Below are 144179 nucleotides of genomic sequence, written 5' to 3' on the forward strand. Positions count from 1 at the left end.
GGATCTGACAGACAGCATCAGGAGCTGTTCAGCTGACTGAAGAAATTATAACTTTGAGCAATACAAAAAGTAGATTGTTGGAGAAGAATGCAATGTGATCTTGTTTCAGAAAACTTGTGTGTTTCAATTCTCTGCATTAAAGCAAATCATTGTAATAATTTTCACTCCAGCTGGTCTGGGTTAAGAGAATGCTTATGCTGTTTTTATAACATGCATTAATATATTAAAAATATGAAATAAATGAAACTTTATTTATTGGAGGATACATTAAAAGTACAAAGTTATGGTGTCTGATAAGGTATCTGATTGCAAGAATGTTGAGTCGAATATTAAAACTGAGACACATTGTTCTTTTAAATATCCAATTAACTTAAACAAAATTTAAGGTTCAGAAATCTCGCAAACATCCTTGACTAAAACGACACTAGTGCAGTCTTAAGGAATATCTTTCACCTTCCTTCAAGTATCGATTTTATCAATAAACTTTCAGGTAATGAAAACTAAGAATTGTATTGGATCAGAACTTTTTTCACTTTAAAAAAATTCTTAAGCATATATATGAGACTCTTTCAACTTAATTTCATTCTTGTGACCTATTAGATTAATCTCAGCAAAATGGTAGCCATAATTTTAATCAGGAAAATATAATAATAGCAAAATATAATAGCAAAACGGAATCTCAACATGTTAACTGAATTGAGGGTCATTGAGAAATCAGTATTGTACGTGTCTCTAGAGCAATCAAAGTCTTGTAGATACTCAGTTTAGAATATTACGCAGCAATGTAGCAGTAGTCAATACTGACATTGAGTATGACAATTTAGCAGTTGCTGCTGGAAAAAAAACACAAAGGTAAGTTCAGTTTAGATGTATAGCTCAAAGAGTCTTTTTGTCTAACATAGGTTGATTGCACAGCGTTTTTATAAATCAGCATTCCAACCCAAGCATTTATTTTAGCAATTAGTGTGGATATGGTGGAATTCCTATTAGTAAATTAATTTCATTTTTAATCTACAGATCTATGCCTTAGGGACCCTGTTTGTAATTTGTGGGACATTGCTGTGGGGAAATTGGCTGCTGCATTCACCTGCAGTTGAAATCCTGTGATGTACTTTGAGAGAATGCTTTTTCGAGGATTTTTTAATGTGTGTAGTGAATATCTATTTTAGGAACAAATCACTTGTGATTTCGGAACACTACCCATAGTCTAGGCTTACATTCTGGAGAGAGACGATTGTTAGAAGTGCAATCCTTCGCATGGGATATCAAACCGATTCTGTTCACCTATTCTCAAGTGGATGTGAATGATTGTACATTTTACACCTTTGTGAAAAGAGAAGAGACTTTCTCATCATCATTCGCAATGGCTCTTTGCTAGATTTTGTAGGGAACAAAGTGGCTGTCATACTCGCTTCCNAAAAAAATTGCTTAACAAACTTACTACAAAATGGTTTGTGAAGTTTCTCAAAGTAAGGCTCTGCATAAATCATTTATTTTATTATCCTTTGATGATTAACGCCAGGTTTCTATTCTGTAATTACCTGGAACCTCTGAGGTAGGAAATCATCAGAACACTCATATTTTTTTAAATATATTTTCATTAGAACAATAAACGTGGACCATATCAAAAGTGCCCTAAATTTTGTACCATCTCCCAGCTTAACTGCTGAGAAACCTGGTGAGAAATCTCACTTCAGATTTGTGCTGAAAATGTGTTGAGCTGGCCCGGTTCTGTTCCCTGTGGTTTGCCTATATGACAGCATTCGCTTAATTTATAATTAATCTCACTTTGTGAAGTGCTTCAAGATATTCTTCAATGGAAAAAAGGGGCTATGTAAATCTAAAAAGTTGATATTGTTCCCATTATTCTTGTCTCAATCACCAAATGGAAAAAAAAAAAGGTTCTAAAATATGATGATTTAAATTTTAATTATGTCAATCATGTGAAAGGCATGAAATCAGTGGCACAATATCAAACATAAGGATTATCATAAATATTTTACATACTGCTAGTTTAATGATGATGGAGTAAAATACATTTTCAAAAGCAAATGGTGTTAAAAAATTGTTTGCTCAGGCCGGTGGTGCTCAACCTTTTTGGTCATCTTTTATTTACGAAATAAATTTTCTTGATTGAATACTTCTCGAGTCTGCAATCAAGGAGAACCTGGGAAACACACTATCGGTTGAACATAGACTTACCTGGAATAATGCGAATATTCAGGAGGGGGAGGGAGGGTTACTTCTTGATGGATCATGGGCCACTTGCGGCCCACTGGCTGGCCATGACCGCTCCAGGCTGTGTGGTGTCATTCTGATTTGATTCATAAAGGCTTTTAGTAGTCATGGAAACTCAGATCTTCATGTTCATGTGCACTGCAACATCTGAGAAATTATTAATACAGTATTAAATCTTGTAAACTAGCGGAATGGATAGAATGCAGGATATAATCACCAGGTCACAGGGTTCCCAATTTCATCATGATGGTGAGAGGAAGCAGTTAGTGGAGGAGGGAGTGAAGACAAGAGTCCTTTTTGATTTGCTTCAATTTATCTCCAGTGATGAGCTCAGATTAGCAACTGACAGAGGCCGAGGAGAGATTGCCTGCTCCCTTTGTTCAAAGAATTACAAATAATTACAGCACAGAAGGAGACCATTCGGCCCATCGAGTCCACACCTGCTCTCAAAGCAAGGTGTGCATTGAATCCCACTGCCCTGCCCTATCCCATACCCCTTCAAGCCTCTATCCTTTGTATACTGACTGCTTTCCTCCCTCAACAGACAGTGCCTTTACCACCTTACATGGCAGGGCATTCCACATCCCAACAACTTTGAATGAAAACATTTTGCCTAGGCTCTCCTTTTGCTTTTCTTGTGATGATCTTATAACCGTGGTCCCTTGTCATTGACTCCTGTAATAATAATAATCCTTGCATTTGGTATAGCGCTTTATCACGTCTTCGAGACATCTCAAAGCGCTTCACAAAATATACCGTAAAGTGAGTTGAGTGTATATTTTGTGGGCGACACACAGCAGCCAATTGCTCACAGCCGTGTCCCACAAACAGTCATGAATTGAGTGACCAGTTTTTTTTAAGTAGAATTTTTTTAAATGGTAGAAGCAGCGACTTAAAGGCCTGATGCCCGACATTTTTCAAAGTTAATGCCAAGATAGCTAATGGAGACCAAGCGATAAAATGAAAAGCAAACTTAAAATCCTGACATCCTTCACCCAATATTCAGACGAGTGTGTTTTCAGACAAATACTCCTGGATAGTGATCAGCAGTGCCCCCTCCTGGTGCCTACATTGAGATCAAAGAAATGCACAGAGCAGGAATCAAACTTGGGACCCACAGTAGTCGATTCCCCACGTGGCTGTGACTTTATCCATCGAGCGATCGACGGGGAAGGAAATACCTATAATAATCTTTGCATTTGATACTGCACCTCATCACATCATTGAGATGTCTCAAAGCTCAAAGGAAAGTGCAGGAAAGGAATTTATATTCCTGTTCGTGAATACCTTTGCATTTGACACAACTGCCGCGTGGAAGCAACTCAAAGTTCCGAATTAAACAGGTTAGTAAAATACAACGCAGAGAGAGAGAGCGCGGAAACAACGGGCAAAACCGGTCCACAGGGGTAAAACATTCCTTGCATTGGCCGGGAATCGAACCCGGGCCTCCCGCGTGGCAGGCGAGAATTCTACCACTGAACCACCAATGCACTGAATAAACTCAGTCTCTCTAGCTGGAGGCTAGAATGTTTCACGCTGGAAATTTCTAAGTGAGAATTAAATACCAAATGTATTATTGTGACTTGAAGCCCGTGTTTGCCTCACTTTGTAGATTTTGCGCTCTCGTGCGAACACATTTGTGTTAAGGTTTTCAATTTAATTCATCCAAAGACCAACGACGACAACTGTTTTGATGTGACGCGATGTTTGAGATGTGTTGCTGTTTGAAAAGAGAAAGGAGTTGCTCGGGATCTCCTGGTCAAAAATATGCCGAATAAAAAAAAAATTGGTCCCTGAATTTATCAAATGCAAGGATTAGTATCATTGGTAATCCTCCTCGACTTCCAGCAAAGTCTCCTCACTTTCGTCTCTGATCCGAGACGCTGCCTCGGTCGCAGGGCACGATATAAATACAAGTTGTTGTTGTTGTTGTTGATCTCAATCTGTCTGGCCTCTCCCCCAAACTCACCGAATCTTCCTCATAGTTCGTCCATGACCAAGACTACCTTTCTTCATCTCTGACGCAATTGGCTGCCACGTTTCACCCGCAAAATATTCTGAAATTCACTTTCAGGAGTACAACAGCAACAATTTACAAAAATAATAATTCTTTCATTTGATATAATAATAATAATAATCCTTGCAATTAATACAGCGCTTCATCACATCGCTGCAACGTCTCAAAGCGCTTCACAGAATATACTGTAAAATGAATTGACTGTATATTTTGTGAGCGATAGATAACTTGCATTTATATAGCGCTCTTCACTTTGAATAACATCTTGGAGCACTGTACAGTGGTAGGATTGGACATTGAGAAAGGGAGAAGGAGGAAGGGACCTCAGGCAAATTTGAAGAGGTAGGTTTTGATGTGGGATTTACATATAGGTTAACCGAGCAAGGTGGAGGAATTAAAGCATGGAGTTCCAGAAGTTAGGGAGTAATTGTCATGTCCATTGGAGGTCATCTCCTCTTGCTGTGAGCATAGAATATTGGACTTCTATTGCAGCTTCTGAATTTCTCCGTAATGGTTTTCTTAAAGAGTTAAAGCCAGGATTATAGTAGCAGCTTGCACTTTGGATCCAAATGTTTCTGTTGTTACAGAGAGAATATTCATGAAAATGCTCCCAATCTGTCTATGGTTGACTTCACTGCACTACAGGTGTCACTGGTGTTCACATATCCTCAATGATGGATTGTGGCATGCAATGCTACAATAATAAATTGGTCACTTCAATCCACGACTGTTTGTGGGACACTGCTGTGCGCTATTGGCTGCCGCGTTTCGCCCACAAATATATAGTCAATTCACTTTATAGTATATTCTGTGAAGCGCTTTAAGTCATCTAGAAGACATGAAAAGTGCTATATCAAATGCAAGGATTATTGTTATTACATATTATTCATTCGAGATTATTATGTGTACCTTGACCAGTTGACTCTGCATTACTTAGTTAGACTGTTCAAAATTGAGATGCACCGCAGTAACTTATCAGCACATAGGAGGGCTTGTGGGCTTGTGCACTACCAACTTCGTTTGAAAGCAGACTCAATAAGGTCTTGCTCCTTATTGCAACTCATCTGTAAATACAGAGGCTGTTAAACCCCCACCTATGTCAATTGGCCCTTCCTCATCTATTGCTGCTGACATCCGACAAGCTCAAGTTTGAACTACTTGAATGGCAGATACCAGGAACTCCCTGCAAGCTTCCTGGTGGACAACACAGCTCAGTATGAAATGCATAAGAGCATTGACATCATCTTCCTGCCCACAGCTTGGACACAAATCCCTTCCCATTGAGTGATGGTTCCACCAGTTGGCGGTGTAGATCTTAAGCAGCAGATCCTTGCCTCTCTGCAAGCCAATCAAGATTTTAAGAGCTGGATGTATAATGTGTGTTTACAAACGTGGATTCCAGATAACACCTTCCAGCAGCTGTCGTCCCAAGCCTCAGTTTGCTGAACAATTATCTGACGGACATCTTCCTTCAGCGTGGTGGGAGAATTTTCACAGCACAGCTTATGATGTGCTAGCCACCTTGATGTTCTTGTGATCCAAGTCCAATGCAGCAACAGAGGGTTTGGTAAATAGGCTTGCCTGTTGTGAAGCCAACTCTGCCTCAGCGGTGCTCAGTAACAAGTTGGTGTAGGTCAGAGCCCTCTCTCCCTGCAGCCAAAATGGGCCAGAGGAAGTCCCTCCTTTGCATGCCCAGAACTTGGATCCATGAAGGAGAACTATTTGAACTATTATATACCGCAATGATGTGCATTGGGACCTTGCTGTCCTTGAAGAGAATGACCAGAGTGTCCTTTTCCCTTCTCTGTGCAGTCTTTCAAGACAGTGACCAGCAGAAATTGGTGTCAACCATATCCCTCCCCAAGTACAACAACAACAACAAGATTTCATTTATAGAACGCCTTTCACGTCGGGAGGATGTCCCAAGGCGCTGGACAGTTGGGTCAGGATTGTATTGTGAAGAACCAACAATTAGGCTGATGCCCCTTGTATTTTCCAATCAATACCCTCAATGTCTTCTCTTGAGCCACGTAGAACCATTATTCTGTACTTGGGGGCGCCCACCACCATGTCTCACAGGTGGGCCGACCCTTTTTAACAGGATTTTGCCCTTCTATTTGCAGACAATATTATGATGCCTCATAATGAGGTCTCATCTGGGGACATTTTACACTGCACCTGCCATCTTGAACATTGTTTCTTCCTTACCAGTGCCTGACACCAGTGGAGAGGACAATTACATGCTAATTAGAAATAAGGAAGAAAAATCTTACATTTCTTCAGTACATTATACAACAACTTGCATTTCTATAGTCCCCTTCACATAGGATAATATCTTGCTTTACGCTGATGGTGGCAGACCCAGACCCCAAGACGTGAGGATGGGGAAGTAACACTAGGCACAGTCATAAATGGGGAGATAAAGAGTGAGACAGAACAATTGAGGGAGAGTATAATAATCCAAAGTAAGAGTGTGATCAACGTTTCTTTGTTTGCTACTCAAAATACTCCAATCCACTCACCATAACAACACCAATTTGTTCCACTCAAGTGTCCTTTTGTATTTCATGTCTTTATCCCATTGGCTCTTTAATTGTCTTTTAACTCGTAAAGTGATACTATGGAAGGAGTTCTGGAGATTAGGGATGTACAATTAGAAAGTTTGGCCATCAAAGGTGGTGTGGGTAGGGCGGGGTACAGCAAGCTCGCGCTAGCTGATCAGATCAGAACAGAGGGGTGGGATAGGAGATCGGAGAGAAAGCAAGGTGCTAGAGGAGATTTGTAGGTGAGGATCTTGAAATGGGTCCATTAGAGAGACAGTGGAGCCTGCTGAGGACTGAAGCGATGGGATACAGTTTAGTGTGGATGAGGATGCAGAGTTTAGGATAAATTGAAGTTGCACAAAGTAGAACTTGGGAGAACAGCGAAGAGCGTATCAGAAAACAATGATCAGGAGGACACCGTGGGGGTCTGCCCTACGGTATTACTTATGAAGAGCTTGCCTTGATGTGCAGAGTTGAGTTAGGAGCTATCCCATACAACAACAACAACAACAAGATTCCATTTATTGAGCGCCTTTCACGTTGGGAGGACGTCCCAAGGCGCTGTACAGTTGGGTCAGGACCCGAGCAGGGGGGAAATGGTCAGGGTGAGGGGAGGGAAGGGAGGGAGCGAGGAGGGGGGAAATGGTCAGGGTGAGGGGAGGGAAGGGAGGGAGCGAGGAGGGGAGAAATGGTCAGGGTGAGGGGAGGGAAGGGAGGGAACGAGGACGGGGTAGAGAGTCGAGAGGGGAGCTGAAGGCTCGGTCAAAGAGAAAGGTCTTGAGACCAGCCTTGAAGGAGGAAAGGGAGGAGGCGGCGAAGGCACTGGGGGATAGAGTTCCAGAGCCTCGGGGCTGAGAGGCTGAAGGCCCGGCCACCGATGGTAGGGCGGTTGGGGCGGGGGATGTGGAGCAGACCGGAGCCAGAGGAACGGAGGGTACGGGCAGGTAGGTAGGGGGATAGTAGGTCGGAGAGGTAGGAGGGAGCGAGGCCGTGAATGGCCTTGTAGGTGAGGATGAGGATCTTGAATTCGATCCTCTGGGGGATGGGGAGCCAGTGGAGGCGAGCGAGGGTGGGAGTGATGTGGTCCCGAAGCCTGGTGCGGGACAGTACACGAGCTGCAGAGTTCTGAATGACCTGCAGCTTGTGGAGGGAGGTGGCGGGAAGGCCGGCGAGGAGAGAGTTCCCATAGTCCAGCCTTGAGGTGATAAAGGCGTGGACCAGGGTTTCAGCAGCGTGAGGGGTGAGGTAGTGCCGTAGTCTGGCGATGTTCCGGAGGTGATGGAAGGCGGTGCCAGTTGTGGTGCGGATATGAGGGAGAAAGGACAGCTCAGGGTCGAACAGAACCCGAGGTTCCTGACTGGCTTTGAGAGGTGGAGAGTGCAGCCTTGGATGCTGATGCTGTCAGCGCCTGAGGTGCGGAGGCGCTGACGTGAGCCAATCAGGAGGGCCTCAGTTTTACGCACGTTGAGCTGAAGAAAGTTGTCTCTCGTCCAGGACTCGATGTCGGACAGGCAGCTGTCAGGACATCGGTGGTCGTGGAGTTGAGGGTAGAGGAGGAAAGGTAGAGTTGGGTGTCATCCGCATACATGTGGAAGTTAACCCCATGTCTGCGGATGATGTCACCACAGGGGGAGCATATAGAGGGTGAAGAGGAGGGGACCGAGGACAGAGCCCTGAGGGACACCGCACGAGACAGTGCGGGGGCCGGAGGAAAAGCCGTTTGTAGAAACAAAATGAAGACGGTGGGAGAGGTACGACCTAAACCACTCAAGGACAGGGCCTTGAAGGTTGAGGTGGGAGGACAAGCGGTGGAGGAGGATAGCGTGGTCGACCGTATCGAATGCTGCCGATAGGTCGAGGAGGACGAGGAGGCAGAGGGAGCCCTGGTCACAGATGGTCAGGATGTCATTGGTGACCTTGACCAGGGCAGTTTCTGTGCTATGGGCAGCACGGAAACCCGACTGAAGGGGTTCGAATAATGAATGGGTGGAGAGGAAAGAGCGCAGCTGGGAGGCGACAACTCGTTCCAGGACCTTGGACAGGAAGGGGAGGTTGGAGATGGGCCGGTAGCTTGATAGCTGCGACGCATCAAGGGAGGGTTTTTTCAAGGTGGGAGTGATGGTGGCAGTTTTTAAGGGAATGGGAACAGAGCCAGAGGAGAGGGACAGGTTGACGATGTCTGTGATATGTGGGGCAAGGAGGTGGAGCTGGGAGATAAGGAGTGGAGTGGGGATGGGGTCAAGGGAGCAGGTGGTGGGTTTCAGGGATAGGATGAGTTTGGTGACAGAGGGTGGGGAAACGGGTACGAAAGTGTGTAGGGGAGGATGGGTAGGAGTCGGAGTGTGGGAGGGAGGGGTGGGGGGTGGGTGGATGTTGGAGGGGAAGTGACCGCGGAGCGAATTCCCTTGATTTTGGATTCAAGGAAATCCAGCATCTCCTCGCAGTGAAGGTTGGAGGAGATGACCTGCGCGGGGTGGCGCGGGGGACGGAGGAGTCGGGATGTGGTAGAGAACAGTAGCCTGGGGTTGTCCTTCGCCTCCAGGATTATCCTGGAGTAGAAGGACGATTTGGCCGAGGCTAGAGTGGAGCGGTAGATTTTGAGGAGGTCCAGCCAGATTTGTCGGTGGACCGTTAGGCCAGATTTGACCAGGTGCATTCAGCGGCCCACACCTGGCTCTTCAGTGAGCGGAGGTGGGTGGTGAACCAGGGGGAGGAGCGAGAGTAGGAGACAGTATGGGAGGTGATGGGGGCAAGAGTGTCAAGTGTGGAGGAGAGGGTGTTGTGGAGGAGGGTGAGAGCAGAAGAGGGGTCAGTGAGGGTTGAAGGCCAGAGGGAGAGGAGTTCAGAGGACTCCAAGGCAGCGGTTAGGGATTGAGGGGGTAATTTCTTCCAGGGGCGGTAGAAGATGGTGGTGGGTCTGGTGGAGGTGGGTGGAGGTGGTGAAGGAGATGAAGTGGACCATACTGCAGGCTGGTCCAACCTTTTGGATGTCATTGGCCGGATTCCCTACTTGAGAGTGAGTGAGCCCAGGCGGTGGGGGGGGTGGAGTGAGTGAGCCCAGGCGGGGGGGGGGGAGTGAGTGAGCCCAGGCGGGGGGTGGGGTAGTGAGCCCAGGTGGGGGGGGGGGGGAGGGAGTGAGCCCAGGTGCGGGGGGGGGGGGGAGTGAGCCCAGGCGGTGGGGGGGGAGTGAGCCCAGGCGGGGGGGGGGAGTGAGTGAGCCCAGGTGGGGGGGGGGGGGAGGGAGTGAGCCCAGGCGGGGGGGGGGGAGTGAGCCCGGGCGGGGGGGGGGGGGGAGTGAGCCCAGGGGGGGGGGGGGGGGGAGTGAGCCCGGGTGGGGGGGGGGAGTGAGCCCGGGTGGGGGGGGGGGGGGGGAGTGAGCCCGGGTGGGGGGGGGGGGAGGGAGTGAGCCCAGGTGGGGGGGGGGAGGGAGTGAGCCCAGGTGGGGGGGGGGGGGGAGTGGCCCGGGGGGGGGGGGGGGGGGGAGTGAGCCCAGGTGGGGGGGGGGGGGAGTGAGCCCAGGCGGGTGGGGGAGTGAGTGAGCCCGGGTGGGGGGGGGGGGGAGTGAGCCCAGGCGGGTGGGGGGGGGGGAGTGAGTGAGCCCAGGTGGGGGGGGGGGGGGAGTGAGCCCAGGCGGGGGGGGGGGGGGGAGTGAGCCCAGGTGGGGGGGGGGGGAGGGAGTGAGCCCGGGTGGGGGGGGGGGGGAGGGAGTGAGCCCAGGTGGGGGGGGGGGGGGAGTGAGCCCGGGTGGGGGGGGGGGGGAGGGAGTGAGCCCGGGTGGGGGGGGGGGGAGGGAGTGAGCCCAGGTGGGGGGGGGGGGGGAGTGAGCCCAGGTGGGGGGGGGGGGGGGAGTGAGCCCGGGTGGGGGGGGGGGGAGGGAGTGAGCCCAGGTGGGGGGGGGGGGGGAGTGAGCCCGGGTGGGGGGGGGGGGAGGGAGTGAGCCCGGGTGGGGGGGGGGGGGAGGGAGTGAGCCCAGGTGGGGGGGGGGGGGGGAGTGAGCCCGGGTGGGGGGGGGGGGGGAGTGAGCCCAGGTGGGGGGGGGGGGAGTGAGCCCAGGCGGGGGGGGGGGGGGGGGAGTGAGCCCAGGTGGGGGGGGGGGGGGCGTGTCTCGGGTGTTACTAGCGGCCGTTACCAGGGGAGAGACAATCACCAAGTACAACCAAACCTGTTAGCGCAAAGCCAATCAGAACGTCTGTTCGGCTCCTCTAATCCAATTGGAGGCGGTCGGGCTTGTACTTCCGGTATGAAGCTTGGTCGACGTGTGCGAGGCGCTAACACACACATAGAGACACATAGAGAGAGAGACACACACACAGGGATAGAGAGACACACATAGAGACACACACAGATACACAGAGACGCACATGGACACACATACATAGACACACACACATACATAGACACACACAGATACATAGACACACACAGATACATAGAGACACACACATACATATAGAGACAGACACACAGAGAGACACAGAGATAGAGAGAGACACACACAGAGACACAGCCACACACACACACACACGGGCAGAGAGAGAAACACTGAGTGACACTCACACACACACACAGAGATAGAGGAACAGAGGGAGAGGACACAGACAGACAGACAGACAGACACAGAGGGTCGGTTGGTTGGTTGGTTGCAGCGGCAGCTCTCTATGGTAAGTCAGTGAGTGGTGGAGCAGCACAATGGAGGTCAGTCAGTCAGTCACTGGCCTCGGGGGCTCCATTTAGAACAGTTTGCTGTTAGGGTTGAGCCTCTCCCCCCCTCCCCTCCCCTCCAGCCTGACACCCCTCACACTGGCCTGACCCAGACCTGGGCCGGGCTGGGCTGGTGGGGTGGGGTGGGCTGGGGGGGTGGGCTGGGCTGCTGGGGGCTGGGGTGGGGTGGTGGGCTGGGGTGGGCCGGGCTGGGGTGTGGTGGGCTGGGGTGCTGGGCTGGGGTGGGGTGGGGGGCTGGGGTGGGCCGGGCTGGGGTGTGGTGGGCTGGGGTGCTGGGCTGGGGTGGGGTGGGGGCTGGGGTGGGCCGGGCTGGGGTGTGGTGGGCTGGGGTGCTGGGCTGGGGTGGGGTGGGGGGCTGGGGTGGGCCGGGCTGGGGTGTGGTGGGCTGGGGTGCTGGGCTGGGGTGGGGTGGGGGGCTGGGGTGGGCTGGGGTGGGCTGGGGGGCCTGGGGTGGGCTGGGGTGGGCTGGGGTGGGGGGCTGGGCTGGGGTGGGCTGGGGGGCCTGGGGTGGGGGGGGCTGGGCTGGGGGGCTGGGCTGGTGGGCTGTGGGCTGGGGGGCTGGGCCGGGGTGGGCTGGGGTGGGGTGGGCTGGGGTGGGCTGGGGGGCTGGGGTGGGGTGGGCTGGGGGGCTGGGGTGGGGTGGGCTGGTGGGCTGGGGTGGGGTGATGGGGGAGCAGGGATAGGCCTCACCCAGCAGCACTGTGTCCTGACACAGCTCCACAGAGACAGACAGACACACAGAGAGAGACACAGAGAGAGACAGACACACCCCCGGGGTCAGAGCCTCGGGGGTTAGTGTCTCTGCTGCAGTCTTTGTGTGATCTGCTTTACTGTGTGTCCTTAATGTTACAGCGTTCACAGGAATACGGTTCAGTCGGTTACATAAATTTCCTCTTAATCGCATTGCAAAAGGGAGGCATTGCTCGTAATTAATTATTCTTATTATTCACGACTTGTTTTCTTTTTAAAAAAAATCCAATTGTGGCAAAGGCAGTAACTTCACCACCAACGGGTTCCTCCTAACTGTGGGTTGTTGTTAAAATGAACAGTGTGCGTTCAGGTGTGAGGACTGTCATGTTGTGACACAGGCTGAATAAACTGCAAGAAAACTGCAAATGTTCAAAAAAAATACTTTTTAAAAAAAACTTTGATATGTTACTCACAGTCTGTAGATGGATATCAATGTCTAATGTGCTCATTGCTTGAATTCATTTGTTTTTAAGTTCAGAATGCTGTCTGTATACAAGTGTTGGCTTTATTAAACCAGACAATTTCAACTTTTAAATTCAAGGGGGATGTGGGGGCATTGTAAAGGTGAATTATTATACTGTGCCAATCTCATAGTCTTTAAGAGTGTGTGTATTTGTATTCAGAAATATAATAATGCAAGATAACAAACCATGTCTTATATCGTAAAAGGCAGCTGAATTCAGTATAAATGTTCATAACAGTTTTGCAATGGTGAATATGTTGCCTGAAGGATATGGAGCTCATTAATAGCGTAGGATATGTGGAGTAATACTGTAATTGTACATGAGTTGTGTGTAACTGTTTTTGATCCACACTGCATTTCTTTATTGGCAAGCTCTAACACAACAGAACCTGAGAACAAATGTACAACGCTAAGGAGATTTGCGAAGGTAGGATCAAATAGTTGAGTTCATTGGTGTTTCTTGTGATCTGGAGATTCGTACTGTGAAGTCTATGTAAATAAAAATAATCCTTGTATTTGATAAAGTACTTTATCATGTCTTTAAGACTTTATTCTGAGTTTGAGTGCTTGATAGGATGCATCAACCTTTGGGGGAAGAGCAACTATTTATCTAATTCTGAGGGGAATTAGCTTAATATCAGTTTGATTGTGGTGATGACAGATGGAAATCAGAGAAAACTTTTTGCGCTACAGAAATAATTCATAAAGGGATTATAACACTTGCCCTTCTATGAAACCGTACACATTAATTTTGAAATTACAGATTGAGAATTAAATTTGAATTAATTAATTTTGCTGTAGGCTTCATTCTAACATGAAGTCCTGCACAAAAGATCTAATTGATCCTTGGTTTGGTCTTCTATAAAATTCTGTAAATTTAATAAGGAACGAAACACTGGTTGTCCAGCGCCTTAGGATGACCTCCAAATGTGAAAGGTGCTATACAAATATAATTTTGTTGTTGTTATTTTGAGATGTCAGTGGTCTATGTTTAAAATATTTTGTGGTAACGGAACAATAACCATTTATTAAATGTTCCGACTTGAGTTTGCATTATTAAAGTAAACGTTTGCTTTTTATTCTTCCAGCATGAGCATGAACATCTTTTATCTGGAATATTATGGATAAATACATTAAGGTGAACAAAATTGGAGAAGGATCATTTGGAATAGCCATTCTTGTCAAAGCAAAGGAAGGTGGCAAGCAATATGTTATTAAAGAGATCAATATCTTACGGGTGAGTGAAACTTGTGGTTTGTTGATTAAAGGACGAGCCAAAGTCAAGTTTGTGAAAGGCTGTCCTGATATATGTTTTTTCCCTCTGTTCAAAGATGTCCAATAAAGAAAGGGAGGAATCGAGACGAGAAGTTGCTGTGTTGGCAAACATGAAACATCCAAACATTGTACAATATAGAGAATCTTTTGAAGGTGAGAAATCTTGAGTGATGAAAGGAAGTTTGAAATTGAAACTTTGCAGTCCGAGCTTGTTTTCTCAGATATAGGTTTGTTCACTGGTAGGTTTCTGATCCTGATTTGCAGTTACTGTTTTTGCTCCAAGTAAGAACATGTTAATTGACATGTTTAATTAAACCATGAATTAAGAACATTTGAGAAAAAATGTAAAATGTTTTTTATCAACTACTTTGTGGAACTCGTAATACGAAAACTGGGTGTGTGATCGTGCGCTTAAGGAAGAATAATTGTCACCTTTACTGGAGTGCCTGTCTGTCATTTTTGCATATACTGTATTTGTGTTGTAAAATCAGGAATCAGTGATTCAAGACGGTTTGGGCTGCTCATCGCTGTCCCTATTTTTTTCTAAATGTAAAGGAAACATAAGTATGGTTTAACTGTTTGAATAAATCTAATTGAAATATTTGTTTGTTCAACAGAAAGTGGCTGCCTTTATATAGTTATGGATTATTGTGAAGGTGGTGATCTTTTCAAACGGATTAATACACAGAAAGGAGTTTTATTCTCTGAGGATCAGGTAAGAACTATTAGAACGTCAGATGTTCATAGCTCCTGAAAATAATTTCATTCTACTTTCAGGAGCAAGGAAACTTGTATAGTGCTCTCTTTGGTTCATTCTGTGATGTGCTGAATGTGTTAGTGTGAATTTGTTCCAGCAGTAACTTTAAAATATTACATTTAGATTACAAGAGAACAAGTGGATTTTTCTTATCATACAGAAATAAGATAACTTTACTTCTGAACTATTTACATAGGATATCGAGGACCGAAACAGGACATATGGCTCAAATAATCTGTTTGTTTTCCACAACCATCCTAATTTTCCCCTTCGTAGACTCCCCATATTACCCCATCCCTTGATTTTCTTGTTTGCATTAAGTTTCCTCTTAAAGTTAATAATTTCTACCTTTTATCCCAAGTGCATTGTTTTTGACCGCATTTCCTATAAATGGTGTTCCTGAAGGAAAGAAAAGAGACAAAGACTTAAAGAAAACTGGAAACAAAAGGAAAATTGTACAGAGTAATTTGAGGCAAATTAACCTTTTTTTAAAGTTTACTCATCCTTGTATCCCGGGTGACCTAGTGAGCATGAGGAGTGAATGTGGTGCTGTGTAGCTGGCTGACTCCCCACAGTAGGTGTGTCTAACTTACTGAGTTGAGGGGGGTTGGTGAGCTGTATGGCCATCAGTGAGAACTTTTTTTTAATTGTTGGAAACCCTTCATCATATTTTAGACTCCAGACTCGTAGTACCACACATGTGTGCCACCTCAACATGGAAAGGAGGGAGTACCCTGATTACAATACAATTTGTGCAATTCGCCCACAAAATATACAGTCAGTTCACTTTACAGTGTATGCTGTGAAGAACTTTGAGACATCTCAACGATGTGATCAGGTGCTACATAAATGGCAATGATTATTATTATAAATTAATTTGATATAACCTGGAGAACATTAATAATAATAATAATCCTTGCATTTGATATAGTGCTTTTTACGTCGGGAGGACGTCCCAAAGTGCTTCACAGAACACACTGTAAAGTGAATTGACTGTATATTTGTGGGCGAACGCGGCAGCCAATTGCGCACAGCAATGTCCCACAAACAGTCGTAGATTGAAAATGACCAATTTATTATTGTTTTTGGAGGGATTATTATTAGGAGTGTGGAGTAAGGAAACTTGCCCAAGGTTTCGCCCTCTGCCTGGAATTGAACTCAGGTCCCTCACTTGCAAAGCGAGTGCTCTAACCACTGAGCTACAGGACTCTTGATGCAGGTGGACAAGAGCCAAGGCTTGGGAACCCCAGATTGTGTGTTGAGCTACTGCTGGAGTTTAACCATCTAAAATTGAATAGCTTGCCATTGAGCCCATGCTTGGTAAGATTTCCTGTTGCTTATCCAACTGATCCTATGGGTTAGGGCTTTGTCATGCAAAGTTAGCAAGAGCTGAGTGGAAGTATCCATGCTCCCAGTGACCGATCTGCCTGATGACAAATCAGACTGGCTAGGCTGCTGTTAGCAGTGCCCAGGAATACTGCAGACCTACCTTGGTCAGGAACCAAACCACTGAGACCACCACAGATTGACTGAATATTTTACAGCATACAAGCATCTAATATTCTCCAGGTTTACCACAGGCAAGCACCTCGGAGGCAAATCAATATTATAGTGGATAGTTGAGGTTCCACTGTTCCTTTTTTAAAAAAAAGTCTTATTGCTTTTTTTTTCTCTTTGTTACTAGATCATGGATTGGTTTGTGCAAATCTGCATGGCCTTGAAACATGTGCATGATAGAAAGATTCTCCACAGAGATATAAAGTCACAGGTATTCATTGTTTGTATACCAATATCTTCAAGACTATTTTAAGACAGGTGTATTTTCAGCAATGTGGCGAATAACCTGTTGTGTTGCGCATTCATTAAACATGCTTCCTTTTCGTGTTGAGATCTTCTTGAAATATTAAGCAACCTAAAAGGTATTTACCTGAACTTGACCCTGATTATGTGTTTAAAAACCTAGGACAAGGGAAACTGCAATCAAACTCAAAAGAGGGTGTGCAAATCGAGAGTTCAGATTTAATTACCTTAAAAGCAGAGTGGTCAATACGTGGATCAGATGACACGTGAGATGCTGAGGCAGTTTGTCAGCAAATTCAAGAAAGATTTAAGTAGCTATTTGGTGAAGAAATCAATTTTAAAGGGTTAATATAGGGAACGCTTTTCATTTATTACTTTGGAGCTTGCTGGTTAGGTGGATTGCAATGTTCTGATTCTGCACGTTCCTATAAGAGGAAGGAATTCTCATAAGGCATACTTCATTGTTGCATCTAAAGTCCTGTCTGCAATACCTCAAGGCCACATAATGTAATTGGATTGAATACATTCACGTAACCATTCATTTTGTTTATTCCATTAACACCAAAAAGAATACAATCCCTTTTTAAACAATATAAGTTCTTGTTTTACGTGCAAGTTTTTATTTCTGTACATCACTTTATATGCAATAAAAAATGCATTTTTATTCATTATTGAGCCTCTTGTATTGAGGTTAGAAAAGCTGGTGACCCTTTTCATCATCTACAGTCTCCTCCCTCAGCTGCATCAGCCACAGGCATAGAGTCCCCTTCCACTTGAACACAGATGACACCCAACACAATCTTTTGTCTCTATCCATCAAGGATGAGGCTGTTGTAATAGCGTCAGCCTTATCGATATCATTAGATATCGAGTCCTGGACAAGTCTTAACTTTATTCAACTCAATGTTGACATGATTGAGACAAACCTGCTTGGTTCCCATAAGCGCCTTCTTACTTTAAGCGCCGACTGTATCAAGCCACCTGATTGATCTCAATTTATGGACTCTGTGTGGAACTTTGTTGTTTTGTTTAACCCTCAATACCCCTTGAAACCTTTCATCTGGGTTCTGACCTGATCGCTTTCCTCCATCTCCACAAGTTCCAAACTATCCAGAGCTTTGCGGTCTCCATTCTTTCCCACAATAGATTCCATAAGCCCATACTCTCTCGGTTGCCCCATTTCTCAGTTTGGTCTCCAAATTGGATCTTTGTTTCCTTGGGTTTTAGTTTTTGTGGTGCTTCTTATCTCACCATCAATGTAAGATTTATTTCACTCTTGTTCCCTCAATAACAGTTCCACTGCAAGGGCTTGAAAGAAATTATCTGAAAGTTTTAATGAGAGACATCAATACTGAGAATAAAAACCATGAATTTGGCAAGACAAAAAAAAATGGCTTATCATTGTTTATAGCCCTCGTATGTTTCATATTTCCAGGAATAAACAGTCATATCTTCTAGAAATTATTTTCCAGAAAAGAAGTGCTGATAACTTCTCTGGATGGGGGCACTGTGACATCAAACCACTGACACATCATTTGACAGTTTGAACATTTGTGCTGAGAACAGTTTCAGATGTGAGGTATCCATTGCATTGTATAGTTTTTAGGGTTTAATTGCAACATTGTTTTCACCTACAAATCCATCCACTCCCTGAAACCTCCTTTTATCTCTCCAATCTTGTCCTACCCAACTCGTCCACTTGGTTAACTGGGGCTTGCTGTGCGTCTCCTATGATCTACTCACCACCATCGGTGGCCAAACCTTCAGTTCCTCTGCCCCTCATCTCTGGAGTTCCCTCCATCTCACCCCCTCTTTCTGTCAGTAAGCCCTGCCTCAAATCCAACCCCTTTGAATGTACCAAAGACCCCTCTACCCATGTTTGACTTCCAATCCCATCCCTGTAAAGCACTCTGGGATGCTAACCTATGTGAAGTGCATATGTTTTTGTTGAAAGCATTTTTCAAGACTGTTCAAAACCAATTTTAATTCTGAGGATGCAAAAGGGAGAAGGGATTTGAGGAGTTTAGGAGGGATGGAGACTCGTGAGGAGTATGAACACTGGCACAGACTAGTTGACCTTAATGGCCTGTTTCTTGACTAACATTTATAGAAGTCTATATAATTACATATATAGAATTGCTAGTCAAAAATGCAAAAATATTAAGACAATATTTTTTCAGTTTTATATCTTTCTGCATTTGTTCAGTCCTCTAATGTACATTTACTATGAATGAAGGGGAACAATTCTGACAATAGAGAAAGTTTTGCTGAACATGTAAAGTCACGTAGTGACATATTGCTCTGGTGGATATAAATAAAGGAGCAGATGAGATTCAAATACTCAAGGTTTAAAAATAAATTGCATTCAGAAAAACTTCAGAATTAGACAAGTAAGATGATGCACTGAAAAATATTAAGAGCTGGAAACCTAGTGTGCCAGAAACAGGAAAGGAATGATGATTTAGAGCACTGCTTGTGAAGGAATAATCTGCAACTGATAGGAATGCCTTGAGAGAAATGTAAACACATATTGAAAGTATCGGCTTGGCTGCATAGTCCTCTTTCCCGCGCCCCCATCACCATCTCCCCTTCCAACCCACCCAGACCATCCACATCACCTTCTCCCTCCGCCATGGCTCCTGCCACTCCCCCTCCTGCTGCCTTGAACTCTCCCCACCCAGCTGCTAGTCACTCAACTCCCCCTCCTGTCTCCCCTGCTGGCCGACACAGTTAACCAGTCTGTCTCCTTAGGCTCAGTTCCACTCCCACTGAAAACCGCTGTTATCACACCCCTCCTCAAAAAAAAACCCACCCTCGATCTCTCTTAATCTCTCACACTACCATCCCATCTCCAACCTACCCTTCCTTGCCAAAGTCCTGGAACACATTGTTGCAGGTCAACTTTGGTCACACCTCTCCCTCCGCTGCCTCCTCGAGTCCCTGCAGTCTGGTTTTTGCCCACAGCACAGAGACAGCGCTTGTCAAAGTCACAAACAACGTCCTCTCTATCTGTGACCGGGGCTCCCTCTGCCTCCTTGTCTTCCTGGATCTCTCTGCTGCGTTCCACACAATCGACCACACCATTCTCCTCCACCGCCTCTCCCCTCTTATCCATCTTAGTGGGATCACACTCGCATGGTTTGAGTCCTAATTAACCAACCGCCTCCATTTCATCTACGCAAATGGTTTCTCCTACCACCCCACCCGGTCACCTGCGGGGTACCCCAGGTTCCATCCTTGGTCCCCTTCTTTTCCTTACCTATAGGCTCCCTCTGGGCATTGTCATCCACAGACACTGGGTAAACTTCCACGTGTGTGCAGATGCCACACAAATCTACTTTGCTTCCTCCAATACCAATTCCAGGTTCGCCGATGTTCTATCTGCTTGTCTGGCATACGTCAGGGCCTGGATGAGTGCAAATTTTCTGCAGCTGAACGTGTACAAGACGGAAGCCTCTGTATAAAATATTCTGGCTCCTGTCAACGTCTTCACTCCTGTGGATCTAAACTCCTCAACCTCCCTGGGCTCTCCCTCAGACTCACCGAACCGGTGCGCAATCTAGGTGTCCAGTTTGACCTCCAGCTGTCCTTCCTCCCCCACATCCGCTCCCTGACCAGGATCGCCTTCCTTCACCACCACCACATTACCCGCCTCTGACCTTACCCCAAATGCAACCTAAGCCCTTGTGGATGAGTGTGTCACCTGCCGCCTGGATTACTCAAACGCATTCCTCGCCGGTCTCCGCAGCTCCACTATTCAAAAGATCCAGCTCATTCAGATCTCTGTCGCCCACATACTCTCCCTCAATCCCTCCGCGTTGCCCACTCTCCCGTTTTTCAAATCCCGCCTGAAAACTTTCCTCTTTGACCATGCTTACGGCCAACCTCCCCCCCACCCCCCAATCCCTCGGCTCGAGTCAGTCTCCACCACTGTTAAGCGCTCTGAGATGTTACCCTGCGTGGAGAGCGCTATACAAGTGCAAGTTGTTGCTCGCTTCTGTGCTAAAATTTACCTGATCTAGCTAAGGTAGACATAGTCTGGGATCAGACACCACAGGCTTATTATCGTACTTGTCAGACTGGCTCAGTTGGTAGTACTCCCACCTCTGAGTCAGAGGTTGTGAGTTCAAACCTCACATCAGGACTTTGAGCTCAAACAGTCCAGGTTGACACTGCAATACAGTGTTAATGGACAAGTTATATTGTCAGAGGTTCTGTCTTTTGAAACTGAGGTCCTGTCTACCTGTTTGCACTAGTTGAAAAGAGAGGGGATGTCTCAACATACATTGACTGCTTCATAACTTGGGACATTTAAAAGATAAGCAAAAAGAATAGGCTTGGATAGTTTGAGCAATTTTATACTATCCTAACACTGTTTCTTCTCTACCTTAGAACATCTTCCTGACCAAAGACGGCACAGTTCAGCTGGGTGATTTTGGAATTGCGAGAGTACTTAACAGGTAGAGATCATTTTTTTAGCACAAAATTTATATTAACTATATTAAAAATGTTTTGGTTGGTCAAAAGTAATGAATTGTTTGCATTTGCTCAGATCTCTCCCTCCAGTCTGGTTTCCACCCTGCCCACAGCACAGACAGCGCTTGTCAAAGTCACACACTACATACTCTCTCTCTGTGACCTGGGCTCCTTCTGCCTCCTCGTCCCCCTAGATCTCTTCCCCTGCATTCGACAACTCTGGGAAAACTTTCCCTGAATCCCTCTGTCTTGCCCCCTCATTCCCCATCTTCAGGTCATGTCTGAATACCTTCCTTTTCGACCGTGCTTAGGGTCACTTACCCCCTCTGGCTCAGCGTTATGCTATGCCAATGTCAAACACTTTGGAATGCTATCTTCTTTGAGGGGCACTATATAAATGTAAGTTATTGTTGTATTTAGAACTGAAGACTGCAATTTCTTTTTTCTGGGATTCCTGCGTGTTGTGGTTGATCTCTAAATACTAAATAAAACAAATTGGTCTCAGCAGGGATGTTATATATTGAAGAGTTTTCTTAAATTAAATTCTGGCCATTTATTTTGTCCTGCAAATCATATACTTGATATAGTAAAATATGGAAGAACAACAGGAGATGGACTGCAGCTCACAAAAAGGAATGTGAATAAATAGTTCAGGCTTTTTTTAACACAACCAGTGGTGAATGTGTGAAAAGACTACGCAGGGAAAGTGGTGGGGGCATGTGCTCAGAGAGAATTTGACCAATAATTTTGGTTGAGATTTGTGAGAGGAAGTAGTGTTGGTTTATTCATTTATATATTTTTACTTTGGACTTACCAGAGGGGACTCAATGGTCTTTTCCATTGACATGTTACTAAAGACGGATACAATAATTAAGAAATATTTTGCTTCTGTAAAATTTACAATTCCTTTAAATTTGTTTTATTATACATCTCTTTTCTAGTACTGTAGAGCTGGCCCGGACTTGCATTGGCACACCATACTATCTTTCTCCAGAAATATGTGAAAATAAACCTTACAACAACAAAAGGTAGGGTAACAGACAATACAAAATTGGGCACCTATTAGGAAATCCATATAAAGTAACAACCAGTTTGACGTTTCTGTGCATTTTTCATATTCATAAGATTGATGCTAATTCAATATTTCCTTGCTACCAGTGATATTTGGGCCTTGGGCTGTGTCCTCTATGAGATGTGCACTCTTAAACATGCAGTAAGTAGTTTCTTTTTATTGTTATCAATATTCCTTGAAAAGTAATTTGTTGATCTTGTTGTTAGTAACATTTTCTGTTTCTGGTAACTTTTAACTAAGCCATTGTTAAGCGCTGCAAAACTCTACCTCGTGTGAAGAAAGCTATATAAACGCAAGTTGTTGTATCAAATCTAATAAACTTTAAATATTTTGTGTATGATTTGTTAAGATTTATCATCAGTTTAACAAATTAAAATGAAAAAAGTTCTGGGACTGTTGGGTTGCAATTCTACCCTTTCATCTGTTAGACATACATTTGAATGGGACGTTCAGCCTTTCTGCCCCACTCTCTGGAACTCCATCACAGAGTTCCTTTGTCTTGCCAGTTCCTCAACTCCTTCAAAGTCCATCTCAAGACCTTCCTCTTTGACCACACCTTCAGTCATCTTCAGACCTGCAGCCCCCCGCCCTCCGGCCCTCCGGCCCCCCCCTGGCCCTCCCACCGCCCTAGCTTGATTTCAAATAAGCATCATAATCATTGGTTGCATTTCTCTGACAGCTGAGTGGGAAAATGGTGCACAACTGAGACATGTAGACCCGATCGGGCCTCGGTTCAACATGAGGTTCCTTAATCATCAACATTCTTGTTTGCAGTTTGAAGCTGGCAACATGAAAAACTTGGTGCTGAAAATCATCCGTGGCTCATATCCACCTGTATCTCTTCATTATTCATATGATCTGCGGAGTCTCATATCATGGCTCTTTAAAAGGAATCCGAGGGATAGACCATCAGTAAACTCTCTCCTGCAAAAACCATTTCTATCCAAAAGAGTTGAAAGGTTGCTTTCACATGATGTAAGTACCATGAGAATTTAAAGATTATTTTCTGAAGAAATATTCGTCTGTGGATCAGTGTTTATTTTCTAGTTCATCATTTTGGGTTATAGTTTTCTGTGCTACATATCGTGTGGCAGGCATCTCACACTGTTGACAATGCATTGTGTACGAAATAGTTTGGCACCCATCTTTCACAACTTTGTTTGTGTTGACTGAGCATCCTTTGCGAATGCTCAAACTAATTACATTGTAAAGGAATAGGCATTCTCGCGAAGCACATCACAAAATTACATTCATATCGCGCCTTTCATGTCAGGAGGGCGTCCTGAGGTGCTGGGTTACATAGACATTATCATAGAGTTTTACTGTAGTATGTTTAAAGATGAGTAATTTGTACATTCTGTTTCGTCCACCCCCTGCGCGGTCCTATTTTCCAGCTTATTGTTGAAGAATTTGGTCATACAGTTCATCACGCTCGAAAGCCAGTTGTTTCCAATGCAGCAGGTGAGAAATGAAAACTCCATTTATGCGTATCTGCTTATTCTACACTCTTTGAAACTAAAAATTACATATGAAATCTGATGTCAAGGCCTCTGTTTTGCAGTTTTCAATTGGACTTTTAAGTATCTTTTTGCAGTGCTTTCAAAACATAGCTGTTATCAATCAGCACTCTTACAATAGCTTTGTAGCTTTTCTATTTCTTAAAAATTCTTACTTTCTCATTTTTCTAAGCTGCTTATACACCTTTATATTCCTCCATGGTGCCAGCGCTATATGGGACTGTGGACTTCTCCATGAACTGATGGCAATCTTTTTCTGTGTTCTAGGGCAGTTTACAACACAGTACAAATTTACATTTTTATAATGCCTTTCATGTTGGGAAAATGTCCCAAAGCGCTTAACAGTACTGGCTGGGCATCTGAGCTGGGGATGAGAGATGAAGGGTGTGGGAAGGGAAAGATGACTGAAAGCATGGTCAAAGAGGCAAGTCTTGAGATTGGCCTTAAACGAGATAGGACAGCAAGGGATGGAGTTTGAGAAGGGGCAGAAAGGCTAAAAGCACGGCCGCCGGTGGTGAGGCAGGTTGAGTGGACATGAAGCAGTTCAATGTTCACTGAATGAACGCAGTATCCGGGTTGGTAGGATAATTTAGCAGAATGACAAGAAGTACATTGTACATATTATTATCCTAATAATAATAATGATCCCTCCAGAAACAAAAACAATAATAAATTGGTCATTTCACTCCACGGCTGTTTGGGGACACTGCAATTGGCTGCTGCGTTTCGCCCACAAGTATGCGGTCAGTTCACTTTGCAGCATGTTCTGTGAAGCGCTTTTAGAAGTCGAGAGGACGTGAAAAGCGCTATATCAAATGCAAGGATTATTATTATCTGCCAATGAGGAATGCCTTTTATCAATGCAGCACAGAGTCTATGCTGTATTTGGGGAGACAGTTAAATTTAAATAATGTTGTAACACTGATCTCAAAAGCCTAGGAGTGTAGGGTGGTTTCTGGCCAATAAACCTGCATGTTTTAAGGACATTCATTCATCTATGGAGTGGGTAGGGGGTGCTTTTTCTTAATCGATCAAGATAGGCTACACAGTTCCAGCCTCGGTTGCTGGATTGTGAACAAGTTTGAACGATTGCTGTGTTTTCTGATATATATATATATAATTTTAAAATTATTTCCCTCTTTTGAATCTGAGACCTTCCTAATCCGTATGGCCCTGTGACTCAATAGCCTATTAACCTGATGCACTTGCCATCAAGGAAGACCAAATTTTGAGGTTTGTTTCTCTTATATAAAAACATGGTTGTTATAGGTGGAATATTTTGTTGCTGAATCTTTCTCGTTTTGGTAGTGAAAAGGCCAGGTCCAGTATCTGGCTCCGTAGGACCTGCACAGAAAATCACCAAACCAGCCGCCAAATATCGGGTGCCATTGACTGTAAAGTCCTCTGAGGCAGCTAAGAAGTCGTCTGATAAAAAACCACTAAGTAAATACAAACAGGTGAGAAACGATTTGTTAATTCTTAGATATTAACAATGTAACCAAATCATTATTTTTGTTGTATTTAAAGCTGGTGTTGGATGGGGGTTTATCTGAACGGCTGGCAGAATTTTCTTCTGTTTTGTTTAATTTGTTTGTTTGTGGCATGGCCTCCAATTTTGTATGTCACAATGTATAACTTTGGCATTTTTTTACTTATTCTGATTAAAATTTATCAGATAATCTTTGGACTTGATAACAAAGACAGCATCATATTAGTTTCTCTGAGGATGTAGATTGTATGTCGCCCCACTGGCTGCTTTGAATACTCAGTGGGTTTTTCTAATAAATAGCTGAGCCATAAAGATGTACATGCTCATGGTGTTTGCTGAATTAGCTGATTTCAGCCAGGGTGCTAAAAGATGGAGCTATAATTACACCCTCAGGTGTATGCTTGTGAATGTTGGGTGTAACCAGGATTTGACCATTTATAAGCCCTATCCCAATACAGTGCCTTTAATAGGGGAAAGGGAGCAAATGTTGGAGACAAAAGAAAACTAACCACCAGATTTCAAAACCATTAGCTAAATATCACTGAAACATTTGGCTAAATGAAAGTTAAAAAATGAACACTGCAGAATCACATGATTTGATATAATCAAATCATGAAAAGTAATCAATATCCCAGTAAAATAGTAGAAATTATGGATACGTAGAACAATGCAACCACGTTAGTTTGTTTGAGTGTAAATCCTATAATTTGCAACACAGTTCAAGTTCACTTGGTCCATTGTGTCTGTACTGTGCTTTCTCTCATTGCAGGTAACTTCTTTAATTGCATTTCCCCATGTGGTATCAAACACATCATCTATTTTTCTTCAAAATTTGTAAAAAAAACAGTAATGCAACATTCAGGAGAAAATTAGGGTTTATTTCAAAAACTTATTCTACTTATTCTAAAAAATATATAATCTGATTTACAAATTTCCAATGTGATTTGAAGTTGGAGATGCAATTAACTGGGAATGCTCATACTGATATGGATTTTTAAAAAATATGTATTTATTGATTTATTTACCTTACACCCAAAGCCTTGTGTTTGTGTGCCCATGTTTGTGCAACCATGTGGAAGGATCACGTGAAAGAATTTGTACTTTTTTTTAAAAAAAGAGAGCTTTTCTAGGTTCAGCCTCAAAACAGTTGTGTGCTCTTCCTGTGTTTTTTAAGAACCTCAACATAGAATCTCTGGTACTTTCTTTTGTTGGTTTCAACATTGCTTGCTAGGAAACGTGCTACAGATCTTTTTTTCTCATTCTCAAAGTCACTTGTAGCTATCACTCGGTTGTGTGTTCTGGCATGTTGAGCATGTTTAGTATTAGTTTTTTCCACATGACATCACGTTTCTTTGTTTTTGAAACTTGCTTTGTTGAATACCTGTGACTAGACATTGTCTGTTTTACTCAATGTCTATGAATAGACATTGTCGGCATTGATAATGTCTGTGCCGTCATCACAGTCTGTTGACTGGAGAGTGTATGCGGTGCCTTCTATTGAGACAGCTATTTGAAAGGATATATAACAATGTCCAAAATGATTCAGTAAAGAATGGGCTCCTGTATTATACCTCCTACCAATGGTGAATCTTACACAAGCTCTGTATTCCACATCTGAAATTTGTAAGTTCTCCAGATCTAGAGGCACTCATCAGTTGTCAGATCAACCTACAAGCACATAATTCAAGACAAATACTTGCAAGACACGGGATAAGGCATCAGGCATCCCTGTGAAAGTGACACCCGGCTGACCAAAACAAATTAAAACATTTTTCTTAATGGAAAAAATATATCTTTTTAAGAAAATAAGTCTTAAGTATTATGCAAAAATAAACAGGGATTTCTTAATTGTGCTATCTGTTACTGAAGTGCAAAACAACAGATCTGGTATTTCAATCAATATTTAGGAGAACAAAGTCAGCATGTTGAAATAACTTCACTTAAGAGTTAACTGTGAATAATTGTCTGAATGGTAGTCCCATCTTTTCAGCTATATTAATACCAGTAACTTGTCTTACACATATAGGTCATCATTTCAAGTACAGTGAACAGTGAGGAGAATAAACCACAAACTAAATCTCTCTTTAGTTAAGTCTTATTTCTAAGAATCTCAGTTTATACTGACAAAGATTTCAATGAATTTGAAATGATTGCAAAGAAATTCTTTCTCGACCTGATTCCCCTGTGTCACTTTTAGATTGTATTGCCAAAAATGAGAAACATTACCAAATGTTTTTCTTTCCAGTTAAACTATCTAATTTCTAGTTTCACTTTTTATCTAGGCTCATCCTACTCCTGTGAAGAAAACGAATGCAGTGGAAGAAAGGAGGAAAATGTTTGAGGTATACTGAGAGTAACGAATGCAGTTAGTTCAGGATTTCCTCAGTTGGTGGAGGAGTCAGACTTACTGTGGTGACCAAAGTTGCCCTAATTATTTTGGAAATTCCATAATTTTAAGGGGGAAAATGCTGATTCCCGTGAACTCTTAAGTGCTTCTCCGTTTATGTCTAAGAAAGCCTGCATGAATTAAAAATTACACATGTAGGCTGTTTGAAACCTACAAACCTTTCCTCCTTGTTTCTTTCCAGTATTTTTCCTCTTGTTCTCTTTCCAGCTCAAAGGCATAGTTCTAACCAGGGGAGAAGTTTTCCAGCCTATCCCCAGATTTTGTTTAAAATTGATCTTTCTCTTAAGTTGACATTCTTTTACTTTTTGTAGGAAGCATCGAAAAAGAAAAAACAGGAGTTAATTGAACGGGAAAGAAAGCAAAGAGAGCAGGTGTGTAATTTGAGTGAATCTTTCTGTATTTTGCTCATGTATCTTAAACTTGCCTGATTTTTCCATTGTTCTTCAGCAAAAATGCTGGTTCGATAAGGGAGGATGGTGTTTAAATCATCATCATTCTTTGCAGTTGATATAGTGCCTTTCACATCTGGAGGACATCTCAAAGTACAAGATATACTCCTAAGTATAGCCACTGTATAATTTTGTGGAGGAATCCAGGCAGCCAATATACAGACAGCGATATCACATAAACAGCCATGAAATAAATGGCCAATTTTATCTGGGGAATTGTTGGCCGGAACACCTGGAGAAACTCCCTTCTCTTTTTGAATAGTTCCATGGGATTGTTAATTTCCATCTGAACTGGCAGATAGATCCCTGATTTAACATCTCATCTCCAGGACTGTACCTCCTACAATGCAGCGCTCCTTTTGCATTGCATTGGAATGTTAGGTTAGATCCATGAGTTCAAAGTTTTGACGTAGGTCGTGAACTCGCAACTTTCTGACTAACTGGGTGAGAGTGCTGCCAACTGAGTCAAGCTGATACGACATGAGTGAGACTTCACGCTTGTGATATTTTAAACTTTTTTTGCATACAGGGTTTGGTTGGTCAACTTGTATTTAGGTGCAGCCTGATGTTGTACCAGATATTACATATCTGCCCAAGGAAAGACATTTCTGTATGTTTCATTTTATTTCAATTCCTAGAAAATCACTTTTCATGGAAAAAAAATGAATATTGATAGTGACAGCAATCACAAAATAACAAAATCTAGGATTTAAAAAGAAACCAATTGATTCACTGTAACATTCAAACAACACAGTGTCTATCAAACATCAGACCTCTGAATCAAAACTAAAGCAAGAATGCCTTCAATTCCATCCACTGACATATAATTTCTCTTGTCAATCACAATAAGTATCTTCCTGGAAGTGACATTTCTATCTCAGCAGGAATTGTCGGGTCAGGGGTTCACTAGTTTGTTTGCATTACAGTACAAATAATCAAACTATACGAGCTACTGGCTTGTACAAAGTTAACTACAGTATTAGATGTCAGCTTGGCTAAGTTTGGTAACACTCTCTGGAGTCGGAAGGTTTTAGGTTCAAGCTTCGTGTCGGGACTTTGAGTTAACACTCCATGCAGTGTTGGCAAAATGCTGCATTGTCAGATGTACGGTCCTTTGCATGAGACCTTAATCTTACAGTTCCTGTCTGCCTGTTCGGATCGATGTTAAAAGATCCCATAACACTTTGAAAAGATTTTTTTCCTTGTCCTTACTAACAATCCACACCCTGCACCCCACACACCAACACACACCCCAGTTAAATTGGTGAATCACTTCATGGCTGTGTGTTGGACACTTTTGTGGCAAATCCGCTATTGCATTTGCCTACAAGATACACAGTCACTACACTTTACAGTAAATCCTGAAGTGCTTGCAAATGTTTCGACAAAATAAGACGCTGTATGAAATGCAAGTATTGTTATTATTAACCGCTGTATTCTCACAACTGCAATGGAGTTGGTCTTGTGCTGATATCTGGACAATTCTGCATTGCAAAGTGGCTCAAGATACATATATTGTTCTGCTTCATTGCATGTTTTTGGGAAGAGTCTGTTCTCATTTATATGGGGTAGAGCTAACAGTATCATAATAATCCTTGTGTATGATATAGTGTCTTTCACAACAGGAAGGTGTCTCAAAGCACTTTGCAGGATGTACTGTAATGTGTAGTGACTATATTTTGTGAGCAAACATTGGAGGTGGTTTGAAATAAATGTAATATCTCTTTCTTTACTTTGCTTTTTTTGCAGATGAATTTGCTGAAAGCTGAACAGTTGAGGCGGATGGAGAAAGAGAGAGTATGTTTATCATGCCGTCCTTTGTCTTGTAACACAAGTAATTTGACATGATGTGACCTTGAAAGCAATTGTTTTTAGGAACTATTTTTATCTCTGTAGGTCTCACTATAGCAGTGCTTCACAAGTCTACATTTGCTTCTGATTTTGCTTCTCTCACCACCGATGTGCATCTTGGTCTCTCACTAGCTGCTCTCTTGGGCTGCTATTGTATTGCTGAGGATTGGTGATACCGCCACTTTGACAGACCTCAGTTATTCCACTCTGTTATTTCCTCTCCTTCAACAAACATAATTCACATTAGCAATAATTATATAGAGAATAAAACACAAATGTGTTTGGTGCGAGGAACGTGGTCATGTTTTATTGAGAAATGAACCACTATCCGATACTTTTTCTCTCTGAAGACTAAGCAAAATATTAATTCACAGTGCTGTCATACCCTCATCTTCTACTAGTGTCACATTGATGTCTTTTTTGAACTCGCCTCTTCCTTTCCACTCTTGTCTTTTAATGTAATAATAATTTACAGTATTTATAGAAGAAATTACTGTTATCCTTTATGCCACCTGCAAGTTTATATTCATATCTCACCCCCATTGAAATCTATTTTTTTATACACACACCACCAATGTTGGAAAAACTAGGAGAGAAACGAGAAGTAAAAAAAAAGGACTTTAGGCTTGTTTTTCATTAAGTAATACATTCATTTGAATTTATTCAGCACAGGAATGGGCCTTTCGGCCGATCAGGTTAAAAGGTGTTTGGATCAACTCTCCAAAAGTTTGTGGATTAAATGAAGTATTCCATCATTTCCAACACAAATGTTTTTATTAACAAACATTACTTTTAATAGCTGGAAAGAATCAACCGAGCCAGAGAACAAGGATGGAGACATGTACTTGGTGTGGGTGCTTCTTGGGGCAGTGGAGAGCATAAGGTAACTTTATTTTACATACTTTATCTCAAACCTCTTTGACTGTGCTTTCGGTCATCTTTCTCGGCTCCCACCCCTAGCTCGGCTGCCCAGTTGGTCTTGTCAAGTGTTTTGACATGTCCTCCCAAGATGAAAGGCGTTATATAAATTTATCTTGTATTGTATGATTGGATTCGTCTATTGTTCAAAGAGAGGTGGGAAAGATGGTACAGGGTGAGGCACTTAAAAGGAGGGGAAGGAGCCAGAGGAACAGGGGGAATAAACCGAGGGAGGGTTCTGAGATGAGGACCATTCCTCTAACGAATTGGTTAGGGTGGAGAGGCTCCAATGAGGGAAACAGGGTCACTGGGGACAGCCCAAGGAGATAAATGCACTTATCCAGTATGAGGTTGTTTGAGAGAACAAATATTTTGAAGGGCAATGTGAATAGGGACCCTGGTGGGGGAGGGGGTTGTGGCTTGTGGGGGGGTCTGGGTGGGAAAGCAATTGTGGCGTTTGAGGGGGAGGAGAGTTGGGAAGGATGTGGATGAAGGAAGTGGGGCTTACCTTCTGTAACCAGGTTATGTGGGGCTTGCAGAGAGACGGGAATGGGGCAGTTGGGGTGGCTACTCTGACAGCAATCAATGAGTGCTGCAATGAGCCGGGTGGAGGATATCCACGCTGGAGCTGAGGGAGGTGAGGAAAGGTCCTGAAGGGAGAGAGAAGGCACTCTTACCCTCATAACTCCACGTGTTGATTTCATGAAAAAACAAGCTGCATGCAGACTTAAATCTTTTTTCAAAGTGCTGCAAGAGAAAGAACTGAAAATTTCCAGGTGTTTTTCTTTAGACTAATCTATGTTTTTCACTTAGTTTGTTTCCCTTCAATAAATGGAGTTCTATCATCAGGTTTCAATCTTCGGGGGTGGAGGTGGAGGTGGCCCAGCACCTAACCGACTGTCACATTATGAACATTACCACGCTATGTTGGACCACATGCAGCAGCAGAAAGAAAACATCCGAGGCTTTGAGGAGAAGGATTTCAAGTGGAAGCCGGAACCGCAGCACAGGGAGCCGATCTTCAAGTATGTTTCCTTGTAATGGGTTGAGGTGCATCAAACACAAAAGCAATGAGTGTAATAATCGGGTGTTATTGGTTGCTCTTTACTTCATGCTTTGCATTGTGATTGCAGAGTCCCAGCAGCCGTCGGGCCCGTATTTCCCAATGGGCCAGTCGCCCTTAACCAGCTCCCTGATGCTGATGCAGTCAAAAAGGAAGTGAAGAGACTTGAGAACGTAGTCAGACAAGCAAGCGCATACAGGTAGTCAATGAAAAGTTGGCTTCCTTATTAATTGTTTTCAGCAGTTGTTATAGTTAGCAGGAAACTACCAGGATTTGAACCCACAACCTTCTGACTCTGAGACGAGAGTGCTACCACTGAGCCAAGGTGAAATCATTCTGATGTCATCATTCATCAACTAACATTATTCACAGTCGTCGAGGCAAAATTTGTGATTTCTTTGAGCAAATCATGTATTAATGTCGCCTCCACACATGAACAAAATGAAAAGTTTTGAGAAGCCACAATTTTTCATGTAGGAACTTAAGCAATGCTCACTTGTCAATGGTGCCACTCAACATTTACAGGTATTTTAAAAATGCATTACATTTCTACGGCTTGACGGATTGCTGACAATTAGGGTGTAATTGATTTGAGGAGACAATTGTATACAAAATTGAGACTTTGGAGAGATGCAGCTGTTGCTTCTAAATGGTTTCTATTAATTCAGGCAACGAGGATTTGTGGCTGCAGAAAGGGCAAAGCAAGTGGAAGAATTCTGGCAGCGAAAGCGGGAAGCTCTGCAGAATAAAGCTCGTGGTGAAGGACACTTGGTATGATTTTTTGGGTATATAGTATTTGTGCTATTTTTGAATTTTCAAAATAAGACCCTCCACTCCCACCCCTCAACCACATCCCAGAGAATATCCCAGAGAATATAGTGGTTGTGCATATTGCAATTCCGGATCTTGTTTTTACCACCTGCAGTTTCAGCTCCCAACCAGGAAAGTAAGATGAGTGGAACTGTGGTCTTCCGTATGTCACTGTAAACAGTGAGCAAGCCATTATGTTGCCTGGCTTTGAAGGAAGAGATGTGACAAAATGAATGATGTAGAAGTACAATTGATACATTAGAATTGTTCTGGGCCTTCAAAGCTGGAAATCACTAAGGTTTCCATTATATGAAATCAGATTTGAAAAAAACTTTAGTCATGAATTCAAATTTCAAAAGGTTAAAGATCCCATCACAAGCTTCAGGCCCTGGGCTTTATTTTCAGTACATTTACCTTTGGGGGTGGGGAAGGTGAGAGTCCAAGGTCATTTTCACTGGTGCCCGTTAATACAATTGTTGGTGGGGCTGGCATATTTGTTACTGATGATTTGATGGAACCCTGTTTGCATTAAAAATAATTGTTAAAGGATAACAAATGATGATTGTTTAGAACTGGGTTGCATTTGCATCATTTTCTACGCTTGGCAAGTCTGTTATCATCTGAAATGTGTTGGTTCTTTTCTGTTGTATTGTCTTGCAAATACTTAGTTTTCAAATCCATGATTTATTTTACTTGTGAGCATGCACGTTAAATGGTTGACCATTCTGAGAGGGTGGTGGGGAGTTTGCATGGAATGTGTCTGGTGATTTTGTTTTGATCATTAACACTTCACAAGGAAATAATTGGAGGTTTGATGAATTCAACAGTTCACTGTTAAAATCTCTTGTTTGAAGTTCGCTTTTTAACCATTCTGCTTCTGTGGCAGAACTGAGCTCAGTTCTTAATTTAACGGGAGGACAACACATGCATGAAGAATGCCCATATAAAACTATTTCTATCAACTCAATTGGAACTTTTATGATCTAGTTATATGATTTTTGTTTGGAGGATTTACGAGTTTCTTCAGAAAATAGACTGCTGCTCTATTAAAACATTAAATTACCTAATGCTTGAATGAGTGTGTGAAGATTGGTTATACGCTCTTCATCACTTCTGTAAACCAACAGCTGGAATACTAGTTCTCTTCTGTTAGGAAAGGATTTTGTTTTATGAATTATACAATTTTTCTGTTAAGGAGATATTCTATGAATTATACGGTTGTACGACAGCTGCATGTAAAGTATATCTACAATTCACTTATCTAGCATATCAGATTTTACAGTTTTTATTTACAGTCATTTTTTTATACCCTTTAGATTCAATTGCTTACTAGCAATATTTCAGTCATATTTCATTGACTTGTGTCAGCCTTTACAGTGTAATGTCCTTTTAGAAATCTAAATCCTATGGCATTTGTCTAATGCAGATTTATACTATATTTAGATCACTGACTTGGCTTGCACGAACTACATCATCAATTTTGCAGGAATGGAGGAGGGGAAAGGATGCAGTTTGTGAATCATTATAGCTGGAAATGTTTCTATCCAAAGGGAGGGTTCAAGAAATGTTAATTTTACATTTATAATCGCGCCTTCTCAATCTCAAAGAGCTTCACAGAGCTGACTAGCAATAAGAGCTATGGATGGGAGGAGCTGATGAAGAGAGGAATGGGGAAGAGGGGAGGTGACCAGAAGTAGGGTTGAAGAGAAAGGACATTTTGAAGGGAATGAAGGTCTGGTATCCAAGAGAGAAAGATAGCGACCAAAGCGGTTGCTGTTGCGGAGCAGAGGGAGTGAGAGTATGGATGTCAGGTTTCAAGGATAGTTTGTGTTAAGGTTACAGTTGATGAGAGCAAAGCTGCACTATTCTGTACTGTAAAATAAATCTCATTCACAAATGTACATAGAGGATTCTCTTGATTGGCATAATTTCTGCAGGTTGTAGTTTGTTGCCTATGGTTGATCCCTAAAGCTTTATTTTTAATTCCCGTTGAAGGCAACCAGTTAACATTTAATGAATTGTCCCAATTTTGTAACTAAACATTTATTCAAAGCTTTAAACTTCAAAGCTACTAGGAGATAGGGTAATATTATGAACATTTTGGCCAATACGTTTAGGTCTGATAATAGAACTATCAAGACAAATTGGATAGATTAGAGTTTTTTTTCTGGCGATAAGATTTGTGAGAGGGAATCTAATGGAAATATTTTAAATTCCGAAAGGGTGCACATAAACAGCCTGTTCAAACAATGGGGCATAAATACAAGGTATCCACCAGCAGATATCAGAAAGTTTAGGAGGAACTTCTTTACAGAGAGAGTGGTGAGAATGTGGAAACTGGTTGAAGCAGAAAGCATCAATGCATTTCAGAGTAAACGTAAATGCATGAGGAAGAGAATAGATGGGTACATGATGGGGAAAGGGAGAGGGATTAAGTTGAATGGAGGTTCACGTGCCATATAAATACGGCCATGTTCTAATTGGGCCAAATGGCCTGTTTCTGTGCTGTGAAGTCCTATGCAATTCTATGTAATATTGATTAGTTAATATGATCTTAGTTTCTTTTGATAATGGAACTTTAGTTCTTGTAATCTCATTGATTACAAGAACTAAAGATCTTTCTCACCTTCAAAGCCCTCCACAGCTTGCCACCTCTTCGACCTCCAAACCCCATATGAACCTGTTTGCAGCAAAATGTGCAGTATATAACTATTCTTTGGTTGAGGTTGGTATTTTGGCCAGTTGTACAATATGGTTGTTTGGAAGGTTTAGTTTGGAGTTCATGTCTAAGTGCTTTCCAAGTAATTTACTCTGTCTATATTTTTTTCGGATAGTCTTAACTATTTTAGTATGATCTTTTAAGATATAGAACATGCATGCATATGGATAATGTATTTTTTTACTAGAACAATACAATATACCTTCCAAATTTACAGAAATGAAGTGTGGATGAAACAGTAAAATCCCACTGTTATCTAAATAGAATATGATTGTACTAGATTGGATCCAAGAGGTTATCCTTGCAATTAGTATTTTTGTGGCCTTAATGAGCTGCATTGAAACACTAACCTGCAATCAACATCTGTAATAATTGATGTTCATCAACAAAATGAATGTTGCAGTATTGAAACATGCTTTTAACAGTTTTAAATACCAGTAATATCAAAGGTGACCTGGGAATGAAAAATAAAAATATTGAAGAGGTAATGTTTTATGAAGGAATTCACTTGTCCTAGTGAGCAATCTGGCTGGGCGCCCACTTTGTGTTGTCAGTTTGGGATCCAAAATACTGTGTCTTTAATTCAAAAATCCTTTTTTGTTCAATCAGAGTTGGCCTCAATCAATTCAGAGTGCAAGTAATTGAAAGGCCGATTTGCTTCACTTCCAAATTCTGCACAGCTATAAATCTGGCTGTCACATCTGCCTGGCGTTTTTTTTAAAAAAAACTTGCATTGATCAATGCTTATTCATAGAAATAAGATTTGGTACAGTTTTTTTAAAAAAGGTACATGTGAGAGCATGACTCAAATAATAAATTCATTTATATAGCACCTTCCGCATTGGGAGGATGTTCCAAGGTGCTGGATAGTGAAGGGTCGTCCTCCCGACAAGAAAAACACTATACAAATGTAATTTTGTAGTTGTTGTTCCAGTCGGTGGGAGCAGAAAGGCTGAAGGGCTGACCGCCTAAGGTGGAGCAAGCAGGGCACGAGACTTAGAGCAGGCCAGCGCCCTCCGAGCAGACGGAGCGGGCATGTTGGTAATGTTTTAGTATGTCACAGAGGTAGGGAGGAGAAAGACTACAGAGGGCTTTAAAGGTGAGGGCAAGGATCTTGAGCTCCATTCTTGGGGGTGAGGAGTCAATGAAGCAGGGCGAGAATGTGAGGGATCAGCTCATGGAGCTTTGTCAAAGTGAAACCTTGGGCAAGTTTCCTTACTCCACACGCCTGATAATAATCCCTCTGGAAAAATAAATAATAATTTGGTCACTCAATCCACAACTGTTTGTGGGACACTGCTGTGCACAATTGGCTGCCGCGTTTCGCCCACAAATATACATTCAATTCACTTTACAATATATTTTGTGAAGCGCTTTGAGACATTTAGAAGATGTGAAAAGTGCTATTTCAAATGCAAGGATTATTATTATTAGGTTTATTATTTGCGTGAGGGTGGGCCTGAGCTGCATGGTTCTGAATAATCTGCAACCTGTGGAGGGAAGAGTTGAATAGTTTGATCTTGTGCAGCTTTACAGGTTGGCGAGGAAATCATTGGATTTCCTCCATAAGGTGATGAGCTTATCAATGAGGATCTCAGCAGCAAATGAGTGAGATAAAGGTATAAAAGGGCAATATTCTGGCAATATAAAAAGGCAATTTTAGTGATAAGCTGAATATTCAGTTTGAAACACAGCTGGGGGTTAACCACAATCTTTCTCTTCCAACCCCCAGCCCCCCCCTTTCAAAGCAATCAGTTATGTGCTATTACTTTGGAGACTTGCTTTCTTCAATTAATTGCTGGACGTTGGGAGGGAAAATATCCTGAATTAAATGGCAATTGTTATTGGTCAAATAGCTGAACGTTTACCACTAGATTTGGGCTTGAGCATTCACAAAATGGATGCAAGCTTTTCACATTTTTTTATAAATATATTTAAGGGTGTAATAAAATTAATATTGTTTAAATTTTTTAGACTATAAAATGAGCTTTTTTGTTCAACAAGTTTATAAGAGTGATGTTTATCAGCATGCTGTTAGCTTATTATTAGCTATTAATTCAGGCACACTATTTCTGTAGAATCATGGACAATGGTCTTCTATATAAAAGCTCAACTGCAATCAATAGTTATGTGCGGCATCTCATCAACATTAATCAAGACTGTTAGTATAGTGGAATTTGATATGTTTGGTTAAAGGAATAATGCACCTGAGAAATTAGTTTTTGTTTATTTTCTTTTTGCTAGCCATTGCTTTTTGTTACTGAGACAATCATTTGCTTTTCAGCATTATTATTGAGTATCTGCTGTAGCCCCCATCCAATATACAGACCTGCCAAGTGTTAATTGCTGGTGGTAGTAATCTCTTGGTAATCTTGGATTTAAAAAATAGGACCTACTTTGATGGGTTTTTAAAACTGGTTTCAGATCTGTATGTTTTAATGGGGGGTTGTGAACTGTGTCAATCAACATTTTTCAATGTTGATTCCTAACTATTTTAAATGAGTTCTGAATTTCAAAATCTCATGCTTAAGAAAGTGAATTTGCATGTTTATGATGTAGTTAAAGTTGTTTTGTTAAGGAGCTTCATCAGAAATATTCAGATTCCGTTTTCTAAGAGTTAATTGAAAATTAAACCTTTGCAATTTTCTCGTCATGATTCTGCACTGACCTTCTAGTACTTATAATTTTAGTTTGGATTATGTGTTGAAACTGCTTCTAAAGTGAATCTTAGTATTAGTTATAGGAGATACCTTTCATTTTTGCATTTGACCATGCCAAACAGCAGAACACAACATTATAAAATTAGAATTTGCACCACAGGAGCCAACATAATATTGGACCAATATATTTTGCCGAAAACTAGCTCTTCAACATAGAATCAAAGGCTATTGGAAGCACAGAAACTGACTATTAAGACAAGCTGATTTTGTTTTTCACGTGAGTTAGTATTTTTCAGTAAGACCACTCTTGGGCTTTTTTGTTTTCCCCTCGGATCTACATAATTCCCTTTTAAAAGAAATTATGAACTCTGCTTCAATAAAAGCTCATGGAGTGAATTCCACATTCCAACTATACTCTGTGTAAATAAATATTTTTCTCTTTAATTCTAGCAATGGAAATAATGGAGTAAAATATGTGGTACAGTAAAGCCTGCATCTGTATAACCATATAATCGCCTAAATCATATATCTGCCCAAATCCTATTCAAGAGTTTATATTCTATGCAAGTTTGACATAACTCATACTGTACATATTAAATGTATGGTCCCTGATACTGATACGACTTATGTGAGGTTTACTGTATTCCTTAACGCCAACATAAGCCACCGGGTGGCAGCACATTCTTCCCGGTAAACAGTTTCTTTCCCAATAGATTGCAGTGTCTGTCATTTTTTTAATCTGAGGTGAACGATTTTATTTGGTACATAGACTAGAAACTTCTATTGGGCTGCAATTTTTTTTAGATATTTACTCTCATGGCCAAACTATACATGCTCTCTATGGCCAAAAAAGCACTTTTAATCAATGGAGTGGCCTGGGGCCATTGGGCTGAATGATAAGTCACATTTTGGCTCGCCTCGGCAGATCAATACTGGAAAAGAAACGCTTAATAAAAACATAATTTAGAGCCCAAAATAGACCTAAACATTTACAAAGTAAAATCGCCACCTCAAATTGAAAACATTGAGACAAGGACCTGAATGTTAGGGGAAAAAAGCACTCCTGGTGGGGTGGACTACAACTAGGTGATTAATACCAACACAAGCGATAAATAGGAATACTCCAAATCTTACCCCATGTTGTTACAGTTACCCAAATATAACCCATTATTATCAAGTGAATCGTTCTCATTCTCAGCTCCAGGGTGGAGGGTGAGCCTAATTTCTGAAGTCTCTTTATAAATTGAAACCCTTTATACTTTGTCCTAATACTAATAAATGTGCTGCACGTTTTCCATTGCTTTGATATCCTTTCTGCAATTGGATGCCTAAATCTGTATGCAGTACTCCTAACTTTTGCTGAATTAAGCTATGTGTACAAGTTCAGTGTTACCACCTTGTTTTTGTTTTTATGCCTGAAGATAGAAAACGACATATTACAGTTTCTTCAGTTGAATGCCCTCTTATTGATTGGTCTGGTGCACATTTACACTGTGGCCATTATAAATGAAATGAAAAATAACATGAACATTTATTGGGTTCCAATATTTCATGGATATAAACAGGGTTTTAAAGATTCACGAGAGCAGTGCATGTTAGGTTACTTTCTCTCGGGGATGTGATTCTTAATTTCTGTTGCGTCCTAATGAGGTGACACTGCAGAATTGGAAACTCAGCCCATGGGGATTCACAAAGGGGATCAAGGAACCTCGTATTGTCATCGTTTCTCCCCTCCCCGCTTCCAATTCTATTATCTGAATTAAAACTATAGAGTTTAAATTCATCTCTTATAGTGTAATCATAAGAATTGCTAGATGAAAGAAGACCATGCTCCATCCATTTTGCCTTCCACCATCCTGGCAATCGCATGTCACAAGTCATGTCCCAAAAAATATTAGTCTTCAATATCATTAGTATTAGTCTTGTGTAATTTTAAAGCAAATTATCTTCTGTAATTCTCACATTACTATTCAACTTTTTTTAAAAAAATCTGTATACTGTGGTCAGGTGTACTGTAGTCATCTTTACTCATTGCTGAAGGGATCAACAACTGCATTTTTGTATTTAATGTCCACACATATATTAATTGCCTATTTGGCGGGTACGTTTTTTAATCGCCCCAGTTTCTTAAATTTAATGCATTGAATGGTAAACAGGGCGTCCTGCAAAACCTGGCAGCTATCTATGGAGGCAGGCCTATTTCAACAGGAAGAGGAAAATCCAGAACCAAGGAGGAAGAGGTAGGAGGCCTGCAATTTTGTCTTCATAAAATCCAGTGGCATCACATAGCCTGCTGGTGGTACGCTGGATGCTGTGCATTCAAATGCAATGTTGAAGGAGTTTGCTTCTTCCCTGGTGCTTGTATTTTGAAAATCAAACAGGTTAACTTATCGACTATTATTTTCTGTCAAAACCAACAGTTGCAAAAATATATCTATCAGGTATACAAGAATGCAGTACAGTCTTAGCATCTGTACCCCATTGATGACCCAGTCAATACTATGGTTTTTTTTATCTTTGGGTTTCTGTAGACGTGCTCCCAGCCTGGTCTGAAGTGCTGCACCATTGATTAAATGGAGGTGCTCAATGCCAGAATAGCTAAGCTGAACAGGAGATCCTAAATGGGACTCTGTGATATTTTACAATGTTAAACTACAATGACTAATATTTTCAAATACACCTGGGGAAGAGGTTTGAACAGAAAGGTTTGGCTAAATCATGAATGACCTGCTTTTAAGCATAGATTTTCTTTTCCAATTTTTTCTGCTGCCTTGTTTCATTCAAGGTCATTTAAGGTCTATAGCACTTGCTCAAAAACTTTATTTTTTTGCATGAAAAATAGCAACCTTGGACTTTCTAAAATGTTTAGAGCATTTAAGCCCAGCATTGGATGCATTGTAATGAGGTGCTGCTTGGCTCAATTTATAAACCAGCTATTCTTAAGTGTTACAGGGAAACTCTGCTGTTAAATTCCTTGTTATGATGGCAAGTGCTCACCGATACTTATACAGTCATTGAGCATGTAATCCCAGAAACGTTCATGTGGACTGGTGGTCTTTTTCTCACTCTCCCATTATAATGCCGGGTCTGATTTGTTTTCAATCAAAACACCGAGTTATATGGGCATTATAGCAGGCTTCACTCTTGTATGTAACTGTATGAGAGAAATCAGTCCATTTTGACAGTAATAATCTTGTCTATTTCTACCAGTGTTTCTCAAAATACTTTCAACCCTTTACAGCCAGCTTTAAAATGTGCACGGTCCTGGTCGTATGCATTTACTGATCATTTTGAGGTTGAAGAAGATGGGATTAGAAAATTCATGGGACCCTCGGATATTTCTTGGGAAGTTGATTTGGTGCACAAATGTTGCAGCGGATCTTGAAAGACATGAGAGTCGTTGCCTACAGGAGGCTGTGATTAAACTTCAATGTGCAGGTTTATCTGGCAGCTTATATGATGCTCAGCCATGGTTGTCTGGTATTTTTACAGATTGGATATATCCTTAGTTTACACCATTGCAGCAATGGAATTCCTCTCAGTGACTAGACACAGTGGCAAATGTGTAAGAGCAATTGCTGGTTCTTCGTTGGTTTGCAAAGCATCATGAGAATTTAAGAATTTGCAGAGTACTGTATTTTGTGGCAAGTTAATTTTCTTTAAAGTGGTGGACGAAGTAACAGTAACGGTTAGTGTTAATGGAAACCAGTACCTGAGGAGTGGTACCCAAAAGGGGGGGGGAGTGTTACAACACTGAAAGTTATCTTTGACAGTGTTTTATAGACTTCTTACAATGATCACAAACTGTTTTTGTATTGCAAGTTTTTTTTTAAAAAAATGAAAAATGAACCTTAAGCGGTGTACAGGATATGGTCACTTGGTGGTAAAAATCTTAGGAAAAAATCAAATTCTTAACAAATGTTATCTGTGAAGTAACATTTATTTATTTTATTAGGAGTATTTAGCCAGACTACGCCAAATAAGGCTGCAAAACTTCAATGAAAGACAAGAGATTAAAGCTAAACTTCGAGGAGAAAAGGTAAGTTTATGGAATTCACTACCCCAGAAGGTTGTAGATGCTCAGTCCTTGAACATCTTCAAGGCTGAGACTGATAGATTTTTAAAAAACAGAGGGATTAGGGGATATGGGGATAGGGCGGATAATTAGAGTCAGGTCTGAAGATCAGCCATGATCTTATCGAATGGCGGGGCAGGCTCGAGGGGCCAAATGGCCTACTCCTGCTCCTAATTCTTATGTTCTTATGTTCCTATGTAAGCTCTGAGTCGCGGTTATTTCGCCGCTTTATATAATGAATTCTCTTTACAGTATATTCTCTGTAGCTTCTTCTTAACCGTGTGATAAGACGCTAAATAAATACAATTATTATTATTTAGAATCTCTTGTGTTGTGATCTGAAAGTTGCATTAGGTCTTTTCCCACCCCACTCCCATCTAAACATTTCAACAAACAAGTCAACTCATTTGGTTGGGGATATTCATTTACAATGCCTTTAATCCCTATCGAAGATACATCAGTCAAGGGTTTCAGATAGATACCATAAGATACTTGTTGCTTCAATCATTTCTCAAATAAAAGCTGCCATGTTTTAGCAATTTTCTACAGGTATTGCTTTTATTTTCTCCCAGTTCCTAGCCCAGCAGGGCAGGTAGATTGCCAACTCCCATATTCATGCCTCCACAGTGCTGCTGTGAGTTAGCTGCTAGGAAAGATGCAGCAGATCAGGAGCAGTGTTAATTTCTCCTCCCCCTCTTATGTTCAACAAATCTTTCCTTTTGGCCGTTTCTTAATGGTTCTCATGGAGGTGAGACTGTAATTAGCAAGTTAGGAATGTGGGGAATTGAATCTGTGAACTGCAATGGTCCATTACCACATGCACAATATGCTCTTTTTCAAAAGCACAGCCTTGTGCACGTGAGTCCAAAACTATTGCAATCCAATGAAGATGCTCTCTTGCAATGCCCCCATTTTTTGGTTTATGTACTGTTCCATGTCAGTAATACTGCAGGACGATTTTGTTTTATTGTGCCATGCTCAATCCCAAAGGTGTTTCACATCCTACTTTATGCATCTCTTCTTTCGGTCTAAACCTCTACAACCCTCCAGAAATTTGAGGGTAGTGACTTGTCCAAGTTGGGAAATTTCGCTTGCCATATGTTCAAGTTTAGTGATGACAGTTTCTACTGAGATTTTCTCATTCTTAAGTGCATATGTTCAAAGTCACAATATTTAATGAATGGCAAGAGAAATTTTACCCCACGGTTCAAACTTTGTATTTTGTCTGTGATTGGAACGAAAAGCATATCTGTCGAAATATTTTATGATATGATGTTAAAGATCCTGTGGCACTTTTCAGGAAAGAGAAGGGAGTTTCTCCTGGTGTTTCAAGAACATAAGAACATAAGAATTAGGTCCATCTAGTTCACCTTCCACAATCCTGGCAGTCGCTTGACTTATCGTGTCCCAAAATATAAACTGTATCCCAAGATATTATTTTCTAGCAGAAATCTTATCTAATTTGCTCTCAAAACAAACAACATTTTCTGCATCCACTGTCTCCCTAGGGAGCCTGTTCTATAAGTTTACTACTCGCTCACTGAAGTAATATTTCCGCAGATTTGTTCTGAATTTACTGGTCTTGGCCAAAAGTCCCCCTAGATAACATAGGTCATTCACTTCATGGGCTTTTGTGGGACTTTGGTGTGTGTAAATTGGCTGTTGCATTTTGCATACAAAATACAGACACTAAATATTAGAATATATTCTGTGAAGCATTTAAACATTCTCCAGACATAAAAGCGCTGTATCAAATGCAGTATTTTTATTTATTATACATTGTACATAACCAATAATTTTGTGATAATTCTGGTTGTAAATACAATTACATTTGTAAAGTGCCTTTCATGTCGGTAGGACGTCCCAAGGCGCTGGCGCTAATTATGGAGTATCTGGCACGTTTGGAACTGTTCGTAATATAAATAAGATCAGTGAACTTGTTCGTATCTGCAGCAACACAGTGTTTTAGTTTTCCCAATATGATTATTTAGTGTGACAGTGATGGTTCAGATGGAACGGAATCCAGTGATGAGGCTGACTTGAGGCGCAAGAAGATTGAAGCGCTTAAGGTAAAATTTGTTAATTTTACAACCAATATATATGAAATGTCAATTTATCTTGAATGGTCATTTAAACACAGTAATCTAATGAACCCTATTTCCACCAATTTATTTTTAAAAAGAGTATGAGTTTTGTTTGGGTCACCAAACTATGAGAACTTGTTGGCTTACAATCCACTTCATTCAAACAAGGTTTTTTCTTCCATCCTTGATAACTTGTGTTTTTTACAAAAAATCTGATTAAGCTGTAGGTAGCTCTTTCCAGTCTATGATGACCATACTTATTGACTGACCGCACTTAGTGCGTTGAATTACCAGGAATTCACAGGGCTTCTCAGGCTATAATATCTTTGGGTTGACCCAAAAGTCTAAACTAAGTTGACCAATCAAGCTGCGTATAGAATAGCTGAGGAGAAATTAAAATTCCAATCTATTGCCTCTTTTATGGACTTGGTAATAGACCAGGCTGTTCATATTGCTGGGCATTAATTTTGAATTGAGTTCTACCCAAATCCAAATATTTTGTTGCCTTTGTGCTAAGATGGTGCTAGGAGTATTATTACCAACATTTGTTGAGTGTGTAATGTTCCCGACATACTCTGTGCTTCCACGCATTGTTTTCCTTAAAAACTGGTGCTGCAGCAGAAAACTTGTTTTGAACCTGGGTTATAGCCAAAATAGTTTTCACAAGCAAACATGGTTGAAACGACTAAACCAAGAAGTTCCTATTTATACTATCGGTGATACACTGCCACCATACTAGTTGGATTTAGAGGAGATATATCACTGATGTTGGTTTGAGAACAACTCTAGAGTTTCTGTGGAGGAACTATTAGTGGACGAGTTGAGGCTTACAGACCTTAATTGCACTTCTTTCATAGTGGTGTGCCCTTGTAAGTGACTGTTGCATGTGTCCTGTACAAGCCTTTTCAGATCCAAGCAAAGTGAGACTGAACATCGAAGAATTACCTTTGTAGGAATGGATTTTTGCCAGGAGACTCATTACACATGATTCTCTCCCAGTTGACAATCTTCTTATCTCTGGGTCAGAAGTGTGGAGGTTCAAGTCCCACTCAAGGACTTAGGCTCAGAATCTAAGAGGAGACTTTTATTGCAGCACTGAACAAGGCCTGCACCGTTCTTATAGTTTATGTCTTGTGGTTTATGTGAACATTTTCAATCCTTTGATAGTATTTCAAAAACAAGCAGAAGGAAATCTGCTGGTGTCCAGGCCAATACTGCTTGTACTCTTCCTTCAAATTAAACAAACAAAATTGTTATTCACCTGTGAAGTTGTTGGTAGTTTAGCTGCGTAACTGTGACTGCACTTGAAAGTAACTCATTGTATGACATTCCCTCACTGGTTTTCCTGAATTTCACTTAGATTTAGAAACACAACTGCCGTTTTATATGTTGGCATTGGGAAGTGTATAGCATATAATTTTGGAAGAGTGAAGTGGCTGAGTCCAAAAGAATGCAACGAAGGATCAATAGGGTTATAATAAAATAAAATAAGGGAGGCAGTTTAAACAAGCCTTGTTTTGAAGATGGACTGAGCATCAGGTTGAGGATGTTTTGTAATGGATGTTTTCCAATTGTTATTTAAAATAAAAGAGAAGAGAAAACTGGCTGAGTGTCACCTTCATGCTTTATATAGTTGGACTGTTGTGCTTGTCATGGTGAGGGTTGCTTGACTTCTTCCTGTTTAAATTTGGATCAAACAACCAGGGTTAGGTAAATTCCGATTAGATGGAAAATAGAGGTACAGGTACCTCTCCCCAATATTTCTTAACCTCAGCTTTGAAGGGGACCTGATCTGGACCCGTGTGGTATTTTTCATTCATGCCATTTTTAAGTTGAGTTTTGTCCACGTTTCTACAAATTTTGGACTTCAATATTTAGATTATAACAGCATTGGGTGTGTCTAGAAAATGTTTTTGATTTTTTTAATATAGTTTTTAATAAGATCACAAACATATTTATAATAATATCACAAATATCCCATTTTAAAATGGGATTTGTTGATTTACAGAAAACTGGTATTTGATGAACAATGTGAAGAATGAGGAATACTAAACATGTTGCTGTAATATACCATATTAACCTGTGAAGCTGACTCATTTAAGTGGTGTTCTATAATGAATTTCATTTTAACATCCTTGCATTTTTTTTGTCAAATCATTTTTGTTCACATTTTTCTCCCATCTTGTATTGTTTCACACTGCTGTTCTCCGGCCAACTGGGTGGGCAAGGAGCCTATTCCCATGCATTTCTACTGGTGCTCTGCAAATAGCCATTGAGAAGTGTTATAGAGCGCTGTGAGTTACTTTGCCAATTTCCCCTGCCTCTCGTGGGAAAGTGCCTTGATTCCCGTGACGCACCAGTCAAGATTCAAAAACTGTTCCTCTTTATTGTATGAAATTCAATATAAGATGTTTTTTTTGTATTCAACTAAGTCCTCCTCCTACCCCGAAGGTGATTTAGTTCATTTTTATTGAGCTGGTAATTGAAATTTTCAATAGCTGAAAGCGTTGCTCTGTGGTTGGTTAATTGTAGACATGATCCTTGACTGAAGTGTCTGGGCTGGTATTGTAGAAACAATTTCAATGTATTGTAAGTACAATTTCAAACCATTACAAATTCTCAAGTTTGAACTAAGTGAGACCTGTTTGAGAATGTTGTATGGCAGACTTGAACTTTAGAAGATGCGTTTTTAAAAAAAATATTAAATTGCAGTTGAGAAAAAGCTTCAGTTCTTCAAAAGGTTTACTGAAGTGCAGTGCAGCATTTCCAGGGCAATAGTTCAGCAGGTTATGAATGAACCAAGATGAGTCCAAGAAGACCTTTGCAAAACAATGTTCCATAATATCCCTGTGCTGTTTATTTGCTGGCCACCTAATATTGTTATATCTTTCAAAACCGCATTTAACTATTGGAAATATTGTCCTGTCATTGCTTTAATAATTTCTGCGAGAGAACATTTTTGATATAGTGTGTAGGATCATGCAACTTTGATCTAGTTTACTTGCTTCAACATCTTTCCTTTTTGATTTTCTGCACCCCCCCACCTCACAGGATTTTTAAAATGTATCTATTATTGTACATTTTAAATATGAAATCTTCCCATAAATCCTGACAGCATTTTAAGTCTTTGGCTATTTTTCCAAATACTTCTGTATTTTTTTTCTCACTTTTATCTTCTTATAGATTATCTTCTAGCACAAGTGGAGACATTTTAAAATTAGAGCTATGCTGATTAGAAATGAGCTCAGAAAACGTTTGGTCACACAGAGGGGTGTGCAAATTGTACAATCCTCTGCCACAGGAGGCTTTAGCAGCATTCATTAGGATGTTTAAAAGCGAGATCAACAGATATTTGGGAAGTAAGGGTATTGAGGGATTATTGAGGAATGGTGGGGAAATTGCTTCGAAAAATCTATGATTTAATGATGGAATGGGATCGCTGGGTGGGATGGCCTATTCCAGTTATCTTTATGCAGAGTAATTGTGTGCATTTGAAGACAAATCATTACCTTTCTGATCAGCTAAAACAATAATTTGCATTGTATAGAGTCTTTCACTTGAACTAGGAGGGAGATGGGCAATGGGTGGTGGAGGGGAGGACCAATAAATTAGATGCATTAGATCTGACCTGGGAGGGAGAGCTAGGGGTGATTAGGTGGCCAAAGGCAGCATCAAAGAGATTTTTTAGGTTGGTTGGGCAAGGCTGGGGGAATTCGGAAGAGAATTCCAGAGAGTCGAGTCGATAGTGGGACAGATGGAGAACATGAAGTACGCCAGAGTTAGTCCAGAGGTAGGGGTGGATGGGGTGTATAAATTGTAAGAAAATTATTTTGGATCCCCAATAGGGATCCCATATTTAAGAAATTTAAGTTGTTTCAATCGTTCAAGTACCCTGGACGAGAGAACCTCCAAAAGTGTAAGAATATTAGTTCGATAAAAATAGCCATTTAGCGAAAAATAATTTTACTTGTAGAGTTTGAGTGTTTAGATAAAGAAATGCATTTTGTATTCAAGTCCACATTTGAGGATTTAGGTGTCAATTCAGGAGGGAAAGATCAACCCAATATCACTTTGTTAGATGTCCTATAGCCTCTTGTCCCTCTTGTTGGTTGTTGTGTTCAAACAATACGTCACTCTTCCAAATTCCCTCATCCCATCTGTGTTAAAACCTGTAAAAAAAAGACCTATATTTGTGCCTTTGGTCATTTCTCTCCTCCCTATTTCCCTCCCAGCTCGACTCCCATGCAGTCTTTGTAAAACTCGTGAGACATTCTCCCCACTTGAAAGACCTGATATAATGAACACAACAACATATTACATTTGTATAGCGTCTTTCACATCAACAACAACAACAAGATTCCATTTATAGAGCGCCTTTCATGTCGGGAGGACGTCCCAAGGCGCTCTACAGTTGGGTAGATGACCCAAAGCGCACCAGCCAAGGTCAGTCAAAGATGGGCAGCCGAGCTGGGGGTTGGGATCAGGAGCGGTGGAGGTGGTGGGTAGGAGGGTAACTGAAGGATCACTTTATTTAAGATCAAATGTCATCTCCTTCTGGTTTGTTGGTGTCCTTTTTTTGGATCTTTCACCTTTGATTTTCTTACTTTGTCAATGCTCTTTAGCGTTTTACAGGTAATTTAACTTCACTAAGGGAAGCTTAGTCTACATTATTTACAGCAGAGCTCTTTTAGAGTCTTGCTTTAGTTACTCCAACCTCTTTCTTGCTCTTTGTTTCCCTGTAGCAGGGCTGTGGAGCTTCTTTTTTTAATCACATTTCTCAAGTTGAATCTGTTCGTCAACAAATCTCTGTGAATCTGAGTCTGAACCAGAGTTCTGATTAATATACCATTTGTACTAGATCCTCGCTTTGTGGCTGAGATGGGGCACAGTTACCTCCAATTGAATGCCATGTGTTTAGATCGACAGCTGTCATCATCTGTTTTTTATTCTTGAGATAAATGATCATTTGTCTGTGACTGTTTTGCCACTTCCAGATCTGGAATTCAGAATTATAGGGGTCCTAATTCCACCCCTAATCTCATCCTTTTAGGTGTTTGGTATAAATGCCTTTTTAGACTTTCTGTCTCTAAGAGAGTCATTATTTTGCTTACTATCCTGTTGCAGGTAACAATTCTATCCTACTCTATTCCTCCATTTGGCTGATTGTTATTTTGGCTCCTTTCATAACTTGGATTTGGTTTGCCATTTCCTGTCTGGTTTGTGTCACAAACTAACCCCCTTAACCCTCGCTAGTTGACAAGTCAAGGGCTTTTTGGTTCACCTATCTACAAGCCTTTTCACATTCTTGCCCATCTGCCTTTACAATTAGTAGCTCGACCAAAATTAGCCCCTGTGTGTCCACTGAACTGCTGCCCTGTTGATTGAACAGAGTGATTCCTACAGACCTCAGAAGATCACAGAGTTAGGGTAGGGCAAGGCGTGGAAGCATTTGAAGAACAAGGATCTTAAAGTTGCTCCGCTTGTGATAGAGCTAGTGGAGCCAGGCAAGGATGGGAGTAATGGGATCGTGGACCCCAGGGCTGGGACAAATCTGGACCTCTGGATGATCTGGAGCTTTTGAGGGGGTGAAGTTGGCAAGCAGGGAATTGGAGAAGTCACGTTAGACTTGGACTTTTTTTCTATTAGAAGAATCGGTACTGATATTTTGCACTGAAAGTTTTACAATACATTTAATGTTTTGTATCTCAATGATCACTGTTTATTGTTCAGTAAATATGTGGGATTTAATTCATGATTGTTAATCTTCCCATGTGGATATCATGCCCTATCAACAACATGAGAAAGTGCACTTGACCATTGAAACTCGTCATCCAAAAAGACTGAAAAATTAATAAAATCACTGTTGTGAATAGAATGCTTCATTGATTTCAAGGCTGTAATTTCACAGATACAATGTCTATTATATCACTTCTGTAACATATTCTTGAACAGAATCCCACTTTGCAATTACAACCAAGTTTCCTTCCTATTTATATTCATTTAAACATTATTCATCTGAGTTTGATATTTGCACAGTGCCTTTTAAACACGTTTAATGCTGTAGTACCCCATGTTTATTACAGAATGATGTCCCTCATTGTAGACGTCTGTTTTATGAGAAATATTTTGTTTGGTGGAGACCAATATCTGGAAATGTTTCTGGTTCTGCAGTCTGCTCCAATAGGTACTTTCCCCAGTGGGTGGAAACATAATTAAAAAGCAGCAAATAGTAGAACACCGAGCGCATACAAATGGAACATTTTTCAAAACAAGCCACGTCTGGTTAAACTGATTATTGTGTGTAAATTTATTTTTGCAAATGCATTTCTTGAATGAAGATCTTGTTTTTAAGAAATAGCTACACCGGGCCAGCTGCACTAAATCAGTGTAGCTTTAAGTTCGATTGACTATAATGTTTGTAGAATCTTTTTCTTGGACCTGTATAAACATTGCAGAATTGCTTTTTGTGAAGAGCCGAAACCTATTTTACAGGCTCAAGCAAATGCACGAGCTGCAGTGCTGAAAGAACAGCTTGAGAAAAAGAGAAGAGAGGCCTATGAAAGAGAGAAGAGAGCGTTTGAAGAACATGTAAGAACTTTATTTCTGTAAGATACCATTTTGAAGCAAGTAATTTTAGTCCTTAGCACGAAAATCTGCTTTGCAGCAGGCAAGGATTGCTTTACTATTAAATAATATAATGTAAGTATGTGCTGGACATTGCCATAGAAACAATCATAATTAGTTGCTTAGTGGCAAAACTAAAATATCTAAATATTATGAGATCCAGATTCTGGACATGAACTAAATCAGATTACTGATTCAATTTTTGTGCTTGCTTTGTTCATGCAAAAACTCTGCATAAAATTGTTCATTGTACCATTGTCGGGCATCTGACTTGGTTTGGATGGAAGTGTAGAGATGTGGCCTGAACTTATGGATTTGATTATAAGGTTACATGCTCTTAAGACATTGCAAATTAAAACTCTTAGTTTTCTACGTTAACTTTTATGAGATTTAAACACTGTATTTTTACATAATAGCTTGCAGCAAAAGGATTTAAGCATCCGTCTGTAGCTGGTTCTATGGCAGGAACGCCTTCTTCATCTCCTTCACATGGGCGACTGGCATCTGCCCCATCTTCCAAACCACAGTCACCAGCGAAATCCAGTACGCCTGCTATTTCAATGACTGCTGCTCTAAAGGATGTTGGCATTGTAAGTATTTGCTAGCTGTCCAACACATTTGTATTTCTTATTTTGGTTATGCACCTTACCCAGTCAAAACGGTGAGGGTGATTAGGGGTGGACTCCTTGAAAAAAAATCACATCTCAGTCAATCACTCAGTCAGTCACTGAAAGTGCTCCAAGGCTAATGTCTTTGCATTTAACCATTCATGATCAAGATGTACAGGTTTCCAATGCTCTGTCCCTTATATTGTTGTTATCAGGAACTGTGTGTGTGGAGAACTGTAGGGGCATGGTGAATGTCCTTTATCCACAGAGGCCTTATATATGTGTAGTTGGTGTTTTCTCCTGCCTCCCATTTTTTTTCAAGGGTTAGCCTGAAAAGTATCTATTTTAAAAATATGATAATGGATTGTCTATTTGATAAAAGTCACTTGTTCTATCATTTCCACTTACAAATCAATAACCTGTCAGTTGATAGCACTCTCACAAGTTAGAAGGTTGCTGTTTCAAGCCCCAAATATTGATGCCAGTCTCACAGCTTACACAGTTGCAGTTAGTAAGGCAGTTTTGTTTGGTGTTGATTGAGGCCAACCATCATTGGTGGATGGTTAGCTCTTGAGATTCCAATTTTTTAGTAAGCAGATATCCCTCTAACTGACAATAAAAAACAGCAAAAAAAAAACTGCTATCCCATAACCTGTGTTAAGACAGTAAAAAGTCTGGTATCCTGCTAACTCGAATTAAAAGATTGTGAACCAGTAGTCCTAAGTATTTTTTTCTTGAGCTTTACTATTGGAAACAGCTTGGAGGAACCCACTTCTGGTATATCAATTGTAAATATCACATGAGCTCCAAATTTGACCACAAAGTTCCAGTGTTTCCTCTCCATCCCCTGATTTAAATGATATGCTGCTTATTTCTAAGTGTAGGTTGAACTTTAAGTGAAGAATGGGAAGATGGTACTTAAGCTAAGAAATAAAGTAATGTGCAGCCAACACAAGAGAATGCCAAAGTAAATTCACGATTGCATAGTCCAAATCATTTATGTAATGATTAACAATAGCGTTCCTAATACAGATCCTTGTGGAACACTTCCTACTGCTTTCCAGTCTGAGAAGCTGTCCTTTACTCTGACTTTTAATTTTGTATTTAATATTGAGATGATATTGATTAGCTACTCACTCCATTGTGGTTTATGATATATTTTCAACTCCTGACGTTTTATTCCTTTTGCATATTTGATTATGGTTTGATTAGGAATTTTAAAACATACTACTGGACTTGCAGGTTGGAGGGAAATCTAATCATTCTTGAAACATAAACAGTCCAGTGCAGGATAAGTGTCTTGACTATGATCTCAAAGTAAAGAAATTAAGGCTGTTTTGTATTTCCAGTTGGAATACTTTGCACATAACATATATTCGCTCTAGACTCTAGTTTCCCTTAAGCACTCACAATTTTAAGTTGATCGGAATCATTACACAATACTCAACATAGTCTGGGCTGACACTCCAATACAGTGTTTGGGAAGTGCTGCATTGTCAGAGGTGACTTGTTCTGGATGAGACTTTAAATCAAGGACCCAACTGCCTGTATAGATGGAGGTTAAATATCCCATGGTACTACTTGAAAAGAGAAGAGAGTTTTCCCCGGTGTCGTGGCCAACAATCCCCCAGATACAATTTGTCATTCACTTCATGGCTGTTTGTGGGTCACTGTTGTGTGCAAATTGGGTTCCGCATTTGCCTACAAAATACAGTCTCTAATACTTTGCAGTAAATCCTATGTAGCATTTGAGACATTTCAATGTTATACGTGTTTCATCAAATGCAAATATTATTATTTGCAAATACTGTTGGATTTTATCATTACGATGTGGCTGTTGCATAACAAATCATAAAATTAAATGCTTTCCTCTTGTTCTTGTATAAGGAGGGAGAATCTACATTGTTCAAAGAAAGTTCAGAGGATATAAAAAAGCCAGACCCTTCTGTTATCCAGGTGAGTGTTGTGTATCCCAGGCAGTGCGATACATTATGCAAGTTTCTTTACTCTACGCGCCTCTGTTTACTTAGCAGTAAGTAGGAACCCGGTTTATTGTTGATTGGCAGATCAGTCTTCAGGGGGTAATAATCCCTTCAAAAAATAATAATAATTTTAACAATCAATCCCCGACTGTTTGTGGGACACTGCTGTGGGCAAATGGCTGCCATGTTTCACCCACAAATATACAGTCAATTCACTTTACAGTATATTCTGTGAAGCGCTTTGAGACGTCTCGAAGACATGACCATTAGCACGAGGGCTTTCAGCCACTCTGCCCCAATCTCTGGAACTCAATCCCACAGTCCTTCCACCTCACCCCGCCCCCCCCCCCCCCCGCCTCCTTCAAGACTCATCTCAAGACCCTCCTCTTCGACCGTGCCTTCAGTCACCCTCCAACCACTGCCCTCCCCGTCCTCCACCACTCTTGATCTCAACAAGCAGCTCTGGTGCAGATCTCTGACTGTCCAGCACCTTGGGATGTCCTCCTGCCGTGAAAGGCGCTGGACAAATATAATTTGTTATTGTTGTAATAAGGCACTATATCCAGTGCAAGGATTATTACTATTATTGTTGTAAACCACAGTGATCTGGTAAGCGAAAGGACCTGGGTTTGATTCCCAGGTGGGGCGAAACCTTGAGCAAGTTTCCCTACTGCACACGCCTGTTTACCTAGCAATAAGTAGGAACCCGTTTATTAGTCAATTGGAGGATCGCTTTCTGGGGTAATATAATAATAGTAATAATAATAATTCCATTTAAAAAATAAAAGGTCACCGTGCGCAATTGGCTGCAGTTTTCGCCCACAAAATATGGTGACGTTGTGGGACCAATTTTTTTTTCAACTCACTTTACAGTATATTGTGTGGGCGAAACGTGGCAGCCAATTTCGCACAGCAGTGTCTCACAAACAGATGTGGATTGAGTGACCAATTTATTATTATTATTTTTATTTTTGGAGGGATTATTACCCCCGAAAAGCGATCTGCCAATTGACTAACAACCGGATTCCTACTTACTGCTCGGTAAACAACGGCGTGTGGAGTAAGGAAACTTCCTCAACATTTCGCCCTGCCCGGGAATCAAACCCAGGTCTCTTTCTTGCGAAGCGAGTGCTCTAACCACTGAGCTACAGGATGTGATAAGGTGTTATATCAAATGCTATTATTTATTATTATGAGTTATGTCTGTCCTCTCTGTGGTGAGTAATTTACTTTTTAATAATGTGGCGGTGAAACAATTAATGATTAAGTAGAGTCCTGTAGCTCAGTGGTTAGAGCACTCGCCTTGCAAGCGAGAGACCTGAGTTCAATTCCAGGCAGAGGGCGAAACCTTGGGCAAGTTTCCTTACTCCACACAGAGCCTAATAATAATCCCTCCAAAACCAAAACAATAAGAAATTGGTCATTTTCAATCTACAACTGTTTGTGGGACATTGCTGTGCTCAATTGGCTGCCGCGTTCGCCCACAAATATACAGTCAATTCACTTTACAGTGTGTTCTGTGAAGCGCTTTGGGACGTCCTCCCGATGTGAAAAGCGCTATATCAAATGCAAGGATTATTATTATTAAGTAATGACCTCGACCTAATTTGGAACTGCTTTACCCAAACCACCAGAACAGCTATGAATGGACCCTGCGTAGTCTCTTCACATAAGGTAACCGTCTTGTGTCTTTTTATTCAGAGGGAGAAACAGGAGATTTTGCGCAGGTTAAATCAGAATTTCAAAGCTCAGGAAAACCATGATTTGGAGAGAAGGCTGTTCGGAGTAAGTCCGGAAACTCCAAAAGACATTCCTCCACAAGTGGAAGAACAGAAGGTGGAGGACGGGGCTCAGTCTGCAAGTGAAAGAAAGAGGTGGGAGGCAGAGCCACCTCCCGTCATTCCTCTTGCTCAGCTTACACTTGAAGAAACCTGCACAGGGATAAAGGGTAAGCGTGAAGCAGGAATGCATAGGAGCAGGAATGGATAGAACCAGATCCATCTGCAGTCCCAGTATAAAAGTAAAAGTATACAAGTAAAACATACTCCATTTTTTGTATTGCTCCATTGACTTCAACAAATAACTATCTGATCCTCCAGTGCCTCCCTGAGTAATCTATTCCACATATACAATAAAGTAACCTTAACACTCGCTCAAAATAAAAGGTATATGTAATTTAAGCTTAGAAATGTAGGAGTAAGGTAAGATACGTATGTAGTGTGTACTATTAAAAGACATTGGCTTCTTCTGTAAAGCACACGCATTTTAGTACTACTTCAGCCACTGTTGCAGCATGTAAACTAACCATTTAACCCAACTAGTTCCTCATGGTGCTTATAGTGTGTGTGTGTGTAAGCAGAGATATTTTTTATTCATAGAATGTTACGGCACAGAAGGAGGCCATTCGGCCCATCGAGTCTGTGCCGGCTCTTTGACAGAGCAAGTCACTTTCACTAACCCCAACCACCAGCTTTCTTCCCATAACCCTGCAAACCCGTCTTCTCCAGACACCTATCCAGTTCTCTCTTAAAAGCTGTTATCGAATCGGACTTCACTGCCCTTTCAGGCAGATCATTCCAAATTCGAACAACTCGCTGAGTGAAAAAATTTCTTCTAACCTCCCCTCTGCTTCTTTTGGTAGATATCTTAAGACTGTGACCACGAGTTACAGACACACCTACCAGTGGAAACAGCTTTTCCCTATCTCGCCTGTCGAAACCTTTCATGATCTTGAAGACCTCTACCAGGTCCCCACGTAACCTTTTCTGCTCTAATGGGAAAATCCTAACTCCTCCAGCCTGTCCTCATAGTTAAGGTTCCCCATTCCTGGTATCATTCTCGTGAATCTCCTCTGCATCCTTTCCTGTGCCTTAATGTCCTTCCTGAAGTAAGGTGCCCAGAACTGGACGCAGTACTCAAGCTGAGGCCTAACCAGTGATTTGTATAGATTAACCATAACCTCCCTACTCTTATACTCTATGCCCCTACTAATGAAGCTCAGTACACTAAATGCCTTTTTTACTGCCTTATCTACCTGCCCCACTACCTTTAATGATTCGCTTACTTCAACACTCAGATCTCTCTGTATGTTCACCCCCCTTAAGATTGAGCTACCAAGTCTATATTGCCTCCTATCATTTTTCCTACCTAAGTGTATCACCTCACACTTATCACATTGATATGTGTGTGTATTGTAAACCAGTTTGTCCTAAATTAAAATCCAAGTAGAATACAATTGTGCACAGAGAACTGTGATGATGTCACTCACAGTTGCTCCTTTCATTTAGTTTGTAACTAATCTGGCTACTATTTTGTGACTAATCTGGGTAACAAAATCTATTTCAGCGTTGTGAACTCACTCAGTACGCGACAGTTAGCTCAATAACATCACCCAGACCACAGGGTGAAGTTATTATTAAAAATGTATCTTTTTAGCCACTACACCAGAGAAATCCAACACCGAGAAAAGTGAGCTAACTGCAATGTTTTTTATTACACCTTGAGAAAAATATTCAGGTTAATTTGGAAATGTTACTTAAATTCAAAACTTTAGACTGAAATACAACATAGGATGTATGCCTATTTTAAAGAAAACAACTGCTTTGGTTAAGATTACACTCTAATGGAATGTTTAAATAGTGCTGATTTTCTAGTATTTTAGGATGTCAGTGCGGCTCAGTTGGAATTGCTCCTCCCTCACTTCTGGGTAGAAGGTTGTGAACTCAAAGCCCAATATTGGGTCTTGAGATTAATAGTCTAGACTGACAGTCCAGTGAAATGTCTGGTAAATGCTGAATTATCAGAGGTGCGTCCATCGACTTTTGGAATAGAGAAAAGATCTCTTTTTTGTGCCTATTTTAGAATTCCTTAGAATATTTGTGGAGTTCTGTAGCTCAGTGGTTAGAGCACTCGCCTCTCAAGCGAGAGACCTGGGTTTGATTCCCAGCAGGGTGAAACCTTGGGCAAATTTCCTTACTCCACACGCCTGATAATAATCCCTCAAGAAAAAAAAATTGGTCACTTCAATCCACGACTGTTTGTGGGACATTGCTGTGCGCAATTGGCTGCCGCGCTTCACCCACAAATATACAGTCAATTCACTTTACAGTATATTCTGTGAAGCGCTTTGAGACGTCTAGAAGATGTGAAAAGCGCTGTATCAAATCCAAGGATTATTATTGTTATTATTGTTGTGAAGTAAATGTTTTTGAGACATCTCATGATCTTGATTTCGATGCTTAGAATAATTTTTTTCAAAAATAAATTCCAACTAGTTCAAACTGAAGGGGAAGTCATCAAACTGTTTAGTAAAGACGAACCTCGAAAGGTGTGGGAGAAAGATCCTTCTGATACTATTTTGAAAGTATTGGGAGAAGCGGATCTGCAACTACAGACTGGAACATTGTCAGGAGCAACAGCTAATCAAAATGACGGTAAGCAGGCAGGATAGTCTCAGTAGCCCACACTGGAGGAAGGGGAAACGTACCTACCACCGACTTCCATATGCAAGAACAAAATTCAACTCATTGTATTTATTTGGTCAGCTATGTGTTTGACACACGAGCAAACCTATTGCCATGCTTAAGTGTATTGAAACCAGACTGAGATTTCCACATATGTAAAGAACCTCACATTCAAATTCCCTGCCTCTGAAATGGAGCTCGCACACTCTCCCCAGAGAGATGTACCCTTGCAAGTGAGAGACCTGAGTTCAATCCCCGGCAGGTCAGGGCGAAACCTTGGGCAAGTTTCCTTACTCCACACAGAGCCTAATAATAATCCCTCCAAAACAAAACAATAATAAATTGGTCATTTTCAATCCTCGACTGTTTGTGGGACATTGCTGTGCGCAATTGGCTGCCGCGTTCGCCCACAAATATACAGTCAATTCACTTTACAGTCTATTCTGTGAAGCGCTTTGGGACGTCCTCCCGACGTGAAAAGCGCTATATCAAATGCAAGGATTATTATTATTATTATTACCCTGTCTCTATACCTAATTCTGTGGAGTATTAGCAGGTTGGCATGAGCTAAGGCTTAGGGATCCCAGAGTGTGTATTTGGGTCCTACTAGAGTTTAATCAGCTAAAACTGCATAGGTTGGTTGCTGTTGATATCACTGTCTGGAAGCTTCCCGCTGCTTGTCTTGCTAGGACCACCCTACCTGTTAGGACTTTGGTTTGTAGTGTTAACAGGAGCTGATTGAGGAGAATCCCTGATCTCAGTGACCAATCTGTCCTTGCGAGTCCTGTTGATGAACCAGGCTGCCTGAGCTGTCATTAGCAGTACTGTGGAGTACTGCAGACCTGCCTGTCTTGGGATCTGAACTACTGAGACTGCCATAGAGGATTGAATTAATTCCAATATTCCATTGCCCATCATGTCATTTTGAGCCAGCTCAGGTTTCAGGGAGATCCCGCTTACCTCAGCCCCCACCCACGCATGGACCTATGCACCAGAGCAAACATTGGTGCTTTGAACGGGGGAGAAAATGGCAAACAAAAGCAAGTGTGTGAGTAATAGCAGACATTAATTTTGGATTCAAGCTTGTTTTACATGAAAATGTTTTGTTTTAGAATAAATCAATTGTCTCTCTATGAACAACTAAGTTCAGTGTAAATGTAAAGAAGTAGATGTTTGTACTTACTGAAGGTACTGAAAGACCGCTTAGCCTAAAATTAAGTCGCTAATCTACAGTTTGATTTTTGCTTCTACCCAGCTGAAGGCTGCTTGAATCAAACTGACCAGATACTTACTGTAGTGGTTGATACTGCAAACAACAAAGCCACAGTGGTCATTGACCAGTCAATGAAAGAAGAAATGACAAAAAAGAATATTGTTTCAGGTGATTTCAAAAGTGATGATTTGCACCCAACTGAAGAACCTACTTCAATCTCAAAAACAGCAGTGTTTGATGGCAAGATAGAAGGTACATTCTGTTTCACAGCTCGTTCTCAATCAGATGTCACTGTATTCTGGGATAAATCAATAGTGTTCTGGAACAAGTAAATCAATAGTGTTCTGGAACAAGTGTATGGCTATTGAAAGGGATATTATGATAATAAAAGAAAACATTGGCTAAGTGGGTGGTTTGATGGCTACCTTCCATCATGAACAATGGAAGAAGTTTGTTATCCTTCTTCCAAGGAACTGAATCTATTATTTTACAAGACTGCTTTTGTTTTGGAGTCTCTCTCCCACATTTGCTGACCTTAGGCATGAATCCAACCTCTGTTCCATTTTCATCACAGCTATTTGTATCTTCAATTTCACTTCTAAGAAAGGCTGTTTCAGAGAAAATCCTCTTGTGTCTAAATTCAAGAATATAGTGTAAAAGTATAAGTATAATCTTTCTCACTTTTCTCTGGCTGCTCATGATTTATACCCAAGTAGTTTGTTTCATGGTGTAACATGGCAATAAGCATATCACAATAAAAATACTTTCTTAGCTTGGGTCCTGTACATCATTTGTTAATCTTCACCACAATTTTATTTCCCTTCCATCTTGGAGTCCTCTGCCTTGCCCCTGCTGCCCCTTAAGACTGACCTCTTCAACCACATGAAAAGCGCAATATAAATGTAAATATTGTTTTCAGTTGTAATGACTGAACCATAAGAGCATCTGAGTGACTGATATTTCCCTACAAATAGACAACACTTGATAACAAATGCATACTTATAAAAATCAAACAAGTCCAAACTAAACCATAGATGACAGTGTTAGTTTTTTCTTCACTCTAATGATCCAATTTCTCAATCATCTGTCATTCACCAGTCCTGTATTCCCCTATCACCATTCTCCTTAAATTCTTCCATGGAATTCCTTCTGACTTTGCTGCTATCAACAGGTTGACACTGACTCCAATTCCCAGTCTCCAAAATCAAACCCAGCCTCTGAACCCTGACCCAAACAACTTTAAAGATAATAATAACTTATATTTATATAAAATCTTTCACATTAATGTTTCAAGTGCTTTACAAAATATAGTTGATTAGAAATTAAGTGAAATTAAAATCTTTGTGCTTTTAAAAAGCGTAATTAAAACATTTGCAGTATGTCTTTTTGGATATTCTCTGCAGAACCGGATGACTTAGAAGCTGAGATGTTAGAAGAAGGAAAAATAATCAATCGAGATGAAGTCCCTGTAGCTCCAATCAGTACTGATGCTTGGGAAAAAGAGACTCCGTCAGCAAGGTAAACGAAAATGACAGGGTTTTCTTTAAGCTTTATTTAAAACAATCAGATCACCTTGCAAAATACAAATTGACTCGACTATTGACTGAACAATTCTTCCATCATGAATTATACCATTGCTACAGTACCACGCTGTGTAGCAACTCTTTCTATTTCTAACATTGTGTTAGAAGGCAAGGGAGGGGGGCGAGGCAAAGGCTGAAGTCCCGAATGCTCATGGTAGGGCAGGTGGGGTACGTGGAGCATGCCAGAATACACTGAGCGAAGGAAGTGAACAGGTCAGTATGGAGTTAGCAGGTCAAAGCAAGGCAGTGGAGAACAGCAAGGACGAGGGTTTTGAGGGTCTATCTCTGAGGGATGTGGAGCTGGGCGAGGATGCTGGTGATAGGTTCACAGAGCTTGGTGAGGGAGAGAACAGTGAATAGTGTTGTGCAATCTTTCTGTCCACCTAAACTGGTGAAATCACATTTCTACCACATATCAGTAAACGTGCTAATAAAATCCAATAACATTTGCAAGAAGACAATGATCCTTTTTGTTTAAATTGAATATAGAATCAAAATTAATTCTCTAAACCAGTTGGAGAATTGGTTCAGAGAATTAGCAGCTTGACCAGAAGCACATTTCCATTATAAACCCAATATATATCCTATGTATGAGAAAGGGATTTTTCCCATCACTTATTTTTCTGTGTAAACATTTGTTTCTGCCATATAAAAAATTCTGCTGTCGCAACACATATGTTTATCTTCTTGTTTTGCTGTGTTTCAACCCAGACCAGTAGATGGTGCTGTCCCTCAGCACAAGAAGACTGAAGATGAGCCCAAGACCACAGAGAAGGGTGCTGATCAAACTGAAAGCAAAGCTGATACAGGTTACTCTGTTCACATTTCTCAAACTAAGTGGCTGTTCCTCTGTTCCTCTTTTACCATTTAGAATCAATAGTTTTACTTCCTTTTCGGTTCTAAATCACTATGGGGAAATGTAGGTAATGCAGGAATTTAAGTATTTTATCTGATTTTCTTAAGATGCTAAACCAGTTATTGATTTGGAGTGTTTATTATAAATTAGGAAACAATACTTTCCTTATGACGGATATTCATACTCGCAGGAATGGAAATTCAGGAGCATTTGGTTGAATAAATAATCGTATACTACTCTCTTTCCTATTCCTTAGACAATTTATTCACCAAATAGTTAATTCTCTCTCCAGTGTGCTGGCACAGTCTGCCTCTCTGGGTAATCTACACTAAATTTACCATTCACTGTGGAAAGTAATTAAATCTATACTTCCCGAGGCCCTCCTGATTGGCTCACGCCAGCGCCTCCGCACCTCAGGCGCCGACACCATCAGCATCCAAGGCTGCACTCTCCACCTCTCAAAGCCAGTCAGGAACCTCGGGGTTCTGTTCGACCCTGAGCTGTCCTTTCTCCCTCACATCCGCACCACAACTGGCACCGCCTTCCATCACCTCCGGAACATCGCCAGACTATGGCATTACCTCACCCCTCACGCGGCTGAAACCCTGGTCCACGCCTTTATCACCTCAAGGCTGGACTATGGGAACTCTCTCCTCGCCGGCCTTCCCGCCACCTCCCTCCACACTGCAGGTCATTCAGAACTCTGCAGCTCGTGTACTGTCCCGCACCAGGACCACATCACTCCCACCCTCGCTCGCCTCCACTGGCTCCCCATCCCCCAGAGGATTGATTTCAAGATCCTCATCCTCACCTACAAGGCCATTCACGGCCTTGCTCCCTCCTACCTCTCCAACCTACTATCCCCTACCTACCTGCCCGTACCCTCCGTTCCTCCGGCTCCGGTCTGCTCCACATCCCCCGCCCCAACCGCCCTACCATCGGTGGTCGGGCCTTCAGCCTCTCAGCCCCCAGGCTCTGGAACTCCATCCCCCAGTGCCTTCGCCGCTTCCTCCCTTTCCTCCTTCAAGGCCGGTCTCAAAACCTTTCTCTTTGACCGAGCCTTCAGCTCCCCTCTCGACTCTCTTCCCCCTCCTCGCTCCCTCCCTTCCCTCCCCTCACCCTGACCATTTCCCCCTCCTCGCTCCCTCCCTTCCCTCCCCTCACCATTTCCCCCCTGCTCGCTCCCTCCCTTCCCTCCCCTCACCCTGACCATTTCCCCCCTGCTCGGGTCATGACCCAATTGTGCAGCGCCTTGGGACGTCCTCCTGACGTGAAAGGCGCTTTATAAATGGAATCTTGTTGTTGTTGTTCTTTTCACATGAAACTCAATTCTGTGTTTTTTAATTGAAAAACAGCCTGATGCATTCTTGCCTTTTCCATATTTTTAATACTTTTTTTTTGCATAAACAGAATCTCGCACTGATGAAGCTCTACAAAGTCGACCTTTTTTCGAAAAGATGCCCCGAGCAGCAGTGTTGTCAAGAGAGTCCTCTCAGGAAGAGTCACCAGTGTTCAAACTAATGTTCTTTTCCACATCACCAGCGAAATCCAAAGGCAAAAGTTCTCTACTGATCGGGTTGTCAACTGGATTGTTTGATGCAAACAACCCAAAGGTATGGAAGCATTGCGTACCGCATTGCTCAATAATATTAGATAATATTGACCTTCAATAACTATATTCTAATCATGCTTTTTTTTAGTCCATTGCTTATGATTTTATTTTGAAGTTGTATTTGTTTCCGAGGAAATTAAATGATGAAAAGTTCATCATAACCTTGCATGGTCAAAGGACTAAACACTTAAGTTATGAGAGCAATTTCTCAGCCAGATCTTTTTATTGGAATAATATTCTTTTACTTGCAAAAGAAAAGGTTTTAAGTGTTGGAAAAAGTTAATACAAGTGCAAGGGAAAAATGACTAAAAGAGTGGCCAAAGAGGTATGTTTTGAGATGTATCTTGAATGGGGGAGGTAGTTAGGGATAATTCAATCCTTTTTTTTCTTTTTTCCCCTCAATGCTTTGCGCTCCATGGTCTTGCCTGTGACCTTTCAAATCCTTACCAACCTGACTACTCCCTCCAATCAGCAGGCACTGGCTTGCTTCACATCGCCTGCCCGTCCCACCATCGGCAGTCGGGCTTTCAGTCTTACTGCCCCACACTTTGGACCTCCATCCTACATCTTGCCCCTTCCCTCACCTTGCTCCTTCCCTCCATTCTTTCAAGGTCCTTATGAAGACCTTCCTCTTTGGTTGTGCCTTTGATCATCTTTCTCTCACCACCTTCGCTCTCCCTCCTGAATCCAGCCCCTAACTCGGGTGCAAATCATAGACTGGCCAGCACACTGGGATGTGCTCCCGTCCACCCAATTTGAAAAGCGCTGTGTAAATTGAATTTTTTTTTATGTTCAAACTGGAAAAACTGAGGTCCCTTCTTATTCAGGTCAATGTTAAAGATCCCATATAAGTGTCCTGGTCATCATTTCCCTCACAAAATGTCATGTCTTTTTTGTGGGGCATTATTATGTACAAACTGGCTGCTCTGTTTATCTACAAATAGACAGTCAGTACATTTCAAAGTAAAATCTTGTACATTTCTTCTCCCAGATGCTGAGAACCTGTTCACTTCCTGATCTCAGTAAACTGTTCAAGACATTTGAAGACAATAATACAACAGATGTGCCAGAGGATAACCTTGAATTGGACGATTTGGAAGATGAGCCAAACAAGGAAGATGACCACTCTGAGTTAGACACGTGTGTATTTGAATATTTAAGTATTAAGTTAAGTAATGTTTAAGCGCTCCGGGTTGCTACCCCACATGAAGGGCACTATATAAATGCAGCTTCTTGATGTTGAATTCTATTATTTGCTTTAACTATATGCTTAAACAGTTCAAAATTGAGTATTCAAAAGACTATGCTAGGGCTGACTCTCAAGTCTCATAGTGACCATTACTCTAATGTTTAGCAGTTCCTTAAGTTTTTTTTAAAAAAAAGTTAAGCTTTAAGCAGTATGTGAGGCATTTAGTTTCTAACCTGCATTTTCAAATAATTATGACCACTTGGACATTAAAGCGCGCATTGCACTATTCAAACAGAGAAGGGGGTTTCTCCCAGTGTCTTGACCAAGAATCCCCCACTACCCACCACCAAAATAAAATTGGTCATTCACATCCTGGCTGTTTGTAGGATCCTGCTCACTGCACTTTACAATGAATTCCCTTGAAGTGCCTTTTAAAAAGAAAAAAAAACTATTTTGGCTCTCATTTAATGACACTTATGTTGCAGTATGTTTGGAGAGACCGATGCAGATGACTTGCAGGAACTGCAGGCATCTATGGAGCGGTTGTTGCAGGAACAACCCAGTGAGGAATACAGTGAAGAAGAAGAAGAGGAAGAAGAAGAGGTGGCTTCCAACCCATCGCCTCCTCAGGAATCTGCTGACAATGCTGACAATGCTGAATTCTCTGTCAATGGAGCAGAGGGAGAAGAGGATGAAAACCCAGCAAGCAGTAGTGATCAAAGTGCAATTCATGAAGAGTGGCAATCAGGTTTTTTTTTAACTGAAACTCATCTATTGTAATTTCCTTTCCTTCCTCGATCCTTCCCTCCCTTCCTTCCCAGATGCTGTTCACACTCTTAACTACATAAGCAGAGGGAAAACTTGCCAAACAGTGCCATCAATGACAAGCTATAAGGTTTTAGCTGGTTAGACTCCAGCAGTACCCCACTATCACTATCTGACCGACTGTCAAACCAGGTCCTGAATTAATGTTACTGGAAAAAGTTGAGGTTCCTCTAGGACTTTGTCTTGACAGTCTGTCAGATAGTGGAGTCGAGGGTAGAGGCAGAAAGGTAGAGTTGGGTGTTGTCCATTTACATATGGAAGATCAGATAAGAATCTGCTCCTGATCGCTATCTAGTGATTCGTCTGGATAGAGAGGATTACTGGATTTTAACTCCCACTCCCCCTTTCCTCATGAAAAATGCATGGACATTGGATAGTCCTGTAGCTCAGTGGTTAGAGCACTCGCTTTGCAAGCGAGAGACCCGAGTTCAATTCCAGACAGGGCGAAACCTTGGGCAAGTTTCCTTACTCCACACGCCTAATAATAATCCCTCCAAAACCAAAAACAATAATAAATTGGTCATTTTCAATCTACGACTGTTTGTGGGACATTGCTGTGCGCAATTGGCTGTCGTGTTCACCCACAAATATACAGTCAATTCACTTTACAGTGTGTTCTGTGAAGCGCTTTGGGACGTCCTCCCGACGTGAAAAGCGCTATATCAAATGCAAGGATTATTATTATTATAGATAATTAAAGCTAAAATGCATAGGTTTGAGCTCTTGCTTAAGTGGTTAAATAGTACAAGTGCTTCTGAGCAGTGTGGTGAGCAAAGCAACAGAATATGATGCGAGGACGTCTCAAAGTCTACAGCTGCAGATCTTACTGGAGATGTGCACTGCAACCCTCAGAAACGATTAGCACTCTGCATAAGAGCTGTGGTGAGGGGGTAAAAAACTGAAGAGAAAAAGTGCTACTTGAGTTTACAGCAGTACTTCTTAAGAGGACTGTGCTGTGGAGGTAGGTCCAGAATAAATGAGGAAGAATTTCTTGAGGTTTGTGCAACTGTTGATGTCCAAAGTGAAGAGAAGGTAAGTGTATAGTAAATAAATAAACAGCATCTTGTTGGTTTAATGGAAGGGCAGGACGCAATTCAACAAACCCTTCTAATAGGTGGGAGAAACTCCCTTCTCTTATTGAATACTGCCACAGGATCTTTAACGTCCACCCGAACAGGGAGACAAGGCCTCGGTTTAACGTCTCATCCAAAGGATGGCACACCAACAATACAACCCGCCCACCATCTCCTCCTAGTGCTGCACCAGAGTGTCAGAGCTCAAAGTCCTGACATGCTGTTTGAAACTTCAACTTTCTGATTCCAAAGAGTGAGTCCTGGTACCCAAAGGGATAATACTTAGAACTTAGCTGCATAAATTGCAGCCACAAAATATATGGGAGGGAAGAGTTATTGCAGGAAAATGAAAGATGTGCATATAATGAGAATTTAAAAAAAATTTAGTCACTCAATCCATTACTGTTGTGCGCAATTGGCTGCCTCATTTTGCCCACAAATATACAGTCAATTCACCTTACAGTATATCCTGTGAAGGGCTTCGAGACGTCTCGAAGATATGAAAAGCGCTATATCAAATGCAAGGATAATTTATTATTATAAAAAAGTGTTTGGGAAGCAGTGTAAATCACTACGTTAATGAACATTCAGTCTAAACTTAAGGAATTAGCAATATATTCTGCTAGTTAAAGTGAAAGAATTAACATTGGCATTACAGAAACATTGCTGCAGACAGAAGATCGACAGGAGGTGGAGCTAAGAGAGTGTAGAATGTTTCGAACAGGTAGAACTGGTAAGTTTAGGGCAGAGAAATTACCTAACTGGTAAGAAAGGTTACTACAACAGACAAGCAGATACCACAGCAAGTAGGGAAAAGTCCCACTAAGAAACTAAAGAAAGCGCCAGCATCAGCTGACCAGGATAGGTTCTTGTTGAGGCAAGTAAGTGAGGCTGTCTAATGTGCTAAATATGGGAAACACAATTTTCCAGGGGTTAAGTGGACAGAGCACGAACTGCTGGAAGAGAGAGGTATGAGAACAAACCTTTTATTGGAGTTAATCCATCACAACCTAATGGATGGAGCAAAGAAACTGGGACAGATGCTGTATTAGATTTTTATGTTTTGCAATTCACAGAACTGCTGGAATTGGGTTCCCGTGACTACTCTGTTCCATTTCATTTAGCAATGGAGGTCAAGGTGAAATATAACACATGATTGGAAAGATATAAGTGGACCCACTAAAAAAATGAATTAAGCAATGGCAGATGAACTACAAGCCTTATTACAGTATGGAAACTAATGCACATCACATGGACACTAGTACATTCTTTAGCATTAAGCTCTTCTGTAATTTTATGCATTTATTTTGGCCTGATTATGTCAGTCTTTCCAGTTAGGTTTTCAGCTGGCTGAAAAAGGACCTTTTAACACAATTTTTTGTCTAACTCATTTGTGGGAAAATTGACATGCCTCTAGATTGAACAGTGTGAGCTGGCAAAGACATGGGTAAAAGGTTGTAGTTTACGGAAATAAAGTGCCGAAAAGATGAGGCTTTTTTTAAAGTAGAAGAAAATGGAGAAGCGATGACAAGTTGTGCACAACTAAAATGTTTGACTTTTTATTTTAAATATCGAGGTTGATATTACAGAAATGAAGCTACTCTTAATTTCCTGAGCCAACAATTCTGCTTTACTCCTAAGAGAGAGGGAGAGCAGTTTTTTTTTAAAAAGGGCTCTATGTCCACAGCATTGGTTCAGGATTTATCATTTGAGATCTGATAACTGCTGACTTCAGGAAAATCTGTCCTCGCAACTTTCTCAACTCTACTCCCAGCCTTCCTGCAATGTTTTTCTCAAAAAGGCTGTGAAATAACCTGTAAAGTTATAGCCATTTTGTTTTTATTTGCTATTTCAATGAAGATTTTGAGACGATGACTATGTTGCATGGTCTGTGCAGATGACAGTGAGGAAGATGTCGTTGGTGAAGATGTCGTTGGTGACAGTGTCTTCAGCAGATTGGAAGAACTGCGGATGACACTTGAACAAGAAATGGGCTTCGAAAGCTTCATTGAAGCATACAACAAAATTAAGGTTGTGCATGTATTTACATTTTTTTTATTTTGTTGCAGCTCATCCAGCCTGTCTATATTTTTAGAAGTCTAATAGCTTAAAGAAATCTTATACATAATTCTTACCTTCTTTGAAGCTCCCTGTGGACTGTGATACTTGAAAACTCAATGATGAGACAAAATATGAATGCAGGGCAAAAGTCACATTTGCTTTGGGACAGAGTTCCAAAACATCTTTCCACTGATAAAACTATCTTTAAATATGTGTTTTTACAAATGCTAAAAGGAATTGGATTGATATGTCACTCAGGATAAAACCTTATACCTTGCATTTGATATAGCGCCTTATCACACCATCGCGTCTTGAAGCACTTCCCAGGATTTTACTGTACAATTTAGTGACTGTATTTGTCGGCAAATGTGGCAGCCAATTTGTACACAGCAATAACCTAGAAACAGCCATGAAGTGAATGACAAATTTTGGGGGGGAGATTGTTGGCCAGAAAACTGGGGGAAACTCTCAGCTCTTTTTGTGCTTTGTGATCTTTCAATATCTACCTGAAAAGGCAAAGGGGACCTTGGTTTTATGTCTTATCTGAAGGATGACACCTCCATCAATGTAGCACATTCTCAGCACTGCATTGGAGTTCAGCCTCGCCTGCGAGTTCAAATTCCCGACATGGGTCTTAAACCAATGGCCTTCTGACTCAGTTACAAGCTGAACCAGGCTGACCTTTGGAATAGGATGGAGAATTTCTAGTTTCCCTCCCTCTCTCTTCCTTCCCGCTTCCTTTGAGACTTGCTTTTCCATTTTTGGGACCCTTTTCCGATACTTGGTTAGCGCACCAATCACCACCTCGATATTCTATCAGTCCAGTTAATAATATGGTGTTAAATACAATACAACATTACAAATTTACATTAATATCGTGCCTTTCACATCGGGAGGATATGCCAGGGCACTTAACACTACCAGCTTCACCAAAACTAAAGCATTTGGCATTTGAATAACTGAAATTGGAAATTTGAGAAGCTGCAAGTGTATATTGTGTTACATTCTAGAACAGAAAATAATAATAAACACCTACCCTCTTATTGACTATAGATCTGGTCTCACCTATTCTATGAATGTAAGGTGTCCCATTTACAGTTTTATTCAATTTCTGAGTAAAGTGAGAAATTGGCTGCCACATAGGCCTATGACACACAGCGCTACCAATTGAGCCATGCTGACACCTAGATCTACAAGTACAACAACAACAAAATTACATTTGTAAAGCGCCTTTCACATCGGGAGGACGTCCCAAGGTACTGGATAGACAGAGTTATGGACCCGAGCCGGGGAGGGTGGAGGGCAGCGGAAGAAGCAGGGAGATTGAAAGCACGATCGAAGAGGAGGGTCTTGAGATGAGCTTTGAAGATGGCAAGGGAGGGGGCGAGGCAGAGGGACTGCAGGTTGGCGTTCCAGAGGGTGGGGGCAGAGTGACTAGGCGGGGGGTAGATGTATAAAAGCATAATTCTCAAGTGACAGCCCTAATTCATTTTCTTTTTGAACCAGGCAATACATGAAGATGAAGATGAAAACATTGACATTGGTTCTACAATAGTGTATGGCATTCTGGGCCCTCAGTTTGAACACTTGTATCCTAAGATTCTCCATCTCGTCATGGCAGATGGAGTGTATCAAGAAGGCAAGGCTTTTTTTTCTCTTTCATTTTAGCTACGATTGGTATTTTGCTAAACATTTGTTAAACTCTTTGACAATAATTCTTGAGTATTAGAGGCTATTTAATGATCAAAATCCAAGCGTAGATCAAAAATGGATTCAACTTCTTCATTTTACAATAAATGTAACTACAATCTGCTATTCATGCCTTTCTGTTGTGATCTAAAAGCTGTTTGCTTACATCCGCCACCCATTGCATCACATGCTGAATTGGTGGGTTATTGTATGTTTTGGAATGCTATTCTTTAACAAGGAAATGACACATTCAAAAGGAAGCTGGACCTTCACACGAGGGAAAGGGGAATGGGAGGGAGGGAGGAAGGCATGGGTGAAGACTCCTGTGGAAAATAAACATTGGCATAAACTGGTTAGGCTGTTGAGTGGTCTGCTTCTGTGCTGTATATTCTTTGTGAATCTTTCAAATGTTTTTTAAATTGTTTCCGCTCACCATGAGGTACCAAACACAGCAACATAGTCCCTCGATTAATAGAATTCTAAATTCAGAATTTATGTTTTGTATGGTGTAGAATATACCCCCAACCCCTTTTTTTTTAAAAAAACGAGCTTGTTTTCAACGATGAGTCTGAAAGCGGTAATCAAATGACATCTGTATTTGGTGACCTAAGACCTCCTCTTTTGTTTTCTCTGAACCATATGATTCATTGTAAATGTTTCTGAGCAGCCTATTAATCTCCCTGTCAGCCTCAATTCAGTCTTTGTGTTTTGCTTTGTATTCTTCCTCTCTCTAACCTCTGGACCACTCTGTCTCGCTGATCCTCTGTTTTTAAGTCACACCTCAATTACTACCTCTTTGAATACACCAGTAACCATCTCTCTCTCTCTTGGTTGGTGACTAACCTTGTCCCTGTTAGGCTCTCTGAAATGTTACCCTTTGTAAAAGATGCTATATAAATGCAAGTTGTTATCAATACTGCATTATTTTATTGTAAATTGACAGGCCTGAAGTGTTCTTACCTTATCTATAATCTTATAATTTTCTACAATTTTCTTTTTTGCCAAAGAACGCTAGTTCATTTTAATTTTAAAACGGAAACATTTTCTTGCAGCTCTCGTTCTCCAGGGTAATTACTTGATGAGTAACATGATGTTAATTGCATTGCTTTTATTTGCCACAAATAGTCCCATGTCTGCTGAGTAAAAGGCAGACGTACTGTTGCAATTATTCCAATTGTATTAATGAAGCAGTGCCTGTGGAATTGCATTTTACATTAGAAATGCTGTAATTTAATCTATAATGGTGGTGATGCATCGCAGTGAATTGTTGAGGAAATTATTAACAATTTGTATGAAGAAAGGAGCAGAAGTTTCTATATTTAAATGCATGTCCTTAATTAACAGCCAAAGAACAGGAAATGGAATGGGAAGAATAGTTGAGCGTGATTCATGGTCGCCAAGTAAATTACATCCCAGTGAGACAGTGAGCGAAATATTACTGCTTCGTGTTAAAAATTGCTGTGTGCCAATTACTGCTGCTCTGATAATTTCATCTTCTTCCAAACCAGCAAAATTAAGTAGATGTGGTGTGAGATAAGAAGCCCTTCTCCACTGTTGTCCGAAGGTGTCTTGATTTAAGATTTAAAAAAACTTAATTTACAATTACTCAAAGTTATACAGATTCCATAGTTCTGGAATTTTTCAATAACTTTATAAATTGCAATGAAGTTAACGTGATATTACACCTAATGAGTGTTTAATTCAGGGGTATATAGTCTTTGAGAATAGATCCACCCATTTTATGTTTCTTGTTCAGTGGGGCCTTAGCAGTAAGAAATTTATTGACTTTAATTATGGCATATTCATTTTGTGAAAGAATGTCATTAATCTTGTAAAAGAAGGTCTTATTTCAAAGCTTCTTTTTTTTTCACAGACAATGATGAGTAAATCCATTTCTGCTGACGCTCAGGACATACCTCCATGGAGTTTTTTTTTTTTGCATTTGAATGTGTACCATATGTGAGATGAAATCCTGGAGAAACTCTGACTGCTATTATATATACACCAGCAAGTCCACCCTTTATAACGCTTTGTGAGGCTGAAGTTGCATTACAACATATATGGACTGCATGGTGTGTGCTGTATGCTTTAATTTTGTCCTTTGTTTGCTGGACTATGTTCTGTTCAACTATTTGTAAAGTTTCTACAACATAGTTATGGGTATACTGTAGCTGCAGAAGAAAAGTATGCATATTTAAGAGAATGATATGACCAAAGTACGTCAAAGAGTTAGAATTGCAGTTTTAAAATGGAGAGGGTTATCCACTATATCATGGTGTCTAGTATATTTCTAACGGAGGAAATTTGCATTTACATTCTATGCGGGGGTGACCTGTTGTACAGGTATCCTTTCCACCGATCCCACGTTTCGGGAAAACACTAACCTTAAAGTATTAAGATTGAAGATGTAACATAGATACAATTTCTTGTACAGTACTTGCAAGTACAAAATTCATACAAATGTGTTATCTTTCTAATGATTAGAAATAAAAATTCCTTTATACTTGAAACTTTTCTTGGGGGTGTAATTTTTAGCGAGTTTCCTAAGCTTGATCTCTTGATGCTACAGTATGTGGTTTTAGCTAGTTAAATTCCAGTCGTACCCCAACACACACTCCGGGGTCCCCAGGTATTGACTCTTGACAACATGTGCCTAATACTCTCCAGAATTAGGTAAGCAGAGAGAGACTGCACATCCCATTCCAGATGCAAGGAAATTTCCATGTGTAGGTGGCACACATACAGTCAAACATGTTCAAGCAACCACCTCCATTCAGCAACCACCACACTGGAACAGCCTGGACAACCCAGTTCACACACCAATTAACCCTTACTCAGAGGCCACCTTTCTATAAAGCTCACTTTAGTCCAGTCTCTGAGAGATTTTGAAGACAGGTTTGATTTGTGGAACTCTTGATACGATGATGGTTTCTGCAAATTTCAGATATTTGGCTGGCAAAAAAAAAATCAATTCTACATAAAGTTCTTTGGTCAAAACATGCCGGTTGACGACGCCACTTCAGTCAATAACTATTATTTTACTTTGGTCACCATGACGGTTGGCCCAGTTGAAGCCAGTAATCCAGTGTTGAACATTTGTTTACCAAATCTTACCACTAGATGGCCACCAATTTTTTGCGCTGTCCTTCACGTTGCATTAGTTACTTTCAGTTCATGGCCGAAAACCAACAAAGAAAAGGGTTTGTTGTGAACATTTGGAAGGATGGTATTAATCTTTCCTCTCCATGCTCTGCAGCTGAGACTCAGAGTCCAATTAGTTTTTAAAATACTTAACCCACCAGGTCAGTGAGTGAACCGAGTGGAGCCCATCGTAGATTCAGTTACTTCGAAAATATCAACTTTGGGGCCAGATCCAATACAACTCACAGCTTTTCCATTTTCTACCATGATCATCATTTCAGAATAAAAGTTTCTTTGTATGTGGACCTGTTCCAATAATTGGGAATGTAACCTCTGTATCCTCTTGGCATCGTACATTCATCACCAAGTCACAAGACTACAGGTTCTAAGTCTTTGGCAAAATCAAACGTGTAATACTTCCCCTTGAAATTTATCTTGAGGAACATTTTCACTCACTGTATTGAAGATCTTGTATGTGAAATTGATGAACTACCTCAATCCAGCTAATCTTAGACGCTAAAGCAGGAATTGAGGTTAAGGGTCAACTTTAATTCATTCCTCATCTTACTCACATGCTGTATTTTCAGCAGAAATCAGTTCATATTAGGATATGTAATCAGATGTGGATTATCTTAAAACTCCCAAATCTGAAGGAAGAGGATGTGTTGATCCTCATTCATTAAAAACTGGGCACTATTTTGATGAACATTTATGTTCATTTTGTCACAGAATATTGTCGCCATCCTTTTAAACCATGTGACATTATACTCTGAACCTGTTATCCTGACATTTTACAGATCCAATTTAAAAAAAACTATAATTACTTAAATGGGCATTAGACATTTGTTTGTTTCTGATACTAATACGTGTGCTTCCCCTGTTGCCATTTCAATATCTGTCGTAATCCTGATAATTTTTTTTATTCAGCAACCTTCAATAATGGTTGGAAATGTTTTGCAAATGTTTATTCAATTCGCTTTTAAAAGCTGTTATGAAGATTTCTTGGTCAACAATCTTTCAAATAAAATTGGTGATTCACTTCATAACTGTTTGTGGAACCATCAATTTTCGTTGGGCATTCAATGTCCCAATAATAATAATAATCCTTGCATTTGATATAGCGCCTTATCATGTCGTTGAGACGTTTCAAAGTGTTTTACAGAATATACTGTAAAATGAATTGACTATTTTGTGGGTGAAACGCAGCAGCCAATTGCGCACAGGAGTGTCCCACAAACAGTCATGGATTGAGTGACCAAATTATTTTATTTTGTTATCATTTCTCCATTTAAACAAAAATCCTAACTTTTGTTTTGGTGGCATTTTGGTGGCACTGGTATAATTGAGGGAAGATTACAGCAGGGTTGTACCATCATTTTTGGATATGTAAAAGGTATCAAAGAACACAATCTGGTGCAATAGATGTTTTTAGAAAAAAATATTTTAATCCCTTTATGTGTACAATGTGTGATGCAGCATATTAATAAACCTTCCATCTGATTTAGCACATGTAATATCAAAATATCTCAAAGTGTTTCATGTATAATTCCTGTCATTGTGCTGGGTATTTGCGATGAAGCTTTCAGTATATAATTTCCGTTCATCTTAATTCATTTTATTCTCGCTTTGGTGAACCAGGTCCATCCATCCACTTGTGTCAGCATGTTTCAGTTGATAGCATTATATTGTAGTCCTGTGCTGGGACTTTTGAGTTCATGGTCCAGGCTGAGACTGGGGAGTGCTGCATGATCAGAGGTGCTGTTTTTTGGATGAGATTAAGCGAAGGTCCCCTTCGGGTGAAATATTGAAGCTCCCATGAAATGAGAAGATTTCTTGGTCAACAATCTTTCAAATAAAATTGGTGATTCACTTCATAACTGTTTGTGGAACCTGTCTGTGTACTGGAGGGCTGCTGTGTTTGCTAATAAACACAGTCCCCATAGGACAGAATGTATATGTGAAGCACTTTGAGATGGTTTCACTGTGTCCTCTGTCCCAGTGCAACATTAAAGTTAATTTATGTGCTTTCACTCTCACATTATTAAGTCTCGCCTCACCTTCCTCAGTCCATCACAACCATTGTGGTTTCGAGCACCAAGTAGGGGCTCTGAGCTCGCAGGGGAGGGGCAGTGCAGGGGCTGGGGCAGGGGCAGGGGCAGTGCAGGGGCTGGGCAGGGGCAGTGCAGGGGCTGGGGCAGGGGAGGGGCAGTGCAGGGGCTGGGGCTGGGGCAGGGGCTGGGGCAGGGGAGGGGCAGTGCAGGGGCTGGGGCAGGGGAGGGCAGTGCAGGGGCTGGGGCTGGGGAGGGGCTGGGCAGGGGCTGGGGCAGGGGAGGGGCAGGGCAGGGGCTGGGGCTGGGGGAAGGGCAGTGCAGGGGCTGGGGGAAGGGCAGTGCAGGGGCTGGGGAGGGGCAGTGCAGGGGCTGGGGCTGGGGCAGGGGCAGTGCAGGGGCTGGGCAGGGCTGGGACAGGGGAGGGGCAGGGCAGGGCAGGGGCAGGAGCAGTGCAGGGGCAGGGCAGGGGCTGGGGGAGGGGCTGGGACAGGGCAGGGGCAGGAGCAGTGCAGGGGCAGGGCAGGGGTGGGGCTGGGGCAGGGCAGGGGAGGGGCAGTGCAGGGGCAGGGCAGGGCAGGGCTGGGACAGGGCAGGGCTGGGGCAGTGCAGGGGCAGGGCTGGGGCAGTGCAGGGGCAGGGCTGGGGCAGTGCAGGGCTGGGGCAGGGCAGGGGCTGGGGCAGGGCAGGGGCTGGGGCAGGGCAGGGGCTGGGGCAGGGCTGGGGCAGTGCAGGGCAGGGGCTGGGGCAGGGGCAGGGCTGGGGCAGTGCAGGGCTGGGGCAGGGCAGGGCAGGGGCTGGGGCAGGGGCAGGGCTGGGGCAGTGCAGGGCTGGGGCAGGGCAGGGCAGGGGCAGGGCAGGGGCAGTGCAGGGGCAGTGCAGGGCAGGGGCTGGGCAGGGGCAGGGCTGGGGCAGTGCAGGGCTGGGGCAGGGCAGGGGCAGGGCAGGGGCAGTGCAGGGCAGGGGCAGGGCTGGGGCAGGGCAGGGCTGGGGCTGGGGCAGGGCAGGGCAGGGCTGGGGCTGGGGCAGGGCTGGGGCAGGGGAGGGGCAGTGCAGGGGCTGGGGCAGGGCAGGGGCAGTGCAGGGGCTGAGGCAGGGCAGGGGCAGGGCAGGGGCAGGGGAGGGGCAGTGCTGGGGCAGTGCAGGGCTGGGGCAGGGCAGGGCTGGGGCAGGGCAGGGCTGGGGCAGTGCAGGGCAGGGCAGGTGGGACAGGCTCTGCTGAGGGTAACCGGCTGCCGAGTTTCAGCCACAAGCACAGGGTCGGGTCGCAGTGCGCGGCGGTCACCGCCATCACCGAGCGGGAGAGAGACGGAACCCCGCGAGCAGCGCTCAAACACCAACCGCCAACCGGCGCCGCGCGAGAGGAGACAGAGCAGCAACAGCTCAGCGCAGGCGCGGGCTCGCCGCTTGGCGCCTGCGCAGTGTGGCTGCCGGGCGGCCTGGCAACGGGTGAGTTTAGTCAGCGGCTCCTCCTCCCGCGCGCGGCCACTGGACCCCCCCTCACCCCCCCCACCCCCGGGCTGCCCTGCCCCCCCTCACTCCCCCGGGCTGCCCTGCCCCCCCTCTACACCCCCCCCCCCCCGAGCTGCCCTGCCCCCCCTCTACACCCCCCCGGGCTGCCCTGCCCCCCCTCACCCCCCCGGGCTGCCCTGCACCCCCCCCCCCCCCTCCCCCCCCCCCGCTGCCCTGCCCCCCTCCCCCCCCCCGGCTGCCCTGCCCCCCCTCACCCCCCCGGCTGCCCTGCCCCCCCCCCCCCCCGGCTGCCCTGCCCCCCCTCACCCCCCCGAGCTGCCCTGCCCCCCTCACCCCCCCCCCCCGGCTGCCCTGCCCCCCCCTCACCCCCCGGGCTGCCCTGCCCCCCCTCACCCCCCCCCCCGAGCTGCCCTGCCCCCCCCTCACCCCCCGGGCTGCCCTGCCCCCCCCACCCCCCGGCTGCCCTGCCCCCCCCCCCCTCACCCCCCCCCCCCCGAGCTGCCCTGCCCCCCTCACCCCCCCCCCCGAGCTGCCCTGCCCCCCTCACCCCCCCCCCGGGCTGCCCTGCCCCCCCCCCGGGCTGCCCTGCCCCCCCTCACCCCCCCCCGAGCTGCCCGGCCCTCCCTGTCCCTCTGCACACGCCCCCCCCCCCCCCGGGTCTCCCCGGGTGTCTGTCTCTGTGAGAGAGAGTGAGAGAGAGGAGAAAGTTCAGTGTTGCTCTGTGGGGTCGCTCCCGCACAGGCAGCGGGAGGAGGGGGTGTCGGGCCCCGCGCCGCCACCACCACCACCACCACAGTCTCCGGAGGCGGCGACAGCCCCCAGAGAGGGGGAGGGTCTCAGCCGCTAACCCGGGCTGTGGGGAGCTCTCCCCGTCCGGTTATCTTGTGGGTGAGTTTGGTTTATTTGTGTTTATGTGTGTGTGAGAGAGAGAAAGAGAGAGAGAGAGGGGGTAATGTAATGTGTGAGAGAGAGAGGGTAATGTAATGTGTGTGAGAGAGAGAGAGAGAAGGGGGTAATGTAATGTGTGAGAGAGAGAGAGAGAGAGAGAAGGGGGTAATGTAATGTGTGTGAGAGAGAGAGAGATAAGGGGGTAATGTAATGTGTGAGAGAGAGGAGAGGAGTATGTGTGGGAGGAGAGAAGGGGGTAATGTAATGTGTGAGAGAGAGAGAGAGAGGGTAATGTAATGTGTGAGAGAGAGAGAGAGAGGGTAATGTAATGTGTGTGAGAGAGAGAGGGGGTAATGTAATGTGTGTGAGAGAGAGAGAGACAGAGAGGGGGTAATGTAATGTGTGTGAGAGAGAGAGAGAGAGAGAGAGAGAGACAGAGAGAGGGTAATGTAATGTGTGTGTGTGAGAGAGAGAGAGAGAGGGTAATGTAATGTGTGAGAGAGAGGGGGTAATGTAATGTGTGTGAGAGAGAGAGAGGGGGTAATGTAATGTGTGAGAGAGAGAGAGAGGGGGTAATGTAATGTGTGTGAGAGAGAGAGAGGGGGTAATGTAATGTGTGTGAGAGAGAGAGAGACAGAGAGGGGGTAATGTAATGTGTGTGAGAGAGAGGGGGTCATGTAATGTGTGTGAGAGAGAGAGAGAGACAGAGAGGGGGTAATGTAATGTGTGTGAGAGAGAGAGGGGGTAATGTAATGTGTGAGAGAGAGAGAGAGAGAGGGTAATGTAATGTGTGTGAGAGAGAGAGAGAGGGTAATGTAATGTGTGAGAGAGAGAGAGAGAGAGAGACAGAGAGAGGGTAATGTAATGTGTGTGTGAGAGAGAGAGAGAGAGACAGAGAGGGGGTAATGTAATGTGTGTGTGAGAGAGAGAGAGAGAGGGGGTAATGTAATGTGTGTGTGAGAGAGAGAGGGGGTAATGTAATGTGTGAGAGAGAGAGAGAGAGAGGGTAATGTAATGTGTGTGTGAGAGAGAGAGGGGGTAATGTAATGTGTGTGAGAGAGAGAGAGAGAGACAGAGAGAGGGTAATGTAATGTGTGTGTGAGAGAGAGAGAGAGAGGGGGTAATGTAATGTGTGAGGGAGAGAGAGAGAGGGTAATGTAATGTGTGAGGGAGAGAGAGATGGGTGTAATGTGTGTGAGAGAGAGATGGGGGTGGGGGGTAATGTAATGTGTGAGGGAGGGGGGGGGGAATCTAATGTGTGTGAGAAAGAGAAGGGGGTGTAATGTGTTTGTGAGAGAGAGGGTGTGTGTGAGGGGTGGGGGGTAATGTAATCTGTGAGGGGTGGGGGGGTAATGTAATGTGTGGGTGTGAGAGAGAGAGAGGGGATAATGTAATGTGTGTGAGGCGGGGGTAATGTAATTTGTGGGTGTGTGAGAGAGAGAGCGAGAGAGAGAGGGGTGTAATGTGTGAGAGAGAGAGGGGGAGCAATGTAATGTGAGAGAGAGAGGGGTGTAATGTGTGAGAGAGAGAGATGGGGGTGGGGGGGGGGAAATGTAATGTGTGTGAGAGAGAGAGAAGGGGGTGTAATGTAATGTGTGTGAGAGAGGAGGGGAATTGTAATGTGTGTGAGAGAGAGGGGGAATTGTAATGTGTGTGAGAGAGAGGAGGAAATGTAATGTGTGTGAGAGAGAGAAGGGGGTGTAAGAGAGAGAGGGGGTAATGTAATGTGTGAGAGAGAGAGAAAGAGAGAGAGGGGGAATGTAATGTGTGAGAGAGAGGGGGGGTAATGTAATGTGTGTGTGAGAGAGAGAGAAAGAGAGGGTAATGTAATGTGTGAGAGAGAGGGGGGGGGATGTAATGTGTGAGAGGGGGGGTAATGTAATGTGTGTGTGAGAGAGAGAGAGAGAGGGGGTAATGTAATGTGTGAGAGAGAGGGGGGGGAATGTAATGTGTGAGAGAGAGGGGGGGGGAATGTAATGTGTGAGAGAGAGGGGGGGGAATGTAATGTGTGTGAGTGAGAGAGAGAGAGAGAGGGGGTAATGTAATGTGTGTGAGAGAGAGGGGGGGAAATGTAATGTGTGAAAGAGAGGGAGGGGGGGCTAATGTAATGTGGGAGAGGGGGGGTAATGTAATGTGGGAGAGAGGGGGGGTTAATGTGTGTGTGTGTGAGAGAGAGAGAGAGGGGGGTAATGTAATTTGTGAGAGAGGGAGAGGGGGCTAATGTAATGTGTGAGGGAGAGGGGGGTCTAATGTAATGTGTGGGAGAGCGTGAGAGTAATATGTGCGAGAGAGTGGGGGGGCGGACTAATGTAATGTGTGTGAGGGATCGAGAGAGAGATGGGGTAATGCAATATGGGGCGGGTGTAGTGTAATGTGTGTGTATGTATGTGTGAGAGGGGCTAATGTGTGTGTGTGAGAGAGAGAGAGGGGTAATGTGTGAGCGAGGGTCTAATGTAATGTGTGAGAGAGAGGGGGGTAATGTGTGTGTGAGAGAGAGGGGTAATGTGTGAGCGAGGGTCTAATGTAATGTGTGAGAGAGAGGAGGGGTAATGTGTGAGCGAGGGTCTAATGTAATGTGTGAGAGAGAGGGGGGTAATGTGTGTGTGAGAGAGAGGAGGGGTAATGTGTGAGCGAGGGTCTAATGTAATGTGTGAGAGAGAGGGGGGTAATGTGTGAGCGAGGGTCTAATGTAATGTGTGAGAGAGAGGGGGGTAATGTGTGAGCGAGAGGGGTAATGTGTGTGTGAGAGAGGGGAGGGGAGGTAATGTGTGTGTGAGAGGGGGGTAATGTGTGTGTGAGAGAGAGTCCTGTAGCTCAGTGGTTAGAGCACTCGCCTTGCAAGCGAGACACCCGAGTTCAATTCCAGGCAGAGGACGAAACCTTGGAAGTTTCCTTACTCCACACACCTAATAATAATCCCTCCAAAACAAAAAACAATAATAAATTGGTCACTTTCAATCCACGACTATTTGTGGGACACTGCTGTGCGCAATTGGCTGCCGCGTTTTGCCCTCAAATATACTGTCAATTCACTTTACAATGTATTCTGTGAAGCGTTTTGAGACAACAACAACAACAAGATTTCATTTATAGAGCGCCTTTCACGTCGGGGGGACGTCCCAAGGCGCTGTACAGTTGGGTCGGGACCCGAGCATTGGGGGGGAAATGGTCAGGGTGAGGGGAGGGAAGGGAGGGAGCGAGGAGGGGGTAGAGAGTCGAGAGGGGAGCTGAAGGCACGGTTGAAGAGAAAGGTCTTGAGACCGGCCTTGAAGGAGGAAAGGGAGGAAGCGGCGAAGGCACTGGGGGATAGAGTTCCAGAGCCTCGGGGCTGAGAGGCTGAAGGCCCGACCACCGATGGTAGGGCGGTTGGGGCGGGGGATGTGGAGCAGACCGGAGCCAGAGGAACGGAGGGTACGGGCAGGTAGGTAGGGGGATAGTAGGTCGGAGAGGTAGGAGGGAGCGAGGCCGTGAATGGCCTTGTAGGTGAGGATGAGGATCTTGAAATCAATCCTCTGGGGGATGGGGAGCCAGTGGAGGCGAGCGAGGGTGGGAGTGATGTGGTCCCGAAGCCTGGTGCGGGACAGTACACGAGCTGCAGAGTTCTGAATGACCTGCAGTGTGGAGGGAGGTGGCGGGAAGGCCGGCGAGGAGAGAGTTCCCATAGTCCAGCCTTGAGGTGATAAAGGCGTGGACCAGGGTTTCAGCCGCGTGAGGGGTGAGGTAATGGCGTAGTCTGGCGATGTTCCGGAGGTGATGGAAGGCGGTGCCAGTTGTGGCGCTGATATGAGGGAGAAAGGACGTGAAAAACGCTATATCAAATGCAAGGATTATTATTTTATTTTTATTATTTTTATTTTTTATTAGAGGGGGTAATGATATGTGTGTGAGAGAGGGGGGATGGGGTATTGTAATGTGTATGAGAGCGAGAGGGAGAGGGGTTTAATGTAATGTGTGAGATAGAGAGGTGTGGTTAATGTAGTGTGTGTGTGAGAGAGAAGGGGGTAATGTAATGTGTGTTTGGGGGTGGTTGAGGGGGGTGGAGCGCGTGTGAGTGTGGGGTGTGTGGGGGTGGGGGTGGGGGTTGGGTGGAGTGTGTGTGAGATGGCGGGGGGTGTTCAGATCCATGTCCTCAACCACTACCAGCGAAAGAGACGAGCAGAGGTACAGAAAAAGACTGACTGCCTGAGTGACTAAGAGAGACACACAGACAGGTACAAACACAGAGAGAGACAGAGCGAGTAGGCACAGAGATACAGGAACAGAGAGGGAGAGAGAGATACAGACAGAGGGGGAGAGGGATATACAGACAGAGAGGGAGAGAGATAGATACAGACAGAGAGGGAGAGGGAGATACAGACAGAGAGGGAGAGAGATAGATACAGACAGAGAGATACAGACAGAGGGAGAGAGATACAGACAGAGGGAGAGAGATAGATGCAGACAGAGAGGGAGAGGGAGATACAGACAGAGAGATACAGACAGAGGGAGAGAGATACAGACAGAGGGAGAGAGATAGATGCAGACAGAGAGGGAGAGGGAGATACAGACAGAGAGGGAGAGAGATAGATACAGACAGAGAGGGAGAGAGATAGATACAGACAGAGAGGGAGAGAGAGAGATACAGACAGAGGGAGAGAGATACAGACAGAGAGGGAGAGAGAGAGATACAGAGAGGGAGAGAGATAGATGCAGACAGAGAGGGAGAGAGAGAGATACATAGAGGGAGAGAGATAGATGCAGACAGAGAGGGAGAGAGAGAGATACATAGAGGGAGAAAGATAGATGCAGACAGGGAGGGAGAGAGATAGATGTAGACAGAGAGGGAGAGGGAGATGCAGACAGAGAGGGAGAGAGAGAGATACATAGAGGAAGAGAGATAGATGCAGACAGAGAGGGAGAGGGAGATGCAGACAGAGAGGGAGAGAGAGAGAGATACATAGAGGGAGAGAGATAGATGCAGACAGAGAGGGAGAGGGAGATGCAGACAGAGAGGGAGAGGGAGATGCAGACAGAGAGGGAGAGAGAGAGAGATACAGAGAGGGAGAGAGATAGATGTAGACAGAGAGGGAGAGGGAGATGCAGGCAGAGAGGGAGAGAGAGAGATACATAGAGGGAGAGAGATAGATGCAGACAGAGAGGGAGAGAGATAGATGCAGACAGAGAGGGAGATGCAGACAGAGAGGGAGAGGGGGATGCAGACAGAGAGGGAGAGGGAGAAGCAGACAGAGAGGGAGAGAGAGAGAGATACAGAGAGGGAGAGAGATAGATACAGACAGGGAGGGAGAGAGATAGATGTAGACAGAGAGGGAGAGGAAGATGCAGACAGAGAGGGAAAGAGAGAGATACAGAGAGGGAGAGAGATAGATGCAGAGGGAGAGGGAGATGCAGACAGAGAGGGAGAGAGATAGATGCAGACAGAGAGGGAGAGAGAGAGATACAGAGAGGGAGAGAGATAGATGCAGACAGAGAGGGAGAGAGATAGATGCAGACAGAGAGGGAGAGAGAGAGATGCAGACAGAGAGGGAGAGAGAGAGATACAGAGAGGGAGAGAGAGAGATACAGAGAGGGAGAGAGATAGATGCAGACAGAGAAGGAGAGATATAGATACAGACAGAGAGGGAGAGAGATAGATGCAGACAGAGAGGGAGAGAGATAGATGCAGACAGAGAGGGAGAGGGAGATGCAGATAGAGAGGGAGAGAGATAGAGGTACAGTGACTGAGTGAAAGAGAGAGATAGAGAAAGGGTATAAGGAGACTTAGGTACTGGGATGGAGAGGTTAACAGAGGGTGGTGGGGTGTTGTGCAGAGAGGGATGGAAAGGTACTCCTCACAGAGAGTTAAGCACAGCGTTTGAGAACGTCAGTAGCATTTACGGAAAGATAAAAGAAGCTCGGAGAGAGAGGTACCCAGACAGAACGAGAGAAGGCAGACAAGTCTGAGACCTGAAGAATAGGATATATTTGGGCAGTGAGCGAGAGGAACAGATACAGTGTGTGAGACAGAAACTCGGAGAAAGAAGCGGCTAGAGAGATGTGGCTTTCACACACAGATAGATGGGAGAGGAGCAGCACCTGACCAGTTATTTGCAGACTTCTCCCCTGCTCTCTCCTGCCTTTTCGCCATATTTCTTCATGGTAAAATGTTTCTATAAGTGTTTTGGGTGAAACTGGACTCTTTGGCCGCTCATGTAATTGAGCTAATTTAACATTTTAACTCATAATCCGAATAAACTGGTATTTGGTCTCTTTTCACCGACAGTAGTGTATTTAAATCGAAAGCAGCTCGTTTGCAAATCCAGGGTCCGCTGAAAGATTGTACATTATGCAACTGAAATTTTCTCTTCATTCTTGCACAGATCTAATATTTAAAGTGTGGGAGAGGGGAAGTGTTTCACCAATTTTGTCTCAGGAGTAAAACTTGTAGAAAAATCTCTGGTTGCCGGTGGTGTGTGTGAATGTGTGGTGTGGTGTTGTCAGTAATTTTAATTCACACATCGGGAAAGTATATTGTGTTCACTTACATTATTCCATTTTATTTAAAGATCAGTAGCAGAGATTAGGCGAGGCATGTGTTTTTTTTACCTGTTTGTGAAGTGCATGCGGTACATGTAATCAGAAGATTGTATAGTATTCAATACATGTATTTCCTACCGTACAGAAATGGAGACTGTTAATTCCTCTTCCCTGTGCCCTCCCAACGATGTTTTATACATTCATACATTTATTACATTTATGTGATTTGACTAGTGTGAAAAAATATTGGCATATGGTGATTTTTTTTGGTGTTGTGCATTGAGTCCCAAACAATTCCCAGCAATGAAAGTGGTGATTTGGATCTTCCTACTCCGTGCAAGGAATGGTAATTAGAAAGACTTATACAACAGGTCTGTTCCTGTGCTTCATTAAATAATTTTCTTTTAAAGATATGTGGTTTAAAGGTAGAAAGATATTGCTTTGTGAATCCTTGCCATCATTGTGATAGTGTGATGGTGAGTGTTTTCATTCTTTGTCATTCTGCTGTGCGTAATTTGTTGCCAAGTTTCGCCCAGAAAACATACAGTCAATTCACTTGAAAGTATATTCTGTGAAGCACTTTGAGATGCTTCGAAGACATGATAAGGCGCTATATCAAATGCAAGGACTATTATTATGACGTTGCTAAATTTTAGAAAAATATTGAGAGATATTTATAATATGGCTAGGAATGTAAATCAAAAAAGTGAAATCACCCTTTTATCCCAAATTGAATTTCGAAGTGTTATAAATAAATGCCCTAAATTGCTGGCACCACAATACTTTACCAGAAAGTTTTGTTAATAATTTTTATTATTTATTAATAAGATCTTATTTTTCTCAATAGACATTGAAATTGAAGTGGAGGGAATGGATGTAACGTGATCAAATGTTGGTCGAAAACAGATTGCTGGTCTTGAAGCAAAAAATTGACATAATGAAATTCTTTATCAGAAACTCAACTTGGACCGAAGCTTTGAAATAAACAGACAAGAATGGATGAATCTGCTTTGTTGGATCTGCTTGAATGTCCGGTGTGCTTGGAGCGGCTTGATGCCACAGCAAAAGTGTTACCTTGCCAACACACGTTCTGCAGACGATGCTTGCAGGGAATCCTGAATTCCAGAAGTGAACTGCGCTGCCCAGAATGCAGGACTTTGGTAGAATGTAGTGTTGATGAACTTCCCACCAACATCTTACTGGTTAGACTACTTGATGGTATCAAGCATCGACCAAGGAGGCCTGGAAATAGTACAAGCAATGGCAATAATGGCACCAACAACCCAAGGACACAAGGCAGTGGTCCCATTACTACTGCTAATTGTGGCACTACGTTGCGGGATCTTCAAAGCACTCATAGAGTGCAAGCACGCAGCCCCCCAGTCAGGGTAGGTGGTCATTTATTCTTTTCATGCATTTAGCCTTTTAAATACCAAACCCAAGTTTAAAAATATTGTTTGAATACAATGTTTGATTCAGGGAAAAATGTAACTTTCTCTACATTGAAAATTGGATATCATAATTTTAAAGCTTTTGTTTAGCGCCATATTAAAAATGTAATACAAAATTACATTTGTATAGCATGTTTCACATCGGGAGGCTGTCCCAATGCGCTGAACAGTCAGGGATTTGTGCCCGGGCAGGGGAATTAGGATCAGTGAGGGTGGCAGACAAGGAGAGTAATATAGAAGTTACCTTTAGTATTCAGAGGTTTTTGAGTGACATATTTCTCCAAAAAGCAGAAGTTTGTTTCATTAAACTTAATTTGTAATTAATAATGTAGAGATACAAAAAACTAAAGATATATTGAACACTGCAAAGGTTTGTTTTTAAGTAGCATTATGTGTATGTTTCATGGCACTAGATTTAAATTATTTAATGGTAGTTGTATTTGATCCATATACTATTGGGAACTCAAAATGATACAGCAGATATTAGTTTGTAAAAGCCCAGAAGACATTTTTCAAGTCTCGCTTTTTCTGCTGAGAAAGCTCGGGTGTTATCGTATCTCAACTTGAAGCTTCACAATTCCAGTTAAATAGCTGTAAATGAAACAGCTAAATTAAAATTTTACACTTTACGAAGTTGAAATGCTAGTAACCCTGTATGACATAGATAGCTAATTGCTGTTAAATCTTTTTGGGTGTATTCTTACAGAAGCTAAAAGTACCTTCCATGATCATTTTTTGTAGGTAAAAGGAATGATTGGGAATTAATAAGGCAATTATATTCATTTTGTGTCCTACAAAAGTAGTGCAGTGTGATTACAACGAAACTAGCAGGTTCAAGACCACTTAAGTCAGATAGTCCTACATTGCTCTGCTGCACCAATACAGATTGTTGCTACAAAGATGATAGGGCACAATTCTAAGATGGCCAATAGGATTACCAATTAATAAATTGTAAAGTTTCCATCGATTCAGGTTTGAGTGGGATCTTAGAAATTGTTTTTGAGGTATACACTGCTCTGCGAATTGATTAGATTTTGAACTCAGGTAGTCAAGGCTGACACTCCAGTGCAGTGCTGTTGGCTTGCTGCATTGGTGAAGGTGCTGTCCTTCAGATGAAACATTAAACCAATGTCCCCACTGCCTGGATATTAAAGATCCTGAAGAACTATTCTGAAAAGAGAACAAAGTTTCTCCCGGCGAACTGGCCAACTATCCCCCTGGTATTATTGATCATTCACTCTATGGCTTTGTTGTGTGTTTCTGTGTGCAAAATAGCTGCTATGCTTCGCCTCCAAAAATACATTTGTTACACCTTACAGTCCAGTCTATTCTGTGAAGCATTTTGAGACATGCTCCTGATATGAATAGTGCTATATCAAATCTAAGGATTATTATTACCACCTTTATGTGGTATTTCCAGAAGAGCAGAGTTTGTAGCTTGCAGGTGAGCTTTAAGTTCTACTGAGCTGAGTAATACTCTATGGAGTTCTAAAATAAAAGGTGCTCCTCGCTGCCAGAAAAAGCACTTCATGTTATTACTTGCATATCCAGCAGGGAATTGACATGCAAGACCTTGGCACTGCAAAGTGCTTTTTTTAACCTTGACGCCAGTACCTCTGTATCTATCCTGCAAAAATGCTTTTCTTATGTATGTTTATGTATGTTTCACGGAAGCCCAAACTTGCATTTAGTTGAATTAATTGCAAGGAAAACATTATTTTTATCTGATTGTTCCTAATCAGTAAATGCCATGGAATGTATTTGAAAGTTTTTTTAAAAAAATCAGACAGATTTCAAAGTAGTGTTTCTGTTTCTTAGTAGTTAACCAACAATAGATTTTTTGGAAGAGATTATCTACTGCAATAATATGCTGTTATAAACCAGTGAACTTTGAGAACCTCAGTGGGATTCAATTTGTTTGGAATACTTAACTAGCACAGTCTATTACTCCTACCTGTACCTTGAGGATGAGTTTCAGCAACCAGGAGAGGGAGGATAGTAGGATGTCTACTAACCCCAATCTTGTCCTCATTGATGACAACATGTGTATCTACAGCAGGCATTGCTGTATAGTGTTGAGCAGAGGGAATTCTTGCTTATTTCTTTCCCCTCCCTCTCTCTTCCCCCCCACAACAACAACAACAAGATTCCATTTATAGAGTGCCTTTCACGTCGGGAGGACGTCCCAAGGCGCTGAAATGCGACCCGAGATGCGAAACAACATTTCCAGTATTGCCGCAAGACCAACTTTTTAGCACAAAGCGAGGAGCTAATTTTTACCAATGGTTATGCTTCTTGGACTTGAAATCTTGCTAGGTCAAGCAAACTCTGTTTCTTACAATTTATAAGATGTCTAAATCCACTAATTCCAGGTATAATTCCAGCATCTGCAGTATTTTGCCTTTTTTCTAAATCCACTCGATGACCCAGTGGTGATTTTACAAAAGCCCTGTGGCAAGCCAGATGGTGATTTAACAGACATAGTGACATTTTTCAATTTGAAACCCAAAACAAGATCCGTGGCCTTAGGACTTGGGCTGTCCAGCATCATGCCCTTAAATAAATCATGTCCTGGCATGAGAGATCCACTTGTGGCTGCATTATTGGTAACCTGTGTGGATGCACTGACAACTACATCTTAAGCTTATGAAATCAAATAGAACTTTTTCCCTAGAAATATAATTCACCGCCTGTTACTTTGTGACAAACTGTGAAGTGCATGTATGTTACCTGTATATCAATGAAATTAACTCAAGAATTCAAACAGCGTAGGATTTCTCTGCCTTTTGATTTGTTTTTTGTTAGAAACAGCTTCTGTATTTTAAAGATCTGCAATTATTTAAAGAACAGGGGAGCAGGTTTGATGGCTGAATAGCATATTTACTGTAAACCTTTTGTGGTCTGGAGTTCTTTTTTCATTTGAGAAAATAGTTTATTTCAAAATCTGGATTCATTTCTATACCTACATCTAAATCTGCTGTTCATTGATTTCACTGTATACAGAATTTGAACTGAATTTGTCTGAGATGCAGAATCAAAGTACAAAGTTTCAACTACATGCACCAGTGCATTTATTAAATATTGCACATTGTGGAAGTCTCGACTCATATTGTAGAATTCTCCAACTTTACTGTTCTGATGTGTTGAGCAGTAAGTATGTTACAACAGATAGAGATTGGCAAGTCACCCAATGAGGATGACTATTCTGATTATTACTGCTTATGGTGTGGCGGTTCTTTAGGAGGAATTTTACATAAAGGCAGACTGTTAGCAAATTTTTAATTGTTTAACCTGAACAAAAACTTTATAATTCAAAACATCGTTTCAAATTCATTCAAATATCAATTACCTAGGCTTTTCTTCGAAACATCTCTAATTCTCCCTAAAAGAGAATGGAACAGATTAAAATATGTAGGAGATCCCCACAATACAACTTGCAATTATGCAGTGACTTTCACATTGAAGAATGTGTTGAAAGGCTTGTCAAATGTAGAGGTGCACATTGAGCAAGAAGAGATTTGAAGATGTTGATGGGGGAAGGTATGTTTTTAGTTGGAGAGAGAGTAATAAGGCACAGAGGATATTGGAATAGTAACTATAAACTATAAAGTAACCAAAGTGTGGATGATAAGATGAGAATGTTTTCAAGTAATTGGTCTCAGAGTGTCTGTTAAGGCAAAGCAATTTGTCATTAAACTCTGTATTCTGCTGTTTGTTCTGCTATAAGATGTGGATACTTCTGATACATGTATTGCCAGCAGGTATTGAATTGGATTTATATGTTGATTGCACTGAACCTTTCATCCATTTTAGCTGACTAAAGTCTCAAGAATCCTAGACTCTGGTCTCCTTGCAATTCACTTCTATTTGGCATGATTTCAGGAACGATTCCTCGAATCTAAAATTCCCAATTCTCTGAAGCAATATGAGCATTTGCCTACAGGGTAGATGTGCACATTGATGTTACTGTGTACGAGCTCAGGCATGCGTTGCCTATTTCTCTGATATATTGGCTAGGCTAAACTTAGCAATTCCTGATTCCAGAATTAATAGAGTGAATACCCGAGGTCAATTCTAAACCAAATGTTGAGAGGGGAGTAGGAATAGCAGTACATTATGACAAAACTGCTAACAAATTATTGTGAAATCGCAGCTTTGCACTCAGTATTCTAAGTGCAATAAATTTGAACTCTTGGGGTCTATCTAGTATGGATGCGCTCTAAATATTTCTATAAAAGGGTAGCTCTCAGTACTGGGTTAAGAGTTTCACTGAAAGGTTGGTCATAAAAATAGAATAATTGGTGTACTCTGCTTGTGCAGTAATTGTAGGCTGTCATGAACCTGCAAGTCAATATTGTTTATCTTGGTTTGAACTCGGTAATAAATGTCTTTCCTTTTACATATCTTGATGTGACATGGTAAAGATCAAACTGTGCAGTATTTTCTGTTTGGCCTGCATAGAGAAGATTTATCTCTTTCCTCAAGCAGTTATTCATAAACTTGTAGACACTTTAAAATGTTTCAGGCCTTCACATTGAAAAAGCTTTCCTGCTTGCCCAAAGCGACTTTATTTATTTTATTGGCAAGAGGCGTGCCTAACCAGGCAAGACCACTCTTGTTTGTTTGCAACTCGTAATTCAGCCTGAGGTGGATTGACTCTGAGTTAATGTTTGCTGTTTCATATTCACAAAGAGTGGGAGGTTTCTTTTTTATTATTACAATTCATTGTCTTCTTGACAAATATACAGTCAATTCACTTTACAGTATATTCTGTGAAGCGCTTTGAGACGTCTCGAAGACATGAAAAGCGCTACATCAAATGCAAGGATTATTATATTATTGAGGATGAAACAATTTGAAGGAAAGGAATGTTGCGGTGTCACGGTTTTAATTCTTAATTAGATGCATTTCTGTCAAGTTTTATTTTAGCTTGTACATGTACAACATTTATTTTTTAAAGAAAATACTGGAAATAGTTTCATTTATTGCCAGTGTATTTTTTTCCCCTCCAAATGATGTGCAATATTTTCTGCTGACTTTCAGGTTGATGTTGTAATGGCTCATGAGATAATTTATTAGTAACTGGAGAATTTATTCTGATCCTGGAATTGATGCAAAGAATTTCTTCATAACCACTGTTGTTTTTCTATAATTGACTAATAGGTTTTTGACACACAATGAAGTATGTTTTCCTGTATGACGTTTCATCCAGTGACTTGACTCAAAACTGTTGACTTTGCCATCCAATGCTTGTAACTTTAAATGATAAGCACCCTGATAATTGAACTTTGACCTTCTGGTTAGGAGCTGAGCTTTTGCTAACAGACTAGACTGATCGTGCAGTCCTGTAGCTCAGCGGTTAGAGTACTCGTGTTGCAAGCGAACGACCTGGGTTTGATTCCCAGCAGGGCGAAATGTTGGGCAAGTTTCCTTACTCCACACGCCTCTGTTTACCGAGCAGTAAATAGGAACCTGGTAGTTAGTTGACTGACAGATCACTTTTCTGGGGTTAATAATTCCTTTTTAAAAAAAATTGGCCACTCCGTCCATGACTGTTTGTGACACACTGCTGTGCGCAATTGGCTGCTGCGTTTCACCCACAAGATATGCAGTCAAATTCACTTTACAGTACATTTTGTGAAGAGCTTTGAGACGCCTCGAAGATTTGATAAGGCGCTATATTAAATGCAAGGATTATTATTATTATCTAGACCTGACCTTGATTCTGTCGACAGTGGTCTCCACAGTGTTGAATGATGAGGTTATCATTACTGCTATAAATATTTTTCTGATCCGGAGAAACGTTGCTTCTGACATTCATGTGGAGTCCTGTAGTGTAGTGATTTGCACGTTCACCTCACAAGTGAGAGGACCCGGGTTCAATTCTGGGCAGGGAGAAACCTTAGGCGAGTTTCCTCACTCCACATGCCTGTTTATCTAGCAGTAAGTAGGAACCCAATTGTTATACGATTGGCGAATTGCTTTCGGGAGTGGGGGGTGGTAATAATCCTTCCCAAAAAATCTGTATAATCATCACTCAACCCAGAACAGTTTGTGGGACACTGCTTAACGCAGTTGCATTTCGTTGCATTTTGTCCACAAACTACAGTCAATTCACTTCCTTGAGATGTCCTCCCGACGTGAAAGGTGCTATACAAATGTAATTTTGTTGTTGTTTACAATATATTCTGGGAAGTGCTTTGAGACATCTCAATAACGTGCTAAGACGCTATGTCAAATGCAAGGATCATTTTGCTTTCTGCTGTTTCCTTTGAAATAATTCAGTCAAGATTCTCCTGAGTAATTCACTCACCAACTCACATTTTACTTAACCTTTTCAAAAAAATGTTTTCTATTTAACATTTCAGATATTGTGGTTTGATATTGAAACAGCTCTGCTGAGCTGGTTATGGCCATTATGAAATCAAAGAGAAGCAGAGCCACAGAGTATGTAATGAACAGCAATTGGGAAAATCATTGGTCAAGCAACAACAATTTACATTCATATAGTGCCTTACAGTGTATCAAGACCATCCTACATGAAGGATGTATATAAATGCAAGTTGTTGAAGTTTCATGTCGGAAAGGCATCTCAATGTGCTTCACACAGCTGACTGGGAGCTCAAACTGGAGAGAGCTGAGCAGGGTAGGGATGAAAAGTGGCTGAAAGCGCTGGTGAAAAGGTAGGTTTTAAGGTGGAGGGATGACGACAGAATGGTTGAAAGCTTACAACAACAAAATTATATTTGTATAGCGCCTTTCATGTCAGGAGGATGTCCCAAGGTGCTGGACATTCAGTGTTTCTGACCCGAGTTGGGGGTCGGGATCGGGAAGGTGGAGGGCAGGGGGGGAAGCAGTGTGATTGAAAGCGTGGTCGAAGAGGGGGATCTTGAGACTGGTCTTGAAGGAGGCAAAGGAAGGGGCGAGATGGAAGGACTGTGGGATGGAATTCCAGAGGTTGGGGGCAGAGTGGCAGAAGGTCCGCATGCCAATAGTATGGTGGACGGGGAAGTGAAGCAGGTTGGAGCCCGCTGAGCGGAGGCAGTAGGCAGGATGGTAGAGGGTTAGGAAGTTGCAGACGTAGGGGTGAGCGAGGCCATGAAGGGCTTTGATGGTGAGGACCAGGATCTTGAACTGTATCCTCTGTGTAATGGGAAGTCAGTGGATTCGGGCAAGGATGGGGGTGATAGGGTCACAGAGCCTGGTGCGGGAGAGGACATGGGCTGCAGAGCTCTGGATGATCTGCAGCCTGTGGAGGGAGGAGTTGGGGAGGCCAACAAGTAAGGAGTTTGCATAATCAAGCCTCGACGTTATGAATGCGTCTATGAGGGTTTTAGCAGCCGGGGTGTGAGACAGTGGCAGAGCCGGGCAATGTTGCAGAGGTTGGGGAAGGCAGAGCGGGTCAAGGCACGGATGTGGATTAGAAAAGATAGTTGAGGGTCAAACAAGACGCCAAGGTTCTGGACTGGCTTAGTGAGGTGGAGTGTGCATCCATGGATGGTGATGCTGTCAACGCCTGAGATGATAATAATAATAATAATAATCCTTGCGTTTGATATTGCGCTTTTCACGTCGGGAGGACGTCCCAAAGCGCTTCACAGAACACACTGTAAAGTGAATTGACTGTATATTTGTGGGCGAACGCGGCAGCCAATTGCGCACAGCAATGTCCCACAAACAGTCGTAGATTGAAAATGACCAATTTTTATTATTGTTTTGGAGGATTATTATTAGGCTCTGTGTGGAGTAAGGAAACTTGCCCAAGGTTTCGCCCTCTGCCTGGAATTGAACTCAGGTCTCTCACTTGCAAAGCGAGTGCTCTAACCACTGAGCTACAGGACTCCGAGGAGATGTGGGGGCGCTGACAGGAGCCAATCAGTAGAGCCTCGATCTTGTTGACGTTCAACTGAAGAAAGTTACCTCTCATCCAGGACATTCTGTCAGGACAGCAGTGGTCCTGGACTCCAGGGTGGAGGTAGAGTTGGGTGTCATCCGCATACATGTGGAAGTTGACCCCATGTCTGTGGATGATGTCACCAAGAGAGGGCATATAGAGGGTGAAGAGGAGGGGACCAAGGACAGAGCCCTGAGGAACGCCACACGAGACGGTGTGGGGGCTAGGAGAAGCGTTTGTGCAGATGAAGTGGAAGTGGTGTGAGAGGTATGATCTGAGCCATTCAAGGACAGCACCATGAAGGTTGAGAGGAGAGGCGGTGGATGAGGATGTTAAATGCAGCAGAGAGGTCGAGGAGGCAGAGGGAGCCCTGGTCGCAAATGGACAGAATGTCATTTGTCACTTTGTCCAGGGCTATTTTTGTGCTGTGGGCGGCACGGAAACCAGTTTGGACCCACCATAGTTGGGCGCATCTGGCAGGGTACATGAACTAGCATTAAGAGGGAGGTTTGAGGTTTATTTGTCTCATTATCAATTTCACTCAAAGCTTTGGTATTCATTCACCACAAATATGTATTTTACAAAATAGGGCATATGAAAGATTCCTTTTCTTAATCAACCACTCGTAAAGAAACCTTACAATACAGTGTATGGATGATTTACTTTGCAGGTCTGCGTTTTAGTGAGAATTTTGATTAGTCCCTTGTGCAAGGAGGCAAGTGTTAAAATATTTGTGGCTGTAAATTAGTCTGTGAATTGACGTATTGATTGCAATTCAGTGTTTTGGTAAGAAAATGAAAAGAGAAAGTGTGGATCTTTGGAATATTCATGCAAAATAATCAATGTGTTCTACCGTATAACAGTTATAAAGAATTATGAAGTATAAAGAACTGGCTGCCGCGTTTCGCCCACAAATATGCAGTCTATTCACTTTACAGTATAGTCTGTGAAGCGTTTTGAGACGTTTAGAAGAGGTAAACAGCGCTATATCAAATGCAAGGATTATTATATAACCGCTGTCACAATTATTTTGGAACATAGAACATTTTAAACTCAATTTTGTGTATATAAAGGGCAGCACTTCAGGATTTAAAGTGAGTATTGATGGCATAATGCATACAACTCTGCGGGAGATTGATACTGCTGGTTCCTGACTGAGTCATTTCCAACTTATGATTGAAAAAGATTTAATGGATTGCAGGATAGGCTACAGGAAGTATGAAAAAGGAAGTAAACGGTGCAAAATATCTTTGTTGTCAGGGCTCTTGAATTGGACTGATTTTAATCTGAAATCCCGTCTGGCAACAAAAATGGTGTTCCTGGAAGCTTTGGATTTAATCATTGTGCCAATCTTGCAGTGGTTGATACCCATGGGCCCTCTTTAATTTTCAACTGGAAATTCTGATTGCTTAATGGATTGAGACTTGGAAAAATTAATTATTCACTTTAAACTATACATTGATACAAATTTATTTATTAATTTTATCCTCCTTTCTCCTGAAAAGCTGTCTTATTTTTACAAGCACTGCTGCAAAACAATGGTTCATTGAGAAGAGGAAGAACATGTGCTGCACCAAACTGCGGCTAGAAGAGGTGATTTGACTTAGGCTCGTATTAGGTCATATTTGCAACATAATTCATGGCGAGCAGTGTGTTGCGCAGACATAGCTCATTGCTATAATCCTTCTACCTTCGAGTGCTAATTGCTAAAGAACAGTGATGCATAAAAATAAATTGGCTTTTACTTCAAGGTGATTGATAAGAAGTCCCCAGTAAGCTGCATAAGAAGTCTTTAGTAATCTGTATTTGACTAAGAAAGGTGTGAAGCCTGCATTGTAATGGGAATATATTTAAAATATTTTGCTTCATTGGTGTTCAGATTTTCATAATGAAGTCTTCAGAAGGTTTCACAAATTTTAAGTGGATCCTCACATTAAATCTTGGGTGACCCAGATATTATAAAGGTGGATTGAAAGCTCTGTGGTTCACCCTCTCTACATTAGTTTGACTTTAAAGCATTAATGATGCAGTTCGTTTTCATTTAGCATTGCTGGTTAAAGGTTAAAATTATAACTTGCCTTGTGATTTTCAACTTTAGTGCAATGTTCCTTAAAGGTGTGAAGGAGACCAAACTCTGAACCACAAAGGTATGTGAAGAATGTTTTATGACAGTATATTTGATTTCTAATTGCCAGTAATAAAGGCCAAATTCTGCAGCGCAAAATGTACTATCGTTTGGGCACATTACACTATATGATCTTTGTACGTGACAGTAAACTGAGGTCCTGTCTGACTGTACCAGGGCCCCTCTGCCTCTTTGTTCTCCTGGACCGCTCCGCTACATTCGACACATTTGGTCTCGCCTCTGCTAATAGCACCGCACTCACATGGTTCGAGTCTTACTTAACACATCACCAACAATACATCTTGGTAAATGTTTTTTGCCCCCGCCCGGTCACTTGCAGGGTACCCCAAGGCTCCATCCTAGGCCCCCTTTTCCTTATCTACATGCTATCTCTCGCTGATGTCATCCACAGACGTGGGGTCAACTTCCACATATATGCCAATGACACCCAAATTTACTTCTCCAGCTCCATATCCCAATCCTCTGATGTCCTGTCAGCTTGTTTGATGGACATCAAGGCATGGATGAGTGGATATTTCCTGCAGTTGAACCTACCACGCATGAAGGGTGCTATATAAATGGAAGTTGTTGTACTGATAGTTCAGGTAGATGTCAAAAGTTCTTTGGCACTGATTTGAAGAAAAGCAAGAGGTTCTGCCAATATCCTATGAGGGAGGAAGATCCTAATCAATTTTCCTCCCTCATCTCAATCTCCCCCCCTCCCCCGAAATTTGGTTATGCATACGTCATTGCTGCTTGTAGGATGTTGCTGTTGCAGATTAACTGCAATCATTACTCTTCAGACGAACGAGATTTGTGAAATATCATGACCTGTTTCGATGTGATGCTGTGCAGTAATAATAATCCTTGCATTTGGTATAGCATCTTTCACGTCAAGAGGAGGTCACATTCCGCTTCACAGGATATACTGTAAAAGTGTAGTTTTGTTTTGCAGGTGAACGATACATCTAATGTCCCACAAACAACCATGAAGTGAATGACCAATATTATCTGGGGGATTGTTTAGTCAGGACATTGGAAGAAAATGCCCATCTCTTTTTGAATAGTCTCGCGGGATCTTTAACATCTATCTGGACAGAAAGGCGGCACCTCCCACGATGCCGTGCACCCCAGGACTGCACTGGAGTGTCATTTTAGATTAAATGAGGTTCCAGGTCCTGATGTGGGGCTTGAACCCACAACCTTCTGATCAAGAGACAAGAGTGCTACCAGCTGAGCCATGCTGACTCAATGTCATAAGGCATTATATCAAAAGCAATCATTTACAATTAAGCTTGGACCAACACATTACATTTAAACCTACCGAAAATTAGCAGTTTAAAAATGTAACACATCCTGGCTCACTTTTCGCTTCTATTGCTAAATCTAGATTACGGCAACAGATATCTACATAAATATAACCGATGTAGGTCATTTGTTTGTACAGCTAGGATTCTAACAACCCAGCTTGAATCTATTGCTGTTTAAATACAGTGCAGCTTAAGACAAAAGACTGAAATAAACACTCCAGCGGGACAGTAGTATAAGATTCAACATGACCTTTTGCTGGCAGCGTTGCACAAATCTAAGGATATATTCTAGTCATTGCAAAAAACTTTGGGATTTTTCCAGGGGTATGTTTTTATATACGTTGTTGATTCATCACATTTCTTAAAACTAATTTAATAATGGCAAATTGGTTAGAAGCTGCGCAGAAATAATTCTTCTCGTAATGTTTACAATATTGTAAATTAATGTTGTATTAATGCTGTTTCCCCTGTTCCCCAGAGATGGAGTGAATTTTCGTGGGGCTCACTCACTGCCTTTTGGTCAGTTCCTAGCCATATCCATTGGATACAGTGAAGTGTTGTTGTGGGAAAAGATTTGAGATTGATGACTTTGAGAACTTTATTAGCCTTTGGTGGATTTAAATTTCACCTGAATTAGCTGAAACAGTAAATTTTTGGAAGAAAAGGTTTAAAAACACAATTATTCTGACAAAATGACACAGGATTTATATTCCATTCTGTCCTTTCAGAATTCGTTACATCAGGCATATATTGCCCACAAAATACACAGTCGTACTTTACAGTATGTTTTGTGAGCGCTTTGAAATGTCTTGGCGATGTGATAAGGCACTATATCAAATAAAATAATTCTTGTACTTATTTTTTTCTTCAGCAAAAATGTAAGTAGAAATGCAATTGTGTGGATTATGTTTAACATTGTGAAAGGAATTAGCATTATTATTGTAGGAAACCTATATTGGTAGCAAGAATGGTTGGATAAATTGGTACAAATAAATTCTGGGAAGCTCTGTAATGTCCTCCCAAAGTGAAATCTGTTATACAATGTAAAATTATTATTGTGCCTTCAAAACACTTATCAGCGATAACAGTGTAGTCACATCAATGTTTCAGTGAGTCATGTGTTTGAGCAAAATGGAAAACCTGAGTGTATTAAATTGAACAGGAAATGCAGGTATTTACTTTTTGCTGGAGCAATGATGAGATGTCAGGATTACAAAAGGAAACTTACTTTAAAAAGACATAATATTTATAGCATTTACGCTATTGAGCATGTTGGTATTTGAAACAGCCTGCTGATGTGATTTGAAAAATAATAAAATAGTTTCTTTACGCTGCCAAATTAAGAGTGAGGGAAATATTCTAAATGGTGTGCATTTGTTTGAGTATATTTTGTCTAATTTATTGCATATTCAGATTGCTTCAAGCCAAGTGGGGGATAACATCTCTCAGGCTTGTACCTAACTTATCTGAATTCTTGGTGAGTGAGCTAAGGGTGACTTTCTCACTAATTTTTGTAATCTAAATATTATTTTACTCTTACACAATTCTGCATTTAAGGACAATCAGAATGAGTTTGTGCTTTTTGAACAGTAGTCTATTGTTTCAAACTGATAACTATATTTCTTTACTCATCGGAGAACGAGGCTTTGAGGTGAGGTCATTTCACTCAGTGAAAGCTTTTAGCAGCAACATTAGTGTATCCAGATCAACATTTTAGAATGAGTCAGGTGGTTGAGACAAATGTAAACCTTACTTATCTCTCGAGCTCCACCTTCCATAAACTCCAGTCAATCCAAAACTCTGTTGCATCCTCACCCAGACTAAATTACACTCTGATCACTCCAGTCCTTGTCTAGCTCTCAACGGATCGATTTTAAGGTCCTCGCCCTCACCTATAATTCCTTCACGCCCTAACAGCTCCCTATTTTTGCGATCTTCTACCCCACTCCTCTGCTCAGCCAACCTGGCCGCGGTACGTCACCCTCTTGCCCGCCATCGGTGCCAAGCTTCCAATAACTACGCCCTGAAACTCTGGAACGTCCTCCCTCTACTCCTCTGTCTCTACCTCTCTAACTTTAAATCCTGTCTTAAAACCAATGTCTTCTTCGCACCTACGGTCACCTTCCCCACTCCACTGTCAGGTTTTATAACATAACATTTTGTAATAACTTTTGATCGTAAAGCATTAGCCATTACATGTAAAATGATCGATGTCCATTTAGCCACCACCCTTTTACATGTAAGTTTTTTTTGGCATGTTGCTCTATATCCTAAGAAATAGGAATTGAAAGGATTAAATATTTTCACACGTTGTCCAGGAATATACAGCATGAAATACAGTCCTACCTACTTATGTTGACATAAGTGGTTTGTCGACATAGGTGGTCATAAGCAGATAATAGATATTCTATTATTAAAATTTCTGGACCATGTATTTACATGTATTTTCATTGATTTATTTTTAAAAGTCATACATTTAATTAAAATTCCTGAACCATTTATTTACATGTATTTTTGTTACCTTATTTGCAAATGTTTCATTAACTTATTTGCAGAAAGAAGTAAATACTTCACAAAAGTAAGTTTATATAAAAAAAAGTCATTTAAGAGTACACTGTCGACATGAGTGGTAATAAAACAAGGCCTTTAATCCTGATAGGGACCCAAGCAATTTGCCGACATTGTCATAGATGGTACATTTTTAGTGTTCACGTGTGGAGGAGGGACCGGGACTTCACATTTTGTCGATATAAACGGCATGTCGAGCTAACTATTTGAGATAGGTGAGTAGGACTGCACAAGGTTCAGTTGAGTTAGACTATGCTGGTTCGGCTTAAATAGATAACTATATTGTGTTTCTTTACTGATACGAGAAAGGGAAGATTCCTCTTTTCTGAGTCATTGCTTTCAGGTGAGGTCATTTCACTCACATAGTGTTTTGTATTTGAGAGAATGCTGGACCTCTCCTTGTGCATTCCTCCTGTCAATTCTGAAAGGAGCGGAAAGGCACTACATTAGGCTATTCATTTAAAGTAAGCAAACATGTATGAGAACATAGACAAATTCAAAGGCTTCATGAAGCATGAACTGACGTGAAAAGACAATATGCTCTTATTTTAAAATTGTCTCAAAGCAGACAAAAGATCCATTTCATGCTACATAAACTTTTATGGTCAGTGTTGTCTGATTTGAAAATCTTTTGAAATTAAGAAGTAAAGTTTTTTCTATCTGCTAGTTATGAAGCATGAAAGATATGTTATTTTAAAATGGCTCGACATAAATACAATGAAAGTTATGTTTACTGCCTCCTGCACTATAGATTTCTATGTTTGTATCTTTGATAGAAACTGTAATTGTTGTTCAGAAAGCAAACTTGAGGAAAGGTAGGAAAATAAGTGCATTGCCAGCATAAAATTCTCATCTTGGGAAAACTCTGAAAGCAGCACTTTGAGAAGTGAGGTACCTAAGTTCTGTACTATAGATACTCCTTAAGTGCCGGCACCACTGCAGACAATCCTGTGACGTTGACATAGGCGGTCACAGATGGACAATAGGTATTTTAGGATTAAAATTTCTGAGCTATGTATTTACCTGTATTTTCATTGATTTATTTTACCAACATTGAAAATATAAAATTGTTACATTCATGAAGCTACAATAACTTACATTTATAACACTCTTCACGTGAGAAGCGTTCAGAGTGCTTAATAGTGGTGTGATTTGACAGCAAACTGGAAAGGTGACGGAAGGCACGGTGGAAAGGGAAAGTCTTCAGTGTGATTTGAAGACGGGTAAAGGGGTTAAGAAGGAGGGATATAGGCAAGTAGTCCCAGATACTTGGGGCATTGCGGCATTGTAGCTTCTCCCTGCACAAACTGCAAACCATCCAGAATTCAGTAGCTCATGTCTTCTCCTGCATCAGGTTCTACGAGTCCATTAGCCCGTCCACGGCTCCCCATTCCTTGAATTCAAGATTCTTACTCTCACTTTCAAATACTTTGTGCTCTTCTGCGACCCTACTTGCCCTCCACTCATCAAACACTGGCTAGCACATCTTCGTGACGAGAAAGACTCTACACAAAATAAAACTTGTTTTTGGTGTAGCTTTATGTCACCTGCCTACTCTGCCCCACCAATGGTGACTGAGCTTTCAGCTATTCTGCTCCCACTTTCTGGAACTCCATCCTGGAGTCCCTCCACTTTAGCCCCTCCCTCCCTACCTTCAAAACACGAATCAAGATCTATCTCTTTGAATGTGTTTTCAGCCTCGTTTTCTCCCCCTCTCAGCTCCCTCCCACCTCAGGCTTCAGTTGTGTGAAGCATTTTAAGATGTCCTCTTGATGTGAAAGATCCTATGTAAATTGTTGTGGTTAAGGACACCTAAATGTAATGAAGTTAAACTATAACCATCTGTTTTGTACATCTAAAAAAGAAAATAATGGGCTGAGAGAGCAGGTGTCTATACTTATTTGTGTCACTCGAAGGGTTAATACATTTCCATAAATTGGATCCGCATTGAAATTTACTTGAGAATTGTACCTTCAAGTAATACACAATGAGATACCACCTGTTAATCTTCCGACTACCATCTGCGACTTAAGATTTTTATTGACTTGGGGGGGGGTGTACAATGTACTGGGATGTTAACTATTTTCAGTTGTAAAGAAGCTTAAATCTTTTAAGATTTGACTCTTGTGGAATGTGGGAGTGACTAGTTGTAAATTGAGGAGAGGCAGATGGTGGACCATTGGAAGTTAATACCAGGGATAACTGAAAGAAATTCTTTGAAGGAGAATGTTAATCAGAAATGAATCAAATGAAGTTTTGTGCCTGTGAAGGGCTTAGATTCAGCAGGAATTTTATGTTGAATCCGTCCAAAGGGTGGGAACAACTATATTCTGTTTTAATAATTGGCAGCTTATGAAAAATCAGTTTCTGCTAACTAGGTATAGTTTTGGTGGGCAGCAGAAACCCATTGTGTTACTTTACCATCAGAAATATCGAACAACCTATTTCAATAAACAGTATGTGCTCACTGTTATAGTTTATTACACTATATTTTATAGAGACCTGTGATTCTCGCTCTGTTTGCTCTTTTCATAAAGTTCACTCTAGCAGTGCAATTAGTTTTTGTCAGCATTTTCCAGTTCAACTGTCATCAAAACATCTTTGGCTCCTCCAATGACTTGGTGTTGCCATATCGACCTGTCTGCTTGCCATATTGACCCGTCCGCTCCTTCCGCTCAGCAGGCTCCGACTCCATGTCCTCCGCTCCACCATCGGTGGTCGAGCCTTCATCCCACAGCCCTGCAAGAGTCAAATGTAATTTGTTGTTGTTGTGTAGCACCAAACCACAGAGATAAGAGATTACTGGTTTCACTGATCTGTTTACTTTGCTAATCATGACCAGCCCAGCAGTTGGAGAATTCTATTCGCTCCATGGGCTAGAGAGGGCAGACATGGGGTCAACTTCCATATGTATGTGGATGAGACCCAACTCTTATCTTTCTGCCTCCACCCTCAACTCCAGGACCACTGCTGTCCTGACAGACTGTCTGTCGGACATCAAGTCCTGGATGAGGGCAAATCTCCTACAGTTGAATGTGAACAAGACTGAGGCCCTCCTGATTGGCTCACGCCAGCGCCTCAGCACCTCAGGCTCTGGCAGCATCAACCTCCATGGTTGCACACTACAACTCACTGCCAGTCAGGAACCGAGATGTCTTGTACGACCCTCAAATGTCTGTTCTTCCCCACATCCAAGCCATGACCTGCTCTGCCTTCCCTCACCTCCGTAACATCGCCCAACTCCGCCACTACCTCACCCCTCAGGCCGCTGAAACTCTTGCCTTCATCACCTCCAGGCTCGACTATGCAAATGTCCTGCTTGTCGGCCTTCCCAACTCCTCCTCCACAGGCTGCAGATAATCCAGAACTCTGCAGCCCGTGTCCTCTCCCGCACCAAACTCCGTGACCCCATCTCCCCCACTCTCGCCCGACTCCATTGGCTCCCTATCCTTCAGAGGATCCAATTCAAAATCCTGGTCCTCACCAACAAAGCCCTCAGTGGTCTCGTCCCACCCTACCTCTGCGACCTCCTAACCCCCTACCAATCAGCCCGCTCCCTCCGCTCAGCCGGCTCTGACCTGCTCCACGTCCCCCAACCCACCCGCCCCACCATTGGCAGGAGAGCCTTCAGCCACTCTGCCCCCAACCTCTGGAACTCCATCCCCCAATCACTCCACCTCGCCCCCTCCTTAACCTCCTTCAAGTCCTGCCTCCTCTTCGACCATGCCATCGGTCACCCCCCTTCCCGTCCCTCCCCCTCCCCCCAACCCCAGCTCAGGTCTGAAATGCTGTACGCTGTCCAGCGCCTTGGGATGTTCTCCTGACATGAAAGGCGCTATACAAATGTAATCTTGTTGTTATTTTATTAAGATCCCTGCTGCAATGTTTGTGTGTGAATTTCAGGGTGAAAATCTGATTGGGTTCCTCAGGTGAATGGACCTCCCTGTCGAAATCTCTCCGCTCTATCCTCTCTTTATCTATCTTCAAATCACAGTTGAAGACTGCGCTGATGATCACCTTCCCATTTCTCCCTGGCTCGGCATCAAAGTCCACCGTTGTTCAGTGCTCCGAATTGCTACCCCATTTGAAGGGCAATATATAAATGCAAGTTGCTGTGGATGATGTCCACTGTGGGCAACGAACCTGCCAAATCTTTGTCATGACCCACATATCAGCATTGCTAAACTCTTTTTAAAAACCCAGTGTTTGCTGCCACACACAGAAAAAGGGTTGAAAATTTATTCAAGCTCTTTCTTCCTCTAGTGGCATTACTGGAAGGCTGGATAGATAGACATCGCGTACATTTCCTTAAGTATGCAGTTTGCCAAGGTTCAAAACATGCATTGCTAGAGATGCCAAGCAAAGATCTGGAAATTTAGAAATGCTACTGCAAAATTACCTGTTTTATTTGAAAAGAAACCGGTAGAATGTCTTCTACAGAAAGTCTCTCAGTCTTTCACTCTTGTAATTTGTCATTTGAATTGAATAACTGATTTGCAATTGATTTCTACCATTCTCTGTAAAACAGCGTACAGTTCTACCATTATCTCTCAGCACCTACACAACATGTGCAAGGTTTGCACATTTCAGCTTCTTTCTCTGCAGTATTGGAACAGTTTGCTATTCCCAGGCTCTCCACATGGTAAACGTATGCTTATCTTTTTTACAAGAATGATAACTTGAGGGATTTGAAACCCCCGTGCTGACCTACTTTACACAGTTTTGAACTCAATTGGTATTTTACATTTACATTTTCTTTGAATCTGTAAAACCAAACAGACTTCAAAACGTTTTGATGTATTTATAATGTGGTTAGGAGTGCTCTTAATTTTTATTTTATACTAATGTATATCTGAGTCTAGGTTTGTATTTGAATTGAAACATGGTATTCCCTCTAAAGAAGTTGAACAGCAAGACCCCTCATGTCAATAGCGAAGAGAACTGTGGATGGGCATTCTTGTTAGATTCATTGTAGCTTTAATAATAAAAATAATAATCCTTGCATTTGATATAGTGCCTTATCACGTCTTATCTCTTATCTCAGTTATGTACTGGACGTCAAGTCTGAAATGTTTAGTTGAAGCATATTCAGCCTGTTTTGTTGTGTGTAATCAAGCTTGGCAATAGGACAGCCAAAACAAAATGTTTTATCTCAGCGGATTGCAAAATACGCTTTCTCTCTCCTTCACGAGCTAACTCCAGAATGAATGAATATTGGGTTGGAAATATGATTCATTCTGGAAATTTTAAAGCTAGCGAACACCTCAGCTATTATTGACAAAGTGTAAAGTATAAATGTAATTATAATTGTCACATAAGATAGAAATTGTCATTGCATTGGAAGATTATCTATTCATGATATTGAGTGAAAATGATCCTTAAAGCAGTGATCCTCAACAGATTTGATCTTTCCACCTTTTCTTTGCCTTGAATGAGACAGGCCAAACCGTGATGAGTATTTATATATTGTATTTATACTTTGGACTCATTCCATTGTTACTGTTTGATACACAGACCAGTATGGAGTACATATTTTCTTTGTGTGGAAGCTAGCTAATCAAATACAAGGATTATTCTAGTTTACGTTGGGGTTTCATTTCGGTTTTAAAATGATGTAGAGAAGTGATAATTGCTGAAATCTGACACTTTCTTTAAAAATTGCTAATTGGTGATTTGTGATAACTTAGGCAGGTGTAGTCTTTGGCTGGTCGCTCCTGGTGCATTTGCCAACATAGTAAGATTTGCGTTAATTCTAATTAATCTTTCTTTGTTTTAGTGCTTTGAGGTATTTGTTTTACTTGAAAGGTGCTACATGAAAGGTGATATACGTCATTTAAAATAAATTCACATTCAACAGGATGATGAAGTAAGCAGGTGAAACTCCTTTCAAACTGTGGGTCCTGAATTTCTATTTATAATATTAAATGCTCCCAAACTTCTGAATTTTGAAAAGGTGCGTTTTCTATAATTAAAACCTTTAAATAGGCCGATTACTCCTTTTGTATCCTGGCATCATTTTACCTGAGATTAAGCTTTTTTTTAGATCAACTATCATGAGAGCTGTTCCGAATTTAGTCACGCAGCCTAATATTCTGACTGTTGTGATGAATTTTCTCCTACTTTCCACCTTGTGAGTTGTCTGAAGCACCACAGAGGAGCTTGATTCATTTTGGGAAAATGCAGATAAAAACCTGGAATGATTTTTGGATGTTGCTGTTTGTTTTGCAAACTGAAGGCAAGGCTTAAACTAAATTATGCTTGTCATGAGATCATTTAACTGTTGAAGCATATTATCACAGTAATTTGGGTGGCAAATTAATATATACCTCCACTGTGCATTAGTTCAAATTAATTAATTAGTTTTAATTAATCAAAGTTTCTTCATGCAGGCAATGAGGAATTTTTTTTTTAAAAAAACTGTGATTTGTTTAGTTTCTGCCTTACTTCACTTTTGGGTCTGTTGGCATTTGCCTTCCATGTAGGAGAAAATGAATGTGTGACGTGTTTTCTGCAGCTTGTAGTTTTCAGTTTTTATTTCATTTTAAGGTTATAAGGACATTTTTGATGTGGTCAGTGTTTAAAGATGTCACTTTCTAATACAGCAATTGAATAAGTATTCAAGACTGAAAAGTATATCAATACCATTGGAAGCTCAGATTTATTCTCAATTTATTATTTTATTTGTTTCTAAAATTTGCATCCTGTTACGCACAGTATTTTGCTCTGCATGTGACAGCATTTTATTTTGGTTGCCAAGAGTGGTTTTGTAATTCTCCAAGGAATTAACTTCAAAACACTCCAATCATTGCAAAGAATATTTTGAATCTGCTATACGAGCTGTGATGATCGTAATTTTGTTATACCCCCTTGGTTTATAGCTGGAAATTTGATCTTGAAATGGTATTTAAATAAGTACTTTCTTGAAATTTCTCTTAGCTGTGGAATCCTGTAGCTCAGTGGTTAGAGTACTCGCTTTGCAAGCGAGACATCTGGGTTCAATTCCAGGCAGAGGGCGAAACCTTGAGCAAGTTTCCTTACTCCACACACCTAATAATAATCCCTCCAAAAAAGAAACAAAAACAATAATAAATTGGGCATTTCAATCCACGACTGTTTGTGGGACACTGCAGCGCAATTGGTTGCTGTGTTTCGCCCACAAATATACAGTCAATTCACTTTACAGTCTATTCTGTGAAGCGCTTTGAGACGTCGAGAAGACGTGAAAAGCGCTATATCAAATGCAAGGATTATTATTATTATTAGCTGAACAGTGAAGCTACAGAAAATATTGCAGTTTTGTCATAATCTCTGTTTTTCCAAACCAGATATGACATTAGCTTTATTGGTGTTCAAGTCCAATTCTTTAAAGGATGGTGTATAGTTCAGTGCTTTCATCATACTGTACAATTTGGGCACTTCTTGGTCATGTGCTGGAATAAGACTGCATGACAGTTTAAATTGGATCAGGTTTCTACAAGATCACAGACTGCAGTTTACATCATGCTGGTTTCCCAGAAAATGAATCTGCAGGGGCATTAGTAGAAAACAGCAGAATTCCCAGCAGGTTAAACTGTGTAATGTCTGTGCTGGCATTACATAGTTGTGTAGCTTCAATTGGCAGAATTGAGCAATGTTACTGGAATATAATTGCTAGAATGTTTCATGATTAAAGACATGGCATGTCAACTTGATGAAATCACTCCTGGAAGACTGCAACACATCAATGGATAACAGATTACAATGCTTTCCTTTACGGGAGATTACATTGCTTAATATTTTAATTCTGCATCATTAACATATCCATTAATGGTTATCATTCAATTAAATGGATAGTTTTATGTCCAAATTACTCTGTGTGCAATTGGGGCCATAAATGTGTTCAGCATTTGTATATTGTGTGACATGACATATTTTAGAAAATGTTGCATTATTGCAGTTTTAGAACTGATACAGTGAAATTTAGATTGCTGATATTTGTAGTTAGGTGAGTAATATGTGACAAATAGCTATATTATTTTTCTGAATAAAAGGCTCCTGGTGGAAGGCTAAATTATATAATTATATCGCTCTTCTATTCTCAATGGAGCTTTTACAACACCTTTTGTAAATCTAATGCAATCTTGTAGATAAAATAAGTTTTCTTAGGATTGTAGCAAATTCATGAGCAAATTCAAAATAATTATGAGCAAATTCAAGATAATTAGCAAATTCATTTATGATTTATGAGCAAATTCAAGATAATTAGATAGTTTTGCAATGTAGATTAATCAGTTATTAATGCATTGTGTTGCAGCCCCATGGAGAATAAATCATTTCAAGAAGTTTCTCTGTAAAGAATATTGAAAGTAAAATAATTTATGCAATATTGGTCTCAAAAATCCCATTTTACCTTTTCAATAATTAAATTAATCCATTTAATTTCTGCTTAACTGAGCAATTACTCAACTGGTTGGGGAACAGAAATAATCCAAAATGTCAAAGGAATAATGTACTGTGCAGTATGATTTCTTTTTTCCAGAACTCTTAAACTGTTTGGAGTTTAATCTGATTAGGCTACATTCTTTAACTGTAATCGTTTGCATAGTGGTGGTTTAAAGATGAACAAAATAAATTGATCTTTTCAACTGTGCCTCAAGCTATATGTAACTTTCGAGTTTAACAGATCAATACAGAAATCAATCCGAACATTTACTGCAGTTCAGAATTGACAATTGTTTTGTGGCCAACTACAAATTCAGTAAAATAAGGTTTATGTTTTGATCCATAACTTGGATAAATCTGGAGATTCATTACAGATTTACCTTGTATGAATGTGTATATAATATATAGAACTCATTAAGTTGATCTATTTCTGACTTATTTTATTTTACTTTATCCCTGGCTTATGAGGCATTCATAGAAAAATAATTGCCCCATAATGACTGGTTTGAGTCTTGTTAATAATAATCCTGTATTTGATATTGTGTTCATGATGGTAATGTTTTGAAGCATTTGGTGATGTTCATCATCAGTGGAACTTTCCAAATGCTCAATGGAATTTTTGTTAATCCTTGTGTTTGAGGGCAAATGCTGCACTGACCATCTTGAACACAGAGCCAATCAGGGAAGCGTGATGGCCGCTGCCCCTAAGTTAGGAATCATGGCTTGTCATTGCTCAAGAGAAAACATCGAGGGAATTGTTTGGAAGGTACAAGAGGCATCAGTCCCAATTATTGATGGGAGTTGTGGTGGAGAGTTTTTGATTGGACTTTGTCCAATCATGCTCATCTCTCTTCAAGGACAACAAGGTCCCAATGCAGGTCAAGTGTTTCGCCCACAAAATGCAGTCACTACACTTTAGAATATATTCTGTGAATCGCTTTGAGATGCAAAAACAACAACTTGGATTTATATAGCGCCCTCCACGCCGGGCGGGGTCTCGGTGATGTATCAATGATGTGATAAGGTGCCATATCAAATGCAAGGATTATTTTTTATTATTAAGCCCGTGGCGTATAAGAGCTGTGTGCAAATAGTTATCCATCATGGTTTTGAGGTCCTGGCGAAGCAACGGAGAGGCTTCATCCAGTCCATTTGCAAAGTCCAGTGAGGTTGATTTGTGGCAAACATGGGAAGCAGCTGCAGGGAGGGAGGGCTCTGGCCTAACTGACTTGTTGCTGAGCCAGAGCGCACATCTATTTGCCAAAGCCCTCACATGAGGAACTGAGTGAGCAGCTGGTGCTGAGTAAGCCTTGTATTTGGTATCGAACTTGGATCTTGAGAATATCAAGGTCAAAATCAGTCGTACTGAACTGTACATCGAGGTGGCTGGCACGTCACAAGCTGACCTTTAAAGGCCCTCCCACCACACTGAAGGCAGAAGCCCGTCATAGCTGATGAGGATGAGGCTTGGTGCAACAGCTGCTGGAAAGTGTTACCTGGAGTCTGATTTTGCGAACTTGCCATTTGTACATCTACGATTGGAAACCACCTGATTAGGTTGTAGAGAGGTAAGCAACTGCTGCTCAAGCTCTGCACCTCCTACTGGTGAAACCATCACTCAATGGGAAAGGATGCGTGTCCGAGCAGTGGGCTGGAAGACAGTGGCTCTTGCCAACCTGAACCTAATATTTTCTGGAATTAGGTAAGCAGGATGTGTCTCTCCGGGGAGAGAGTGTGCATTCCATTCCAATAAATATCTCTGGAATTTCCATATAAAGGTGGGATACATGGAACTCTGGTTTGGATACTCCTAGGCATGGTGATGGGTTTCTGCATGTGTCAGACTCTTGGCTGACCAAAAAAAGTAGCAGCCAATTTGCACACGGCAAGATCAGTTTGTACACATGAAGTGAATCTGGAGGGTTGTCCTTTAAGACACTGAAAGAAAATCCGTTTAACAAGTAGTGCCAGGGGATCTTTAACATCCAACTGAACAATTAGATGATTCTGAAAATACAATGCTCCCAAACACTACAGTTTCTGTCTGGACCATAAGTTCATGTTCCAAAATGGGCTTTGACTTCACAAACCTTCTGACTCGGAGGTGAATGCTACCATTTGTACCAAACTGATATCCTATGTTTGTATGGGTCAGTTCCAATTTGTGTCAATAGTGTGTTGACAAGTGATATTACAATAACCTGGACTTTTCGCACTATTTCCTCCATGATTAAGCATTGCAAATTCTAAAACTACCTCATTTTAGAAAATCTCTACAAAGAAGAAAAGCTTACATTTTCCTGAATTATTTTGCAAAGTTAACATAAAAGGCACAAAGGAGAAGCTCCAGTAATTGATTTCTTTCGATGTACACTGCAATGAATTGCATCTGAATCCACACCAAGCTCGGAGGAGTTGAGCAACAAATAGTGGTACCGCTCTGCTCTCGCCTCGACCAAATCGTCCTTCTATTCCAGGTTAATCCTGGAGGTGAAGGGCAACCCCAGGCTCCTGTTCCCCACCACCAATCGGCTCCTCCGCCCTCCCCGACACGCCTCGCAGATTCTTTCCTCTGACTCTCACTGCGAGAAAATGCTGGACGTTTTTGACTCCAAAATCAAGGGAATCCGCTCAGTTGCCACTACCCTCCCAACTTCCACTCCCTCCCTACCCCCACCCCACACAACTACCCATTCAACAACTACCCACCCTCCTTCCACACCCTTGAACCTGTCCGCCCCTCCTCTATCTTCACCACCATATTCCCCATGAAGCTCACCACCTGCTCCGTGGAACCCATCCCCACCCCTCTCCTTAAATCCCAGCTCCACCTCCTTTCCCTATTATTCGCCAACATCATTAACCTCTTCCTGTCATCTGGCACTGTTCCTTCCCCCCTCAAAACAGCCACTATCACCCCCACCTTGAAGAAACCTTCCCTCGACCCATCACAGCTATTCAGCTACCGGCCCATCTCAAATCTCCCCTTCCTATCCAAGGTCCTTGAGAGAGCCATTGCCTCCCAGCTTCGCTCTTTCCTCTCACTCCCTCCATGAACCCCTCCAATCGGGTTCCTGTGCTGCCCACAGTACGGAAACTGCTCTGGTCAAGGTCACAAACGACATCCTGACCATGTGTGACCAGGGCTCCCTCTGCCTCCTCGACCTCTCCACTGCCTTTGATACTGTGGACCACTCAATCCTCCTCCACCACCTCTCTTCCCACCTCAACTTCAAGGTTCTGTCCTTGACTGGTTCAGGTCCTACCTTTCACACCACCTCCACTTCGTCACAGCAAACGGGTTCTCCTCCAGCCCCCGCACTGTCTCGTGCGGTGTTCCTCAGGGCCCTGTCCTTGGTCCCCTCCTCTTCACCCTCTACATGCTCCCCCTTTGTGATGTGGATGACACTCAACTCTATCTCTCTGCCTCCACCCTCAACTCCAGGACTACTGGCTTCCTGACCGACTGCCTGTCCGACATCAAGTCCTGGATGAGGGACAACTTTCTCCAACTCAACGTCAGTGAGACCAAGGCCATTCTGATTGGCTCGCGCCAGCGCCTCCGCACCCAGGCGCTGACACCATCAGCCTCCACGGCTGCACACTCAACCTCACGAAGCCAGTCAGGAACCTGAGTGTCTCAGGCTGCCGAAAGCCTTATCCACGCATTCATCACATCAAGGCTCGATTATGGAAACTCCCTCCTCATTGGCCTTCCCAACTCTTCCCTTCACAAGCTACAGATCATCCATAACTCTGCAACTCGTGTACTCTCACGCACCAGGCTCCGTGACCCCATAACTCCCACCCTCGCCCGACTCCACTGGCTCCCCATCCCCCAGAGGATTGAGTTCAAGATCCTCGTCCTCACTTTCAAGGCGATCCATGGCCTTGACCCCTCCTGCCTCTCTGATCTACTGACTCCCTACCAACCTGCCCACTCCCTCCGTTCAGCGGACTCCAGTCTGCTCCGTGTCTCCGCCCGACCCTCCCTACCATCGGTGGCCGGGCTTTCAGCCTCTCTGCCCCCACACTCTGGAACTCCATCCCATGGTCCCTTCGCCTCGCTTCCTCCCTCGCATCCTTCAAGGTCAGTCGCAACACCCTATTCTTCGTTCGTGCCTTTGGTTGCCCTCCCACCTCTCTGCCTTCCCGTGCTCAGGCTCTGATACCTGACTGTTCAGCAATTTGGGATGTCCTCCTGACGTGAAAGGTGCTCTATAAATGTAATGTTGTTGTTTGTAACACTTCTGTTTGTTTCACTGCAAATTAGGACAATGTGTAAATGAAAAAATAATTCTTATAAAATGTAGCTTTCTTTGTTATAAATAGGACTGTATTAATTCCAATATGATTTTTTTAAGATTGTGGATTTATTTTCTATATAAAATTTTCAAATGACAGGGTCAGACTTCTTTTGAATATTATTCCTAATTGCTGCTGCAAGCAATTGTATTTCAGTAGTGGCATAAAGCATCGAGGAGAATTAGAACAGATATTTTCGTATGAACTGAGAACTCAAAAGAACTGTTCAGACTTCCAAAGTGTCTGAAACTCATCCTGAACATGTTTTTTCCCCTGAACTGTAGATGGTTCAGTTACTAAGTGTGACTCTATTCTTGAGTAAGCAGGGTGACTCACCCCACAGTAACAGTTGTGCTTCATGAATACGATACTCGTTAAAGCAAACGTTTGTCTCACTTATTGATGGGAATTAGCATTTTGCTAACCACCAAATAAGTTATTTTTAGAAAAGAGCAGCTGTAAAGAAGAAAATGGGTCTATAACAGGACAAATGTGTTTTGAAGGAGAACAAAAGGGTTGCTTGTGTAGGTGCCTGAAAGGAAACAAAGTAAATAGCTTGGCAAAGAGCATAAACTGGATGAATTACTGCTCTTGTGCAATGTGAAATATTTGATCAGATTATTCAAACTTGCTACATAAGTGAATTATACAGGTGTCGTATTTTTGTTTTATAAAGTGGCTGTATTTTCATCCCCATACTTTCGACTAAGTTTCATGTTTATTTTGTTATAATTTGTGTTGGAACTGAAAATTATTTTAAAAAGCTACTTTTTTTGAAAAAAAAAGGATTTACCTTTGATTTGTTGCTAAATGTTAAAAATTCTTTTGAGGGACTGTTTCCCACGGATGGAACCCTGCCCAGAGCAGCTGGAGTTTAGTTTAAGAGATGGAAACATGTGCAAATCTCTGATAGATCCTAGTGATGTGTGATTTTTTTTCACAAGGCATCAATGTGGGAAACAGGTTTATTAAAGGTATTTCATTTCTAGGTATGTCCTAGATTGACCAGGGCCCATAGTGGAGAAGTTAGATTCTTTTGTTCAATCCTTTTGTATCCTCATCATTTGGTCTCCTTTTCTTTGATTGAATGGTGACCTGCACAGTATTTGCATATCTGATTGCAAGATTCATCGTCTCCATTGGCATTGTTTTTGAAGACCAATCTCTTCAGTTTGACAACTTGTAGAATTAATGCAGACGGGTCCTTCAGAGTGGATGATTTCAAACAATAGCATAGCTTAATCTGCTGATTGACCTCTTATCTCAATCCTAAAAAAAATGTTTACTTGTTTTCGACTTGCAATGGCTGACTGGAATAGCTGAGGTATGATTCATTTTGTGGGTTGGGGCCTATGAGCACAAATTTGTTCCTCTTAAGCAGGATATATATTACAGTAAACTCCGGATAAATCGTCACTTCAAGGGAAAAGGAACCAGTGACTAATTATCTGATATGACAAGTTAGCCATTGGTCCTCAACTTATCCTTGTAGGTTGCTCTGTCTCTCTCATTCGCTCAGCCAGTACCCACTCACCACGGATGCACATTTAAGCATGTGCATCCAACCCCCACCGACTTGCCCGCACCAGTCACAGGATAGGGCAGGAGGCTACGGCAAGGTCCTCCAATAGACCAGAGGGCTGTACATTGGCCTCCTGCCCTATCCTGTGAAGCAAGGCACCATCTTATAGGATGAGTATGTGATCAATTTTACATTGAAATACTTGCAAGAATTTCTACAAATGTGAAGAGTTACTTATTGATTGGAGTGATGAGTAAAGCACTGTCCCTTGTTAATAGTTTATATAGGAAGTGGTCGAAGTATTGATGACATGAAAGCATAAGAAATAGTGACAGGTTATGCCAGGGTCGAGTTATCTAGAATTTACTGTAGTTTATTGATCCATTCTTCACTTATTCAGGAAAGTTCATTTATTCAAAAAAACGTTTTAATAAAGATGGTGAGTACTGGAACATCTGGTCTTTCAGTTACACTTCTTTGCAAGTTTTTATGACCTGTGATCCTGAAGGTCTAAAGTGAACGATAGTGTGTGATATTTTTGCTGCTCAGTATCGAAGTTGTAGGTATGACATTTGTGCTGATTCACCTCATGCATAGTTTTCTGCAGTATTTGTGAAAGAAGTTGTCATTTGAACGCAAATGCCTGTAGACAGAATAACTTCAAATGATTTCAAGGTGAGACCATATGCCTTTTGCACTGTGGGACCAGGTTTCAAGTCCAGGAAATGGAATGTGATTGCAGGTCAAAAGTGAAGTGCTTAAGGAGTTTCAGGAGGTAAGATAACTGTCTGCAAAAAGAAAAGATGCAATAATATAAAAAAATTGCTCTCATCTTAAGCAAGAAGCCATCCAACTGTTCTTTTAATGGTCTTATCAACCCAGCTTCTGACGATTCCTTCTTGATCAACATAATCAACTTCTCCCTATCGGGATCTGTCCCTTCCCCTTTCAAAGGTGCTGTAATCTTCCCTCCTCCCTTTTTTTTAAAAAAAAGTGCAACTTTGATTTCTTTACCTTCTCAAACTTCTGCACCTTCAGTGCCCTCCCAGTTCATTAGACTCCCTATTCCTCCTCATCCTCTTAGATTTTTCTGATACTTTTAACATTATTGACCATTTTTCTCCATTAACGTACTTCCATGGTCCACTTCCATGGTTCCATTCTTACCTGACACTACAGCTTCTCCAAGGCCTTCTCAACTGAGCTCCGACTGCTGACATCTTCAAGGCTTCTATCCCAGCTAGTTCCTCACAAATTTTATATGTATTTGCCACTTGATCAACAAACCTATCCATAAATTAGCTTTCATATGTTATGTCGATGTTACCCAATTCTACTTCACCTCTAATCATGATTTTAAGAGTATTGCTATTTTGTCTAGCTGCGCACCTTAACTTCAAGTCTTGGATGAGCTATAACCTACTGCAACTGAAAATCAGCAAGTCTGATTTCTTCTTGTTTTGTTCTCACCAGCACTTATATGCTATTGGCTCTAATTTAATCAATATTTCTGTTTGATTGTTCAGGCTGAACTAGGCGGTGTGTAACCTTCGCATTGTGCTTGATAGAGCAGTGTCTAACAGCATATGTACCTGGGGAAACTCCCTTCTCTTTTTGAATAACGTCATGGGATTTGTAACGTCTGTGTGAACAGGTAGATAGGACTTCAGTTTGTTTTATCTGAAGGACAGCACCTCTGACAATGTAGGACTCGCCCTGGATTGCATGCAGTGTCAATGGACTTTCAGTTTAAGTCCCGACATAGGGCTGGAACCCACAATATTGGTACTCAGAGCTGAGAAATCCAGCCAACTGAGGCAGACTAAAATTATCAGTGGCTCACAAATATAAAGACAACTTCAATTTAGTAACATTAAAAAATTCTGACTTGTTTTCCTGGTTTTGGTAACCATCAATCCCTGCCTCAAATCACAGGGTTTAAATATCTTACCTCACAATTTTTGATATGTAATGTTCAGAGTTTAATTATCCAAATGCTGATCCATTTTTAGTTGATAATTGTCACTCAGAGTAATAACTCACCCCCTGTAGAAGTGAATTATTTGCATGGTTTATGGTTTACTGATCATAATAAATAATATTATTATGTGTTTATGGTTTGTGTTGAGGTAAATGAATCCTCCAGTCATAAGAAAAAGTTTTATATACTGAAACTGTTTGCACATGGACAGCAGCTGTTTTTGGGACCAGATGAATGACTCAACATGCACTACAAAAGAGTCGAACCTGTGTATGAACAAATCAATTAATGTTTTATGAGCTATACAGCTGGATATCATTTTAATCTTCATTTCAAAGACTGTGTGCAAAATGGTTCAGTTATTTTTTGCGAATGAAATATTTTATTTCCCCAATCAATTTCCCTTCTTTCTCACTGTCTTTTCTGCCGCCCCACTGCTTCTGATCGAAAAATTGCCCTGTGATGAGAAGGTGATCAGGCTTCAGACCTGATTTCAGATCACTTCCAATGCTAGAATATTCATACTTGACAATATTGCCTTAACAATGAAATTCTCTCTCAGGGAAGTGTAGATTTTTCCATCAAATTGCTCAATTTTCTCTTTTCTAAGTACGTAGCACTTTTCTTAAAAACACAATACTTTTCCAATTATGTAAATGTGTTTCTTAGCATACAAAGTTCTTAGTTTTGCTTGTATTTTTACTGAATCTCCTCTCTTTATAACTGTCCCCCCCCCACACACCCATACACTAAGTATTATCACTCAAAGCTGACTAGATTTTTTAATGACAGATGGTCAAGCTGCTCCTGTACGTATGTACCCGATACGTATTAATCAGAACTCTGCAGTTCATGCGCTCTCTTGCACTGAGCTCCATGACCCGATCACCCTATCCTCGCCCAGCTTCACTGGATCCCCATCCCCCAGAGGTTTGAGTTGAAGACCCTCGTTCTCACCTTTAAAGCCTTCCACAATCTTGCCCTTCCCTACTAAACCTTGACAAACTTGTCTCTTCCCTTTGCTTGGCGGGCACTGCCCTGTACCACATCCCTTCCCTTGCCTGCTTCAAGGCCCATCTCAAGATTTTCCTCTGTCATCTTCCCACCGCTAACCCCTTTGACCTGTACCCCTCCTTCACGTGAAAGGTGCTGTAAAAAGCGCTCTGAGGCATGGCCCAGCATGAAGGGCACTGTATAAATGCAACTTTTTGTTGTAAATGCAATTTGTTGTATCCCCACATAATCTGATTAGTGAAAAATCTGGCATCATTCAGCCAAACATGTTTATTGTAAAATTCTTTTAGAACTTAAGAAACTTTTCCCAAAGACTGGTAATAACCCGGAAAAGAGAACTTTTCACCTCTTTCAATAAATCTGTCACTGATTATTATGTCACTAATTATTTCTGCACATCTGTTTAATTTGCCTACAGATCTCTTTTATCTCATTTTCCCTGCTTGGGAGTTTAATAAATTCTCAGCAGAATAATGCTTCACTTATTTCTCTCCTCTTTCCAGATAGATTCAGTCTTTTCACCAAATTTTCTCCAGTGCTGAAATGGAATTTGATTAATGCTGGTATCTCACTCCCTTTTTTTACTCTCCTACAGATTTAGTAATGAAGAACATCCCATTCCTTTCTTAAATTAAGCCAGGTTTCTGGTAATGCTACAATATCATACTCCTACATCAAAATTTGTGCTTCAAGCTCGCCAGTTTTACTGTCACTGATCCATTAATATGCATAACTGTCTCCGACCTTTTTGATTTCTTTATTATCCCTCCCTCTCCTGATCTATTCCCTGTCAGTTGCCTGACACATTTATCTTTCCAATAATCCTTGCCCTCTTTCACAGTGCTTTTTTCCCCTCTCTATTTCATCTTTATTTCCCCATCCTCTTCCTCTACTTTTATTAGTTTAAACCCTTCCCTGAAGTACTGATCTATATATTTTTAGTGCTGTTTTGTTTAAAAAAAACCATGGCACATATCAACAAATTACTATCCAGCTAAGAATTGTCCTAATGGTTTGGACTTTACTTTCTAAGGTGTGTCTACGCCTCTGAACCAGACAGGCTAGTCAACCATTAACAATCTCTTGGATTACTGCTGGTCTGCCTGGCTTCACCATGCAAGCCTTTTTGGAACCAGTTCAAAATCAGAGAGACCTATTCCTCCCTGGATAATTTTTTTTATTCACAGAATTGACGGAATTTCATACATTTGCAAAATTCATCTGAAAAGGTTTACTGGGGTATTGTCATTGTTTTTGCCTCAGCAGACATCCCCTTCAATATTTTGTGAGAAACATTGCGTTTAAATTAAAGTATGGTTTGTGGTTTGATTTATGCATTCTCAGTTTAATAATCATTTGGTTATGAATAAGTTGGATGTTTTGTTATAATAATCCTTGCATTTGATATAGCTAACAACTGGAAAACTTGCAGTGCAATGTAAATTTTAAATTCTTGTAAGTTCATTTTTAAACCCTTTAACANTTTTTTTAAAAAGGCAGTGTTTTGCATGTTAATGGATATTGTTCTCTGGCTGGATTAATACTGGGGTATCTTTGTATTGTGGGTAAGTGTATAGCAAATTGAATGATGCTATAAACCTATTAGGGACTGAGTCACTAATGTATAGTGCCCGTAACTTAATTTGTTTCCAAACAAGGTGAGAAGGAAAATTTGGTTGATTGGCTGTTTAGTCATCAAGAAACCAGAGAGTACATTTCATTTCCTAAGTACCTCAGTAATGAGAGACATTTCAGATTGTGTTGCTAATGACATTCTAAACATTTTAAATGTGCAGAGATGGTTAAGGAGGAGAACCTGTTCTAAATCTTTTGCCAGCGCTACCCCAGCATGGCAACCAGACAGCAGGAATGGCTTGGACACGAATCTTCCTTCTGACTTACTTCCGTTGTGTGATCGTCCTCCCATGAACTGTGTCACTATCTGCCTGAATTTCACTTTCTAATCAGGGTCACCAAATCAATCTGAACATTTGTCAAAATACTTTTTTTTCTCAACTTTTATGAAACAAAAACACAGAACATTCCCCTTTCTCTCCCCCCATCCCCCCAAAAACGTTTTGGGTTGGACATGAAAGATTGCTGTTACAGTGAGAGATGTTTCTTAATGAGTTGAGATATATCGTGTTGTATTAATTATTTTACTTGAAGTGGCAACTGTATATCTAAAAGTTCTGAATCATTCAGAGTGACTGATGTATATATCCCTTGCTTGCATTTTCATCCAATGTTGCATGAATTTTGGAAGCGTAAAACCTAGTCTAGATTTAATAGAAAGCCTCAAGAGAGTAAAGTATTTGCTGACAGGCTGTTGATAAGCACATTGAACTTGATTCTGGCAAATGCAGGGAGACCGAGTTCCAGGTCAGAAAACAAAATTTATTCAAGCAGAGAGAACACTCAAGTGTTCCAGTTGCAAATTGACCAATTTTCTGCACCAAACTATACAGTGAGTGAGGTTAAAAAGACTCAGACAAATTCCAATAGTAGAAATTTCCCCTTGGGCTCTTCAGCTACTTTAATCCCACCCGATGTTGGAACTGGTGGAATGATTGAAGTGTTGATTGTTTTGGTATAAAGACTGTTATTACTGTCTTTAACATAGTTATTAAGTAAACTGTATGCAGGAGCCTCTAGCTTGCTACAGATAGAAATTCCTATTTTTATCAATATAAGCATCAATATACATCAAGAGGTATCTGACCAAAGAGTTATGTCTTCTCCTTGCCCCATCCTTGCCTGACTCCACTGGTTTCCCATCACACAGAGGATCAAGATCATTGTCCTCACTTTCAAAGCCCTCCATGGCCTTGTTCCCCCATACCATTGCGACCTCCTAACCCCCTGCCCTCTCCCTCCCCTCAGCGGGCTCCAGCCTGCTTCATGTCCCCCTGTCGCACACCCCATCATTGGCGAGTGGGCCTTCAGCCACTCTACCCCACCCTCTGGGACTCCATCTTGCAGTCCCTCCGCTTCGCCCCCTCCCTTGCCTTCTTCAAGACCCGTCTCAAGACCCTCCTCTTCGATCAAGCCTTCGGTCACCCTCCTCCCCCCCCCCCACCGCCTTCCACCTGCCCCAGCTAGGGTGAGAAACACAGATTGTCCAGTTAACTCCGAATCTATAATAATAATTCTTGATATAGCGCCTTATGCATTTGATATAGCGCTTTATCATGTCATTGACTGTCTCGAAGCACTTCATAAGGATATATTGTAAAGTGGTTTTGACTTTTTTTTGTGAGTGAAATGCGGCAGCCAGTTGCGAGCATCAGTGTACCACCAGCAGCCATGGGGTGAGTGACCAATTTTATTTGGGGGATTGTTGGCTAGAACACCAGGAGAAATTCCTTTTATGATGGAATAAGCTTCATAAGCACTCCTGTGAGCATTATTTTAAGTATAAAATGATTCCTTGTCCTTTCACATGGAGTTGCAAATGTAATTTGTTTTTCTGGCATAATATCAAGCGGAACAAGTGCCTGCCATTGTGAATGAGGGCTTATCAATAAGAGGTTTTACTCAGAACATACATAATTTTGCTAAACCTGCTGACTGGGCGCTAGCCCAGATCACACTGGCCATGGCAGTTCTCCTCTTGTTTCTGAATGACTACTCTGAAATTTCTGTATTTTATCGAATAAAATCTGACTGCTGATGGTTGATACTGATACTGGCTGAAGAAAGTTGCTTTTTGGTGTCGACTAAGTTGACACACCTGGGATTGTCGTCATTTTTTAATAGGAAATCCCACCAAAGATCATTTGGTAAATCACAGTACCACTGAGTGATGTAATAAAAGTTCAGTTATGCCCCTGGCTGGATCTTGAACCTCTGCCATGCTGTTGCATTTAGGTGAACCATGGTCTGTCNTTTTTCTGCAGAGAAGAGAAAATTGAATGTTCAGACTTGACTGGTCCACTTTACCCAGCTAAAAAGATCCAGGGTCTGTGTGTGTGACCTAAGGGCAGAAATTAAGGAAAAACGTGTACGTGAGACCTTATTGTGTAATGAATCTATCTGAATGCTTGACATGCAGCAGCAATGTACACATTGTTTGCATTTTTCTTTTCCAGTAATCTTTTTAATAGTGTCCCATGACTTTATTTCTCGGCACTTTAGAAGCAGTTTCTTTCACATACGTAGTTCTTTTTTATATAGAAAAGTAGCTTCTGTATAAATAATACAGCATTTTTACAAGTAATGTTATAAGTATAAGCTGTGGTTCAAGGCGAGTGAATTGGAATAACAGATGGCTACAATACAATTTAGTGGTTCAAGTGGTGCATTAATAAACTATTTGAGCTTTGCTCCCACAGTTTATGACGCAACCTGATCTCTTCAGTTATGTTACAGCCTTGTAACACACTCCGACCATTTGTTTTAACTATAATTTTAAGATATGTACTGGAAGCTAATGGCTTTGTGTTAAGTCTGGTGATAAGTCTGGCTTTCCCACTGGGATCCTTAGTGCATAAAAACATTTTGCACTTGGCAGTACTTGTAAATGATGTGAATAGAGTTTTTTTTAACCTCCTGTTACAAATGTTAGCTGAATACCCTTTTAGCCTCCTCTAGGTACAAATGTCAGCCCAAAAAAGGTGCAAAAAAAGGAGCGAAGAAAGAAATATTGAAGAATGACCAAGAATAGTGCTTGATTAAATATTTCATAGCCTATGTAACACTGGGTGTGATGTACATGCATGTGCCACAAGATTTAAATTGCATCAAGCTTTCAGGTGTCCTGAAGCATTGTTTCTTAATTGCACCTACTTTTTTAAATCAATTTTAAAATTGTCACAAATAAATCCAGTTTGTTGGTTTGTCAGCCTTTGGTTAGGATCTGGTCGTGACTTGCTACACTGAACTTTGAGACTGGGCAAATTTCTAATCTTATTGAGTGATTCATTTTGACAACAGATGACATGCGTCTCTGGATCATCTGAACAAATGTCTCTGGTTCAATATACGCTTGACGGGAACCAGTGAATCCTGTATTGTCCAGAATAAAAATAAAGAGCTTGTTTAAATAGTCATGTTTTCTGGGAAGTGCAGTCACACTTGCTGGGAATTCGCTCTGGAAGAAAATTCTGAGCTGTGCAACATGAAATGCTATGCAGTTTTTTGTAGGAAACATCTCATGTAATTTGCAGCTAATCCTGTGTCAATTAACAGCATTTTTAACAAGCTTGATAAATATTTTTTCTGAAACAGGAGTGAGGGTTACGAGGTTAAGTACAGATGGTGATAAGCAAATTCTTTCTGGGCAAATCAAATTCCATGACGATCCCAGTTCTGCTGAGGTCCACTGATGTTATGTTTGGGAAGCAACTGGAAGTAACTGATGTATTAAATTAGATGCTGTGGATATTTCTTGACTCAGTTATCGGGAAGGCAGACAACATCATTGCCAAATTGTTACTCAGCGTATGAAGAGAGTTCATATTAGAAGATTTCAATAGTCTGGAAAAAAATAGACTTTCTTTTCATTTCATGCTTGCTTGTTCCCTGTTCTTGATTAGTCTAAATTGTATTTTGCCAGAACAAATGATTTGGATATTTCCCAAGAGCTTTATCTTTACAGCTGCTACTTTGCTCTTTAAACTATTTTACCTATTATCTCTGGCAGTTTTAACAGTGCTGTTACAACTGCATTGCTTGTGGATAATATATTGTGAATTTAGAGACTTAAAATTCATAATTTGGCTTTGTAAACCTTGAAAGAACTATATTATTGCCAATCCAGCTATTGCCATTCATTTTTTGTCAGGAGATCTTTCATTTTCTGTCAGGAGGTCTGTCTTGTAGTATAATTCATAATTTTGCTGAACCGTAATATATTTATAAAAGTTGTGCATTGAAAAAATTAAAAGGTTCTGTGAATTCTTTTTAAGATGTTAAACTAGCTGCTCAGAGCCCAGCTGTTCCCATTTCCTTCCAGATCAGCTGCAGTGACAGATGTGATAGGGAGTCAATGGAGCCTGAAACGACCACATAGTCCCTGGGAATGTAGATCAATTTGTTGTGGGCAAGAATATGCAGCCCACTCTGCTGTGACACCATTAATTTGCGGTTGGTTAGTGATGGTGTATTTGCAGTTTTAATGCTAACAATACCAGTGTTTTAAAGGGGGAAACCTGAGCATTCAATTAGGAAGAAAATAAAATAAGTTAGAAAATGTTTGTAGTGTGAAACCTTGTGATAATTGTGATTTAATGTAAACTGGAAGAAAGAAACTGTTAATTACGTGAGGCTATCTCATCGTTGCAGCAGACCATGTATTTTTCTCTAAGTCTCTCTCCCTCCACTTCTTTTACATTTGCTCTTTTTTTTGCTTGGTTGAGAGGGTATTACCCAGGGTCAAGAACACCTGCTGGGAATTCGTCAGCAGGATATTGTTGGTTATATTTGGATTTAAAAGGATTTGTTTCTTATAATGCAGAGGCAACGTGCTATTTATAATCGGTTTCCAGAAGCTCAACATAAACCATAGCACCTATTTACGTCTGAAGATATTTTTGAATTGTATGACTGTGTACAGTTTATATATAGATGGTGAAACTATGTTCAGGATGAGTCGCTGGGCACAAAGATGTAAAGCGTGCTGTCCCATGTCAAATCGTTTACAGATGTAAGATGTTTTTGATAATTCCTTCTGAGCCAATTTTGGGGAGATAGTGTAGAATAATCCCATGGATTGAATGATTTAAGAAAAAAATAAAGCTTCTTCATTGTTGCCTCTGACAATCTCATCTAGCAATAGACACATTAGTTTTAGGAAGATTTGGGATGACAAAACTGTGAAGATGCAATTATGATCCTGTCTGCCTGCTCAGGCGGATGTTAAAGATCCCATAGCACTGTTCGAAAAAAAATTCAGGTATCCTGGCCATATGTATGTATGACTGTGTGTGTAAATATATATATATATAACATATATTTCTTGGTTCATGTTTGTACAGTTATAATTCAGGTGATCTTCTGTGAATTTGTGCATAATTGGAATCCCTCAAAGCATTCTGTTTGATTACAACAGCTTGTAGTTATATAGTGCCCATCACGCAGGTTAGCGTCCCGGAATGATTATAGTTGCCTATGTGAAGCTTTTCTTTTGTACTGTTTTGTTGCTGTTGATATTACTTGGTAAATTTTTCTGTTTGCTAAGAGTAGTCTTTTCTGGATACATAAATACAAGCCTCTTCCAAAATTGTTAGGTTTTCGACAATGTTGCCAAGGTTTTTGATGGTACTTAATACTAAATAAATGCAATGTTTTTTTTACTTGTATAGGGAGTTTTGTATGGTGTCCTTGCCAACCGACCCTGAGAAAAAGTTGGTCATTTACTTCATAGCTATTTCTCGGATACTGCTGTTGCAAATTGGCTTGCCTACAAAATACACCATCGCTACACATTTTAGTATATCCTACAAAGCACTTTGAGACATTGTCATGACATGAAATGCACTATATGAAATGCAAGGATTATTATATATGAGAAATATTGTGTTTTACAGGCATTGCTATATACATAATATTTCCAAGAAAATCGTATAATTAAACCCCATCTAATTGGGGGGAGATCCGGTCCAGAATTTCCAGCTAAGTGTAATTTTTCAAAAGTGCTGGAACTGACATTGTAATTGTTTGAATCCGAGGAGCAGAAGATAATAATAATCCTTGCATTTGATATAGCACCTTATCATGTCTTCGAGACATCTCAAAGCGCTTCGCAGAATATACTGTAATGTGAATTGACTGTATATTTTGATGGTGAAACATGGCAGCCAATTGCACACAGCAGTGTCCCACAAACAGTCGTGGATTGAGTGACCAAAGATACAGAATAAAATATCTTCTACTCGCGGGATTCAAACCATCCAATTCACAGTCTATATCCCTGGCCACTGTGAAGGCTGCAGAGCACTGCGAGGCCGCTCAGTGTGGCGATGTCGCGCATGAGGAGAGTTGGGCTGGCAGGAATCTACTCTTGGCTTGTGGAAATTTTTGGTCTGCAGAATTTTTTTTCTTTGATTGGTAAAGCTCCAACTGAGCACAGCCTGCGCCTATAGTGCTTCAAATGCACCCAAAGATCACCCAGCCCAGACTCTCCTCCAATATCCCTCCATCATGCTGGGAAGTGTGATAGCCTCTGCTCGGAGCCTCACAGTTTGTCTTTATTCTGGTTGATAACTGACAAATGGAACAAGCGTGCATTCAATGGGTCCTCACACCGTGATGTTCTGTGTGAGTAAATTAGTGGTATTGTTTTACATTTTAAAAAGTTGCACACCAACCCACCCATTTTAAAATGTAAAGCAACAATTTACATGCATATAATGCTCTTCACATAGGGTAATGCTCACAGTGCTTTATTCCAGGAGCAGAGTTGGGCACCGGGGGTGGGGTAAGTGGCTAGTGACGTGTTATGATTTGAGGTGGGATTAAAGACAGAACGTGGGGACAAAACGGAGTGGTTGAGAGACAACAAAATTGCATTTGTATGGTAGCTTTCACATCGGGAGGACGTCCCAAGATGCTAGAGTTCCAGAGAGAGGGAGTTTCAGTTTCATTGTTGCTTGATGTTTACTTGCATGTATACTTAAGAATAGTGGTTGCAGGATCTAATTGATATACACTAGTACAGGAACAGTGATGTTCGAACATTTAGTCATGTTTAAGACCATTTGTACCATCTGCTTATGGTGCCGTATTGATTATTTACATTGATATTAAAAAGAAGAGAATGATCATCAAGATGTTAAATTGGTTCCAATTACCTCTTTTCATCACTTCCTCTCGAAAAAAGTTAATGATTACAATAGAATTTGTGACTGGGGCACATTCATTTTTATTATCCTCTATAATTTAGGATGACATCCCAATATAGTGAGATTTTTTTGAAGAATCTGACTTTTCTGCTTGGAATATTTTCTACAGTAAATACATTACAAATTTGTGGCTTTGTCGCTTAACAGTACTGGCTTGTCAAATTTGTATAACTGCATCCCGAAAGCATTCCACTTAAAACAACTCATTTGTGTGGTGCCACTCATGTAAAAGAACATCTCAAGTATTCAGTCTGAAGTTGAGTAATCCTGGATCCGACACTAACAATGTTTTTTCTTTACTAGATTTCGGGTTCATGGTATGTACAGCCTAGTCTCACATAATTAGATCTGTAGTTTCAACACTTACCTTAGTTGTCAATTTAACTGGAACTTTGGTGACATGAACTACTTATTTGTGTTCAAATGCATTGTTCTGAGGCTCCGGATCATTTTTGTTCCAGTTATCATAGATAGAACAGTCAAACAAAATGCTGATTCAATCATTGGTGATTACACATGGTGTTGCAGTTTGTATTTGGCATACCCGTGCTGAGTCCTTGCACTTTCCTGGTTGATTTGCCTCTGAATGGGAACTCCAAACCCACTGATAGCCTGCAGAGATCTTCTGCAGGGTTCCTTTGATGTCTATCCAAGCAAAAAACTGAGAGTGAAGTGTAAACTTTGGTTGAGAACAGGCTGAGAGTTGCAGCTGGAAAGGTCAGCAAGCATTGGAGGTCAAATGGCTTCAACCAAACTTTTGGCTCATAAACTTCAACCAGGAGATTACTGTGGAAAATATACTCATCTTGGATCCATAACATTGGTCTGGTTCACTTGTTTATTGATTCCAATTTCTTTATATATTAAATGGAGTAGATAGAAGGTTGCAGGGGACACGAAGATGTTTCAGGGAAGGAAAAATCAAATCAGAATGAACAACGGACTGACTTGTAGTTCCTGTGTCATAACAAAACTATTTGGACCTCAGTCTGAAGTACAAACATTTTTCATGACGCACATGTTGAGTCATTATTGTTCTCCCCTATTTCTAGTCTTTCCCTGCGTGTGCTGTACTAAGTGTGTGTGTGTGTGGCGGGTTGGAGGTAGCACAGTATACTGCAACCAAAATCGTTTCTTTTTCTCAACTCAAATAAAATACTCCAGCTAAGGAAAGAGCAGGAAGCCACAGATCTATAGAAAATATTTTGTAGACAGTCTGAGTGCCCTGCTCAGCAATTCCAAAAGGACAAACGTATATATGTTTTTCTTGCTTTGCAGGGAGCCATTTTCATTGAATGAAAGCTTTAGATTAAGATTCATTAATCTATCTCACTGTTAAAATTACGGTTGTTGCAAAGTGGAAGTCTCTAGGTCAAAAATGCTTTATCACAACTTTAGAAGACATTTCCCACTGCAAATATTTATCCTTCGTTCACACCCATCTTTATGTCCCCTAAAATTGCCAGATGAATTAAAGGTACTTTAGTGCAATGGACTTGTACCCATCAATAACTGCTCCCAAAATCCTTTTATGGTTGTAACATGCAGTGAGAAGGGAAGAGGTGCTTTAATTACCAGATTGGGGTGGATTAGATTTGAGGTGCCAGAGAATAGGACATATGTGTAATCTGCACATTGAGCAGAACACTTTATGATCATTCATACTTACATAGTCAGTAGATGTGTTAATCTTTGTACTTTCAGTGCCTTAATGCAGCAAAATGCATTGTTGGCCAACGTTGGCTGCTGCGTTTCACCCACAAATATACAGTCAATTCACTTTACAGTATATTCTGTGAAGCACTTTGAGATGTCTCAAAGACGTGAAAAGCGCTATATCAAATGCAAGGATTATTATATTGTTATGTTATACTGTAAATGCAGCCTCTGAAAGTCCATGCTGCAGGCTGCTTTTAAAACCCAAGCTTGGCAGCACCTAACTACTTATTCCTGATTGTCTCATTCACTTTCAAAGTTGTTTATTTGCTGCTCTGTGGGCCTTGGCCTTGAACCAACGTTCTCAATATTAAATAAATAGAATTTGTGGCTGGATTGCTGTGTGTTGTTTAATTAGTAACTTTAATAAATGATGATGATAATAATCCTTGCATTTGATATAGTGCCTTATCATGTCTTTAGGCGTCTCAAAGCGCTTGCAGAATGTACTTTAAAGTAAATTGACTGTATTTTGTTGACGAAAACTTTAGCACATTTGCAGAACTCACATTTACTCACATTGCTTTCACTACTTTCAGCTGTTCCTTATCTACATTTGTTGGAGGAGATGAGGTGAAAGAACAATGCTGCCAGCCAAGGCAAAAATGGCATTATACTGTAGTTTCCTATGGTATTGTTGGATATGTGACAACTCTTGATAGTTGCTGACATTCAAAATTCAGTCAATTTTCCAATTGATTTTTTAATATAAGAATTGTAGAATCCCTACAATAAGTTAAATTATGAACCTAAGAGAAATCTGCGATACGCAAAGGTCATTCAGCCCATGGGATCTCACTGTTACAATGCGCTGCAGCGCTTTGGGACGTCCTCCCGACGTGAAAGGCACTCTATAAATGTAATTTTGTTGTTGTTGTTGTATTCTGTATAACCACAATACTTTTACATTGAATGCTTTACTTGATAGCCTTTGAATAAAGAGGTTTTTCTTAATGTTCTCTGAACATGCTTTTTACCAGCTTTCATTTACGCCCCTCGAGTCCCATTTGATTTTTAACACAAATTTCACTTCTTTAGAAGTAACCAAATTATTTTGCTTGTAAGTAAGTTTCGGGAAATGTAAAGTAGCTAAATCAAGATGCAAAAAGGTTCTGTGCCAGCTTTTCGTTCTCATTACAAATTCCAAACCTGTTAAGCTCAGCTTGGGCCGAAATAAACTGCTTCTGTAGTAAACACTTTTGTTTGAAATGCCAGCACTTTTCAACAGACCTACTATAAACTTTAGGAGCTCATTCTAATCTGTGTTCTAAAAATTAACTATTGCATTTTGCATTGATGTAACTTAGGTTGCTATTTCTATTATGATCCAAACTGTTATTTGGCAATGCTTCTAGCCTGTTCTTTCAAAATGGGAGGAAATGTTGCATGTTATTTAGCTAACCAGCAACACATTTTTCATGAGAGTGCATTAAGTATCAATTGAATAGACTATAAAAGCCACACTATCCCTTGTTTTGTGGTTTGAGTCTTGCTGCTATCCATTTTGGTAACTGTCTTCATGAGTCTTGTGAGTCTCAATATTGAAGTGTGATACAGTACAAAAAATTAAAATAAGAATCCTAAATGTCCAGTGAAGTTTTTTTTAATCAACATTACAGTGAGTTTGATATCCAGTGGCAACACCATGTTTGTGACGATGTGTTTTACTATTAAAGTAAAAATGAATCAGCAAAATCTGACCGTTAAAATGGAACTGCCATGAAAGATAACATTTGTATCTCAAAACAAAGCAGATAGAAATCATTAACTGTTTATTCACTTTTATTTCAGTTTAAAAGAGATTATACTTATCTTTGCATTTCATATAATGCGTTTTACTTTGGGTGGATGTCTCAAAGCGCTTCACAGAATTTACTGTAAAGCGCAATGACTTTGCATTTTTTGGCAATCAAAACAACCAATTTGAATACAGTAATTGCCCACAAAGCCATGAAATGAATGATCAATTTTATTTGGGGGAATTATTGGTCAGGACCCTGTGAGAAACACTCTTCTTCTTTCAATTAGTGTCACGGGATCTTTAACATTCACTTGAACAGGAACATAGAACTTTGGTTTGACATCTCATCCAAAGGATGTCACCAACAGTGCATCGCTTCCCCCAACACTGTATTGGAGTGTCAGCATAGACTGTGAGTTCAAAGCCCCAACATGGGACTTGAACCCACCACCTTCTGACTCATGGGTGAGAGTTCTACAAACTGAGCCAGGCCAACACGTATATCTTATGATTCTTGTATAATTGTGTGATTCTATTTTGCAGGGCTATGGGGAGAGGGCGGGGGAGTGGGATTGATTTGGAGAGCTCTTTAAAAAGTGCTGGCACAGGCACGTTGGGCCGAATGACCTCCTTCTGTGCTGTATAATTCTATGCTTCTCTGAACGCCCAGCTGACAGATTCATAGAGAATAAGGCAAAGACGTTGCTTTTCTACAGTAACTACAGCAGCTCATTTCCATGTCCCAGTTGATGCCTTTATACGACTTGAGACTAATTGGCTAACCAGAGGTATGAAGCGGTCACGGATCAGTGGTTGAATAATACTTAGCTATAATTCTAATTACACAATGAGAGCCAGTAACAACATGAACCATATTAAAAATGTGCATAAATCAGAGAATGTTTAAATATCACTTTGTTTGTTTGGGTTGTATGCATCTATCTAAGACCTAATAAGACTTGTTTTGTAAATGCAATTAAAGTGGCAATAAATGAGCCAACTGAAGTGATGCTGAGCCTTACAGCCCCAAGAGGATTTCTCTTTTTTTTAAACTTTACTGATCTCAGCCAGGATGGCAAGTGGGGAGTGTAACATTGGTTTCAGTGCTTATGATCACAATACAATACTTATTCCTGGTTTGGGCAAGACCAGGCTTGGCTGTGATGCCCTCCATGATCAAATTATATACTGCCATTCACTGCCTTGGATCAAATACGAATAATGGGCATTTGGCTGAGCTTCTGGCTGTCATCTGGCACACTTGAAGCTTTACTCCAGCATGAGAGCGAAGAGAGCAGAAAGGAAAGAACATTGGGGAGAAAGTAGAATGAGAGAGTCAGTGAATCAACTCAGACCTGTGGAAAAAAAAACCTCTGAAAGTTTGTTTTTATCAATTTTGTCTTTGTCGTTTTGTTTGGAGTTTCAACAGTCTGGCAGTCCAATGTTCAGTCGATTTACCCAAGTCAAATTGTGTTGTATATTTCAATTTCATTCCAGCGATTTGTCTTACAGTACAGAGCAAATTCATTCTGTTTTCAAGTGCTAAATTGTGTGGCATTAGTAGATGGGAGTTACCTTAGATCCACTATCGTGGTAAATATAGATCTGAATAAACCAAGCCTTGCTTTGTTGGTTTGCAAACAAAAGTTACATTTGCACAGATTAAAATACCAAATCCATAATAAACAGAAAATGAACAATTATCACAGCAAATCGAGTACTTGCTGGAAACATGATCTATATTTGGACATTTACTATTCTTCAGTGGCTTAGAAAGTTGCACAACAACTTTCTCTTCTGGCTTTTCAGCGTAAAAGAACAAAAATCTTATGAAGTGTTTTCATACCCAAGACATGAAAGAGTGATGAATCGAGCGTTCAATTCCTCCTTGTGGAAAATTCTTTTTGTTATCACTTCAGAAGTGCTATTCTCCTATAACTGTCCCGAACGGAAATAAAAATAAACTAATTGGGATGCAAAGAGTGCCCTACTGTGTATATACTGTACTATTAACATAAAATGTTTGACAGAAAATTTCTTTGATATAAATAAATACCGTATTGAGTGATTGGCACTGCAGATTATTTGTCACGGTGAGGAATTACATTATTTGCCATCCAATCATATTCACTCCTGTGCAGTATTTTTAAATGTTGGTTTGAGTGCGATAAACCAGGTCCATGTGAAGACTGGCAGAATGAATTTGGATAGTCTAATATTAGGAATGGGTATCGTAATTAAAGTGTGCTTACTTTATCAGTTTCTAATAAGTTCACAGCTGTCACAGAAACCTTAAACTATTATGTCTAACTTTAACTTGTTCTCATGTGCAGAAGATTTGTTATATTCTATTGTTTTTGTTGGAATGCTTAATCTGTACTTTTAGGTGATTGAAGCCATTCAGAGCTTCACATCCTTTCAGTATTTAGACAGCGTTCTTTGTCAAGAGAAGCATTCATATCTGGGTGGTGCTGTTCTTTCACTTCTCAACCTGGTTTCAATTAAACATAGAACAATCTCTGCCTCTGCTAATTGTAAAGACCCTAAGTGAAATAGTTTGATGTTGTCCTGACCTTGTGGGTTTAGGCTAACTCAGGCTACTCAGGTTGTTGGTATGGGAAATAGAAAATGGCACATCAGCACATAATATTTATTTGGGGTCAACTTGGTCGCTGCCACGTGGAAACCCATCACTGTGTCTGATAGTATTCAAGCCAGACAGAGTTCCACATATGTATGCTACATTTGTGTGGAAATGTTCCTGTGTCTGGAATACACTAAGCACTCTCTCCCAAGAGGAACTTGTCCTACTTACCTGATTTAGAAAAGTTGTCGAGAGCCAAGGCTTCAACAACAACAACAACATACATTTATGTAGTACCCCTTAGGCAGTTTAGGAACTCAGAGTGCTTGAGTACCTACGTACCTCTAGAGTACCTAAGCACACTCTAAGACAAGGCTTAGGTACTCGAGAGTGCATTGGTTTTTTTTTAAGTGTAATCAGCTAAAACCACATAACTTGCCGTTGCAGATGCTAATTGGCAAGATTCCTGTTGTTTGTCCAGTTAGATTGGCAGATTGGCAAGATTTCTGCTGTTTGTTCTACCTGTTAGGATTTGGATTAACAGGACCCACGTATGAAAAAACCCTGCCCCATGTGGCTGGTTTGCTCTCCATGTCCTGCTGTCAAGCAAGGCAGGCTGGCACTGTCATCAACAGTGCCTTGAAGCAAGTTGGGATTAAGGCACATTGTTGATTAGAGTAGAGGAAGCTTTACTCTCTGTGTGGGTGTCCATTAGCAACTAAAGAAGAAAAAACTCTTGTCACTGGATGTTCACCGGGAAGAATGTTTTGCTTCCTAACAATTCTTCACCTCGATGCCCCAATTTTTAATTAGATAATCTCGCTAAAACCATTGCTAGCATTAGATGCTTTTACTCGCCTTGCTTCCTCCCTTGCCTCTTTCAAGATGCGTTTCATAACCCTCCCCTTGACCGAGCCTTCGGGTACCCTCACTGCCTTCCACTCTCCCCGATCCAACCCCCAGCTCGGGTCCAAATCCCTGACTGTCCAGCACCTTGGGACGTCCTCCTGACGTCAAATGTAATTTTGTATTGTATTTTCTATTCAAAGGGTTCTAGATTCACATTGAAATAATTGTTCTTTTTATGGAAATTATTTCCTACGCAATGTGAACAATTAAATGTGATCTGCACTTTGGCGTTTGCAAAAAAAAAGTGCATTTGATTAAAATCTTGCTCATTTCTTTCAGGGTATACCTCAACTGCCATGTGCCAAAGCAATATACAACTATGAAGGAAAGGAGCCCGGTGATCTCAAGTTCAGCAAGGGAGACGTTATCATCCTGAGACGCCAAGTGGATGAAAATTGGTACCATGGGGAAATCAATAGTGTTCATGGATTTTTCCCCACTAACTATGTTCAGATTATCAAACCTTTACCTCAGCCTCCGCCACAGTGCAAAGCACTTTATGATTTTGAAGTGAAAGATAAGGAAGCAGATAAAGACTGCTTACCATTTTCAAAGGTAAGGGCTGTTGCTTTCCAAATGGTAGCACTCTCGCTTCTGAATCAGAAGATTGTGGGTTCAAGCCCCATGTCGGGAATTGGCATCGCATTCAGATAACCAAGGGCTGGGGTGGGGAGGGTAATGCATTGTGGGAGGTGCCATGGCACTATTCGAAAAGAGAAGGGCGTTTCTCCCGGTGTCCTGGCCAACAATCCCCCAAATAAAATTGGTCACTCTCTCCATGGCTGTTTGTACGACTTTGCTGTGCACAAACTGGCTGCCACATTTCACCCAAAAAACACACGAGCATTACAGTATATCATGTGAAGGGCTTTGAGACATCACAATGACATGATAAGGTGTTATGTCAAATGCAAGTATTATTATCAAACTATTCCAATGCCTATTAGTGTAGCTTATAAAAGTAGTATTTACCTAATGCAAAGTTTAGTTTGAAGCTTTATTTAAAAAAAAACTGTCAATTTGCTTTTCACAGCGATTTGCTGTACTAAAATAAATTGTCTGCTATATTTATTCATTTTGTCTTGTTTAAAAAAAACTTTTTTTTATGCATGTTATTTTTTGTTTCCCTCTTCAGGACGATATCTTAACAGTGATACGCCGAGTGGATGAGAACTGGGCTGAAGGAATGTTGGGAGACAAGATAGGAATATTCCCCATTTCTTATGTTGAGGTGGGTTGGTACAGTGGAGCCCTTTTATAACATGGTGGTTGGGATCCATAAAATAGCAAGACTCAATAGCTGGTTTCAGCGTACAATCCTGCAGCAGGTCACCCTGCTCCCTGCGATCTGACTGGTTCCCGTACTAAAAGAATTATGGCTGACTCAGGGCAAACCATGTTTGCAAAGCAGGAAGTGATGTGATGACCCATTGGCCAATTTGGCGTGATAGCCATTTGGCATGAGAAGTGAGCATGGGTACACACATGCACAGTGAATGGGGTCCCCTCTGCTACTGCGTTATAACCAAATTTGCTCTATAAAGCACATTTTTACAGAGTTCTGCTGTATTTTCATGAGGTGGGGCAGTTTAACATCCAGATTCATGGGGGTGGAGAGATCTTATTTTTTTCAAAACAACTTATTGTGTGTTCGAAAATGAATATGTTGCCTCCTTGAAGTGACTGATTTGGGGAAAATTAGTTTTAAAGGATATTCTGCATTCCATTATATATATAATTTTATAATATATATATGTGTGTGTGTGGAGTGGAAGATTGATCCCTCTTCTATGGAATTCTGAGTCTTGCTGTGGGATGCTGAGGTGTTACAATCACCTAGTCTCGGACATCTGTGTTTAACGAGTGGGTCAGACTTACAATGCTGTATTAAAAGTATCTTGTGTAAAAATATTATCAACCATATTGTTTAAGCAGTGAGATGTGAAAGTAACTATTGTTCTTATGTCCCATGAAGCCTCATGTGCAATAATGTGTGCAGATCCAGCATTCAAGCATCAAAAGGTCTTTTGTCGCCTTGGAAAAGGTCAGATAGAGCAGAAAGGGAGTTTCTAAATTATCAAGAGGGGCTTGTGACTGAACTTCATTTCACGGGAGAATGGGCAGAGAGTGGGATATGATCTAGAACTTTATCGATTATATCGATGCAAGCAGGTTATTTGACTGAATAAAACTAATCTTGACTAAAGATTTAAGATTAGAAGCTGGATATGTAGAATTGGTTTCCAGCCAAATGGCAGTTAGGAACAGGAATGGAATTATAAAAACGAGTACAGATTGAATAGTGTGTGAAATATCAAGGTTTGTGAGCTGCTTTGACCATGAAATTGTCTTACCAAGGGATACAGACAGTCAAGGATGAATAATGCAGGATAGATTTGATGGATGTTCTGGAAGATATTTTGAGAACCTTTTTGTCAGGAGAATAAATGAATCAGATAGAATGTTCCAATAGTGGATTGCTTGTTGTCTGTGAATTTAAAGGGATTGATGGGCCAAATGGCCTATTTCCATTTAATGCTTTCTTATATTTTTCAGCCTAATATATTGCGAATATTCTGAATGTTGAACATTACAATATCTTTTACGATTCAATTTTTTTTCACAATTGCAGATAAGGAAGCAATTGCTTTACCACTCCCCCCCCCCCCCACCCACCAAAACAAAGCTGCTCGATTTTATAAGCTGACATGGGAACTTGCCTGATTTAGTCAAACCCATGTGCATGTTGAAGCCTGTAATTTCATAACTCTTGGTAATTTGATGGTATAGCGTTTTCCACGTATCTAAGCAAATGCTTAATTATTAGAACCGTACACAGCTTTGTACAGAATTTTATACGAAACTACAGAAGTGCTATTTCTTGAACTTTGTGCTTATAATGAATATAAACTAATGATATGCAAATAAAGCATACTAAAAGGGAGTGATAGAATATTTTAAATATCTTTGCATGTTAAATATTAGTTTACATTGAGGTAGAAACTTGCTAAATTTCATGTGATTAGGTAAGAGCTTTTGGCTGGTATTAGAGATGGTAATTTACAGATGGATAGGACTATTATAGCAGGAGGTCTTTCAAATGCAAATAAGAAACTACAGTAAATCCTTTATACTCCCAACTATGCCAGCACACGAGTGACTAGAATATATTTAGGGTTATTTATGTGCTTTGAATTAATATCACTTATTAATATATATTTTAATTTCTAGTTTAACTCAACAGCCAAACAGCTAATACACCTGGATAAGCCTTCTGCCTCCACTTCTGGAGGTGGTGATTCAGGAGAAGGCAGCAGTAATGCCTCAGGTATTGCCCAAAAGCCCACAGATATCACCAAGAAAAACACAAAAAAGCGTCACTCATTCACCTCATTAACTATGTCCAACAAAGCATCGCAGTCATCTCAGAACCGTCACTCCATGGAGATCAGTCCTCCTGTTCTCATAAGTTCCAGTAACCCAACAGCTGCTGCTCGTATCAGTGAGTTGGGTGGACTCTCTTGCAGTGCTCCTTCTCAGGTAAGATTCTAAATAGCTTTCAGTAATTGTTTCTATTTTGTAGGTGATTACATTCCTGTCCAAACATTTATGAAGTAAACAAATGGGGAATTATATCTAGTAGTTTGTATTAAAGTGTCCATGTACTACATAAACTGGAGTCCTGTAGCTCAGTGGTTAGAGCACTCGCTTCACAAGCGAGAGGAGCTGGGTTTGATTCCCAGCAGGGCGAAATGTTGGGCAAGTTCCCTTACTCCACACGCCTCTGTTTACCGAGCAGTAAGTAGGAACCCAGTTGTTAGTCGATTGGCGGATCACTTTTCTGGGGTAATAATTCCTTAAATAATAAATTGGTCACTCAATCCACGACTGTTTGTGGGACACTGCTGTGCACAATTGGCTGCCACGTTTCACCCACAAAATATACAGTCAATTCACTTTACAGTATATTCTGTGAAGCGCTTTGAGACGTCTCAACGACGTGTAAGGCCCTATATCAAATGCAAAGATTATTATTATAAACTGATTTTCTGACCTCAATTCAATTTTTGAATGTGTATAGTGTGCGTGTATGTATTGCATTCTTGTGTTTCAATATAATTGGTCCAGTTAATGTGGTGCCCATTTGGCATCTTTCATTCCCTGGATGACTAATTTGAATTGCTGATGTTCCCATTCCAATTATCTCCTATGTTTTGACAGTCAGTATTAGTGGTGATGGCAACATGGGTTTAAGTAGCGCACGTTGCAAATAGGAAAAATGGGAAATTCCACAAAATAATGGAAAATAACCAAATTGTAATTTGAAGTTGAGATTTGTTTTTAAATAAGTAATATAGTAATAATAAGTAATAATAAAAGTAATAATAAGCTCCATTTTAATTATTTTAAAACATATGGTATAAATCTATACTATGACTGAAGTTCAGCACGATCCTAGTTTAAAACAATTTGACAACCGTACGACAACAACAAAATTATAACAACAATTAGGGGAATGCATTCAGTTTGGATATAAAGTTACCACACGGAGATAGTCTTGTATATGACACTAAGTGATTTTGATACAGATTCAAGATTGTGACAGAAAACATTAAAGAAAATCCTCACAACCTCCTTATTCAAGTGCTGTTACCTAATGTCATTTTTTTAAACCAAAAACATTTTAGGAAAATATCTGATAGTATGACTGTAAAATGGTTATAAATTTGGAGGTTTAAGTGTTTGCATGGTTTGAGTTTTGTATGCTCTTGAAGTTAGATGTTTGTTATTCTTGCCAAAAAGGCATCAACTTTGAGCACCTTGAGATGCCCTCCTGATATAAAAGGTGCTATATCAAATGTGAGGATATTATAATTATTTGATATTCTTCCAGAAGAGTATCCATACTGTCTTCCTATTACAGCATTGAGCTTATTTATTTTTAAAATAAGTCCAGTGTCCTTGGCTCAACCAACCTTCCTGATAACTAAACTCTGTTTAAAGATATATTTCCTTGGAATTTGTTCTAAAATTTCCTTATGAAATCTTCTGTGCAGCCTCAAGGCATCTAATGTATAGATGTCTATTCAAAGCTAATGAGATATTGAAGAAGCATCTTACAGCCAAACATGAATAAAATACTATTGAAGAAAGGTAACTGTGTCAGATGGTCATCAGAAGAGTCCTCTTTCAAAGAACTGTAATGATAATTATACCTTTACTTATTTACATAAAAGATTTATTACAATACATTTGTTCATTCTTTCTGAAAGAATATCAGTGCCAACAGCCTTCCAATATCTTACCTGAGTGACATCTTCATGTGTGATCTTAACATTATATGTGCATTGTGGAGTCCTGTAGCTCAGTGGTTAGAGCACTCACCTCGCAAGCAAGAGACCTGGGTTCAACTCCCGGCAGGGCGAAACCTTGGGCAAGTTTCCTTACTCCACACGCCTGATAATAATCCCTCAAAAAAATAATAATTTGGTTACTCAATCCATGACTGTTTGTGGGACACTGCTGTGTGCAATTGGCTGCTGCATTTCACCCACAACCATACAGTCAGTTCATTTTACAGTATATTCTGCGAAGCGCTATGAGATGTCTAGAAGACCGTGAAAAGCGCTATATCAAATGTGGACTTTGCCCCAACATCGGCTCACATCCTCAATCATCCTGCGGAAATTTCCATTTGCTAGACCAGCAGTCTTACTATTCTTTTGAGTGATATTACCAAATTAAGAGAAATATGTTATGCTTGTGTCCACACACATCAGAACTGGATTGAGACAGTCTAAATTCATTTGAAATAGTTCCTTACAGCCACCATACAGCAGAACCTTTTATCCCATACATTTAAGCCAAATTCATACGCAATTGTAGGAGCTTGAGGTGGTTGTACACACAATTTAATTCATTACTGAGGGAACACTGAAATGTTAGATGCAGACGAGATGTTAAACTGAGGTGCCTTTGCCTGTTCAGGCAGCTGTTAAAGACCTTTTCAAAAGGAGCAAGGAGTTTCCAGGTATCTGTCGTTTAATTGGTCAATCACATCATGGGTGTTTGTGGGATTTAACTGGCACAAATGTCTGCAAGTCTGCCTATAAAGAACCCTTTCACGTGATAGTAATTACATGTGAAGCACTTTGGCACTTTGATGGGAGCTATTAAAAATGCAAGCTGTCTTTCAAGTATGAAAGGCCAGTGTGCTAATCAACTATACTTACCCATTGCCTTCAAAGCTGGCTCATTTTCAAATTCTCGTTCAGGATTGTTCAGTGCATTGCTGAAAAGATAGTATCACGTTAATCCATTATATCAATAAACAGACTTGCTAGGAACACTCAGTTCTCTGTCTGCTCAGCACTTGGCTGTGGATAGTGCACTCTCTGACTTTATCCTGTCCCTGAACAGTGCACTCCACAAATGAAAGTTCTAAATGATTTAAGGCATTTCTGGGTACAGGGTCCTGGACAAAAATACGTTGAAATTATTAACGTGGGTACAATAGATACATGGGCTTACTTAGGAACGGAGCTCTTTGTAGCAAGCTTTGTTTGTGAATGAGTCTTTGTCTCATACTTGTTGTGTTTGTATGTCTTACTGCTTTCTCTCTCCTGATTTGTTGTCTCTGCCCCACTCTTGCTTATTCATTTGCCCTGTGGGTTTGTTCTGTCTGTGTGCATCATACTCTTCGTGTTCATCTTTCTCTGTTTCGCTCTCTCTCACCACCCCCTTCCCCTCTCCCTTTTTTCTTCTATCTCTAAGACTCATCCCCTTTCCCAAATTAAAAAAAGAGGGACTTAGTGTATAAATATTATCATTGCCAGGTATTGCCTTAATAGAAGGTATTACAAATGCAAAGATTATTATTTATTAAGTTTGTTATTATTTATTAAGTTTGTTTGGTGGGGATTGAGGAATAGATTGGCAGATAAGGAGATTAAATCAATGGGATAGAATGCAGGTTGGGATCACTGTGAAAGAAAGTGAGAGTTTCTCCTTTCCTACTATCCTTTTACTATGTGGCTTCAGAAGTCAGCACCGATAGGTAAATGGATATGACTGAAAGCTTATAATGAACAAATTGGAATTTTAGTGTCTTCTTGGAAATGGCATTTATTGTTACTCTCACTTTGGCAAAAAATAAAATACAAATCCTCGTGATATGATGATGATCACAGTTTGTTCTTTGACGAGCGTTTCTTCTGAATTAGGTCAGCTTAGAACGATAACAATTGCCAGTGATTTAATGGAAGTTTACAGAATGCTGAAGAGCAGACTTGAATGTTTGAATGAGCAGCATACCTTAATCTCTTGCCTGCAGAGGGTATGTTTGACAAGGGAAAATCAGTGTCACACAAAGCCAGTGCAGGTGTTCTTTTCTCCCTTAGTTCAACACATTAATCATTTTCACTTAGTCAGCCATACTTATTGGCCTTGAGGTATAATCTGTATAAATAGAGGCTACAATGTAAAGCATGCCTGTGACTTTTTTTGATAATTTTCATATAATAAAGCAATTTATGTTTAAGAACTGGTTAAAATAAGTTTGCCATCTTCTAATAGAATATTTAGCTTTTAAATATACTTCGTCAAATTGGTGAATTACATGGTGCAAGCATACTTCCAGAAACCTAGCATTTTTATGACAATAATAATCTTTGCATTTGATATAGCGCCTTATGTTTTGAGATGTCTCAAAGTGCTTCATAAAATATACGATTGCAATGGGGACATTGCAATCAGAGGACATTTTCTGCTTTTAAATTTAATCTTGATATACATTGTCTGTACTTTAATAAAGTGTACCTTTTTAGTGCAAACCAGATTTTATACAAAACCTATCAATCAGGTTTGATACTTTTTTCAAAAAATTAATGCAGATAAAAAATATGGCCATATTCATTTTGGGCATTATTTAAAAACTATTTTGTGCTATGATCCACTTCACTGTAATCTGTAGCCTTGAAACTTGCAGGATGGACTAGGAAGAGGTTCTTAAATTACTTTAAATGTGTAGTTTATTCCCATCAACTTTCCTGTTGACACAGAAAAGTGCATTGTATTATCCAATCAGTTAACTTAATATCTTGGTAATAAGATGTATTTGGATTTCCCAAACTACATATATACAGAAACTGTAATTTAAATTGGGCATTAAAGTAGGCTAGGTTAAGACCAAGAAGCTTAGTGCTGGATTTTAGTGGCAGATGTCCTAATGCTCTCTGCGTCAGAAGTGATAGAGGAAAAATAGAAAATAATTCACATTTAAAATTCAGTCTTCTATTAAAAACTCTTTACACTGTTCATGTATATTATCTCCTAACTCTTAACTTCACTGCCCTATCCTCCATTACTCTTGAACTTACCAGCTGCGTTGAATTGCAGGAAATTATATCATGACCTGTCGATGCATGTAAACTTACCGACCGGCTGCATTGAATCGTGCGAAACGTAATATTGATCTGTCACTGCATGTGCAAAAGAACTTTATTTCCAGCGATTCCAATGCTTGCCGGTAAGTGCACATGCGGTGACTGGTTCAGGCGTAATGAATCGTGAGAAACGTAGTCTTGACCCATCACCACATGTGCACTTACCGGCTGAATTGAATTGCACATAGTGTAGATTATGTATTGAATCGGATTTTCTTCTGAAGTTGGCCAGATATGATTGGTCAATCGCTTTGTAGCTACTGGTAGGACATTGCTGTGTGCATATTAGCTGTGTGTGTACCTACAAATTGCACCATCATTTCACATGATAGTAAATCTCCTCGAGTGAATATAGTGATATAATCTTGTGACTTGAGACATAATATGTATTTATTTTGATAGGTCCATATCAGCACGACTGGTTTAATAGTGACCCCACCTCCCAGCAGCCCTGTCAATACAGTAGCGCCATGTGCCTTCCCAACAGAAGGCACTTACACGGTTGCCCATGGGGTAAGTTACTTTACTGTGCTGCGGGTGTGCCTTTGGGAAATACCAAAATGTTTTTCTTTGCAAATATACTGAATATTCTCATTTAAATTGTAAACTACATTGAAAGGCAGAGCAGATCTTTGGTCTCTTGAGTTGGTGGTAGTCTCTAGCACATGTACCTTCATCCCAGTACATTGAAAATGTGGTTTTTGATGTAGAAGAATGATCTACTTTTAAAATCTGATTCCTTACCTAACCCAAATTAACAATCAAAGGACCGGTTGATTCAAACCTTTTAACAATTTAATACTTTTATAGCTATTAAGTATACAAGAAATCATGAAATAACCCCTGGTCTTAGCCTTAAGACCATTGCCTTAAAATTTTAAACTGGTGCAGAATTTAGGAAAATACTTAAATTTTGTCTCAACTTAAAAGCCAGTTTTCCACAGATCTTTCTTTCAGGAGGTTTGGTATTAATAAATAATAATAATCTTTACATTTGATATAGCACTTTTCACATCTTCTGGACGTCTCAAAGCGCTTCACAGAATAGACTGTAAAGTGAATTGACTGTATATTTGTGAGCGAAACGTGGCAGTCAATTGCACGCAGCAGTGTTCCACAAACAGTCGTGGATTGAAGTGACATTTTTTGTTGTTTTTCTTGAGGGATTATTATCAGGCGTGTGGAGAAACTTGCTAAGATTTCACCCTGCCAGGAATTGAACCCAGGTCTCTCGCTTGCAAAGCGAGTGCTCTAACCACTGAGCTACAGGACTCCACACATGATTGCAGATTCAGGATACCCACTCACTAATTCTAATTCTGATGATCTGACACGAAGGCCTTCTCCTCGGCTCAGGTTTACAGCGTCTAAACCCCTTTGCACCCCATTCCTGCTTTTATTATGTTTTGAAGGAGCGGTTTTGCCTATATTTCTTAAATTGGGGTGGGGGTGGGGGAGACTGATTGCAGAACCACCATTGGAACATGAATGCAAGAAGAAATGCAGTGAAATTGCCTCAACCTGTTGGTTTTTGTCAGTACTACATAAAATGGCTGAATGCAGGGCTCCTCAATGACTCTTGTACATGTAAATAGTTTTAAAAATGTTTTTTCCTTTTTTAAAAAAACAGTGGGCAATGTGCTCTTTAAAGTTTTGTTCTTTTAAGGTAGTGTTTACTGCTGGAGCTATTTCACATGACAAATGTACAACAGATTACTTCATACCCACTGAGATTTTTGAAGTTTGGTTTAAACGGAGCAGGTTTATTGTAACCAGTTCCTTATGTTACCAGGTACGAGACAAAGCGAGATAATAGTTAACCAGATTATACTCACCCGTGCTCATATTTACATAATTACAGTTCCAATTTCCTGAAGATGAGCTGCAGTCAGCTGATTTATAGGGCTGAAGGTAATTTAACAAACTAAGGGAGTCTGATCAGACGTCAAATAAGTTGTCTAATTCTATAAGGTTTAAATGTTTTTAGTTGTAGCTTTTGGGTGGTGGAGGAGAGGAGAAACACAGAAAAATACTGGGACATGTTAATCTAAAGTGTTAATGCAGGCAATAAAGGCGCCTTACAGCATTTTGATTGCACTCAGCAAGTCTAAATTGAAAAGTCTGTTACCTACCCTGTTATGCTAGACAGGCCTGTATGTAAATTATTTATATTTTATATTTTAAATGAGCATGAATCCTATGGTGGAAATGCTGATATTTCTTGGCACTTAAATTGTTCAAAATATTCCAGGATCCTATTTGGATGTGTCACTGGGTAAAAACACGCTTTTTGCATTGATCACACTTCATGTTTGTGTTCTGCCGTTCCCTTTAGAAGTATTCAATATTTTATATTTAAGTATGTTTGTCACACACACCACAGTGATCCTTCTACGTTTTCCCTCACTTGTCATTTGAATAAAGAGGGAAATTGAAGGGTATTTAGGATTATCACAATCTTGGGTTCAATGATCTTTGCTTCATGTCAGACTTATGTGATGGGTGACATTTTCAACAAAAACCGAGTTGACCTGTTAAATGGCTTGCCCTGTTTGTCGAGGCTTCTGTCTTTTGCGATATAGGTTTTTGTATGATATAGTATCAATCAGTACTACCAGGTTTCCCAGGAGTGTCAGTATACAGAACTTGCAGGGAAGAAAATTGGTTCTTAATCAGTAGAGGTTTCATTGATCAGCAACTACAACTGATCTATTGATATTAAAAGAGAATGAGCCACTACAAAGGATTGCAGCTATTCATGAACTGCCACTGTTCAGATCTGATTGCTAAAGATTACTGACCCTCATGATGGCAAAACTTCAAAGGCTTCTGCATTTAAATGGAAGCGCTATTGAAAGAGACAATAATAAGTTAGTAACTGTGGTCTATCCATATTCTAGCTTTTATTGGGATGCACATCAAAGACTTTTGCCAGGTGGTGGATAGATAGGTTTCATCTCACTGTTGGGTGTGGGACATTTATACATTGAGTTACAGTTGCTTGTGTGAAGCCAAATGTGCTGTCATTATTACTCTAGGCAACGGCTTTACCCCTGATGACTCAGTTTGCCATTGCCGAGAATGAAAATGAGTCCGGCAAACCTAAAAGGTCCCGGGTTTAGTCCTCACTATGCCGAGTAAATTGATCTCAGTAGGTTTGCTGCAGTTGTGCTCGAGAAGAGAAAATTGGCTAGGGTTTTTGCTGTAAGTACATATTTATGCACTTTGACACGTACATACCTGAATATTAATGACTTTGAGCCTTTCTTCTCTTCTCTCTCCCCCCCTTCACCCCCCATCCATTTATGTACGTGGCCTGAGGTTGAAACCTCTCTTTCCATTAAATATACCCAAT

The 144179-nt window shown here is 41.2% G+C and overlaps 2 protein-coding genes and 2 non-coding genes across 14 annotated transcripts in view; 3 read left to right on the plus strand and 1 right to left on the minus strand.

The window, feature by feature from the left end:
- Positions 1-3352: 3352 nt before the first annotated feature.
- nek1 (NIMA-related kinase 1) lies at positions 3353-72443 on the plus strand. 9 transcript variants are annotated; one of them, XM_042342807.1, is made up of 37 exons: positions 3353-3581; positions 13106-13160; positions 13822-13970; positions 14065-14161; positions 14626-14723; positions 16450-16533; positions 20958-21025; positions 21983-22069; positions 22200-22254; positions 22888-23088; positions 23508-23574; positions 24939-25087; positions 27402-27461; positions 27838-27897; positions 29725-29772; positions 30626-30709; positions 31594-31769; positions 31878-32006; positions 32476-32578; positions 40153-40236; positions 41952-42035; positions 44063-44140; positions 50648-50743; positions 51196-51369; positions 53275-53343; positions 55071-55317; positions 57644-57802; positions 59088-59297; positions 60449-60563; positions 61340-61437; positions 62895-63097; positions 64088-64236; positions 64771-65033; positions 66842-66916; positions 68081-68214; positions 69751-69883; positions 71807-72443. In XM_042342807.1, the coding sequence occupies exons 3-37, from the start codon at positions 13854-13856 to the stop codon at positions 71818-71820; spliced, it is 4068 nt and encodes a 1355-aa protein (XP_042198741.1). In that variant the 5' UTR covers positions 3353-3581; positions 13106-13160; positions 13822-13853; the 3' UTR covers positions 71821-72443. The 9 variants fall into 9 exon arrangements, with proteins under 9 accessions (XP_042198741.1, XP_042198764.1, XP_042198757.1 ...); XM_042342830.1 differs by having other exon boundaries at positions 59088-59213; XM_042342808.1 differs by lacking the exon at positions 3353-3581 and adding an exon at positions 11395-11459.
- On the minus strand, positions 3658-3728 carry trnag-gcc. The gene has a single exon. It is a non-coding gene; the product is annotated as a tRNA-Gly (tRNA).
- On the plus strand, positions 57252-57323 carry trnae-cuc. Its single transcript has one exon. It is a non-coding gene; the product is annotated as a tRNA-Glu (tRNA).
- Positions 72444-76527: 4084 nt separating the features above from the next.
- sh3rf1 (SH3 domain containing ring finger 1) overlaps positions 76528-144179 on the plus strand; it is a 78750-nt gene continuing 11098 nt past the window's right edge. The window contains exons 1-6 of one of the 3 annotated variants that reach the window (XM_042342851.1): positions 76528-76571; positions 84844-85384; positions 132660-132935; positions 133516-133611; positions 135612-135920; positions 141227-141337. In XM_042342851.1, coding sequence (XP_042198785.1) covers positions 84992-85384; positions 132660-132935; positions 133516-133611; positions 135612-135920; positions 141227-141337 — 1185 coding nt within the window. In that variant the 5' untranslated portion in view covers positions 76528-76571; positions 84844-84991. Of the gene's footprint in view, positions 76572-77262; positions 77484-84843; positions 85385-132659; positions 132936-133515; positions 133612-135611; positions 135921-141226; positions 141338-144179 lie in introns of those variants that run through there. The other 2 variants (XM_042342845.1, XM_042342856.1) reach the window with 2 other exon arrangements.

The sequence above is a fragment of the Callorhinchus milii genome, unplaced genomic scaffold (assembly GCF_018977255.1).
Source record: "Callorhinchus milii isolate IMCB2004 unplaced genomic scaffold, IMCB_Cmil_1.0 Scaffold1, whole genome shotgun sequence".
NCBI classification, from domain to species: domain Eukaryota; kingdom Metazoa; phylum Chordata; class Chondrichthyes; order Chimaeriformes; family Callorhinchidae; genus Callorhinchus; species Callorhinchus milii.

What these genes read in the sequence shown, in the direction of transcription:
- nek1 (XM_042342807.1), top strand. Translation starts at nt 13,854, where the DNA reads ATGGATAAATACATTAAGGTGAACAAAATTGGAGAAGGATCATTTGGA. An exon ending in TGTGCACTCTTAAACATGCA is followed by an intron (nt 22,255 to 22,887) that starts GTAAGTAGTTTC and finishes TCTTGTTTGCAG; the next exon opens with TTTGAAGCTGGCAACATGAA. An exon ending in CCAGAACCAAGGAGGAAGAG is followed by an intron (nt 40,237 to 41,951) that starts GTAGGAGGCCTG and finishes TTATTTTATTAG; the next exon opens with GAGTATTTAGCCAGACTACG.